The sequence below is a fragment of the Festucalex cinctus genome, chromosome 2, assembly GCF_051991245.1.
Source record: "Festucalex cinctus isolate MCC-2025b chromosome 2, RoL_Fcin_1.0, whole genome shotgun sequence".
In the NCBI taxonomy this organism is placed as follows: Eukaryota; Metazoa; Chordata; class Actinopteri; order Syngnathiformes; family Syngnathidae; genus Festucalex; species Festucalex cinctus.
The window spans coordinates 18,215,187-18,341,032 of NC_135412.1; the positions used below are offsets into that span (position 1 = coordinate 18,215,187).

A 125,846-nucleotide genomic window follows, 5' to 3' on the forward strand; every position below is an offset into this window, starting at 1 on the left:
GGTGGCTAAGGTGGGCGCACGAAAAAAAGCAGCACAATAGAGATCCTGGATGTTGACGATGCGTCCCAAAATGGCCGTTAGCGGAGCCATTTTGGCGTGATAGAAAACCCATCTGCCACTTTGAGTAAACGGCAAACACCACACTTGAACAATGACTGACAGCAGTTGTGGACCAGTTGCCGCAAAGAGAAAAGACAAAAAAAAAAAGGATCAGCATGCTCCAGACTACCAAAAGAAGAATCAATACGTAGCCAATGTTGCACTCTTACATGGTGGCTGAATCAGCAGATGCTAACTGTTAGCACACGCAAAATATGGGGGAAGATAATGTTTTGTTCATTTGTGCTGCTACAATTTAATAGACCCAGTTGAATTTAATAACTCACCAACACCATAACGAAGACTTTTTTACGGCATAAATGACGGCTGCTGCGGCCGATTTAAGCAGCTAAGTTGTTAACGTACCTAAATAACACAGCAACACTTGCGTCAAACTGCTAACTTCGATGGTATTTTGACCACACATAAAAGGGAAATAAATCTGGGTTGTACAAACTTGTCAAGCCTTTGTATGATAAGATTTGAAAGCGCTCACCGGCAAGAGAGGAGGTAATTCCACATTAGCAGCATCGCCACGGTGAAAAAAAAAGAAACTTCATGACACTTCATTGGCAATCCAACATGTCTACCTTGCACATGTATACCATGTCCTTTTCATCAAAGTGACTGTCAATGTTCTTGGGCGGAAAGTTGACGGATAAACGCTAGTATTTGGCCCTCTACGACATTGGAGCCCACAGGACACGACAGGATCTCTATGGAGGGAATTGCAACATTAAATGATGACACACAAGCGCATCACATGTTACATCATGGCAACATGTCACTGACATGCACACGTCACCTTAGAAACACCCGGAGGGTGGGACGCTTCCTCAGAGAACCAGTCCCAACATTTCCTTTTGTGGTCAATTACTGTATGTATGTCTACTGTAGGTATGATCAGTCCAGAGTGCCCTCCACACCCCGATCTACTCTAATGCTGCTGTGACTATTAATGGGAATGGAAAACAGGTTCTTTTTGAAAACTATTTTCCAGTAATTTATTTTGCTTGCCAGATGATTCTGCTTGCCAATTTCTCTTTCATCACAAATGAGTGATGACATCACATGCAATAAGCGGTCCTGAACTTGTCCAACATAGAGCTAACATAACCCTTTTGTTGTGTAAGGTTATTGTGTTCATTCTGTTGCATCACCTTTCTCTTACGTCCATGACCACCCATGCTCAATTCAACTGTTACTTCAGTGTAACAGTTGGCGTAACATTTTACAAATTTGGACCTTTTATTAAATTCGATTGAATTTCTACGTCGGTGAAAAGTCTCCTGAGAAAATTTGAAGCAACCCAGCAGACAGCGTATCATTTAAAACAGAAACATGACACAATAACTCATATGTGCAGTGTATGATGCTGGCCCCATCCATTTGTCTGTCTTCTTATTGCAGTCATGTGTGCATCCCAGTTTTTGCCTCTGGAGCATTTTGGCAATGCAGTCCAGATGAATCCTGCTTCACTTTATGTCCAGCTGCACACTGCACACAGGAAACTAAATGACAAATCTTAAACTGTAAGACACAATGTGAATATATATATATATATATATATATATATATATATATATATATATATATATATATATATATATATATATATATATATATATATATATATATATATATATATATGCTACTAATTAATTAATCACGAAAAATGATCGCATTAATCATGTATTAACGCAGATTAATCACAGTATTAATTTTGACTGCAGATGATCCTTTACACAATGTAACCATCCAACGTAACCGTCCATTTAATGTAACCATCCGGTACGTTAAAGGTAGCACAGGTTATGTTTGAGCAATAAACACAACTACATGCATAAATATATATATAAACTGTATATGTTCTATCTATAACTGAGACGATTTCCAATTTTAGAGGAAAAAGCGTGTCATTTTACACGTACTGGATGCGGAGTCTGAAATGATTTGTGGAAAATAAACACAGGCTGATTTTTCTCCTGTGAATTCTGGGAAAGTCATAAATGTCGCTGTCACCTCATGGTGTTTTAAAAGCCATGAAATAAGATGGTGAAAATGATTTTCATGTCCGTTTTGGACTGGCAAAGTGTTGAACTGCGTGTGATTGGATAAGAACCAAAACATTTAATGTAAGCACTAAATACTAAGTGAGGGTATTTGGTAGCTAAAGCATTCAAGTTAGTTGAAGACATCTTGAAGAAAGATTTGTGCAGGACATTTTCTCTGTTGATGTGACTGAAATTGGCAAGAATTGAAATTCCATCACAGGATGATTTAGCACTGAGGCTCATCACCCTGACATGTTGCAAGAGAATCCTCCACGTCCAAACTCAAAAGGGAGCTCAATTTCTTACAAGTTTTCTTTACTCTGCTTCCTTCTTCTGCATGAAATGCTTTCGCCTCATTTTAAGCTCTTTGCGACTGCAATTTTGATTTATATGCTTTTCATATAAACCGAGCATGACATGGCTTAAATCATGTTGACTATGTCACAGGATGGCCAAAGCTCAAGATTGGCGGGATTCCCAATGCAATAAATCCTACTCTAGTCTTGACCACCTTTTGCTCAGACTTGTGTTGCTACAGTAGAAAGCTCGGGACTGGGAATTGAAAATTGGAAGTTAGACCTGCGGTCATGTTTATTTGTTCATGGGAGCCTCCACACTGGGATGGATGGCTGTTCTTCTCCTGCGAGCGGTTGTCCTCGGGGCCCCTTGGCCCCGTGAAGCCATGGCTCGCTTCAGTCAGTTTGGAGTGGGCCGCGGTCACTGTGGGCCGGCAGACTCTTGGGATGGCATTTCTCCCTGTGGTGGTTGGCCGTCATCGCTCTTAGTGTGGATGAACTCCTCCTGGGTGCCTTTCCTCACAGGGTTCTTCTGTGCCCCACCATGTTGTGGTTTGCGTGTGTGTCTGTGGGTATGATCATGGGGATATTGGGGTGGGTGGGTGGGGGGCTTCTTTTTATGGTATTATGGATGTTTTATTTGTTCAGCACTTTGAGTTGCATTTGAATGTATGGAAGGTACTATATAAATAAACTTTGATTGATTGATTGATCAAAAAGGATTCAGTTGAAACGAATCGTTTTTGCACAAAGACTGGACATAATTGTGGTGTTGTCTTATACTGAATGACACGCACATTGAGAGCTTTCTCAGTTTCCCGAGGCGGGGGAAACCAGTTGGCAGCAGGTCATCGATGCTGTAGAAAGCTTAATGTGAGTTATTATTTTGGACAGATTTTTTGAGAAAGTGGTGACACCAGTAACCGCGACTGTTAACATACTGGAATTAGCTCAGAATGGCAGCTGAGTTGCTACACGGGTCGGCCTACCATTACAGTAAATTCTTTCTTGATGGTGGAGTGATGAAAGAGGAAGGGCTGGCAGAGATGGTAGACATGACGTGGCACTAGTGAGAAAAAGTCATTTTTGAAGGATTTGTACGAAGAAAAGGGAATGATGCTTTTAGTATCGTGACCTGTTCTCCAGTTGACCTCGTGAACCACTAACGACCTCTCAGTGTGCGTGGGAAAAACGTACGATGCCATTTACACAAATACGGATGCACAAATACCTCCGCAAGCAGCAGACAAGTTGTAAGAGTGATTGGCCTGTTTCCTTTGTGTGCAGCAGGAAAGAAAACAAACACAAGGCAGCACACAAGGCTGCTATTGTGCTTTACGTTAACCACAGATAAGATAAGAACAACTTACCAAGAAAATACCTGTATTTGATTGATTTATGTTCTTTTTCTTAGAGTAATAACTTCCGCTAAAATAACATAAGACACTTGTAATAACATTATAACGGGCGGGGGGAGGGATTTTTTCAGTCAAGCGTGCACATCCCGAGCAATTGATGCAATTGCCAAGTGTTCTTCCACCCTCCACATTAAGCCACGTGAAAAACCTTTAAACCTGTTGACCCCGAGCAGGCCAACTAATGAGGAACCCCCTTTCAAGTCCATCCAAATAACAATAATCCTTCATCATGTGTGTCGTTTTCTTTCGCTGGAAAGATTCCAGGGAAAATGAAGTAAAGGTGTCGAGCATTTCTTTCACACATGGAGCCACTTATGTCAGTTCGCACACTCGATGCGACAACACGAGACGCATCTCGCTGAAGCATGTGGCACACATCAACATTGAGTGCTTATCGTCGTCATCTATACAGGATTCTACCGAAAATAATACAAATAGTGGAATTTTGGTTCTATTATACCCCAGCTTTTGTAAGAATTAGTTTTGGGGGGGTTTTAAGTCACGTATCAGACATTTTGATTCGACTGGCCCATCTCAACGTTTCATCTATCTTTATATATGTTAACTTCATATTTTGATTTCATCATTTAAGTATGATGACGCTGGTTTGTTGTTGGGTGTGGCAAGTTGGCAACATGAGTGAGTGACCTCATCATTCTGTGCCTTTGATAGTTTTTTTTAAAGTGTATTTATCGAGTGCAACTGTGCAATAAGCCACATTGAGGAAAATGAAGTTTTATGGAGGAACACCATATAATTAAAAAATAAAAGAAGTAAAGCAAATTCAGAAAATGGCATATCTGTGGCCAATCTTGCCATGATGTGTTTTTGGGCCACAGGAGCCGGAGAATTTCAAGCTGTCTTGTTAAAGACGGCCGAGAAACTATCATAGCAAAGTACAAAAATGTCAGGTTGCTCTTCCAAATAACCTCTCCCTACTTCTGTGTTTTTTTTTTCATAAGCTGTCAAGAGCATCTTATGAGTATGTTGGTAAAATGGAAGTTTAATGTTCAATGTATTCATTATTCGGCTTTTTATTCTTCACACTTTCTTGCCATGTAAAAACTCCCACATAATACTTCCGATTTACACCGTTCAAATTTCAACTTGCTTCAAAAATTCACGACATCTTGGGAATATATCGTCTGATTTCACAGTACTTACAGTATTCGCGCAACTTAACTCATTCACTGCCATTGACGGAAAAAGACGTCAAATGATGTATTTTTTTTGCTGGTCTGGCAATGAATGTGTTAATGTTAAATATCAACTTTTCCCCATTCATTTTCAATAGAGCTGACACTGAAATTTTTCCAAGCCCCACTTTCCAGGCCCACTTCTATACAGACAACTTCTAATCATGACCACCTCTGTGATACTGCTCAGTGGCACACTTTGTAAAATGTATTTTCTAGTAACCAGGAGGTCGCGGGTTCGAATCCCACCTCCGACTGTACATTGCAAATGTATCATGGCAATTATGCACATGTATACCAACTGTCTTAGTTCCACTTTTCCATTTAAATGAATGGCGGGTACTGCATGCCTAGGTGGCGCTATTGCGTGAATTGCTTTCCTTTTTTTTTTTTTTTTTGCATTTTTCCATTGGATAACATTAGTTCCATTTTTCCATCTAAATGGGAACTTTCAGGGTACTTTCAGATAACACTTTTACATATAAATAGGCCATTAGCCATGACTTTCAACAAGCCAAGTTGGCTCACATGTCGAATACTTGTCTGGCGGAGACATGTAAGTGTGTTGGTTCAAATCTCGCTTGGGACATATTTTATTAGCATTCAGCATTCCCACGGAATTTCTGCAGAATTTTCACTTTGTAGTAGTTTCATTAGTCATTCATATTTCACATTGATTTTCACAGGTAAAACTGTAGCTATCTTTAAAATGCATTTTTGAGAATGCTGTATTTGTGCGTGTTTGGAACACAGTAATTACATTCATATTCTTTCCTATAGGAAATATTACTTTGATTTTTTTTGGCACACTTTTTGAAATGGATTCATCCCACAAACCAAAATCCCAGCTAGCTAGCTAGCTAAATGGCTAGGAACCTAGCTAGCTAATTAACCACCAGTAGATAGCTAGATAAATACAGTAGAAACAAAATTATTGTTGTTTCACCATTGCAAAGTGTTTTTCAGGATGAAAATACACTTCTTTGTACGTTAAAAAAAAAAAGTAAATAAATGCATAAATGCATAAATAAATAAATAACTAAATTGTTGTCTGACATGGAAAACGGGTTGCATTCTGGCAGGTTTGAGCTCAGCGTCTTCGGTATATGTGCGAATCGAAGAGGCACAGTGTGATTTCCTCGCCGTGAGGTTGCGGTCTGCCGCCTGCAGCTCTTCATCTCACAGCTCCCTGCGGTTGCACACTCGTCTTTCGTTGCTCCCTGCAATGTTTCAAACCGATTGGCTGTCAAACGCTTTCTGCTCGTTTAACGAACAACGGCCTTCTGTGTTACACTCACTGACTTGCTACGTCATCACAGTAGCCGGCCAGTGATATAAGTTATTTCGCTTGGATGTGCAGCTGCAGCAGTTGAGTGTTTCTGTTTATGCTTCATTAAGCAGCAACATACAACAGAACTTTGGAAAGAGTACCGACACTGTTCATGCAGGAGGTTGTCGGCACCTGGCATGTTGGCGCGTCCTTCCGTTTCAATGGGGAAAAGTGTTTGAATGTTTTGAGAAATGAGCGTGGTCATAGAATCAATTATACTTGCAAGTCTAGGCACCACTGACTCATAGTCCAATCATAGTTGGTAAAATGAGGGCCAGCTCGCTCACCCCTATTGGAACTGTGAGGATAAATTTGAAATTTGTTTCAAGAAACTGTCCCAATTTGTAATTGTTTAAGTAATATTTCACAATGGACTTGCTATAGGAAATAACCCAATTCCTCAAATCGCTTCAATAAGCTCCTGTGACTTTTCTTGATTGACGAGAGTTTAAGTTGGAAAAGCCGTATCCAACTTATTAGTCATAAAATAACCAAGTTTATTGGCGTTATCGGAAAATTTCAAAGTATGGTTAATCAAGACGATGCACCGTGTGCAGAGAAAAATTTTTTTTTGAGGGTCTAAACATAGGTGAAAACTCATGTAACTTTGTACGCACATCAGCCTTAGGCAAAAACATTTATACTGTCTGTATTTATATGCAAATGCACATAAAACAAGTTGAGATCGATCTTATAAAACCTCTCTGGGGATTTCTGATCTCACCTGCATAATATCTTCCTATGTTACTGGTTACTGTATGTCATTAAAAAAGTACTACGGATTCTCTAGGCTAGCTTGACATGGTCACGTATAGAAACTAAAATCTTATTGGACGGAAAACCTAACGTCCACATCCTGCTATGAAATGTTGGTAAAAAGTTACTACAACTTCATGAAAGAAATTTGAAATTTCATTGAAATAAAATTGGAATTCACCTTCTAAAACTGTCAACAAGTGTGAGCCTAACAGCTATAATAGCATACGTTCAGCGCATGCGCTCTCACATTCTTGCACCTGTTTTTCCTCTGTACGTGAGAACGTGCACGTATGCCTGCATTTGCGCTTGACGGCGCCGTATGCGTGCCCGTCGCCGTGATGGGCAAACCTGCAGCACCGTGTCAGTGCCAGAGAATGCCGCGCCACTGGCCAGTAAACTTGCCTTTTAATTGCTTGGCAACTGGAAACACATTTGCCGAGGAAACAAGGCCTCACTGTGAGCGCGAGTTCATCTCAGCACACCTCGTATTTTCTGCATGCCGCTGCCCACCAGATTTGCAGCACTGACAATAAAACACCACGCCAGTAATTTAACCACATGTGTGCCTGCGATCCCATCCTGCAGATGCCCTGAACACGTGCGGACACACGTCGATATGGCTTTAAATCTCAACTCCACGTTAAGACGTCTGCGATGTTGCTGGGGAGAATAAATATTGTGCTTCTGTGTTTCGCGAGGTAAGAACTGATGCATTATGAGGCGACGACTTACGAGCTGTCACTCTATGATGATTTTTTATTTTTTTTTGCTTTGACGTTTAACCGCAAATTTGAGATACGAGCACTGTATGGTGGCAGTGATCTCAATTCAACTCAATTCACAATAAGCAGCAGTTTGGCAAATATTCAAATATTCATAAAAAAAAAAACATTTCAAGCTGTTTACTGTCAAACTACTATAAATGAAAAACAAAACAATTACACCTTGTAATTATTTAAGACAACCTGATTCTGTAGCTACACCGTGGAAAATTTCACTTAGCTTAGCTCATTTGCTCCCAAAAATGTATATGTTCTATTTTAAATGTTTTAAGTGTCCCAAAGACATAGTTATACGTTTTTATGTTGTTGTTTTTTATGCTAGAGTATACAGAAGGTTTTGATGCTGTCTCTCTACTGCAGAGAACGGTTGAAGCAATGGTAGTTATTACAAAAATAGCCAGCAGGTGGCAGCAGAGTATAAGAGATCAACCAGGGCCATGTTGCAACAAGCTGATTTACCCACAGCAGATTTGTGAATAATGATTAAACTTAGCTCTAATGCTAATTGCTGCAAAACGGAAACATACATAGAAATATATAGAATTTTTTTTTCCAGATGAAAGAATACACTCAAATCTTTCTTTTGCTAGGTTCCATGTTTTTATAGCAATAGGAGACAATATTCCGGGGGCCTTGCAAAATCAGGCAAAATCCAGAAAATTGCTTAAGTGAAAGTGGCTGGGAGTGAATGAGTTAATGCTAAAAAGCAATTAAAACACGACCTCAACCTGAGGACAACGCATAAACATTTTGCAAATTGGATGGTGCATTCTTGAAAAAAAAAAAAAATTTCGATAACATTTTTGTTTGATATCACCTATAGAAAATCAATAAATAAATGCCTTCATATTAGAGTAAAACAGTAACTTCATTGAACCTTGGGGGAACCCCTTCTCCCATTGGCTGAACAGTTTCAGTAAAAAATAAAAAAATAAATAAAAAAAAAATAAAAAAAAATAAATGATAACCACCATGCTCGCACAGGACAAAATTCTGAGTGGTTCTCCAAGTCAACGTGCCAAAATTACAGTAACATTTCAAACAATGTCACTTAAAACTCAACTTAAATACAGCAAATGGAACATTCATAGTGCCCTGCAATTGGCTGGCAACCAGTCCAGGGCATACCCCGCCTGCTGCCCATAGTCAGCTGAAATAGGTTCCAGCACCCCCCGCGACCCTTGTGAGGAATAAGCAGTCAAGAAAATGGATGGATGGAACATTCATATTGACAAGAGCAGTGTGGGTAGTAGAATTGGTCATGTAATTTAGTCAACAATTGTTTTTTTCCTGAATGCATTTTTTTCCTGAAAGATTTTAGAGGCTTTTGAAGTGCTCATTCAATGTTTTTTTTTTTTAAGTTCCACAAAGATGGCTGCCAATTGTCACATTGCTGATATAACAAGAATCTCAGGTATAGATTCTTTATCTGAGTTCCTTACAGTACTTGTAGAAGTACTAATCTTCATTTGTGCCTGCATGACTGTTTTATACCGCCTCCTGGTGGCCTTTACAGGCACTCCAGAAGGAGCAGCACAATGAATTGGATTGCAGCATTAAATCAGGGTGCACTAATTCTTTACATTGTGTTCCATTGTGTTATTAGGCCATGTTTTCATAAAGTGCAATATTATAGCATGCTATTTTTCTTAATTAAAAAACAAACACAAAAATTGTTTTTCGGGAGACGACTGGAATGGATAAATGGGATTAATGGCATTGTTATTCATTTCAGTGGGGAATCGTGATTTGAGATATGAGTGTATTGAGTTAAAAAGGCGCCACTGTACAGCACTGAAAAAAAAAAAGAAAAAAAGAAAATCCAGTAAAAGTAAAAGTGAAGTGTGTGTGCGCACACATGAAAGACCTGCCGTGGGTGCTGTTGCTGGTGGTTTTGCCGAGATGTAAAGCAGATGTGAATTGGATGCAGACGATTGTAGCCACTGGAGGGGAGCGATGCCTTGTGTGTGCTTGCCAAGCGCCAGCATTGATTACAGCGCCAATGTAATTTGGTGTTGCACCAACCGCATTTGGCAAAGCGTGAATAAGTGGGAATGAGCTCATGCTTCATATGACCCTTAAATCATATAGGCCGCATAAAGCGGCCGCTGTTGGAGGCTTCAGAGTTTGGAGAATAGCGCTGTTATTTTGCACATGTAGTTAGATCAACTCTCTTAATACATGGTGAATGTTGGATTTGAAACCTGCGTGTATTGAATTTCCACTGATATAGAGATTAACCTGCCGGAATGATGATGAGGTCAATTTAATACCATGTCTCGCAGAATGGCCACTGTTGTTGCAAGTCTAAAAATGACATGAAATTCAATAACAAGACAGTCTACTCTACACCTTAATGAGCTGATTTTTTCCTTGCAGGACTTCTGTATTTGCCTCGTTAATTTACCTGTACATGTGCCTTAGCTTAGATAGACTATGCTGTGTGTGTGTGCGTGGTGGTGTGTTTGTGTGTGAAAGAGTATATTAATATATATATATATGACAGTAATTAAAATCAAACTTGGTATAGGTGGGTTTCATGTAACGTCACGACAAACGCCCAACCTCAGATGGGGGTCAGGAAGTCATTTCCCCATAAGAAAGAGCTGAGACATGCCAAAGTTTTGTGCTGTTTATGGCTGTACCAACCGGTCTTAATCGAGAAATAATAAATACATAAATAAATAAATAAATAAAAGCTACTTTCATGGCCTGAAAGTAGTAATCTATAAAGGTGATAAAAAAATTTTTTTTTTTAAATCCCGAAAGAAGATCTGGATCAAAAACCTTCTTCTGAAATCCAGAGGAGCAAAGTTGTACAACGCTCGTATATGCAGTGATCACTTCGTGAAAGGTAAGGATACAGTAATGAAACTACTTACATAGCTGAATAAAACTCTCAAGAGGCCGTGTGATATTACCGGAAACATAGATAACCATGATAATACTATGTGGAGTTTGTTCTACAGCTTGTGTGTCCATGCTAGGTGGCTGTGTGTTTGTTTTTAGCAATGCTATCTACATTAGCTATCACAACGTGGTTATTAAATTGAGGTCCTTCTTCCAGGAAGGCCACAACATACGTTAAAAATTCTCAGAGGTCTAACACCTCTGAGAATGGTTAACCTAGCAACACGTAGAAAATAGCAGGTAAAGTAACAGTTAGCCAGCTAGCTTGTAGCCTGATGCCAGTGGTACCGTTGTGTACATTTGAGTTGAAAAGAGAATGATCCTGAATCACATTTACTCAACTGAACAAAAACACGACGGCAGTCATTTAATGCTTCTTTTGATCAGAGTTCGCTGACCCAACCACACATGAAATAGTTGTAAGCCTCCAGGCTTTTAAACACCTTCATTTGGCTAGCAGTGTAGTACGATGGTAGTTCGTGATGTCGATTGCCTCCACACCGGACAAATCCAACACGAGTTTGGAAAAATCTCTTTTCCTCAGTGTAAGGATCATATCAGACATATTTGACTATTTTTAGAGTTGTCAGCTACGTCCAGGCTCACCCAACGCTTTTGCATAGTCGCTTTCTATCATTTTCAATGGGTGTTTCTGACCCCCAGTTGAATTCCGCGCGCCGCCGGAATCACTTGATTGCAAACCACCTATTGCCAGCTATAATTCTACTGTGTATTCAGTCCAGTTAAACTTTATCTATCTAGCCATGCACCCATCCAGCAAACTCCCTTACTAGCAAAATAGCTTTGTGTAGTTAGCTAGCGATCGTATCAAACTAGTTGTCGAGCTAACTCGCTAAATGTATATAATATGTACTTTGCTGCTTCACCATTTTGGCAGGACGACAGCCTCCAGTCTTTTTAAATATGCGCTATAGAGTTGTTCGTCTTGCTCCTGACTGTTCTTTCATATCTTGGCCGTGTTCTTCATATCGTTGTCCCGCTGAAAGATGAACCGAGCCCATGTCTGAGGTCCAGGGCACCCTGGCAAGGCTCTACTTTAGCTGTTATTTTTCCACACAGGAACTTCTGACTGTGAGTCGCATGCATTTGCTTCTGCTATTTGAAGCATTTATAATTTTTAAAAATAGTTCTTTATTTAACAGGGACAATGCAGTCAAACATAGTTACAAGTTTGCAGCTGATATTTCAAATCCAGTTCCCACTTGGGCTCTTCGAAAGCACTGCAGTACAGAATTTAAAATGTAAAATACATCCATGAAAAGGCCATATTACACAGTTAAACAATCAATTCAATACATGATTCCATATGTTATGAAAGGATTCCACAGAGACATTGGATGAGGTAATGTGACTGCTTGGCTCAGCTCACATTCACCTGCGCTTTTCAAACTTTTTACACCAAGTAGCAAAACTCAAAAAATATTTGACTCTCCAACTACTAGCATAGCATGTCTAGGTTTTTATCAAAAACAAGGCAGAGGTTTTATTCTTAAAAGGTTTAGCTATCAATATTTTGTAAGCAGAATATCCTAAATCATTTTCGAACAATTTTTTGGGAAAAAAAAAAAAAAAGACCAAAAAAATGAAAGTGCTGTAAATCAAAAATGACTTGGGCAATGCTATTAGGCTAAGTGATACATTGAACACAATTTTAACATTGCACATAAATAGGAAGAGAGAAAAAAACTAAAATAATTTCATTTAAAATGTGTTGCACATTAAATGAAACATGTACTTCAATCTAGCCTAAAAAAAAAAAAAAAAAAGAAAAAAAAGAAAGAAAAAAAAGCAGTTCTTAAATGCAAATGATAGTGCCATACTTAAAAGGTAAATACAGCTAACCTGTACGTGAAAAGCACTGTAGCGGCTAAAAATAAATAAATAAAATAAAAATAAATAAAATAGCTGTATGTGTAGCCACTAGCCTCATTCTGAATTTGTTTGATTGTATTTCATATTTATTTGTATTGAATTGAGCAATTTATTTTTCTTCTTTATCTGTACGCTATACTACTACTTATGGCCATATAGTACCACACCTTGCTTTGAGATTGACTGGGTAAAAGTTCTCAACTTAAACAACAGATTCAGCCTTCTTTATCATTGGAGGACAATAACAAGTGCTCTCATTTTATATTTATAAATGTTTGAAAGGTTTATGGATTGTTTCCGTGTCACACTTGCGCGGCCAAGATGCTGCTGAGGCCTCGAGGACTGAGCGAGGCGCCTCGTAGTCTCAAAACACACGCGACCTTCTCTTTGTTGTGCGGTCACCTGCGTACGCTCCTACTTGAAGAGCAGCAGACACAGTAAACACTGGCACATACCTGATAACAACATGCAGATATCCTGGAGAACGTGTGTGGACCAAGACAGATGAAGTGGTCGTTTGGGCGTATGTGTGTGTGCGTGTGCTCTCTTAAATGCCATTCCATTCCCACACCTACATCTTTATGAGTTCATATCCTCCTGGTCCCATTGTGGAAACGAGGAGCTGTTTCCATGACAGGAAGAAACTTTTGACCTTTGTGAGAACTCCACGGTTCGCCCTTATTTTATTTCTCCCAGTGAAAAGGCTCAGCCAATAGCTGTGACAGTCTCGAGTAATAGCCTTCCATTATATGTCAATATGCTCTCGTTATTCCCACTTGATGTTCCAATTGTAGAATATTGTCCATCTTGAAAGGCCTGACTTTACTGCCAATAATAAAGTCAATTTCATAGTAGAATTAGCAGAGGGTTGCACCACTTTGGATTTAACACACCCGGTAAGTTACTGTACACGAAGGAGCCCTACGTTAAAAAAAAAACATGGATGTTTTGCAGTTAAAGTCCACCAACAGTGTGATGTGTACGAATCCCACAGATGACTCAGGGAACAATGAAGGGTCAGGGAAGGGTTAGGTCAATAATTTATGTGTCGTTTACACACAAGCTTTGAACAGGAATGATACACTTTGGCTGCAGCCAGCCATTTGTTTCAAGTGCTGAGAATGGTCATGTACATCTGAAATCTGCAGCATCAAAGGCCTTCTTTAGTCATGGACAACTAGTAACTTTTTTTTTTTTTTGGGGGGGGGGGGGGTATTTTTTTTTACAAACCTCCAAAATCGTCAGAAAGCGGTGATAAACATTCAAACATGTTTTTCACGATCGGAAACGGAAAAAATATTTTTGAAAATAGTTTTTATATAAATTCCATAGTGGTGGCACGGTGGATGACTGGTTAGCACGTCTGCCTCCCAGTGCTGAGGACACAAGATCGAGTCCGAGCTTCGGTATTCCCGGTTTGCATGTTCTCCCCTATGCCAGCGTGGGTCTTCTCCGGGTACTCCGGTCTCCTCCCACATTCCAAAGACATGCATGGCAGGTTTATTGGGTGCTCCGAATTGTCCCTCGGTGTGCTTGTGAGTGTGGATGGTTGTTTGTCTCTGTGTGCCCTGCAATTGGCTGGCAACCAGTTCAAGATGTACCCCACCCACTGCCCGAAGCCGGCTGGGATAGGCTCCAGCACCCCCGCGACCCTTGTGAGGAATAAGCGGTTAAGAAAATGGATGGTTGGAAAAATTCCGTAAATATGTGAATTCGTGGGGGCTGCGAATATGCATCAACTGTAGTTTTAAATTGTAACATCACCATTTACCACTAGATGGCTTAGTTGCGCTCACACTTTTTTTATTTTTATTTTTTTTGCCCTACACTACAACACAAGTTGGCCTAATAATTTTTTTTCAGCTTTGGAATAATATGCAAGACAAACGTAGTATTTTGAGTGAGTGTTTTTTGTACCAAAAAAAAAAAATGCCCAAAATGATTTGTTACACTGAATGCTGGTTTGCTGGTCAGCAGTTTTGTACCTCCATCCATCCATTTTCTTGGCGCTTATTCCTCACAAGGGTCGCAGGGGGTGCTGGAGCCTATCTCAGCTGGCATTGGGCAGTAGGCGGGGGACACCCTGGACTGGTTGCCAGCCAATTGCAGAGTTTTGTACGTTGAACGGCAATTTATTTAATTTATTTATTTATTTTTTTATGCAAGAGATCGGTTATTTTGTTGTTTGCTTCAAACCCTTTCGTGTTGTGTTAGGAGAGTGGATCTTTCATTCATTCATTAAAAAATGTATAATGAAAAATTGAATATATTAAGATAATGTATTTTGAACATATTTTTCTCCATATCCAAAATCACATTTTTGTATTACATCTGGTTAGGTAGTGTGTGGTATTATGTGGCGACCCCGCTAGCATTAATGAAAAATTATGCCCCCCTCCAGCATTTAAATTGACAGTCCCTGACCTACGTTATGCATATGTATAAGATCATATTAACAAAAGACAATGCTTGCAATGTATTCATCAACTAGATGATGATAATGTATATATTTGAATGTTTTCCTTCACATCTGTGTGAGCAAGTATGCTTCAACCTTGCACTTATTTCCTCGTAAAATGTCTTCCCGAAAAGACAACTTTAGAAAGGTACTGTGACATCTTATGGAATGCCAGAAGAATCTTCAGGAGGCAGCTAAACACCTGAGATGCTTCACCAATAGTCTGCTGAAGCACATTCAGCATAATCTGAGGAAATGAACCGCATCAATCATCGTAATCCCGTCCTATAATGCATACTGTGGATGAAGATGAAAGGATGTAGTCTCCAAAAATGCTTTGAAGGATATATTTTCAGTAGCTTATCCCCCAGAAGTCGTGTGCTTTGCTTTTTAAGTGCTTTTATTAAATGCTTTGTCAAGCTCACTCACTTATGTGATGTGCCCTTTTCATGGTGTGTTTTCCTTTCACACTGACCTGTAAATGGGGGGTAAATAGAGGAGGTTAAATGGAGAATTGCCCACAGTCAGGTGAGAAAGAGCTGCAAAACCAACTGTGCAAACAAACGGCTCATTTCGGACACCTGTGTCCAACACAATCGCGCTTTTCTTTTCTATTTCTGTTTTTAGTCAGGCTTGGACTTTTTATGCAGTCTCGCCACATGGAAGGCCAAGTTCACTGTTAGTTTAATGTTTTATTTTCTTTTAAAAGAATTACAGCATGTAGCAATAAAAATGCATTTTGAGTGTTAGAATATGCTCAAACAAATTTTGGCAGTGTGCATTTTTGTGAAAATTCAGTACAAAAAAATGCACCAACTGAAAAGCAATTTGACCAGAAAAATTAAACCGTATTTGTATAATGTGTACAGCCTGTCTGTACTTCCTGCCACTGTGCGCAAATGAAGGCAGATATCCTGGCAAAAGCTGGCGCCATAATGAGACAAGTGACGTCAATTGGAAACAGTCTTTACAGTCATGATTGAGGAACTGAGCCGTGGAATCAAGCTCCTTCATGGGCCGATGAGCTTTGGGGAAGGTGCACTTATACAGTCACTCTCGGATTCCAACTGAAACTCAACACAAATCTGTTCAGAATTTCCAACCTGCATTCGGGTTGAAACATAGCATCTGCTATGACTAAAGATTATGATTATTCCATTACATCTTATTCTAATTCAGGGATGGGTGACCGGCGGCCCGTGGGCTGCACGCGGCCCGCACCCACGCTCTGAGTGGCCTCTAAATTGGTTAAAATAATACAAATAATAATAATTATTATTATTAATAATAGGGAGGCACGGCGGATGACTGGTTAGCACGTCCGCCTCCCAGTACTGAGGACTCAGGTTCGAGTCCAGGCTCCGGCCTTCCTGGGTGGAGTTTGCATGTTCTCCCCGTGCCTGCGTGGGTCTTCTCCGGGTACTCCGGTCTCCTCCCACATTCCAAAGACATGCATGGCAGGTTAATTGGGTGTTCGGAATTGTCCCTAGGTGTGCTTGTGAGTGTGGATGGTTGTTCGTCTCCGTGTGCCCTGTGATTGGCTGGCAACCAGTTGAAGGTGTACCCCGCCTCCTGCCCATAGCCAGCTGGGATGGGCTCCAGCACCCTCTGCGACCCTTGTGAGGAGCAAGCGGTTCAGAAAATGGATGGATGGATGGAATCATAAACATATTTCCTCTACAACAGTGGACCCCGTAGCTATATTCGCAGTTTGGCACCCACAAATTCAACCAATATATTTGTCTTTTGTTTTTTGAGGGATTTTCAGTGGGGTTTTTCTTGTGGTAAACCCACGTAGACAAATAAAAAAGTAATACTCATGGGCATATGTACTGTAATCATCTGTGAAAAATGACTAATACTACAGCAACATACTGAGTAGTAGTAGTAGTCTTCTTTGTTTGTGGCTGCATGACTGTATTGTAAAGTACTGCCTCCTGGTGGCCAAGGCGGACACACCATAAGGAGCAGCGCACTGAAGTGGATTGCAGCATTAAATCATGATACACAAACTGCTTAATGTTTTACATTGTATTTCATTATGATATTACTCTGTTTTCATACAGTACAATATTATGGAGTCCTTATTTTTGTTAATGTTTTTTTTTTTTTTGTGGGACGACTATATTTCAATTCATTTCAATAGGGAAGGAAAAGCACATTTGAGATTTGAGTGTTGTATATCTTAAAAGCTAAGAACAAATTTTAGCAAGGCACCAAAGGCAACTTGGTGAGAAGGACGTGCGACTGCGACTGGCACGTGAGTGAGGCGATGGCTGGAATGATCTTGAGAGAGGTCCATTGTGTCTGTCTGCAGCATCCATGCACATGGAAGCACACACTAGGAATAAACACTCAAGTGCAACAACTCACGCCGGAGATGGACTAAGGCTAAGAGAGAATAAATACAGAATTGAAACAGAATTCCTGGTCTTGCTGGTGTGGTGCAGCTAGTCCGGACTTGGGGTGGGTTATGCAAATACAGTCTGTCCGTCTGCCTTCCCCCTTCAGACGCTGCCTCTTGCTCACACCCACACTCATTCATGCATTGTGCCGTGTACAAGGAGGGCTGAGCCTCGACAGCGGGTCCCCACACACACGTGTGTGTGTGTGGAGCTGAAACATTTTCTGGAGACACCCTCACTATCTCTCCTCTGCCCTCCTCCAGGACACCTTTGTGCTGTTCTCCCCCCCTCCCTCTTGAGCCCCAAAAACCTCCTTCCTCTCCCCTCCGTCCGATGTGCGTCCGGCGTGGTTAGTGCACGAGCTGAAGGCAACACGGTCGAGATGCTGCTGATGTGACATCAAGACTTGCACGAGGTCTGAGGAACTTCAGCACAGCACCCCGAAGAGCCAAAAAGGCTCTCACTCCTCAGTCTTCATTTCATCTGCAGCCAGCTTCCTTTTCCAGGCTGAGGGATTAATAGTAAGGCGAGCTGAAACAATGGATGCCAAGTTGCGCCAGGTGCTTGCGCCGGTTTGTCTCCTGGGAGTTTTGCTCTTTGTGGTGGACAGCAAAGGAACTTTCTACGGAGGTCATGTCAATCCGTTTTATGGGCACAGATACAACATGTTCAAGGCTGGACTCAACCCTCAGCATACCCCGAACAAGCCGATGACCAGACACAAGTAAGTTCTCTCCTTTAGAGACAGAGGAGTCTATTCATCTTTCGCCGACGATTCTCTATCCAGAGTTTTATTACCAACAGGAGGGCCGTCCCACTGCTGCTCCCTTGAGAATCACCAGGTCACTTTGAGTATTCCTTTGCAGAAATATGGTTTTAGTTAGGGCATTGGCTTTGTAATTGATCCTTGAATTGACGGGCTGTTTCAGCCTCTTTTTTTTTTTGTACTTCGCACCTAAAACCAGCTGTACTTGGGCAGTGCTATTCAAGAGCAACAATGATATAAGGAAGCCCATGTTTTGGTTCTTTTGGGGCATGAGCTGATGACATGTTTACAGAGTCCTCATTCTGTGTGTGTGTGTGGGGGGGGGTGGATTGGTGCATCTATTAGAGTCTTACAGTATAGCTAGGCACCCTGTGCCAGAAGGGAGTGGTGCGACTAATGGCCAATTAATAGAAATATCAGGAGAGTGCAGATAACTAGTGTCTCTGAGGCAAATTCTGTTTCCAGTCAGATGTTATCACATTTAGTAGACTTACATTTCGGGCAGTCACGGCACATGAGCAGAGAGGAATAACAACACTGAACATGCTTGCGATTTGAAAGTCATGAAGTTATAAGATATATGTTTTTGCTGGATCTAGACGACTGACGTTTGGCCCTCAGAGCTTTGTTCCCCCCCCTCCCCTTCCTGTCTCTTTTGCTTGGCTTCCCCTGAGAACGCTTATGGCTTTGGACAGCTCCCCAGCTACCTGCTGCTTCACTCAAACTGCCTCAAAATTCTGCCTCAATCTTGCCATGTGCACTCACCTCTTGCAAAATGCGACTCCCAAGCATCCAACCCTGAAGTCAGCAGCTTCTTTTAGTTTGACATTCATTCTTCTTCTTCTTTTCTTTACAGGTTTAGTCGATATTTTCCAGAATGGGACATATTTTAGGGAGGCAAACTTCAACTGAAGAAATCAAACAACTGAAATGTATAGACAACTACATTGTGAATCAAAATGTCAAAAGAACATCATGCTGGGACAAGTGAAATTGGGACCTCAACCTGAGCTGATAGAACGCATGAAAATTCATTTAGTAAGTTGTCGCCTTTTTCACACAGGCTAAAACAATCCTTTTTCCACAATTGAATTCATCTCCTGTTGGCCATTAGAAAAATTGCTAGTTTAAAGGCACTTAACATGATCTGGTTGCGCCCTAAGGTTTCACCATGTGATTGACATGAACAGATCACCTGGCCAGTGTTTTTTAACATGGCTTTAACCCCACAATTGCAATTATTATAACACGAAAATCATGTTTTAGTAGATCTTCTGAAAAGTTAAGCACTAAGCTCCAAACAGAACGTTTGTCACAATATAGAGTAACCTTAAATAATGGTAATACCATTCACCATTACATACATGTATACAGTATGTACTTTTTCTCTATACCAGGGGTGGCAAATTGTGGTCCTTCAGGGCAGGAGTTCTGCAGGTTTTATAGATTTCCCTACTCGAAGTGCAGCTGATTCCAATTAACAGGCTCGTTATCAGGCTTCTGCACACCTTGCTGATGAGCTGATCATAAATCAGCTGTGTTGATGAAGGGAAATATCCAAAACCTGCAGGACTGCAGCCATCGAGGACAGGATCTCGCCACCCATGCTCTATACCTGTTAAGCATTTAAACAATGTCCATCCATCCATTTTCTTCTACTTACCTGGGGTGGCGTTGCAGGGGCCACAGCCCAAGCAGGGAAGCCAAGACTTCCCTCTCCCCACCCACTTTGTGGGGCAAATCCATGAGACATTCCCAGGCCATCTGAGAGACATAAACTGTCCAATGTCTTCCTCCTGTTGGAATATGCCCAGGACACTTCACTAGAGAGGCGTTCAGTAGGCAACTAGGCATACCAACCTGGTACCAAAGCCACGTCATCAAGCTCGTCTCGATGCAATGTAGCAGCAGCTCCGAATGACCAAGCGTCTCATCTTATCTCTAGGGGAAAGCCTGGACACCCTGTGGAGGCAAGTCCTTTCAACCAGTTGTATCTGTTGTATCCGACCTTGTTCTTTTGGTCTGACTGATGCAGAGTCCGCTACCTGGACCAATCCACTTTGGGCTGGATCTCATCCCTCTCCAGGAGGGTATGCCCTTCTTTTCAGACTGAGGTTGATGGCCTCAGGTTTGACCGCGCTCTTGTCCCAACTTCTTAACATGCTGGTGCAAACCCCTAAAGAGATTTGAAGATTGCGACTTGATGGAGTCAACAGAACCACATCATACGCAAAAAGCAGAGATGATGTACTGAGGGCACACAACTGGACCACCTCAACTCTTTAGTTGCGCTGAAAAATTCTGTCCATAAATGAATAAATTGTGAACAGATTTGGTGACAAATTAAGGGCAGCCTTGGTGGTCCACCATTCACTGGAAATTAATGTGAACTAAACAGACCCACAACAATCAGAGACGTTAGCAACTCTGGAAAGATCTATCTCCGGGACCCTGTCAGCAAGAAACTTTGTAATAACCTCAGTGACCTTCAATCCTAGAAATGTGAGTCCCCAGACTCTGCCTTTCGTCATAGAAAAGCATGTTGGTAGAATTGAGGAGAAGCATTCTCCCCACAAACTCACAAAAGGTCAAGGGCAGCTCCACCTCCACTGTACTGTGCACAATCCTCACGGTGTGCTGCTTCCCTTCCTAAGACATCAGCTGCTAGAACAGACATTTCTTCACATCTGTCTGGAGATGTACTCCATAGCATCACCAAATCCCACAAGCAAGTTTTTGCCTCAGCAACCACCAAGTGCATCCTGGCAGTACCCATCACCTGCCTCCAGAGTTCCACAGGCCAAAAAAGGTGACTTGGCACATTCTTCAGCTGGGCAGCATCCCTCTCTACTGGTGTCCACTAACAGGTTCGGTGATTACCGCCACAATAGGCACCAATCACCTTACGGCTACAGCTCCAATCCACCGCCTCAACAATGGAGGCATGGAGCATGACCCACTTGGACTCAGTGTCCCCCGCCTCCTCATGACAGGGAAATCTGCCAGACATTCCTAGCAGAACCTCACAATATGTTTGTCTTTGCCAAATTGGACCACCATCCGAGCCAACATACCACCAGTTGGTGATTGATTAACACCTTCGCCTCCCTCTTTACTCACGTGTCCAAGACGTGTGGCCTCAAGTTTGATGACACGACTACAAAGTAGCTCATCGAACTGCGACATAGAATCTGACTATGATTACATACGTGAGCACAGAGGCTACCCTCCCATCCGCCGAGGTAAACACAAATGTACAGGCACTGAGCCATTGGTCCTACAACTGCTTGGCGCCTCTCGCCATGGGAACCAGTGTGTAACAGAGCCCCTCTCAAGAGGACTGGTTCTGAAGCCCAAACCATGCGCTGAGGTGAGTCTGACTATAAATTAAGTCGGACCCTCTCAACCTCAGACACCAACTCAGACTCCTTCCCTGCCAGTAATGTGCCATTCCACACCCCTGGAGCTGGCTTTGGTAGCCTGGGATCGGACCTCAACAATTTCAAATACAGGGAGTCCTCGAGTTACGTCGCACACAACCTACGTCGTTTCGACTTTACGAAGCCTGTGCCTCGTTGGTAGCACTTTCTTTTTGATTAATTTCCCACAATAATCACGCCATTTTAAAGTTATTTAAAGTTGTGTTATTATTACCTCCAGCAACGGACGTCCTTGAGCAAGTCGGCTAGCCATTTGGCGTCACATTTCCATCTTTACGTCTCCATTGCCATCCGTCAGCAATGAATGTCCCTGCAGAAACACGAATTACTGGTTCCGGCCCTTCCGGGTTGCACAAATAGTTTTTCCTTTTCCTTTTTTTTTTTCTTTTTTTTTTTCCTTTTATTATTATTTTTGAACATATAAACAGATGAACAGCAGAGATAAAACAAAAAACAACAACAATCAAAAGAGAAGAAAATCCCAATAACATAATCATTCAATTAATCATAACTTACATGTTCAAAAGGGAGTAGGAAGAAGTTAAAAACTTATCTAGTCCTACCCCTTTTACTAAATATATTTAAACTTATTTCATTATTAATACAATTTTAATTTACTAATTATTAAAAAATAATAATAAAATAATAAATGATATATATAACCCAAGTTATATATATATATATATATATATATATATATATATATATATATATATATATATATATATATATATATATATATATATATATATATATATATATATATATACACAAGTGCACTTAACCTATTCACATTTACCAAAAACATATATACATAAATTTACTAAACATATACCATAATACCTATCTAGATCACTTACACATACTCACATGTACATTTTTCATATACTGGTTTGACATAGATAATTTTTTTGAACTTTACTTTACTTTTCTTTTAAATTACTGTACAAAATATTTGGTGTAAATATCGACTTTAATGGTGGAATCCGACTTCATTCAAAATTGGAGTTACATCGCCAGCGTAGGAATGGAACTCGGCCGTAACTGGAGGACACCCTGTAGATTTATTATCATCATCGTCATTACACTACAACATGGAATAATATTATTGAACCCTGATGAGAATAGACCGAGCCTGTATGTGCATGGCTTACATTACATTACTATGTATCTTTCCGAGCTTGTCACCCTTGATTGACGGATAAACCTGACTTTATAGATAATTTAGTTGATCTATAATAGTCAGTAATTGCTTGCTGTCAGGGTGATAATCCTCTACATGTGCTTGCAAGTCTAACTATAGCCGTTATAAAAGAGGTTTTGACCTACCTTGGCCATAGTTGGGCCCTGAGGACACATAGAACTAAGACCACCACTAGAAATAAATCAGCCCTGTTGCTGCCAGTGGCAAATATACTGTACATAGAAATAACACGCATCTACTGAATGTGTGTCAAAGTGTATGGCACCAACACGATTGTGTGTTTATGTGTTAAGGGATTGAGTACATTGTTGCATTAAAAGACTGTGGTCACACATAAGTAATCATCACAACCACCTACTACTGACAGAAAGAGTGCAGCTAAAAATAAATAAATTTAAAAAAGTATGCAGCACCTCACCGGCATCTATCATCATGGCAACACACCGGCTGACCAGCAAATACACAACAGGTGGAAGACTGTCCCCAGGCTTGGTTGTGGGTGTTGTAGATCACTTAAGATCCCAGCAGATGCCACATGCCATCATTGAGCAGGTCGGACATCTAGCCAAGGGCTTTTTAGTGATGCATAGGACAGAGATCAGGGAGGGCAATGGTGGTTGGGGATGGTAAAGACCACAGAGGTGGTGAAGGTCAAAGGTTGTGGACTGTTGTAAAATTTGTGCTATGTGTCCAGTGGAGAGCAAGACTGGTTAGTAAAATTCCTCATCTTGCAGCTAAATTTCATCAAATGTTCCGCTGTCATCGCCTTCTTTCTTGATAACATCTTCAACACTTGAATGAGCTCTGCTGTTTATTTACAATTGATGACGGACGTGCTGTCATGCCCGTATGCCAACATTACAGTAGGTTGCCGAGTCATCAACTTGACTTTCAAGCCATAGGGACAAATAAGCTATTTAAAGCAGCAGGAGTGTGGGAAAGTTGCCCTTTAGCTGAGTTCCTACTAATGGCGCTCACACATGTTTCCTTTAAATATGAATCTGCGGATCATAGCTCAGCTTTGCATAAATAAACAAGGGCTAAAGTGCAGATCCGTGCACGGCAGCGATGTGGCCAGGAAAGTTTTGGTTACCTTTGAATGGAGCCGAGCTAATGTTTCCCCCTCCGTGCAGTTGTTATGCTTAAGCTCCTCGGCTGCTTACTGTATCTTTGAATTTAGTCTGCGACTGACATGAAGGAAATGACCTCCATCCAACAGTCATTTATTTATCTGACACGCCAGGGTGCTTATCTTATATATTTATGTGGGAAAGAGCAGATAAAAACGGCTTTAAAAATGGCTGGTGTTGTTTATTGACTGACTTAAACACTTGTCTACCGCATTCTTTATGGACCAATTCGAACAGCAAGCAATAGAGTACTTCCTTGACAGGTAGTGGCATCGTAAGGGTGGGGATGGGGGGGGGGGGGGGGGGGGGGTGATCATGGTTCTGAATGCCCTTGACTGACAGGGGCCTTGCAAATTCGGATTTTAAATGTGCACCCAAAAGTGGCCCAAATATTTTTTCACAGGGGTAGAAAATAGTGTTACTGTGACACGCATTTTAATAAATTTATACTGTCAAGCTTTGTACTGACAAATCTGGTTTTTGTGGTATTATTATTATTATCATTTTTATTTTATTACTTTTTTTTTTTTTTTTACTGAAAGCTGTCCGTCTTTAACCCATGTATCGAATTGATCATACAGGCACACCATACATACATTTTCTGCATTATAGTTTCAATCTACAAGTGCTGCCCCATATGAAGAATTCAAAAGCATGGCATTGCAGCGGTTTTGGTTACACTCCCACAACCAACACAAAGCTGTAATCCTTATTAGCAAGTCCAATTTGTAACCTCTCTTCTTCTAGAAACACTGAGAAGTATTCTTACTCTAAGAAGATTATGTGCTTTGCAAAATGCCTGAGGATAATAATAATAATAATAATAATAATAATAATAATAATAATAATAATAAAAAAGTCAATGCTGTGTGGTGTTAAAGCATCATAGCAGAAAGCACAAACGGACAAAACTTTTGTGACTCATCAAATGCAACAATGTAAATCGGGAACCATAAGAAAGTTAGATGAACTGCATCATATTAGTAACTCACAAAGTCTGTCAGCTCCTAATTGATTGTTAAAGAATCCATTAAAGATGTATTTATTTTAATCTAGCTACTATTGTCATAAAGCGACAGTTTTCATTCATGGAGTCAAGAACACCGTAGGTGAGGAAATAATGAGGAAGGTGAGTGCTTTGGTGCCAATCTGTCAAAACACAAGCTGAGAAAGTTCTCAAGCATCTCAGAGAAGTTGACGAGAGAACAGGCAAGAATTTCTCAGTCATCAGATGAGCAAAATGAAGAAAACAACAACAACAACAAAACACACAAAGGCAGGACAAGCGTGCATGCGTCGCTAATTAAAACAAGATTGTCTGTAGGTTTTTAAGAGGGATTACAGAAGGGATGTATGAAAAGGGGGGCTTTGGAAGGTGATTTGTTTTGGGCCGAGCAGAGGGAGGAGGTCCAGCAGCAGCAATATTTGCCAAAAACACTGCACGTGAAAATTCAAGATAGGAATTCCGCTATCCCCCTGGGAGACGCAGCAAGCCAGCTTACAAGTGTAATGCTAGACTGGAAATATTTACAGTGGAACGGGGCTGCCGGTGGGGGAAAAAAAAAAAAAAGACAAGTGACGAAGGACAATATTTTGGTGTGGGCCTGCAGAGACGAGGGAGGCGGGAAGCGTGGCAGAAGGAGGTGAGGAGGGTTTTGTTGTTGATTGGAGTTGGAGCGGGTACGGCCTGCTGCGATTGGGAGGACAAGTTTTGCTCGCTTGAGAATTTCTTTTAGCATGATCTCACATGGGTGGTTCTGATACAATGTGGATCTGGTGTTTTTAATATGTCGGGAGGTATTGGCACATTCGTACAATGGTGAAATGCACAAGATGCCACATCTTTTGAAGGCTCTGTGAATGGGCAGATTTCAGTGATGCCTCGATTTTTGAGATATGAAATGTTCTGACTTTCTTTTTTTTTTCTTTTTTTTGCTTTGACTTCCGAATCCCGATATTGTCTGTGACTTATCAGCCATCTGACATGTTTCTTGAAAGACGCAACAATTTAGCAAACACTTTTCTTTCTGCTTTCCCCGAATGGGTTTGTGAAGCAAACTCTTGAGTGTGTTGAGTCACTGCTGGCTAAGTGAGAAGTGGAATAAGACCCCGATAGACAGTTTAGATCATTTCTCAACAGCAGCAGTTATTTTTAGGATTTATTAGGTGAATTGACAGCTTCTTTTTCCACTGATGTTTTTTCTTCTTCTTCTCACACTTAGTCCGCTGCCAGGCCCTGCCAATACATTGAAAGCTTCATTATGCCTTTGTTTTTAGACTTGCTGGTTAATAATGTGTGACCATTGTGTCATTTGTCACCAGTGATCACAAACGCAAACGTATTATACTCTCTCGAACAGCAGTCTCCTTGAGCTATATTGCTTTTGAACTCATGTGTGAAAATAGCTCCCAGAGGGAAATAGCTCTTATCTCTCCTCATATACATCTAATCTCACATCATTCCAGATTAGGGAGGTCATTATTTCTTCTCACTCTTCACCGAACCAGCGTTTCAGACAGTTTGAGAACGTTTCGATTGAGTTGCTATTCGTAGAGATGAAGTAGGTGTGTGCTGAGATATGGAAACAAAAGACTCCATTGCTTGGTGACACCTGTTTCAAATGTGCACGTGCAACCTATCAAGTTGGAACGTCCCTCTTTCTGTAAAAGTCAAGTTTTTTGAATAGCCCTTAATCATAAAAGTACCTCAAAGGGCTTCAGAAATCCACAGTTGACAAAGATTAGAAAACATCCCCTGACCTGAACTCCCCAAGGTAAAACTCAAAACGCCCATTTGGGGAAAAAAGATGAAACCTTGAGAAGAAACCACAGATGGCGAGATCCCTCTTCCAGGATGTATAAGACACAACAAAAATACCACCCACCGAGGCAAAACCCTTCGACAGATGTGTGAAAACGGTTATACAGTAACACTTAACATTCACACATGCGGCGCCTGCTCCCAATCAGCCAGAAGCTCAGAAAGGCTTTTTGTCAACTCTCAACTACACAAACATATCGCAATACTTATTACGTGACTGTTGCTGGAAATCAACAAGGACACCGGAACTATTTCTTTGGAATTTACATGGATAAACTTCCACTTACTGGCCATTAATGTTGAGCGTGATCTTGCACGAGGATGTCGATGCCAGATTTAACAAATGCCGAAATTTAAGAAGGAAGATTTGGTCTTTTTTTTGGGGGGGGGGGGGGGGGGGGGGGAGGTAAAACACTTCAACAAATCATGCTGAGTAAATCATGAGTGCAGAGGAAATGATGAGTAGCGTTCAGGGATAAGTAAGTATGTGTAGATGCTTAGTATATAGCCTGCAGGTGGGGCGGTGGCAGCGCATGAGCATGAATGCATTTCAACCGTTTCAAAATGAGCATCAGGAGAAGTATAGAAAGAGAACATATATTTGTGAGGTTTTGGTTGAGGTCAGCTGAAGTTAAATGTCACTCACTGCTGCAACATATCGATTTGTTTTCAACAATATAATTTTTCTTTTACCTGTTTTCAATCGATTCTCACCATTCCAACTTCAGCAGTTCCAACAATTCACACCTTCCAAAGCTATTTTTCTCATTCCCAAAATTCACACTTCCACACAATTCTACTACATTTTGCACCCACAAAATCAGCATACATTTCCAATAAGACATTCAACATTCCCGATCAAATTACTTTTACATTCTGAGCGATTCAAACCGTTACAGCTATGAACCCTTCAGTTCATCCTCACCACAAACTTTTTCAAAATGTCAAAATAAAAGCCAAATATTATTGTTTTTGGTTCTATCATCTAATTTTCACTTTTTTGACTGATTCAAACCGTTCCAATTTTGAACTGTTCATCCTATTTCGACTACAAGTTAAAAAAAACAACTAATCCAGATAAAAGCCAATAATGTTAACTTTTTTTTTGGTTATTTTAAATTACATAGGCGCATATTCACGAAAGGTTTACATCACCTTTGCACGGCTCTAACTGGTAAAAATGGAGCAATCTGGCAACGCCTAATTCAGTAAACACGCCCAGATGGGAGAAAACGTCACTAAGTTCGCGGCCAACCAGATTGTGCCACGGTGCGCCGGTGTTATTTGCGCGTATGTCAATTAGGTAATTTGCAGACATTTGACGCAAAATATGCCCACCCCAATGCAAATGAGACTCATTGATACACAGCGTCTAATTCACTAACGCCAGCGCAAATAGCCACACCGAGTTTGCATGACGCGAATTACGTTTATAGAAAGCATGTATAAACCTGCCGCAACCTCGATCCCACAGCAGTGCATGCCATTTGCGGCACAACATGCACGGCAGAGAGAGAGAGAGTGTTGAGAGTCTATGTTGGTTTAGGACACATAACGTAACCCGGGCTGATCGGAAACGGCGAGGAGGCATTTTACGATCAATCTTACGTGCCAGATTGCATACTGTACGCCCACAAACCTCTGAAAATAAATGTTTAAAAACGATCGCACCAATAATTTGTACTTTATGAATGAATGAATGACGTCGTCGTCGTCCTCTCTGCTCTGTACAGCTTAATGGCGCTTTGAACGCTTACTCTCAGTCCAACCTCGCTTTCTGATAATGTCATCTTTCTCGCAACTGTTACTATAACAACCATGTTCTCACCGCAAATCCATTGCCATGTGTGGTAAATCAGGTGCAAATTTGCTCCAAGCTGTCAATTTTGTGGGCGTGGTTGCGCCGGTATATGATTAGAGCAATATCCTTAGTGAATAGGTGGGTAACTTGGCGCAGACTGCGGGTGCAGTTGTGGTGCAATATTTCACGCCATTACTGGACGCAGCGCATTCTTAGTGAATATACCCCATAGTATTCCACATCATTTCATACCATTCAACAAAGTTCAATACTCTTCCATTTCATTCCACATCATTCCATGATTCCAACACATTCCACATCATTTGCCACAATTTTTCATGTAGCACAAGCAATTTCTACAGAAATGTCATTTTCTTAGTTGTATAAAGTTGTTGTATCAGTTGGGTTGAAAAATTCAAATATTTGAGGTCTGATTACAGAATGAGGACATACACGATATGTGTATCTCGTGTCCGAAGTTGAAGGTATTAACTCATTTTCTCCCAATAACGTGTAAATATGTTTTTTTAATGTTCTAATTGTCCCAAAGATGTATTTATACGTTGTTGTTGTTTGTTGTTTTTTTGTTTTTTTTATGCTAGAGCATACAGAAGGCTTTGATGCAGCCTCTCAACTGCAAAGAACAGTTGCAGAAATGGTAGTTATTACACAAATGGCCAGCAGGTGGCAGCAGAGCAAAGGAGATCAACCAGGGCCATGTAGAAAAAAAGCTCAATTACTTAAAATTTTGAATAGATTTGTGAAAACTGATGAAACTTAGCTCTCTTCTAATGCTAATTGCTGCAAAACGGAAACAGATAGAAACATTTTTTTTTCCTGATGAAAGAAGAGACTTTAATCTTTCTTTTGAAAGGTTCCATGCTTTTATAGCAATAGAACACAATATTCTGTGGGCCTTGCAAAATCAGTCAGAATCCAGTAAAACAGCCGGGAGCGAACGGGATTGCTTCTGTGAAAATGGTTGGGAATGAGTTAAATTACGTAACACAACCAAACCTATTTATGCTCTCTCTCATTCCCTCACCTGATACATTGTGACTGCTGCATCTAAAGCAGTGCCATTTTTTTTTTGTCACAGAGAATATGAGCCAATGTCAGCCGCCTGTCGGAACCCCATTCAAGTCGGGGCCCTCTGCGATTTACCCGTCTTGCCTGCCCAATTCGAGGCGCCTTTGACTGCAACTTCCCTCCCAATGCACGACCTGGCAGCCGTGTGCATGACTCATTGTGACTCCTGGACATGAGATGATGGGAGGACACACAAACACTGTCAACACACTCGGTGATTAGCAGGCAAAAGTTTCTCACAGATTGTAAAAGGCGATCCTGCCTGTTCACCCTCTTAACCTGTTAACTCGGAACATGTTAGGCCAGCTCAGCCCACGTGTTCCTCCCTGCTCCTCCAAAAACATGGCCTTGTCCGGAGCAGCTGCAGAGCAATATTAAGGGCCGCATGTGTTGCTAAATACTCCCGACTGAATGAGAGAAATTGTTCACATGAGAGTTATGAAGAGTGCAGAAAATCATTTCCTGTGCTGCACGGTGGAACATTTTGGTGTTGGAGTCTCTCTACTGGCAGTGATGAGGGAAGGAAAAGTTTAGATCCAGCATGATGAGAAAAAAACTATTGGAAGTACTTTACGGGTAATGCAATCAAAGCAGTCTAAGATCTTAACTGTATATAAAATAGGAGTGTGACGATATATCAATATCGTGATAAATCGTGATACTTTGTCTCCCGATAGATTATCGATACATCTACGCAAGTATCGCGATATTTGTAGTTAATATTCAGCCACTATAATGGCTCCATTGTTTATTACTTATTGAGCAATTACTTAGCGGGCCACTAAGGGGAGGGCCTCATAAGAGTGGCGGGGAAATGGACGGAAGTCTTCAGCTGAAGAAGACTCACGAGCTTAGTTATTTTATATATATATATATATATATATATATTATTTTTATTATATTATGTATTTACATTATATTTATATTATTTTCATTATTATAATGTGATTTTTTAAAATTATTTTATTAGTATTTATGTGTTATTATTTATTTTATTTTTGTATTATTATGTATTATTAGTTTTATCGTAGATCATCGTGGATCTATTACCTGAGTAATATATCGATAATCGCGGTATCGTGATATCGTGAGATAATCGTTATCATGTATCACATGTCATCGTATCGTGAGGTACCAAGAGGTTCCCGCCCCTAATATATAATGTATGTTTGTTGTCTTGCATACTGTACATGAAGTCATGGCCACTGGCTGTTTCCTTGAGCAAGACTTGAAATGCTGTTAATGAGTAGATTCTTTCATTCTATAGTATAATGGTCAAAAGTAAGGCAACAATGTGCACTAAATGGCAACTCTCAAATGGATGAAAAGTAGATGGTAATACATAGACATCTCATCAATGTTGAACATTGAAGGAATTAAAAGTGCTTAATCGTGGAACAATGCAAAAATCAAGAACAGATGGAAGCGAAAATACTGAAGAATTATGAACTCGTGAAGGTTTCATTTTAGATGACGGATACATCAGGAAGAAATATTGTCATCACATGCAGCTGGAAAAGCAAAGGCCTGTGGATGAATCCTATTATACAATATTAAATTCTAATTTCCCTTTCCTCTCCCTGCAGAAACCACTGTGCCTATGTGGTCCAGAGGAACATCACATGCATCATGCAGGATGGAGTAGCGACATACGTGAAGGCTGAGTACACAACCAAGTGCATCTGGGGGCAGAAGTGTCCTGTTCTCATGTACGTTTACACGCAAATAGAAATAAAGGGAAAATGTGCCGTGTAACATGACGTCTATTAGCTCACATGCGAGGGGGGTGGGGGAAGCTTCAAGAGTTTGCACTGTATCAAGGCTGCCCTCTAGTGTTATAAAGTTATTCCTCCACAGAGCAAATGAGTGGAAACTGAATTTAGATTTCAATTAAATACAGTAGTAGTTGTTTCATCCTGTCACTTTTGAACAAACTGGCCACGAATCGGCAGGCAGGAGCCCACACATTGTTTCAAAATCACGCAGGCAGCAGCCCAGACATAATAATGCCCATAATAAAGAGAATACACGCCATCTTATGTTGACTGTCTCATTGTCAATTATATATAGCACCGACTGCCTTTTTTTTTTTTTTTTTTTTACCTAAAGGTGTCACTGAGTTACAATAATTAAATATCAAAAGTAGCAAAACTTTAATCCATGAATAGAAACAATAAACAATATAACTATAATAGACCAGGTCTGTACAAAAATAACACATAAAAGAGGCAAAACACACTCACAAGCGTTATTAGTAACAGCAACGAAGCATGATGGGAAAGCCTCCTACGATTACGCTGCTGTATTCAAGTTAGCGTCAGTCAGCTCACCAGAAGTGATGAGAACACATTTCAAAATAAGAGTAACATTAAAAATTAAAAGGAAGTACAATTGCGACCATGTGGGCCACGTCCCAGTTCTTGCGCTTCCGCCTTTGTGCCCATCGGTTGTGCGTTCCCGTCCACAAGTGCGAGTGTGTAGTGTGTCTGTCTCAGTTGTCAGAAGCATTCAGAGAGCTGAGATGCCCTGCGCGCTCCCGCCAATCGGCGAGGGGGCTCATGGATGGGGGTACGAGAATTAAAACGTAGCCAGTAGTGGCCGGAAACGGAGCTAACGTGTGAGAAGTCGGAATTCCGTGGCATCTTTTTTTTTTTCTTTTTCTTTTTTTTTAGTCCGCGGCATCTACCCCATTGTAAATTACATTTCTGATCAAATGCAATATGAATATTGTTACATTTGAAAGCACAAATATATATATATATATATATATATATATATATATATATATATATATATATATATATATATATATATATATATATATATATATATACACATATATATATATATATATATATGTGTGTATGTATGTAAATATACATATGTATATATGTATATAAATATACATATGTATATATGTATGGGTGGAGACTGTGTATGCATCTCCTGAGTGAGTCTTTGATTTGCCTTCCAAAGGCCCATTTGTAATAACATTCTGTATCTCACAAGGGAAATTAAAGGAGTGGGTTTTCCCTCCAAAAAAAGATGACTCACTTCAGTGCGTGCCTGCCCGTGCGTGCGTGATGAGACAAAGTTGATTCCAAATCAAGCAATCAAAAAGAAATCCGAGTTTAACAAAAGGTAACACTAGCATCCAATAATGACCCTGGTTCAATCTCTCGGTCCTAAAGCCACATCATTTACATTACACTTCAGTCTAATCTCCTAATCTCCCCCTAATCCGTGTTTAATCCCACAGACAATGACTACATCCCGTTATCTTTGCCATGCCCTTCTCGTCTTTCTGTCCTCTCCCCTGACAGGGCCTGTAATAATTAGTTGAAACAAAGACTGAATTAGTGGTGTGAAACCACATGGCAACAACTGAAATAATACCTGAAGGTGAAACTTGTCCCGTTTAGGTACAGGACATTCCACAAGCCAACATACAAAGTGGGTTACAAAACGGTGACTGAGCTGGAGTGGAGATGTTGCCCCGGCTACGCTGGAGACAACTGCTATGACGGACCCACCTCAGTGCCTGACTCGATGCCTCCTATCAAGGGAGCAGCTTTGCCTCATCTCCCCGGGATAAAGGGCGTTCCCCATGGGCCGCGAGTCCCCGTTGACCAGAAGCCTGGAGGAGCACAGCTGGAGCCGGGCAAACTCTACCCCAACCTTCATGATCACAGACCAATACCCAGCGGACATTTACCTGCGGGAAATGGAAATGTCAATACTGGTGAGCACGAATAAGATGTAAATAACGTCAAAGCTTTTGCATCAGACCCGCTTTCTTTGATTCAATTTCAAAAACAGGCAACACATTTGGAGTTTCTGGAGTGAGTGGAGAACGTTTGGACCGTATGGAGGACGACCTGCGGCGCCTCACTCTGGGCCTCAACTCTCTCAACGGGGCGGTGGCCGGCCTGGAGGAGCGACTGCGTACGTCTCTTCGGGAAGACACCAACAAGATCCTGGTCTCGCTGCTGCCCAGCCCGCCACGTGGGCCGGACTCGGCTGTCGGATTTGGTGCAATCCCGATAGGGACTCCCGGCGTACTGGGAGGGGAAGAAAGCTTCAACAGGTTTGGAGATCTCGCAGGGAGAGTGACAGAAGTCAAGGATGAGCTGCGAGCCAAGACTCACATATTAGAGGAGATTCAGGTTTGTGGCATATGTAAAATAGTTTAACACTTCTGTAGCTTTCCCCTTCCTCATTGACATTGAAATGTATGCCTCTTTAGGGAATGGTCTTAGGCCATGACGGGCAGCTGAAGAGGCTGCTGGAAGGAGCAAGAGGAAGGCCCATCCCTGGCCCCAGCTCAGCGCTTCTCGACCCCATCCTGGAGGCCAAGCTGGCTGGGATCCAGGCTGAGATCCTGGATGGATTTGAACGGCGACTCTCTCGTCTGGAGAACCATTGCGAGGAGAGGATCGGGGCCGTGCAGAGACAGTGCCACAGGGAGCACATGGATGGCCAAGAACAGATGCAGCAGTCCCTCGACGGAAGAGAAACTGGGCTGAGGGCGGAGTTGGGCACTTTGCAGGCTCAGATCCAAGGTCTAACGCTCACAGAGAGCTGCTGTGGACAGGTACTGAAAAAGGCAAATCTTTGACAGTCTTTGCAAGTTTACCATGTCTCAAATCCTAGAAAGAATTTGCACACATTTTGCTCATTTGTTTTCTTGACAAGACAAAAAATGATCACTAGGGAACTTGTAAAGTGAATTTGGACATTTTTGTTCTATATACATCCCATTATCGATTCTCTTTCTCAAGATAGAACAAAGATGTAATGAATTGTGGAGATACAGCGTTAAACTGTATTTTACCATTTCGGTTTTCTAATTTTTTTTAGTTTTTTGTTTCTTTTTGCATGATATTTTGGCGTCAGACATGAGTGCCCTCCTCCCTCACTGAAAATATATTCTATTATTTCAAACATTTAGTGATGTGCAGTAGCACAGTGTAGCTAAGACAAACCAAGAAGTGCAATTGCGATCCATTCACTGAGCAAGAAATGACCTGGATGAATAAGAATAGCGACAAACATATCGTAGCAACCGGTTTTCTTCACGGTGCAGGTTTCACGGTTGAGATAGTGTGACCAGATTTTCAAAATTAACAACCAGGACACTACAATTTTGCTGGAAATCAAATGCTAAATAAATCTACAATAAAGAAATATAAAATAAACAATAATAACTAAATAACAAAATAAATTCTCACCAGGAACTTTTTTTTTTTATCTATCAATAACAAATGTAATAGCTAGTTGATCTGGTGACTGGTGGTTGTGTTATTACTAATGCCGTCTGAGTTAAAGGCAAGCGTTAACTAATTAATTAATCACAAAAAAAATTATCGCATTAATCATGTATTAATGCAGATTAATCACACTATTAATTTTGACCGCAGATGATCTTTTTGCTGACAGCAGACGGTTATGTTAAAGATAGCACAGATTGTGTTTAAAGCATTTAATAAATGTTCACTTATGACATTCAGAATATTCGTTCATGTCAAACTATCATTTTAAATTATGCACGTAATTAACTGATTAGAAAAAGAGGAGGATGAGCGTGTGCAGTGGATCAAAAAATGTTTAAGACGTCCTCATAACATTAAATGTCGAAAGAGTTAACACATAACAGGTGCTCTTTAAATTTGGCGGGCAAAAAAAATGTTAATTAAAAAAAGATGTTTTAATTAAGCGATTAATCATGATTAATCAAAATTCTAAGATGTGATTAATGTGATTCAAAAATAATCGTTTGACAGCTCTAGTTATTACTTTAGCTAATGCTAAATACTCTCTTGGTTGACAGTTCGACAGCGCTAAACAAGACAATGCAAAAATGTTTTGCTTTTTTCACGGCAGCTATTGGGAGCTGGCTGCGCCGTTTCTCTCATGTCGGTCCTGCATTGAATAAAGACGTCTCCAAGAAGCTCAACTTGCATTTAGTGGCAACCACAGTATTAGGCTAGTAGGGCTCCAATTCAAACGTGCCTGCCAGCGGATAGGAAGTAAATAGAAATGAATATAACAGTTCAATTCATTTGTTTATTGTATGATTTGCTTTGATAACATGGCCCAAACAATTGGCTTAAAAACTTGCGATGCTGGGATTGGACCAGTGTAAAAGTGGGACAAAACATTGGGGCTGGCGAAATCCGCTGGGATTGCAACACAAGGCTCAAAAGTGCGACTGGGTAAACTGCGACTTCTGGTCAACCCAAGTTTCAGAACTTAGGCTTGATTTTGAATATACAGAGATATTCTCAGTCCCATTATAAGGCACTTGAAGATATTTTTTGAAAATGATCGCCTTATCATGAAATGCATAATAGAACTACCTCAGGTAGAAATTTGAGAGGTTTTTGACTTAACCTAAACCATCCTTGATCATTTGCAGGTGAACAGCCTCTCTCAGCGTGTGCTGCTGCTGGAGGAGTCTGTAAAAAGTCTCACAGAATCGCAGCGACAGCTTCAGTCGGCGCTCAGTGAGCAGAGCATCCACGTGGAGACGTTGATCGAGACCCGCTTGGTGGAGCTGGAGGACCGTCTCAATTCCACTGAAGGCGGAGCGGATGGCGTGTCGGGCTTCCCCGGTGGCCTGGATGGCTTCAAGAACATGCTGGAGGACAAATTGAAGACCCTAGAGGAGAGGGTGTTTGTGGCTGTCGAGGAGCTGAGCAACGCCACCTCGCCAGCGCTCCTGGAGGGCCAGGCGGTCCCGCCCCTGGAAACAGACATCGATTCCGTGAGGAGACGATTGGACGGCAATCTGGATGGCATCGAAAAACGCCTGGTGGACCTGGAGCTCCTCTGCACCTCCTCCTGCTCACCTTCAACCCCTCCAGCAGGGGGTGCCAGAGTCGGTGAAGCAGAAGGTGAGTGTGAGGACATGGAGAACAAGATGACCAATCGTCTGGACTCTCATTCGGACCAGCTGGACCGCCTGAACAGCACGCTGAGGAACCTCCTCTTGCGGCTGGCCCAAGAAGAGGCGAGCGACTCCGTCTACGGCGAGATCACCCTGCTGAAGGTCAACATCAACTCTGTGAACCGAACTCTCAAGGGACTAAAGGACTCCATCAGTTTTATCGCAAGCGAGGTGGGCCACGCCAACTCCACGTGGGAGCAGCGGGAACAGCAGCTCGTCGACCAGGTGCAAGGAATCACCAAGCTGGTGGGCCACCAAGCCTCTCTGCTGGGGGCCGGCGAGAGGCGGCTGGCCCAGCTGAAGGGCGAACTCGCGGCCTTGAAGCGACAGCTCGCCGGCGGGCTTCAAGGCTGCCGGACCACGGCCAAAGAAGTCCAGAAGGAGGTGAAGGACGTTGATAGCAGGGTGAGCCAGGTGGAGGGCCAGTGCAACAGTTTGGGGGAGCTGGCCGAGCACCTGGAGAGGATCCGGGCGGAACTTGAGAGACACTCGGACGCCTACCTGGCTCGTGTGAACGGCACCGTCGCCGTCCATTCAGAGAAGCTCACGGAAGTCAAAGACAATGTGCCAAAGCAAGGAGCAACACCTAAAATAGACCAGTAGCATCCGAGCCATAACGGTGTGGGAAAAAAAATAATGGAGGCTCACTCTGCTCACCACACATGCAAATTGATTGGAGCGGTGGAAGCCATTTTCCATAAGCCCGCCACATGACCTGCTTATGAGGAGAAGCACACGCACACATTCAAAAGACACACCTATGGATGTGGAGCTGGACCAGCTTTCTAATCAACGAGGCATTTCGCCACCACGTTTCTCATCTTTTTAACTTATACGAATATGGATATTGTTCCACAGATTGTCATGATACGTTTGTATTCGAGGTCTTTGTGCGAGAATGCGGAACAAAATGAACTACGGGTTTTTCAAGACAACTGGGTGGTCTTTATATCACTATGGTGCTATTTACACTTTTGTAAACATCTGATTGTACACATTAAAAGGGATATTTGACTCACTGATCAAATTTTCAGCAGTGAAAAGTTACAATTTTGTCCAGAATGAATTTGATAACTTCATTATTTTTTGTGTACAATGAATACCTTTCAAAAGTAATTTTTCTACTTGCTGTCGACTGATGATGACATCACCAGTGCTGAGGAAGTAGGTAACTGCCAATCTTGGCTCACCTGTTTTCTGGGTTTGGTCAGTAAACTGAGCCATGATTGGTCGTTACCTACTTCCACAGCACAGGTGATGTCATCATCTTTCGACAGCAAGTAGAAAAAAATAGGAGTGTCAAAATTAGTTAATTAATTTTGAGTTACTTTAAAGTTCGTTTACCACCACAATTTTTTGAACTGGCGATTAATGACTGCCCCTTACTTGTAAAACCTCTACAGAGAGAATTTCAGTCGGAACATAGCAGACACGTCCATGTCAAAATTTAGCAGTAATAAATGTAATAATTATGCATATATTTGTGGAGACTAGGGTCAAGTTGGATGTTGCAATTTTAAAAATGTGCAGAATTTCACAAGTTACTTTATGTTAAAGATTAGATAACTTACTACGAAAAGAAAAATGCACTGAGCTGTCACCAACGTCTTACAAATGCAATTATGCCACCTAGTGGCAGAAACACGACCTCAAAACAAATCAATATCATACTCTTTTTTTTATTTTTATATAGTACATCTTATTAGTTTTAACTCAATTTTATGAATTTATTATGAAATTACTGTATCAATGACTGAAAGATGTAGTAATATTTCTATTAGTTTAACATTTTCACCCACTTTTATATTAACAAGAATGAAAACTTAGGAAAACATATTGTACATTTTGTTGTACATTTAGAAGAGATTTTCAATTAATTGCGAGTTAACTATTGAAGTCATGCGATTAATTACAATTAAACATTTGAATAGCCTGACACCCCTAGAAAAAATACTTTTTAATTTAAAGGTATTAATTGTACATGAAAAATAATGATGTAACCACATTAATTATACACAAAATATTCACTTTTTACTGCTGAAAATGGCTCAATGTGTCAAGTATACCTTTAAAATATGCATTTCTCCACTGGCAGTTGTATGAATTTGTTTTGACCGCTTCAGGTTTTAGTGAAGTTCTGCAATGTACTTTAAAGATGGGAGACAACACATTATTGGCTGAGAAATAAAATCCCAAACTCCCCAGTGTTGTGCATTTGAAGAACGCTGGTGCGTCAAAGTGTTATTTAGTCTGATTAATGAGGGTAATAACATCCAGCAAAAGCTGGGCTGTGCTTACGCTATTTAATTGATTACCATTTTATTTATCCCTAAGGCCAATAGTTATGCGACACAGCCAATATTAAGTTGATATTAGATTTTAAGGTTTTGTTATGGGCCCATTTGATATATCTTTTCTCATGTTTGTTATTGAGGAGCAATATTAAACGCTAAATAGTCTTGCATTATCAATTCACATGAAAGGAAGCAGCCGGGTACTCGTCGTGTATTCTGATGGCCACAGGAAAAACATTTTGCTTCCACTCTTCCTTGCAAAAAAATGCTCCGAACGAGTCAGATTGTGATGACGTCTTCCTGTGCTCAGCTCTTTTCAGGTCACATCTTCATCTCAGCTCCGGCCTGGCCCGATCTGAAAACGTCCATTTAGCTCTGCAGGAATCATTGATGGCTTGGATGTACTGTACACTCGGGCCACAATGACAGGTGACATTTATGTATTTATTTTTCACCTTTATGGATCCAGGTATTCTGGATGACAATGAAGAACTGATTTTGATCTGCTGAACTGGCTTCAGAGAGAGAGAGAGAGAGAGAGAGAGAGAGAGAGAGAGAGAGAGAGAGAGAGAGAGAGAGAGAGAGAGAGAGAGAGAGAGAGAGAGAGAGAGAGAGAGAGAGAGAGAGGCAAAGTAAAGAGCCATTCTAAATACATATAGACCCCTTCAGAGTTTGTACAACAAGGTGACGAAATGTAAAGGGCGGAGCTTAGCTGGAGGCAAAAACACCTCAGTGGCGCGTGGTTGTAACACCGGAAAAGTTTACGTCAGAATGGACGCAAAAAACGTCCATTTGAGTGAATATGTGAGTAAACTGACTCCCCACGACCGTAAATGTTATTTTAAAGAGTTAACTGTGACTGATGGGATGATATTTACTGACCCCTACGCCCTCACACACTGGATAAACGATTTAACAGGACTGCCCACCGTGCAATGGCCGGACATTTACATCTACCTTATAGAAAAACCGAGTGTTTATACTTAAGATAAACTGAAGGTCTATAAATCATTACATGTCTACAACTAACTACGTCTTGAATGGACATGTTCAAAATTTAGAATAGAACAACTTGAGTGAGGACTTTTGTGTTGTGCGGTCGCAAGTGCTACCAAGTCAACGACAGGGACAGAAGACGAGGATGTACGAGGCATGGACCTCTCCTACAAAGATTTTATGACAAGTTAGCGGAACCATTGAGGGGGCTTTCACCTCGACAAAACTGAAACTTACAGCTAACGTTTGGTTAGCTAGCGGTTAGCGTTAGCGCATGTAGCATGTAAACACGGACTTTTTGTAAGTCTGCGCATGTAAAAAGAATCTACGGAAGCGTAGCGCTGCCATTTTGGAGTAAACATGTTTGGCTGGCGAGTATGTTCGAACATACTTGCAAATATTACATACTCGCAAATCCGTTCGAACATAGTCGCAAATACGTTTAAATGTATTTGTAGGCTACATGCTACAAAGTGCTGGAGGACAAATTATGCCATGGGGTATTATTTGCGCATGCACGTGTGAAAACAAAACCCAATTTTTTAGGCATTTGGGCCACATTACCAATTCATTAGAAAAATAAGTAGATAAAAAACAGTGTTCATTCGTAACTATGATTTATTATGTCTACCGTGTACTGCCGTGGCATTATGGGAAGGTATGCTAACTTTGTAGCATGTAGCCTACATGTATGTTTGAACATATTTGCGAGTATGTTCGAACATATTTGTGAGTGTGTTCGAACGTATTTGCGAGTATGTTCGAATGTATTTGCAAGTATGTTCCAACATACTCGCCAGCCACAAATGTTTACTCCACATTGGCAGCTCTACACTTCCGTAAGAATCCCACAAATAATGACTAACTTAATTTCAATCACAACTAAGTCTAGCGCATATCATTGTCCAGGCTGAAACTGATATTTAAATCTCAGCTGAAGTGTGTGCTGCAAACGCAAGCATTATTGATGATAGTCTCAGTTCAGTCCTTTTGCCTAATCGACAAGACGACATTTTCAACAGACAACAAGTGGTGTTTACTACTAGCTGCACTTCCGTTACCTCCATCAACGTGACGGGTTGCGAATGCACAACCGAGGGGCACAAAGTCGGAAGCACAAGTATTTTTGACGCAGCACACACGTCGCAAACCAAACCGGAAACAAACTGATGTGCAAAAAACAGTCCTGCCTCTTCCGTGGCATATACCCCAAACCCTTAGGCATTATTGTGACCAGTTTTCGGCTTTTTGATGGTTCTGATCAAGTCATTTCAAAATAAGATCCTGCCCAGGGGTGAGATTGTAGGTGGTTTATATGCATTGCTGTTATGTACAAAAGCACAATCTTGTGGTATGTTTTTTTTTTTTTTTTTTTTACAATATTGTGACCTTTCTTAAATATCACCAACCCCCCCACAATATTGTGATAATTATCGTATCGTGACCTTCATATCGTGATAATATCGTATGGTGATGTTTGGATATCGTTACATCCCTACTCAAAAGCTCTTTACATTCGACAACTCATTCACCTACTGATGACGCGGCATCAGGAGCAACTGGGGGTTCAATATCTTGCTCAAGGATGCATCGACGTGGTCACAATGGCATGGAATCAAACCCACAACCTCTGGGTTGTGAGGCGACCACTCTATCACTAAGCCCCCCCTAAGAGGTTGTTCAAACTGCTACACTTGCCGGAGTGTTTTACCGATAAACGGGTTAATGTGTTCATCTTCAGAAAGTCCTCTTCAAATCGCCCCCCCAAAAAACGTGGCTAAATAAATTATGGTCTCATAAAACCAACGTTGTGGAGTGGGTCAGATAATTATTTAATGCGCTGCTAAATTCATTAGATTGTAAGATATGAGCATTCTACACGATGTATGATTGTTATGACGATTACTCTTCACGTCGACTTCATTTGAAGGCAGTCACCGAAGCATGCAAGGGCAATGGAGGACGTCTTAGATTTCATGCTCATGAAGGTCTTTTCTGGTTCTGCTGATGTTCCAACATTTTCACCCATTTGCATCTTATGAGATATGAGGAAATGATTCACAGTACGGTTGACATTTGCTTAAGTAATTGGAAGGACGTCTGCCCAGAGAGAGCAATTGAGTTTATTGAATACAAACACGACGTGTCCTTGTGTTAAAAATGCGCTCGCTTTGCCAAACATGCCGCTCACAAGACTGTAGTCACATGCTGCCGCCAGATGACCACGCGGGGGTCATGAGGTGACAGCGTGGAGGATATTAAACTGTACCTAGAGTCAGAGGTTCGGATGGAGCGGAGGGGTTGGTGGGGGGGAGCCTAACCTGCCAATGCAAGTGCATTGTCAGCCAGTCTTCTGTTTAGTATCCGGACATTCTCTCCAACAGGCTCTGTGGACGAGAAGTCATCCAGGCATAATGAAAAGCAGAAGATGCATTTGAAAATAAACATTTTGCACGAGCGACAGAGAGCAGATGCAAAGGGATTCAATGGCTTCAGACGTAAGCAAATAACAAAAGGTTACCCTGTGCCTCTCCACCATTTTTTGTAATACCCCCTCCCCAGGAAGAAGTAATTATTTTGCGACTATAAATAGTATCATTTGTCTATAAAATTGTACGTACCCCTCAGCAGATGAGCTAATACTCCTTGTTTACTCTTTGACAGTGAAAGTGTCACTGCCACCTACAGTGCAATTACACTGTCTACTACAGCAAAAAAAAAAAAAAAAAAATCAATCCACGATAATCAACGATAAAACTAATCATAAAATAATAACATTAATAATATAAAAATGAATAAATAATAACATAAAAATAAAATACATATGAATAAATAATAAATACATAATAAAATTAAAAAAAACTTAAGAATCATATTGTAATAAAATACATATAATATAAATACATAATATAATAAATATATATTTTATATAAAAATGTAAATAAAATAATAATAATAATAATAATAAAAACTAAGCCCATGAGTCTTCCTCACCTGAAGACTTGCGTCCATTTCCCCATCACTCTTATGAGGTGCTCCCCCTAATGGCCTGCCAAGTAATTGCTCAATAAGTCATGACCAATGCAGCCGCTATCGTGGCTGTATATTAACTACAAATATCGCGATACTTGTGTAGACTTATCGATAATCTATCGGGAGACAAAATATCACAAATTATCGCGATATCGATATATCGTCACACCCCTAATTTGTTAGTAGGTGTGACTATTTTTGTGAAAAAAGTGGTTAAAACAAGACTACTAGAACCTTATAAAAAAAAACAGTTCAATGACATGAGGAAAAAAAAAAAATATATATATATATATATATCCATCCATTTTCTTGACCGCCTACTCCTCATAAGGGTCGCGGGGGGTGCTGGAGCCTATCCCAGCTGGCTTCGGGCAGTAGGCGGTGTACACCCTGAGAGAGCGGCTTTGCCAGCGGGTGCAGGGAGTGAGCGAGCTGAGCTAACGGCTGGCAGAGGAGGAACTCTGCCGCTGATCGTCAGAGATGTGACAAGGGCAGGCCAGCCAGAAGAGGAAAGGATGGGCAGTCATGTCAAGCAAGATGAAGACTAAGCACATGTGTTTACAAGGGAAAGCAGGCCACAGTCACAACAAAGCCGTGCAAGTTTTGCATGTTGTTGCCACAACCATGTTAAAAGTGCCACTAGAGGCGCTCGCTGCACAACACAATTAGCCAAGACCTGATGGGAAAAAAACAAAAACAAAAAAAAAACAAAGGAGAAAATAACTTGATGTTGACTTCCTTGAGTTTTTTGAGATATGAGCTGTTGTTCTGACCAATTTTTTTTTTCTTTGACTTGCAAGCACAGAATTCAGATATGTGTCCTCCTGACTACCAGCAATTTAAATTTGTCCTCTGTAGTGGACCTTTTTAAACCTGAATATTTCCCACCGAGTGCATACGATTGAATAAACTTTTGTGCTCTATAGAGGACATTCAGAGCTTTCCAATGATACCAAATGTGTAGGGGTGGGGCTTTGCTCAGTGCAAGCACTTTTTAGGGAAGAGGAAAGGTAAGTGTATAACACTTTTTATTGAAGAAATTTAGGCTTTAAATGTTGTTAGCATGTGTTCTATAAGACTATTAAGAACACATTAAAGTATTGGTTGACTTATTTTAACTGTATTTGAGCCTAGCATTTAAGAAAAAAAAAAAAAAAGTCCTCTGTAGTGGACACATCATAGTTTAAAATTTTTTGAAAAAATCTTTTTTTTTTTTTTTTTCAAAAATTTCTTTTGCATTATTCCAGTTACTTCACAAAGATTGGGGAATATCAAAATAAACATGATTGGACAATATTTTTTTTACTGGTAGTCAGGAGGATATGGCGGCTTGACGGTTTAATTTACCTTTTTTTCTAATTATCTTTTTCTTTGTGCTATTATTTCTTATTGCACATTTCTTCCCCCCCTCTATGCCAAGTTTTTTTTTTTCTTGCTTGCGGAAAAGGCATCTGCCTATAAATGTATAAATAAATAAATACATTAATTAATTAATTAATGACCCCCCCCAAAAAAATAAAAAATAAAATAAAATAAATGAGCCAGAAATTAACTTAAAACAACAACAAAATCATTTTTTGCAAGGCACTATTCATTGAGATATTGAGCATTACACTATAGATCTGATTTATGGTCATTACATTGCTAGATGTATTCGTATGGCCTCTACACACGTGAAATATTGCCAATTCGCTTTCATCACATGCATGCGACAGCATACTGTATTCTGTTGCGCACTCATGCCCCCTCCCGCCCACCCCAATTTCCTGTAAGGCACTGTTGTTCCGTTAGCCAAACATCTGATTTAACCAGATATGAGCGAATGGGCCCCTCAGTGCATGATGTCAGCGCTTCATATGGAAGGTACACACAAAGCTAAAAATGGTCACAAGCTAAAGGGCATGTGTGTGTGCGGCACAGGGGCCGTTTCTGGAGAAGGGACACACAAATAACCACACTAAACGGCAGAGGAGGCACAGGTGAAGCGAGACGGTGATCCAATTCCGCACCGGTGAAGGCCACAAATCCAATTGTTCCTAATCTGCTTCCTGATGTAGATTCCAGTTTAAGGTCCTCAGTGGGGAGACATGCACCAGATCAGGCACACAAGCAGCCGAGGCGCCTTCAGTGACATCACAGCCAGTAGAGTGGCTCGCCACTTGAGGGGCTGCATGTGGATGCATTCATAACAGGGGCTTGTGCGTGTGTGTGTGTGTGTGTGTGTGTGTGTGTGTGTGCGTGAACAAGCAGGCTTTTGATGTGTTTAGAAACACTAATGTCTAATATGAAGAATCCAGTTTGATCTAAATGGTAAATGGAGTGTGCTTTATATACACCAGTGGTGTCCTAACTGCAGCCCAGGGGCCATTTGTGGCCTGTCGTCCATATTTTAGCAGGCCCTGGAATATACTAAAAATGTTTATTGACATGGGCCCACAATGCTAAAATAGGTCTATCCGTACAGAAGGGAAACGCAGTTGACACGCAACGCACACGCAAGCGGTGTAAATTGCACCATTCGAATGAATGGAATCTAATTGGTTGCGTCGCCGGAGCGCACCGCAGCCACATCCGGTCCCGGGTAATCCCCGGGTAAGTGTTAATATTTCTTGCCATTCACAAATCCTTGTGCGCTCTCTGCCATGTTGAAACTTGAAAAGTTCGCTCAGTAGAAAATACGACATGAGGGGATGTTCACGTGCAATTTTCCACTCCGACGTGGTATTTACCATAATTACGATACTACATGAAGGCAGCAAGTCCTTCATTTGTCACCGTGCGTGACGCAGGGAATGAGAAGCCGGCAGCAAGCCAACTACAAAGGCATTGACACACTGCTAAGATGGTCTTCATTGACCGTACTGCTGAACAGTTGATTTCAAGTCCGAAAAATTAGGATTCAATGATCGCTTTTCCACGCTCACTCGAACCCCCATTCAAATCAGCTCCGATTCGTGCACAGCCCTAATAAGCACCCTTGCCCAGACAACTCTTGAGATGTGAAGAGTGAGCCAGTGTGCGTGTCTGAGAGCCAAGTGACAGCGGTGACAGCATACCAAAGCCGTTCGTTCCCGGGCCGCCGTCAGTGTGGATACTCCAGCCACTCTGCAGCAATCTTGGGCACACACTGGACGATTCTGGCAAATGCCAAGTTTCCAATGAATGGCACATGTAGGTTGGCTCAATGAGAGCGGAAAGAGACAGCGAGATAGTTGTGGAAATATTCTGTGCATTTTTTTTTCTTTAAAATGTGGCTCACATGAAGTCTCTTCAGTAGCAGAGACAAAACATCCTCTGTTTGGGTACTTAAGAGGGGACACGCGGCCAGTTTTCTTCCGGCTTGTTGCTCCACAGGCTTTTGGCTTTCAGGATCCTTTCAGGGTAATCACATTGGATTCTCAACAAGTTTATTTTTACAGCAGCAACCTAACAAATTGATTGTAGCACTGAAAGCGAATAACAATTAAGGCTTTTTACTAGTCTGGCCTGTGATTTGTTAGAGTGCCAACGTAAAATTTTCAGTGATGTGCAAGCTTACGTTTTCAATCAAATGTAAAGAAAATATTTTTAGGAACTAGAGACGCAATTTCTGGAGAAATTGGAATGCTAATATTTGAATGCAAGGTTACATTAACTAAAACTAAAGAAAAAAAATAAAAAATAAAAAATTAAAAACGAAAATGCTTTTTCAAAAAACGAAAACTACATTTTATGTTTACAAAACTATAATTACGGCAAAAATGTCCTTCGTTTTAGTCTTTGGTAATTAATTGAATGCATGAGCCTTTGGGGGTGATTTTAAATGTGATTTTAAGTAGGTTCATTTTGATATTAACTGGAAAAAGGACGTTTGAAAGTGTGTCACTATCTATCTGTAGCGCAGGTGATTCCAATGACAGCTCATTAGCAAGCTCTGGAGAAGCCTGATAACGATCCTCACCTGTGTTGGAATCGGGAGACATGGAAAACAGTGTTCCCCGAGGACCAGGGTTGGGAAACATTGATCTAGCAGCAGCCAAAAGAAAAGGACCTTCATATGACATCGCCCCTATGGTGTTTTTTTTTTTCCCTTCCATATTGCGCACAGGTAATAAACATAAAAATAAATAAAAAAATAAAAAAATACTGAAACTAACTAAAATGTAGCATTTATTAAATAACTAAAACTAATAAAAACTAACAGAACTACCCTGAAAACCAATTAAAACCAACTAAATTTAAAAAACAAAACTCAAATCAAAACTTACTAAAATGAAAAATTCCAAAACTATAATGGATGTTAAACAATTGGACAATGATTATTAGGCTATATGCAATTGAACTTGGACCAAAATCTGTTGAAACTGGGATTTGAACCCTGGTCTGTCATTTTTCCACCGTCGGAACTTTTGGAGAACTTCAAACCAAAAGCTGCCACTTAAGATGAATGCGGATATTGATTTAACCCACGTGATTAAGTGATGGATTTCTGGATATCATTTAGTGCCTTGTGTAAATGTCCAGTCGAAGTTGTGATTTGAACCCCGAGCATGCCAGCATCATCATCTGTGAATGATAATGAGTGGTTTGTAATAGAGACAAAGCTGAATGGCCCATTGAAAATGAATCGGGGATTTTATTTTATTTTTTAATGTATTAAATTGTGGGAAAACTAAGTATGTGGCTTAAGAATTCTTTTTAGCACGGGAAGGTATGAATTTCTGGAGCATTTTGAAACTGGAATGGTGTAAATTGGATGTTGATTGAAAAAGGACAACAAAGTTATTAAGCATAAATAAATAAGCAATTGACACAAATGTTTAAAAATGGAGCCACCAAGCACGTCGGGGCGTCTCGGCCGTTGCCAGGAATTGACGAGTGGTTGCGCAACATGAAAACAGAGCCACTGCATCTTTACAAGTTTTTTTTTATTGGTGTACTTTGACAATAACAATGATGGTATAAAAGAAAATCCCCATCATACAAATTTCAATAATCAAAAGATAAATATGCCAATACACAAACAGATCCACGTAAGGCTGACATCAAGTTTTGACAAGTGGCTTAAGAGTGACTCGGAATTCAAAGAGCGTGCCCCTCTTTGCGATTTGGGACAATGTTGTGTCAATTGATTCATGAATAATTTAGTGGAGTCCGTTTCTCATCTTTATTGGTTCAAATCCATAGAAAATGAATCAGTGAAGATTTTGGAGCGGATTGCGTCACTGGTTTGGGTGCCGGTGTTTTTGTGGCATTTAAAGCACATGGTGTTGTTGTTTTTTTTTTTGGCAGACGCCTGGCTGCCTTTTATAGTGCAGCCCACTTATCTACACCTAACTGTTATCATCAATCACCCTTGGAGATGTCAAGCAGAAAAAAAAAATACCAAGGCAGGTGCACAAACTTCTGCCATGACACGTTTGGTCAATACCAACATCTAAATCTTACGAGCTTGAATGCAGAACACATCTGCAATTTTGCCAGAGGAATCAAAATTTGGGGGAAGCGAGGATAGATCACTTTTTGTGTGTTTAAAAAAAAATAAAATAAAAATGCTGCGCTGGGAAGCAGTGATGTAAAAAAAAAAAACATTGATGTCATCACTATGTCAGCTTCACTTAAATGGCACCCGTACCAGCCAAACCCACTCCAAATCCTTGTTCTTTATGCTACCATCTGTAGTAAATTTAAGACCTTATAGATTTTCTAAAACACTACACACAACAATATTTACAATGATCTATAACTTGATATGCACTTATTGAAATTTAAATATTTTTGTAAAAAACAAAACAAAAACGGAAATAATAAAAATTTTGAGTGAAAAACACTGCAATAAATTAAGAAGCTTTTAAGGCTGCCAGTTTTGTCAGATGCCCAAGAATGGTTCCTTCATTTAAACCAGCAAAGAATGGATCAGAACAGGTGAGGTTATGGTACCATGAGCAGCAGGCTCCGCCTTAGTCTGGACTCCATTTACAATATATATATGTATATATATAAAGAGGTACATGACTGGCCAGCATGCTCCTACCGCCAACTGAAAACAATCCATTTCCTGTGTTGGACAAAAAGCATGAGAGTGCAGACTGATTTTTTAGAGTTTTACAAAGCCAGTCTAGCTGTCATGGGGGGGAAAAAAACAAAACAAAAACATTTTTAATTCATCAGCAGGTGGATGAAGCTGCTTGTACTACATTACTGAAGATGAAGCCCAATACTGACTGTACGACCAAATCGGGTCTCTTCATTTTGCAAGCACAATTCATGTCAAAATCGTCATATAAATGAATGTTCCTAACCTTAACTGTTTGGCTCTTTCTATATGTCCATTGAGCTCTTAATTTAAAGCAATAATCAAAGTAAAACATGTACAGTGTTTCACGTAAGTGTCAAGAAAAGAAAGAACCTGCCGAGTTGCTCACTACCAGGCTCCCCTAAATCATTTTCAGTGCAGGAAAAAAACAAACAAAAAAAAACAAAAAAAAAACAACAACAACAAAACTTCAACTCTAAGGAGTGCAGTTGCACTTCTGGAGGGTTTCGCCATCTCACTCAAACACGCATGGAGAAGCTTTCATGCTTTCCATAAATGCCGTGAACCTTTCACAACTGACACTGAGCACCTCTTAATAATTTGGTGAGGAAAAAAAAAAAGCTTTGACGCCAAACCAGAATCAAAAGCAAAAATCTCCTGACGGGTGAGCGCAGTAAAAGTAAAAATTTTTTTCCACATTTTGTCCAAAAACAGACATGTACAGTGGAATTTCGGTTTTTGGATGCACTAGTTTTCGTATAAAGTTTTTTTTGGCTATTTATTTATTGTAAATTGTTTATAAAGAGCTCATTTGATAGCAACAAATCAGAGCAATTATCCTCCCAGTCTATTTAGGCAACATCTGCATAGGGTATCCTGTCAAAAGTAAAACCTTCAAAATAAAAGTATTCTGTATATAACAGTCATCATACTTTCTTGCATCACATTGTGGCTCATTCAACGAAAAGGCCAAATTAATGGCGAAACCTCTTAAGCTTTTATTTTGAAGGCCTAATTTTTGACAGGATGTTACACCAATGTTGCCCCAACTTGTCAGAGTGATGCTGAGAAGTATGAGAGGCTTGATAGTTCTTTGAGTCAAGAAAAGCTACGTTGTCGAATGCGCCTTGCTTTCTGTTGAGCATTTTACGCAATATAACCAAAAGTTCCGTCACAATTCAAGAAAGGACACCCCTCGTCGCTGTATACGCCGTCAACAGTCTTCCATAAAGTAAGTCAGTCATTTAAATCTATTCTATGTGCTCTCTAGTTATTATCTACAAAATATATTTTTGTGGAATAGACTAAATTGTATTTACTAATTGACTAAATCCAATGGGAAAAATTGCTTTGTATTTCTATAATAATTCAGTTTTAGGACTGCATTCATCACAAAGCTGTTTGTTTCCTTTATTTGTAGATGAAGGTAACTTTTTAGATGTAAGACAATCGGGATTACTTAATAGAACGGATGTGCTAGTACTCGTAGCCACGTGTCGTGTCGAATTGTACGGAAAGGCGCAATGGAGACTTGGCGAGCTCTCAAGCAGGCCAGCGCCGCTTGCTTTATGAAAGGAGGTGCTCAGTGAAAGGCATGGGACAGCTAATTGGCTTTCTTGCTCTTCCTGCGGTTGTCACACAAAATGGCGTCCTCAGACGTGTCTGCTGAGCAGATTAACACACCCACACACACACACACACACCGTTGTAAACGGGTCCCGGTCTATTTCATCCAACCTGGCGTCTGGCATGAAATAAAGCCGCTCCCAGGTTTGAACACAGGATCCGAACCTCACTCAACCCAAAAACACACAAATACACACGACTACAAGATTCAGTGCGTCTAACACAGCCTGTCATAATGTTACGTCATAATCAGCACATCAACTGCCAGAAATTAGACAAAAAAAAAAAAAAAACAATTACAGAAAATAATCCAGAAGAGATCAAATAAATAAAAAGAGGTCCAGCCTCACTGTGGGAACAACAGTAATTCAACCCCCACCCCCCTTAAAAAAAACAAAACAAAAAACAAAAAAACATCTTAAATGCATACAAGGCGTTTTGCGTGAAATGGAGTAGCTTTGTGATGAGGGGACAGCCAGTGAAGGTTATGTCTTTTATTTTTTTCCTAATGTTTCATTTATGTACCATATATTTCGGTTGAATTTCGAGCACACTTAAATCAAAGAAGGGCAATTACTTGACTGCTCTGTACTAGCAGTACATCGGGTGGCGTTCGACAGAACAACCTGTCCGGGTTGGGAATCGAACGCATACAAGCTGATGTCCTCATATGGTACTCCGAACTGCGCGAAAGAGAGATTTTAGTTTGAAAATGAGCGAAGGCAGGCATTGCTAAAGAGTTTTTACAGTATGTGACCACTGTGCAATCTGACAAATAATAACAAATCAAAAGCTTCTGTAAACACCATCTGGACAGTGACAGCAATCAAGTATCTCTACCTCCAGTTTGCTCATGTGAAAACGGAGGCGATCACACGTTACCAAAAAAAAATAAAAAATCCTGTGATTACGCACGGCAAACAAAGCGGGGTCTGAAGTCCATCCCGTCACTCTGACCGCTGACACGACAAGTTGATCCGCACAAGCCATTTTGCATAGGCTCTCCTTCGCTCGCCAACACACCGGTTTCGCCACCGGACGCAAACCTCCGGGTACGCCGTCTTGCCCGTCTCTGTAGTCCCGACGCGAGAATTATGCTAGCACCTGGCGCTATTGCATCGGTATCGTGAGGCAGTCGAAATCCATCTCTGTGATTTCCCGGCTTATTGCTAACAGGACGAGCGAACGCTCTCCCGACTCGCGGCCGCTCACCAGCAGCCGCGTGCACCCAAAGTCGAACGACGCAAACACAAAATATCACAGTCTTCAAATGGTACGTTCACAGGGTAAAGTATAGCTGTAAGAAATTAGCAAGGTATTAATATACTCTAAATTTAGCATAAACTATCTCACATATAGATGATTGAAAACACTCTTCATAGTTCTGTTCATTTGTAAGATTTTGGCATAAACCTTTTTTTTCTTCTTTTTTTGCAGAACCAGCTGCAAGCTCCCACGCGCTAAAAGTTGTGTGTGTGCATGCAAATGTTTTCACAGGACTACTGCATTCGTGTAAGAAGTGCAAAAGCAAAAATAAGAGAGCACGTCATCACCTTTTAAGTCAAACTGCTGCGCGCGTGCAAGAGTGGCAAGTGTGTCTCACGGCCTATTTTCTCAAACTAATGTAAACTGAAGTGCAGGGAGGAGTTAATCGCAGACTCGATGAAGGAAATTAATGACTTGATGGGTGTTGAAGGCCAAAATGGTGCAAAAGGCATGTGGACACTGAAGACTAGATAATCCCAGATGAGTGAAGTGGTGGACTGTGGCACAAACAAGTGCAGCATTTATCCCTATTTTCTCATAAGATTTAGCCAACGCATATTTGGAGTCTCCGTCTTTTTTTTTCCTTCCTCTTCTTCTTCCTTTTTTTTTTTCTTTTTGCATACCCACAAAAGAAATAAAGCACGAACAAACTAAAAAGCTTTTCAGCAGTGCCGCAACTGGTGAGATATGGCTGATGTCCCAGAGGACTTTTTGATTCCCGGGGTGGTTGTCAGTCCAGCTCTGCCTACATCAGTAGTCGGCTACAGGTGCAAGATTTCTGCTCAAGCTGACCGTCACGTTGGTGTAGAGAGGCCTCTTGGACACTAGGGGGGAGTAGTTTAAGTTGTTCAGGCCATCCACTTTCTGCCTCTCCTTTGAGTGGCGGAGAAGACTATACCTGCGGGAGCAATCACACAATTCATCAGCTTTCACTTCGACTTCAAATATGAGCGAGCCAACATGCAAGTTTTTCTAAATATGACTGAGCCATCGTTGGACGTTTTTTTTTGTTTTTTTTGGCTTTGACTTGAGCACATAGTCACTTGACAACAAAAATAAAAAATAGCTCAATAAAGTCCGCTTAGCGTCAAAGCAAAGTTTATAACCGGGATTTAAAAGTAGTTGCACTCGGGGCAGATTTCAATGGGGTATATGCCACGGAAGAGGCGGTACGTGATTTTTCACATCAGTTTGGTTCCGGTCCGGGTTGCGAACGCGCAACCGAGGGGCACAAAGTCGGAAGCACAAGTTTTTTGACGCAGCCCACACGTCGCAAACCGAACCGGAAACAAACTGATGTGCAAAAAACAGTCCCCGTGGCATATACCCCATTCTGTCGACATCTTATTTAATTTGTGTGCAGCATAAGGGCTAAATGCAGCTTCACCATGTTTACTTTAATTGACTCAAGTCTGCAGAACTGAGAGCCCTAGTGAGTTTATATCCTCCTGACTACCAGCAATTCATAATTGTCCTCTGTAGTGGACCTTTTTAAAGCTGAATATCTTCCTCCCAGTGCGTTCAATTGAATTAACGCCTTTAGTGCTCTATAGAGGACATTCAGAGCTTTCCAATGATACTAAATGTTTAGGGGTGGGGCTTTGCTACCTTTGATTGCATCATAAAAGAAAATGACTTCCCTCAATGCAAGCACTTTTTAGGGAAGAGGAAAAGTAAGTGTACTGTCTAACACTTTTTTTATTGAACAAATTTAGGTTTGAAATGTTCTTAGCATGTTTTCTATAAGACTCTGAAGAACACTTTAAAGTATTGTTTGAATTATTTTAACTGTGTTTGAGCCTAGCATTTAAGTTTAAAAAAAAAAAAAGTCCTCTGTAGTGGATACATCATAGCTTAAAAATAAAAACTTTTTTTCAAAAATTTCTTTTGCAGTTATTCCAGTTACTTCACAAAGATTGGGGAATATCAAAATAAACATGATTGGACAATATCTTTTTTCCTGGTAGTCAGGAGAATATTCAATCACCATTCAGTAATGAATCAAGCAGCAAATTCCACCTGTTTTTATCCATCTCAGGGGACGGCCATTTTGCCACTTGCCGTTGACGCAACTCAGGGTATATGCTGCATTCAAGGAAAGTGGGAAAACAAACTTTTCCAATTTCATACCAGGAAGTGAGCACGCAATACCCCTTTGAACTCGTACATCCGAATTGCAAAGTCGGGGGTGGGGGGATTTTTAAACAGATATTTATTTCTGAACATTTTTGTTGTTCACATTTGCCTCGAATGCGTTGGGAGAATCCAAGTGCGATATATCCGACTTCCCACCTTCCTCGAATGCAGTGTTATCTAACAACCAATCACGGCTCAGCTTCAGAGAATATTTGATGTTATTTTCAGTTGATATCAAGCTGCAAAAATGGCTGCCCCCTAAGATGGAGAAATAAAAATGGGTGGCTTTTGCTGCTTAACGCATATTCAACAAATAATATTCATCACGATTTACACAAGTGAGGCTGCATATCGTGAAGACATTTTTTTTGTGTCGACGTCCCCTTTAAAAGCATTGGCAGACATACATAACATTCAGAGCAAATTTTGAAACTTCCCAATGAGGACGGCTGTCCCTGAGCGGTTTGAAAATCTGTCACATGCAAAGTCTTGGAATTCCCTTCAAGTCGCTGCTCGGGCTTTTCATGTGACCGGCTCACATGAGCCTAAGCTTCAATCCAAATTTGAGCGAGTGTGCATGCGTGCGTGTGAGCGAGTTGAGCATGCCATGGCACTGACCTCCCCAGGAACTGGACCTCGCCGCGATGGTGGTGCGGAATGGACATGTAGCGGCCCAGCTCTCCTTGTGGTCTGCTCACGGTGTAATTGGCATACAGCACCCTACAAACACATTGGCCGCTCAGTGATGCATGAATGCTCCGTTGGTGACACTAATGACCGTATGTTCATAGATTTCGCGCTCAGCCTGGGACAAAATACATACAAGTACAGTACACGATTCAAATCGGTAATGTAAGACCACCAGTCGTGTGTGTTTCTGCACAGCAAGCAGGCGGAAAGACACATTTGTGTGACAAAGGTAAACGGAGGGGAGAAAAAAAAAATGAGCGGGTTCATCCATCTCTTGGACATACTTCATGTCATATTGACAGCTTTGCCGCAGATGTGCACTTTGATAGGACAAGGTGTGTGCGTGCGTCTCTGCTCTTACCTGTTCCAAAGGTCGTCGTCCTCTCCTCCCCAGCCCCAGAACGCATTAGGAAATCCATTAATCTTATTGAACTGTCCGACGCGCAGGCCGCTGACACCGCCAAAGAACTCATTATACGGAAGCCTTGGAGGAACAATTAGACGTATATTAAATGAATATCAAGCGCGAATCGCGCTTTCGGGAGAGCAGATGTGGACTCACATGTACGAGTACTTGTCAAGCTTGACCGCAAAGTGTCGGGGCATGTCCGTGCAGCCGTAGTAGTTCCGGTCATTCTCCATCAGGTGGTCCACGTCATGGAAGACCAGACAGTCCCAGTCCAGATCCTTCATGGCCTCCTTGTAGCCCACGTTGAACAACATGGCTCGGTTAAACGGTTCCGTGCCAGCCTGGATGGGGGATTTCAAATCTTAAAGTGACCAAGTAAGGTTCTTTCCTTTTGCTTCAACGTATACATCTTGGCCACACTATCCACTTGCAACAATAAGCTTGAATACTATCTTTTTCAAGAGTGTTATGAAACTCTCGAACATCTTCGAGTTACCTGTTTTAACTTGGTGAGTGGCCTGAAGAATTGTGGGTAATATCCTTTCGTAATCATCATTATTCTAATTATAATAATAATAATTATTGTTATAATAATTATTCTTGTTATTATAATAATCAGGATTATTATTATTACTATCATGAAGATGATGATGCTGATTGTTATTATTGCTATTATTTATTATCATTATCATTATCATTATTATTATTATTATTATTATTAATAGTGGGCGGCAACTGACTGGTTAGCACGTCCGCCTCCCAGTACTGAGGACGCAAGATCGAGTCCAGGCTCTGGCCGTCCTGGGTGGAGTTTGCATGTTCTCCCCGTGCCTGTGTGGGTCTTCTCCAGGTACTCTGGTCTCCTCCCACATTCCAAAAACGTGCATGGCAGGTTAATTGGGTGCTCTGAATTGTCCCGAGGTGTGTTCATGAGTGTGGATAGTTGTTTGTCTCTGTGTGCCCTGCGATTGGCTGGCAACCAGTTCAGGGTGTACCCCGCCTGCCCGAAACCAGCTGGGATAGGCTCCAGCACCCCCGCGACCCTTGGGTGGAGTAAGCAGTTTTAATCCAACGGCTATAACGTTCCAACAATAATGCTAATCAGCAAACTAATGCTGGCTAACTTACTAGCTCATAGCATGGAGCCATAGTAGCCACTTGATATATTGTAATTGTGTGTCAAGTTGTTTTTCATCAGAAAGGTGAGAGAAAAGTTTATGTGAGAGTTTTAGATCCAAAATGTTCAACATTATATGCTGACAAAAAAATATACAGGGGTAAAATGATTGTCCTAACTAAAGCTAGACGAATAAAATTGTGTTTTCGCTGACTAAAATAAAGACTAAAATGCTAGATTTATAGTTGACTAAAAATTAGTGCTGTCAAACGATTAAAATTTTTAATCTGATTGGGGGTTAGGGTTAATTTTGATTAATCACGATTAATCAGCTAAATTACTTGCATATTTGTGTAATATAAAATAACAAAATACCGTAATATTTTGACATTAACACATTTTATTATCTGAGTATCATTTGTAAATATTGATTAAATGCATGTACGCAATTGCATGCATGTGTGTATTGCTCAAAACCTAACAGCAACATATGAGTTGGGTGCGATTCAGCAATTATTAATTAAGTAAACGCAAATTACTTATGTTTTATCTAAAGTCCCATAGGGGTGTTTTTAAAGCGAAATTTATCACCGACTGGAGTCACCCCGCTCATTTTGGAACAACAGGCGTCGGAAATGCCGTGCATTGACCTCATCACTGACCTGCGCAGCCTTCAATGTAACCATCCGCGGTTACGTTCAAGGCTCAAGTGCGGTCGAAATAAATAGTGCGATTAATATGCATTAATACGTGATTAATGCGATATTTTTCTGTGATTAATTCATCTATTAACGCTTTAACTTTGACAGCCCTACTAAAAATGGACTAAAAAAAACGGGATGAGGTTGACTAACTGTGTTAATAACTAACAAACGTGATTGGCACTGGACTCAAACTGACAAAATTTAAAAATGGCTGATAAACTTAAATCTAGGCCCTCGGTCTACTTCGTCATTCACCTGAGTTGGAAGGAAGCGCTTCATTTTGTTTTGCCAAATGCATGAATTGCTAGCGCATATACCTGTATGTAGTATGTTGAAGTATGACCTATTCTACTGGCCACGCTGCTCTCTTCATGTATAATTCACCATTTGCGCTATTTAAGTCCAGTCTTAAGGGCAAGTGACGCCATATGAAAAGAAACATCATGGTAAATTCGATCCCTGGCTTATGTAAACCCATCCGAATTTTGGCCCTTATGAGATATCTGGTGGATAATTTTACCTGAAACCTGCCAACGCATCATTTAAGGGATTCCCCGAGGGAGCAGGCCAAGCGAAAGGGTCAAGGAGATATGCTGAGAAATAATCAGGTTATACGTTTTACACTCATTTGAAGTCAAGTCAATTCATCTTTATTTATATAGCGCTTTCAAGGCGTGCCCTTTTTTTTCTAATACAAAAAATAAAATAAAAAATTATATACCCCGGTATATAAAAAATATATACCCTATAATAAAATTTCCCTGAAACCAATTATCCAATTTTCAAAATTTTTGATGTAATATACTCAAAACGTTGACAGGCTGCCATTTTGAGGCATTTTTATCACATTGCTGCTTGGTGGTAAAGGTGACAAAAGCTACGTAAATGTGAGCCTACCTGCTCTATGACATAAAAGCCAAACTGGAGCCTCTGTTTCTGCAGTACTGGCACCAGATGTCTCAGTAGGATGGGCAGGTGCTCGTGTCGGTTCCTGAACGGGACTAAGATTGCCACCTAAGGCCACAAAAGGAAGTAAAAAGAGAACATGAGTTGACATGCACGTACGCTTCGAACAGGAGAAAAAGAAACTGAAATATCATTTGTGGCATGACATATGACGTTCAATCAATCACGGATGAAGCGGACCAGGCACCGTCAGTTCAATGGTGTGTTGTTGTCGTTGTTACACATGACTGGCTGCTATTCAATAGCGCATTTTGATCTACCTTTGAAAGTGGACATAAAGCAAACAAAAGTCACTGGAAGCACAGACAGAGCGCCTATTGTTAGTTGAGAGCGCCAAGCTTGATGTATAGGAGCGTGAATCTAAAGATTTGTTTGTCAGCGCCGGACACTCTCGGGTCAAATGAATGAATGAGAGGGACGGATGCCATGCAGGATTGCTGGAAACAAGCAAAGAGTAGATGCACTTTGATTCCAGCAATTAAAAAATAAAATAAAATAAGACAGATGGGGCAACTGGTGGCCACACTTAATGGACCACTGATGGGGGGGAAAAAAAGAAAAAAAAAAAAAGTCTCTTTACAAAAAAAAAATAGCCTCAATAAAAGCGAAAACATTCAAAATACGTTTTCCACCAACAACAGAAAAATAACAGAAAAAAAATGCAAATGGAAAAACAACAACCAGTGAATATGCAGAGTCCGACTGTAGTTTTAAGTTGTAATGTCACCACTCACCACTAGATGGCAGACATGGCTCAGGTGCACTTACTACGTCTTATACTACCTACCCTATACTACAACATGAGAAGGCCTAAAAAATTGTTTGGCTGATTTGGAATGATGTGCAGAACAAACAGTAGAAAAATACAAAACAAATTGAGTGAGTTGATTGTTGTTGTGTGGGGGTGGGGGGGTGCACAAAATGAGTTCTTGAACTTAATGTTGGTTTGCTGTTCATCAGTTTTGGTCCATTCTTCAAATGTAATTTCTATGCAAGGCAGCGCTTTGAGTGAGTGAGTGAGTGAGTGAGTGAGTGAGAGAGAGAGAAAAAGACACCCCCCCAGCCCACACAGTATGTTGATATTTTTGTTTTTTGCTTGAAACCCTGTTATTGGGTTAGCATAGTTAATACAGGTATTGAGAAACATATTATAAAAATGAAATCTATTAAGAGCACATATTTTTATCCAAATGTTATGTGGTTAGGAAGTAGGTGGACCTATGTGGACCTTGAGTAGCACTGATTATAAATGGTCCCCCCCCCCCCCCCCCCCCCCCCCCCCCCCAGCATTCTAAGTAGCACATCCATGTTGTACGACAACCACAACATCAATACACTGAGAATATGATGACAGGGATGAATGAGAATATAGCATTTCAACATCAAATGAAATATCATACAGATTCTCATCAAGGGCCGACAGTTCAATGTATGCATCTTGGCGAATGTGTGGTGAGGTTACATACCTTCCAGCGAGGTAAACAGTCTTTGGGCTTCCAGTGGCCTCCTGGGGCCATAGTAGTCTCGTCTTGCAGCAGTGATCGCTCCACATCCTCCAGTGACACTTCACTCATGTTCACCTCCAACCTACCCTCTGTTTGCAGCAAAAAAAAAAGAAAAAAAAGACACCGTTTGTATAACATGAAACAGTGGAAAGAAAAATGACTACTAAAGAAACACGCGTTAATGATTACAAAACGTGGTTAGAAAATGAGCACGTAGGAGGGAAAAAGAGCAATGTGATTGAAATGCTTTAACGCTTGAGCGCTGAGAAGCATACTTAAGGCACATTAAGCTTTTCCATGCTAGGACTAAACATTTGGAGAAATCATGTTAATCATCAATCAAAACTGAAATTAAAACGCCACACAACTGCAACTTTATTTTTTTTGAGAGCGAGAGACGTTTATGTGGAATACATACATCCATGTATGGTATTCTCAACTATAGGCCAGCTTTTTTTTTTCCTTCTTCTTTTTTTCATTTTAATTTATATTCAGGTGAGATTTTTTATTTTTATACTCAGGTGCGACTTGTATAATGTATGGCAAAATTAGAGCTCAGACCGGCACGCAAATTCCCGTTCCATAATCGCATTGACTTACTGTGCATTAGCGCCACCTTCTTTTTACTGGCGGAAATGCAACGTTTTGGTTCTTTTTTTTTTTTCTCCCCATCTTCGTGATGAATTTTTTTGGCTTGTATGACTTATTTACTCTGGAGTTACGTATAGTCCAAAAAATGCTGTACTTTTTAAAACCTGGATGCTATACTCACTATCACGGTATGAAAGATGAATGAAGGTTAATGTAACTGCAGCAACACTGTTACATCACCTGCAATACTAGTTTACTGCACTGGTAGACAAGCATGGATGTAAACATTGTACATTATATATAGTAGGGGTGTTAAAAAAAAAAATCGATTCGGCGATATATCGCGATACTACATCGCGCGATTCTCGAATCGATTCAATAATCGGCAGAATCGATTTTTTTTTTTTTTTTTTTTTTTTTTTTTTTTTTTTTTTTTTTTTTTTTAGGATTCACACCTTGAGCATGGAAGAATGTTATATGAACGGCACATTAAGCCTTAATATTTTTATTTTAATGCTGTTCAAATGTGAGACAGATTGCAAACTGTTTGTGTACAGTGACTCACGGTTATAAGCCTCAAGTTTTAGATAAATATATTCATACAAATCTTACAGTGTACATGTACAAATTTACTGATAGTATTTTCTAAATTTGAATGGAAAAAAATCTCAACAATCGACTTATAAATTCGTATCGGGATTAATCGGTATCGAATCGTGACCATTCGTATCGGGATTAATCGGTATCGAATCGAATCGTGACCTGTGAATCGTGATACGAATCGAATCGTCAGGTACTAGGCAATTCACACCCCTAATATATAGTATACATAAGAACAGTGTAAATTCTTCGAAAATTGGTTGCATTACTAGATATTTTTGAAGGCTATTTTACACTAAAAGCTTGTGTTTTATTAAATTTTATTCATATTCTATTCATTTAATTGCTTTTCTGTATAAAATGTATTTTATCACAAAATGGAAAAACAGAGAAAATTTTAATGAAAAACTATTGGTATATATATATATATATATATATATATATATATATATACATATACACACTAGACAGTGGACCCTCAGAGTATTATTTCACATAAAATTAAGGTCCATCATAAATGCATTGAAAAAAATAATCCCTTTCTGAATGAGCATTGGTAAGGAATCGGAGCAGTAAAAAGAATCAATGACGGAATCTGAATTTCAAAATTCTTATAAATTCCCATCCCTACTCACGTAATACAAATTCTCCACCCAAATAACACCAGAGTACCGAACGGAGCCACGATATAAGTATCAAGACAAGAGACCCTAGAAAAAGAATTGTTTGAAGAAAAAAAAAATGAAATCAACAATGGACTTACTCATGGAGGGCAGTTTTTCGGGGCAAACTTGTGAGGGCAGATACGTGAAGCCCTCAGGGAGGTATGCAGTGGGAGGAGCATCACTTTCACTCATGTTGAAGTCATAAGAGTAATCTGGAAACAGGCACTGATGTCAGTTCATGTCTTGTAAACTATTATTCGTGCATGAGCCGTCCACTCCTGATGTAGAAAGATGTTATGACACAATTAAGTACCTGTGCCATTGCTGTAGGCACCTCTCACCACCTGCTCCAGGACCTGAGCGCCGATATTCTTCACATTTTCTCTGATCCGGATCCCTCTGGCTTGGACCATGAACACATACTCGTTCACTGTGGAAAGAGGGACAGACCAACTTTAGGTTTGTGATCCAAGTCAATGTGCTTTGTTTTGTCCTAACACATTCAAAGAAGGCAATGGACAGATGTGCACAATAGTCTATCAATGCCATCTGAAATCTGACACTTTCTTTATGGATAAGCTCCATCAGTGCCAACATAAGTTTGATCCATCAATACATTATTTACCACTTTTCACAGTAACATCCTCATTACAAGTCAGAGTAACATTAAAAATGTGTTTTTTTTTAACAGGGTAAATTTACTACATATTAACACCTAATATTTACATCCTCACTTTTATGCTCTGTGTTAGACGGAGCAGTTTCATCATTAAAATTTACCTGCAGAATATGAAAGCTAGTGTAAAAATAAACATCCCCAAGCTGACCGTAAACTGCCCCTGAAAAATTTTCTGCCTTGGTGACTCACTGAGGGGAATTTCCAGACAACACATCCATGCTTTCATTCCAAAGAAGTCAACAACTGGAATGTTAATCAGCAATGAAGAGGGCACAATAAGGAGGAAACAGGATTAACAAATTGACTGATTGCTTCTCGTCGTAATTGTGTTCTACATTTATTTTAAAAAAAATAATTTTTCTTATAGCGCCGATTTTTGTCCCTCAACTGCTTCTACATTTCTTAACTGATTCAAACCAGTCCAACCTCAACATGTTCCAAAACTTCATGCTTTGCGGGCTATTTGTCACATTCCCAACTGTCAGTTTTTCACAAAATAGACATTAAAAAATTCAGTCCCATTCGAAATTCATTCTGTTCAACTCATTCAATTTGCCTTAGGATTAACTTTCAGCCCCCCCTCCATTATTAGGCAACACTATTAAGTGACTGTGAGTCACCGATGATGATTTGTTTCAATGGAGAAAAGAAAAACAAACAAAAATGGACTCTTAAGGGATAAAAGCTAAAAACAGATGCTATAGTTGTTGATGAATCAGTTGCTGGAATGCCACATAACAAAAACGCACATCAAGTGACTGGGCCAATATTGCGCAAGAACACTTGCGCACAACTTCACAAGTGACATCGTCATTAGGTGGGGCAGTGGGCAAAATCAATTCAAAACCCTGCAGATATCTTACATTTTCAAATTGAATAGCTACTGGAAGAATGATAAGGCAGGAATGTGAAAAAGTAGCGTTTCACTCATTGGGTGAACCGAGGTGAAATGACCCATTCTGACGCTCACAGAATACCGATAATGAATTTGTGGGAGAACTTGCTCAATCTGTGACTGACTAAATACTTATTTTGCTCCACTGTACCTCCCTTACATTATTATAAGTTTGCCATATTATTCTGAAGAACAACAATGTTGTTTACTTGACAGGAATGAAGTCAATCGATCGTTTGGCTTCTTACTTTTGTTGTTTCACTGCGAACGACCCTGCTACAGTTGAACTGCTTCCTCTGTGAACCTGCGACTCAGCACAATCCCTCCGCCACTAATCCAGACCAAGCAATCCAAACATGATGCACACCCCTCCATGAATGCACCTCCATGTATTTGTGCATGCGCGTGTGAGTAATACCACTGAGCTACAAATCCACTGGATGTGATTTGTCATCGCTAATTGTATTACCGTTTCCATCACATTCATCTTGTTCAGCACAAAGCGCCTGGTATGCAGGACTGCACACTCGTGGTTATACAGTGACTAGAACAGAAGTTAGCAGCATTAAATGGGAATCAAGTAACATTTGAATTATATATCACGCTCATGACAAACTGTGCCCAACACACGCTCCTGAAGACTCACACCTCCTTCAGCCAAAATGTCTGACGGAAGGCGCTCTCTCCCACACGCACAATCGCTCTAGCTCATGACACTCTGTGGTGCCATATGATGGAAAATTGCTCAGAGACTTCTGGCGTGCGACCCATTCCTGCAGGCACCAGCCCACTTTGACAAGTGTCCTTCCCATGCCTGCCAAGCATATGGAGATCGTGCACGGCAATGCTAGGGATGGGCACTTGACATTCTATTTATCAAGGTTGAAATTTAGGAGCACGTATATAGATACATAGTGTTGTGGGGGGGGGGATCTCCAATGATACGGTAGCAGCCAGTTTGTGGCGTCATGCTTTGTACATCGCAGGCAAGTGTATTGTTAAAAAATGTTTTCCCTCTGTGATTATTTCGGCAGTGGTTATTTTTGCCGCAACCGGCGACCCTTTTGGGAGCGTTATTTTGCCGTAAATGTCTCTGACTGGTTAATCAGAGGGGAGAGAAAATGCCGTGATTGCTTGTAGATATTACTAGCGGGTATGAAAAAACACAAATGTGCATGTTTACTCCACTGAGCGACAGCAACGCACACGCCTCGTTGAGCGGACGTTAGCTTATTCATTGGTTAGCATCACAAACTCATGTGAAATAGATGGCGAATTACTGGTCACGGTAAAATCAACACCGCGGCTTGTTTATCTTGGCCAAACAATACGTGACCGCAACCTCTTGTAACCAAACAACCTCCGCATGGCGAAGCTCACTCCCATTTTGCTGAAGACGCGACTGAACTGGCTGCAGCTCTTATAGCCTTGCACGCTCAGACATTGTTTTTTTTATGGAGCAGTGAACGACGTGTGTACGTCGAAATTGACACGAAGATGTATAATGTTACGCATTACGTCTTCACCTCAATTTGCGCCACCGCGCAGTGGCCTAAATGTGGACATTTGTGTTGTTCATAACCGCTTGCAAATGTCTACAAGCATTAACGGCAAATCAGATTAATTCACGGCAAAATAATGCCCGAAGAAGAGTTGCCGGCTACGCTATAGTCTCTGTAGTAACATTATGCTACTTTTTGTTATGGTAAAACGTTATGCCACTTTTCCTTTAAAATAGTTCTAAAATGTGTAAAAGGCTCAAATTGGTACAGTTGTACCACACTGCTTTTGCTCGCTATGGCCAGTCGTTTCCATTCACAACATTAGCACATAGCTAGTGGAACCAAAGAATGGTATGACCTAGGTGTGGCCTGGTGCAGCTATTTAAATAGAAGTGGCACACCCCTCAAACAGGCTGTGTGTTTTAGCTGATTTGGGGACAGCAAAAATATTAGATCCAAAGTCAATTTTGACGAATGCATGTCAATGACATGCCGTTTACATACAGTATTTGACAACTATTTTAGTATGTGGAAAAGTTGAATAATATGGGAAAGATGTTATAGAAAATGGATGGATGAAACTCCAGACGTATGCCAGTTGAGCCTGAAGCCCAATAAACCTCTCCAACAATAAACAACACGTTTGCTGTGCTAGCTTGGTTAGCCAAGTCAAGCTCACTCTATTCATGGCCCGTATATGCAGGGTTGGATTTGAAAAATCTGAGAAGTTAAAAGAACTAATTAACAACAATCAATTCCACACAATCGTCACAATTCCGCAGATGGTCACACAAACCATGTATTGATTCTAATGTCCATTAATTGCGACTAGTGTGTCATCCTGCATAGTTCCACAGCTCAGTGAACAAAGCAAAAAGGCCTGGTTAATGTAACGTTTTGGCTCTCCCCTCCAAAGGACAGTCACTGTATTCTTTCAAGGGTTGAGCTTGCGGGAAATACTCTTACAGGAGACAGATAATGTCAACATTTGATTCCATTTACAGCAAAGTAGCCGAGAGGCAACTCTATGGAATGAAGTCATGGTGAGTGCAAGGCATTGGAGGCTACAGTGACAAATGCAATTAGACGCAAGAGACCTGGCGTTCAGAGGAAGCAAATGCGGCAGTCTACAACACAAAGCCGTACTGGCGAAGGGATGCACATCCTTACGACTGTAATATATGCTGATTCCTCACATCATTAAAGGGATATGATTAAAACGTATTATATGACGAAACCGCAGTTTTCAGTATACCCTATTTTCATACAATTCGATAAGGGCTATTTTTTTTTGTCCAAAACTTCGCCCAGTTTTTTGTAAATCTGTTCCATTTCATACCAAAAACACCTAACTCGGCCATTGATTTCCTAGAATCAAACACCTGCACACATGCCTCCCATGTGTTTGTGACTTAGTCTAAACTTCTCGATTATGTTGATTAAGAATCATCCCACGTGTTTAAAGGAAGCATTTTGTAATGAGATCCACTGATTTTTTGCAATTATTTAGAGTGCAACGGCTAAATAAGTCCGCCATTGGGCCGAAGAAATTGTTCCAAGCCTTTATAAAGAAATCTACACGGGAAACACGACAGAACTCAAGAAAGAACTTAAAGCAAGGTACAAAACTTGTGTACACGTGGCTGATCTTGGCACAATGCGAATCGCGATATTAAAGTTGTATTTGAACCGTTTTCACTGTTGTTTTATTTTTGTTCTTTTTACATAGTTGACTGGTCAGCATGTCCGCCTCCCAGTCCTGAGGACTGAGGTTCGAGTCCAGGCTCTGACCTTCCTGGCTGCAGTTTACATGTTCTCCCCCGTGCCTGCATGGGTCTTCTCCGGGTACTCCGGTCTCCTCCCACATTCCAAAGACATGCATGGCAGGTTAATTGGGCGCTCCTCTACGACTTGTCCCTAGGTGTGCTTATGAGTGTGGATGGTTGTTCGTCTCTGTGTGCCCTGCGATTGGCTGGCAACCAGTTCAGGGTGTACCCTGCCTACTGGCCAAAGCCAGCTGGGATAGGCTCCAGCACCCCCGGGACCCTTGTGAGGAATAAGCGGTCAAGAAAATGGATGGATGGATCGTTGACTGTGCTGACAACAAAATGGAAATCACATTGATGAACCCATGGAGGTCTGAATTTGGAGTGACACTCAAAACTAAAGTGGAAAAACACTACAGGCTGATCCAACTTTGATGTTTTTGATGACTTAAACAAGTCAACTGAGGCTCAGTAGAGCGTGTTGGCCTCCACGTGCCTATGTAATCTCCCCTTTCATTCATTCAAATCTAGGATGAGTTGAATTTTTGCAAAATCTTGTCACAATGCTCCTTAAAAAATGTATGTGATGATCAATGTTCCTTTATTCATTATGCAAAACTAGTTATCCTCAATAAAATAAATGTATTATTATTTTGTACAATTCTATTTTCTTCAAACTTTTTCAAAAAGATCCATCCTGCAATCCGAGGTTCCACTGTGCTTCGACATGATGATGATTGACTACACGAGATTAAAAAGCAATCCACACTTCCGTCCTGCTCATAAAAAAAATAAGAATTTATCCTATCAAGCATGAAAGCAGACCTTGAACGACCTTGTATGCTATAGCTTGGACAGAACACGCAGTCCACATGCCAAACCCCGCCCACCTCTCGCTCATTCTGACTGCACATGCCCCCTCCATCCCCACTCCACCTATGCGCTCTTCTCTTCTTCATTGGCTCTCTCCATCTCGCTCTCCTTTGCTGCCTGTTTAATGTCATTTCCAACACGTGTCAAATCTGTTTGCAGCCACCGATTCAGTGAATAATCGAAACGCAATGGCCGCCGGCTTATGGACACAACTCCAGGCTGAGGCACAGCAATTTATACTGCAGAAAGGGTTAATCAAAATAGAAAAAGGAAAAAATGGACCCCTCTCCTCCTCCATGCCCTACCTTCATTTTCCCTGTGAAAGGCAATTAACTCTACATTGATAGCTCAGCAGTGCTAGGTGATCGGCCCCACTCTGCCGGCTCACTGATAAGAGCTGAAAGGCAGTTTTCCTCCCTGCATGCACACGCGCACACGGTGACACAAGCACACTCCCGACACATGCACTTCCGAGCTTTCAGGGATTAAAGCTGTCACTCTGAGAAAAGGGCTATTTTCTTGCCACTGCCAATCAGTGATGCCCACAGACACCCATGAAGTGGAGAAACGTGAGCGTCAATGTTCTCAGTTCAACATGCGTGATGTCCGGGTCAAAAGGAAATGAATGACGGCCATCATCAGCAGGGTGGCACTCCAACTAGAGATCCGGACGTCACGTGACTATTTCTCTGAACCCCCCCCCCCGCGGCAGGAAAGTAGCGGCGCGGCGTTAATGTGGACGGCGAGGAGGGCTAAAGCTCGGGCTGCCAAGATAAGTCGACTAGTCGTGACTACGTTGACAACCAAAAGCGTCGACGGCTAATTTAAATAGTCAACTAGTCACTTTTACACAATATATATCAGCGGCTCAGCCTTATATTTGTTTTTTCTTCACGCTAGCCAGTGCCACCGTGCTCGTCTTTCACTCCTCACTGTTTCCTGCCTGGTTTAGAATCGCTGCCAGCAGCCAAAAGAATTCTCTCATCTCTCTTTGAGCCATTAGAGCATCCGTAAGGCACAAGTTCACCATAGAGTTGATCGCTGATTTATCAACCGTTTGACCTGTTTTCTAGGTCACGCTGATTGTTTTCTAATTCACTCGCACTGACGCCCTGCCCTCCACCGCAAGGGGCACACTTAAACGAGATGTCAAACCGGAAGGGTCTATTGGATCTCCAACGCATAGTTAGGATATGTTGAAGCTTATGCACTTCTGGCAGAGCTTATTTTTAAACAAGCACGTGAAATATGCTACCATTAGAAATAAGTGAATCATTATTAATCTTGCTGAAAGGGATGAACATGTTATTGCCTCCTTCTCTGTTGAGAAACCCTGAGGCGGGAGTGGATCGATGTACACGTGCACGTGCACACCCCACACATGGGAGTGCACACACACATGGATCAATGTAAAAATGCACATATTGTCTTAAATTCTTTTGTAGCATATATGACCGGACTCAAAATTCAATACATTCAATAATTCTATATAGCGGTACTTTATAGGCATTTTTTTCCATTACAGATTCCTGGCGTCAACAGGCAACAATCAATTGGGGTGGGATCAAGTGAATTGTGGCGACGTCGCAAATTTGTTCCCTCCCTACTTCACAGTTTGGTTATTGTGGATTCACTCTAACGCGGCTTTTCATTTGTGACATTCGTAACCCAGTTTCTGATTAAGGTAAACCATTTTAAAGTTGCTGAACTCAGAAAATTTTATTTCAAATTGTTCCTGCCACCTGTGGCTCAAAAATTAATCTGCACACACCCTTCTCCACGCGCATATGACGTCTCATCTGCAGATAGAAGGCGGGAAATTCGAACCCAAAGTCTGAAAACCTTTGGCCAGTGTCTTGCAGCAGTAACCATTGTGAACAGCTAAAGTGTGAATCGATTAACTCGACGATGTATCAGCCATAAATGGTATAGATATTTTTGGGCAAGTTGTTGCACAAAGCAGCCTATAATCAGCAACTTGGTATTCATAATACATTTTACATCTTAAAAGTTTAATTTATGAAGTGCAACGAGTTTAGAAGGCTGGGAGCCTTGTGTGGGCTTTGTCATGGATTCATCAATAGAGACAGCTGCCTGCCACCAAGGCATAACAGTACAGCACCCATTTTGTGCTTTACGACAATACTTAAGCTAGCGTTGTGCAATTAATCAAAATTAAATTATGATTTTGATGACTACACAACGATTACATTTGGTATAATCATAAGTGATTATTCTATTCTGATGCCGTTTTTTTTCCCCAAGTTGTACTTTTGTCAACAATGTTAAAATAGTATTCATTTTACAATGTCTAATACTATGGTGAGCATACTTAAGTTCAAAATATGCACTTAAGAGATCTATTGAACTTGATTATTTGTTACAACAGTTCAATGGCAATTTATAAGAGTATAGTAAATAAACTCCAATGCTTTGTACGTGGAAACCATACTTAAATGTATGCATTTGCGTTTTTAATTTTAAAATAATTTTATGAATTTTGTTTGGTTCAAAAGGAACTTGGGGGTATATTCACTAAGAATGCGCTGCGTCCGCTAATAGCGCGAAATATTGCACCACAACTGCACCCGCAGTCTGCGCCCAGTTACCCACCTATTCACTAAGGATATTGCTCTAATCATATACCGGCGCAAACACGCCCACAAAACTGACAGCTTGGAGCAAATTTGCACCTGATTTACCACACATGGCAATGTGCTTGCGACAAGAACATGGTTGTTATAGTAACAGTTGCGAGAAAGATGACATTATCAGAAAGCGAGGTGGACCGAGAGTAAGCGTTTTGAGCGCCATTAAGCTGTACAGAGCAGAGACGACGACAACGACGTAATTCATTCAAAAAGTACAAATTATTGGTGCGATTGTTTTTTCAAAAATATATTTTCAGAGGTTGGCGTGGGCGTACAGTATGCATCTGGCATGTAAAAATGATCGGAAAATGCCTCCCTGCCATTTTGTGTCCTAAACCAACATAGAGAAATGTGCCCTCTCCCTCTCTCTCCCTCTCTGCATGAACAGCCAGAGAGCGCCGTGCACCGTGCCATGCACTGCTGTCATGATCCCGGGATTGAGGTTGCGGCAGGTTTATACATGCTTTCCAAAAACATTTGCAAACTCTGTGTGGCTATTTGCTCTGGCGTTAGTGAATTAGTCGCTGTATATCACTGCGTCTCATTTGTATTGGGGTGGGCATATTTTGCATCAAATGTATGCAAATTACCTAATTTACACACACAAAACACCGGCGCACCGTTGCGCAATCTGGTTGGCAACGCATTTAGTGACGGATTTCCCCATCTGTGCGTGTTTAGTGAATTAGGTGGGCGCTCCCGGATTGCTCCATTTTTAACGGTTAGCGCCGTGCAAAGGCGACGCAAACCTTTAGTGAATAGGCCCCTTGGTGTTTAAAAAATTGTAACTGTACGGCTTCAAACAAGTGTAATGGAAAAGCGATCACATGTGGTGGAACCAAGCTGTTTCGGTGTAGAACCGCTTCAATGGAAAAGAGGCGTTAAATGAGGAAATTATACATTTCCTTTTAATCCAATTATGGCCAATCCCACTTGCTGTCTTTACCTTCCCTCTCACCTTAGTCGCCTCCTGAATTTTAAGAACGGCAACCGCAGCGCCCGCGCCCGCAACCGCTGTCACGAGTAACTTAAAGGTTATGTAAGCATTTACTGTGCAGATAATTCGTTCCCCACGGGGCAATTCTACACACACACTTTGGAAGACGTGCATGAAATGAAATTAAGGGGTCAAGATAGCTTGAGGGGGAAATAAGTCTTTTAATGCAGCCAGTTTAGATCAAACAAAAAGGTCAAAAGAAAATAGAAAAATATAACCTATTACGATAAAATACTACCAAATCTTGCTGTTTACTTACAATTTGAGATTTGTCTTTTGCCAACACTTGTCTGTCATGGCCAATGACAATTTGCGTAAAAAGGTCCTCCCTCAGTGAAACTTTGTGGTGATTGACATATTGAACAACAGCCAATAGATCCTGAATACGTCGAGGTCTTGCTTGCTTTTTTGTTTTTTTCCAAAGCCGGCTGCGCTAATGCCATGACACAGAAGATCACAGTGCGTCATTGCGCGTCATAAAAGGGACATATCTCTTTGATGTGCTTGCTTTGTTTTCATGTCAAAATGTCTAAATGTGGATAGTCTTTCAACTATGATTAGAATAGACAAATTATTTATTCATTTATTTTTTAAATCAGAGTTGACCTGGGCTTTCAAGGATCCCCCAAATGGCACACATTTGTTCATATGGACCCCTGTTTTGGAAAATCCTGTGTAAAATGCTAATTTTCTGTAGTATCATTGTCAAACTTGAACTGGAATTAGGGAAGACCTCAAGCTTTGATAATGTATTGTTTTCAAGTCCGAATCACCATTCTTCATTCATTTTGAGGAAAAAAAATTAGACGAACATAAATTTGTCTTTTTTTTTTTTTTTTACACATTCAAACTTCCATTAGTCAGTGCCAGTAGCACTTTAAACAGATTCTGACTGTTTGACTCCAAATGGTTCAAGAACAGTTTCAAACTTTTTCAAACGCAAAAATGGCAGGAATGATAAACATGAAAGAAATTCTCAAGAAATTTGCACATGGTTATGAAATTGAAATTGTATGAAAAAAGCTTAAAATCTTGTTGACCACAGGGCAGTATTGATGATGGAATGAATCACAAGACAACAGTCACAAAGCAAGCCTGTAAAAGCAATTCTTTCTTGTTAACGTGACATACAAAGGAAGTAGTACTAATAGTAGTCACATGACGGTCAGAAGTGGATCATGAGAGTCCTTCTCAGACCCCACAGCACACAGTCAAGTCAGTACCTTTACGTGCACTGAAGACAACCAAACATTAGCAAAAGTTTGTTCCACTCTTTCACAACATTGAATTCCAAGTGAGGAGGAAGTGTGTTTTCAGCAACAAGGAAATAAATATATGCTCCAATGGTTAAAACTAGAAAGCAGTATTTTCAATGAGATAAATGAAAGAAAAACACTCATTTAAAAAGTTGTGGATCAATGAAGGTGTGAATGAGCAGAGAATCCAAGTCTCAAAAGAGTTAGAGCTTCACTTTCAAATAGCAGTTCACAACAAAAAAAAATCATGTGTGAATGTTGTTAGTCCATGAAAATTAAAAATACGATCAACTTGTAGTGGTGTCTTTTGTTGTGCTAACAAATAGATCAGCGACCAGTCCAGCATGTAGACTGCCTCTCGCCAAGAGTCAGCTGGGATACGCTCCAGCTCACCCAACATGCGCTCCAGAAAAAAAAAAAAGAAGAAAAAAAAAGGGATGGATCAACAACAGATTATAAAGAAGCCACAAGAAGCACAGTAGCGTGTTTGTTCCATCAAATTGTTGAAACCCTGCAGAGGCATTCTGCCATTAGGTTTCTACCAAAACCAGAAGCGCCAAGGTAAATCTTGCTTGTCCAACAATTAAAACATTCGAGTAGAGGTTAAAAGATTACTTGAAAACTAATCGATTATCAAATTAATCTATATTGAATAAATTGTTAAGAGATTTTGTTTAACTCAAAATTGTCCAACTCTTTAAAAACAAATTCAGCCTCCGAACTAAATATTCTCAGATTTTTGTAGTCCTTTATGAAAGCAGACTTATTCTATTTGTGTTGAATCAAAATAAAACATAAATTGCAGACATCTGAATTTACTAGTTGAATGATCAATATTTTTGCTTTTTTTCCCCATGACATGTTATGGACCAAACCAGTAACTGAATCTTAGTTCATTAATATTTGTGCATTTCCCCCCTGCCAATTGAAATAATTCCCTGTTTTTGAATATAGGGATGGAAATTTAAACTTGTTTTTTTAATCTGATTGACTAATAGACTAATAGACAAAATAATCAACAGATTAATCAACTATTAAAATAATAGTTGCAACTTGTGGGCCTACATTACACAATTAAAATAGACTGAGTGGAGCTGAAACAATGAATATCAAGCAGTGTAAAAACAAATAAACTAGGGGTGGGAACCTCACGATACGATATACGATACCGTTATAGCGGCTAGATAATAATTTATTCACTCCCAGTCATTTTCACTGAAGCAACCCCCTCCGCTCCCAGCTGTTTTACTTAATATTGTGTTCTTTTGCTATAAAGACATGGAGCCTACCAAACTAAAGATTAGAGTCTCTTCTTTCATCAGGAAAAAAAAAATATTTTTCTACCTGTTTCCCTTGTTTTCAACATGCCCCTGTTGATCTTTTATACTCTGCTACCACCTACTGGCTGTTTTTGTAATTAGTACGATTGCTTCACCCGTTCTCTGCAGTTGAGGCTGCGTCAAAGCCTTCTGTATGCTCTAGATAAAAAAAAACAACAACAAAAAAACAAAACAAAAAACAAAAAAAACATAAATACGTCTTTAGGACACAAAACATTTAAAATAGAACGTATTTATACGTTTTTGGGAGCAAATGAGTTCGATAATCGATCGGGAGACAAAGTATCACGATATCGAGATCATCACACTCCTAATACAAACATGATATTTTCAAAATATAAGGTCAAAGTAGCCACAATATGAATATGTATTAGCGCTCTTTTCGAATATCTACATTGTAATTTTAATTTAATGTAATTTTAATTTGGCATGTTTAGTTGTTCTTATTCCATGTTCGAAATGAACAATTTATTCACTCATTCATTCACGTACAGGCCTGTAAAGATATCTCTGCTTCTACCAGTTAGTAACTAGCAAGTAATCTATAAATGACCAGGAAAGCAACATCATCAGCAGCACCAGCCACCAACCATCATAGTGGTGGTCATACTGTGTACAAAACTCAATCGTGCAAGTCAAGTCACACTACACTGAAACTAAATCGGAGTGGCTGGAACTACAATGACGGAAAAGCAAACAAACACATACACCGGCCATCCAATGGGCAAAGGAATTCAAAAGCAGCACAATTCTACAAAGATTGTCTGGCTAAAGCAACCAAAGCGGTGGATCCTATGAGCAGATGTCCCTTTTGACAGCTTTCAAAGTCCACAAATGACATCAGCACTTATCAGAGTGTCTGGCATCAGGCCTGCTTCCTGAGAGCCTCCAAAATACGCTCGTTGCCCCTCGTTTTCGGCTTCCCATTTCCTCTTGGCTGGTCACTTTCATTCATTAATACAATTTTCATTTATCGGAAGCATCTAGCCTTCTGTCGCCCTCTCTCCTCATTGTCTTTTGAAAATCAACCAACATTGACCATCACAAAGTATCTAGTAGTTTGCCACTTTGTTCCATTTCATTTAATCCTCTGAGACAAATACTCGTAAGTGAAAGTACTGGTTTTTAATCAGTGCATTCATCCTTTACAATGGTGGAGGCTTCAAATTATACTTCAACTAGATAAAACCAAGTTACAGCCTTTAACTTGTCCACGTAATAATTTGACTTTTGGCCCAGCAAATCAAATGTCTAAATATATGAATATATCACATATTTGAACTGGTTTGTTGGCTTTCCTTAGCTCTGCCACGATGTTGTTGAGCAATTTCTTTTGCTTTGACTTGCAAGAACAAGCTCGAGTGGCAGTGACTTCCAAACAGTGGCTTTGAGTGGTTTTCTTCTACTCTGAGTTTAACCATCTAAACATAAAATAAAACAGAAGTACGTATTTGTCCTTCAAATTGCAGGAAATTAATGGCAATTTTGTATTCTTCTAATCTAGTTCCTGACCGTACACATTGCACATTGCGAATACCGATAGCTATAGGGACTCGCCCATCTCTTATTTTAAACAACTGCATAGCATAGCCTTTCAGTCAGCTAACTTTACGCTACCATTAAATGCTGCTGTGATTTAACACTGAGCAACAGACTGAACACATACAATGCCAGCAACGTATGTAGACAGACAACAGTAATCAAGAGTCATACATTCTTTATCTTCTGTATAGAATGACAAATATTATTGCTCACTGATGCGATGTCGGAGGAGTTGATACATCTCAATGAACAGTATGTCCTTTTGTCTGATATTGCCCCCAGAAGGCCGAGGCGGGCACACCAGAAGATGGAGTGCAATGGCCATTCAAATTGATGCAGTGTGACAGGAAATGTTGAAATCTTTTTAATTATGATGTCATTTCTGTATGTTTCCATAAGATTAGGGATGGGCGAGTACCGATACCGGGTATCGTGTAGGTATCGGGCCGATACTAGCCTTTTTTCAAGTACTTGTGACGCAGACGAGTACAAGAGACCGTTTGGGGGGGAGACGTTGAGGGAGTCCTCCTTGCCTGTAGCTGGCGCTACCCTGCAGCAGTTTAACACCATGGCAAATCATGAGGATCACTTCCTGTTTTGACAACAAGGATCCCACGAGCATGTCTGCATTTTTCACCAAAACTTCACCGGTTTGGAAATACTTCAAAATTGACGAGGACGAACCACACATTGCCGAATGCGAACTTTGCGGCACAAGACTCGCAAGAGGCGGAATGAAGAGTGCATCGTTCAATACTAGCAACTTTCTAAGACACCTCAGGGCTAAACATGACAACGAAAACAAGGAGGTCGAAGCTGTCTTGCGGGGAAAGAGCAAACACCAGCAGCCAACTTTACATCCTAAACTAAAAGAGCATTTTTGTGTTTTATTTTGAGCGTTAACACTATTGAAGAGTGACTGCTGTTTTTTTTGTCAAATTTAAAGGAAATAATTTTGTTTAAAAATGTCTTAAGTATTTTTTTTTTTTAATTTATTTATCAAAATGTACTCCTGGTACCGGCACTTGGTATAGGTATGGGTGAGAACTGAGGCTCTGAGTGTCGGTATCGGTCTGAAAAAAAGTAGTATCGAACATCCCTACATAAGATACAATATTATGGAGTGCTATTTTCTATATCACATTTTTGGGGGGTAAAGGTTGGAATGGATTAAAGGCATTTCCATTCATTTCAATAAGAAATGATGATTTGAGATACAAGTCTGAAACTCTTATATCAAGGCAACACTGTCTTTTAAAGATGGCAAATTGACAACATATTTGTCTTTTATTCTTAGCATGTCGCTGTAAAATGCATATGAAAGTGGACAATTGCGTATGTCGTGAACAGACCAAAACTAACTTAATTAAGATAGACTGCAATGTGATTTAAAAAAAACAAACAAGCACACATCGTACAAACACAGAACAGGGACACTCAGCGTTGACTTACTTTATCTTGGACTAACCACTCAACCCCCCTCATCCCCCAACCCCCAAACATGCTCTCCTTCACCGCAGTCCAATGTGCGCTTATCAGCTAACTGTGCATTTGTGACCCTCCCCTGAGTCACCGTCCGTGTCTGCTGAGACATGACGCGGCACAAAGAGCAGATGCGCCGAAAAGCGTGCACACGGATGTTGCAGAGGTTCTAGGAGCCCACCACCCTCCCATTTATTTCCCCTCTCTGCTGCAAGCATATAGTGAAAAAAGTGATCGGCGTGAGCGAGCGTGAAAAAACGGAATACGGGAGGCAGACGGATTTCAACTATTTGTGTGTGAGAAAGCGAGAGAGAGAGAGAGAGCGAGAGCGAGAAATGCACTCTTTTCCCAGCACAAACTCACTTTATCTTTTCAGCTGTCGCTATTGACTGCATCAACGAGCAAAAAATAGCCTGCACCGAGAGATTGGGGGGGGGGGGGGGGGGGGGGGGGGGACACAAAATGCGAGGTTAACAGAAATGACAAGTTGCAGTACACAAAAATCCTGCACCAAGTGAAAACACAAATGATACATAAACGTCTAAATACGACGACGTACCATCACTACAGTCACAAGTCGACAAAGCACAGCAAATTCCCCGCAGCACAGATAGGCCAATCAATATAGCGTGATCACTGGCAGCCAAAGATGGCCAAGCAGGTGTGCATCTTGACCTCCGCCGAACCCCTGAAAGTGACTCGTTGAACCCCAAACCTGGGTTACGAACCACTCAACCATAATCTGCTGGGATAGGCTCCGCTTACCAATCCAATCAAGGAGATGCGAGCGGAACACAAATTGGATGATTGGACACATTAATGATGCTGTGTGTGTGTGAACTAAAATTGCAAATTCTTAATACTCATCATCATAATAATTCAATCTGTACTAAGGTTGATATCATTTTCTGACAATCTGCTCAGTCATTCCAAGCTTCAAACTCGTCTTGTGTTCGAATTTGTGTGCCACGTCTGCTCACAGTCTGATCACTGAACAAAATCTAAAAGGGTTCTATTTTAATACATGCGGCAGAGAAGTAGTAAAGGTCAAGGGCAAAGGTTAAACTATAATAGCACACAACACAATACAGATGAAGATCTAATATATTCCAATAGTTCTAAAGAATGTTTACTGTTTTTTTAGACGAAAAAAACTTTTGCAGGTGATCAATTGCAGACATGCCATTTTGAAGACAGCGCACTACTCCATGTACTCTTGTTTTGACCATTTGAAAGTAACAAAGCGCATTTGCCGTCTCACAGGATGGTAACCAATAAAATTCTGCCAGGACTGGGGCCATCGAATAATGATTCATTCGGCCTCTTCCTTCTGTCAGCTCATTTCCGCCGGCTTTTGTATTTGGCGGCTACCCAGAACATTCTCAACATTATTGTAATAGCTGGACTGCCGCTACAATACACGAGATGGACAGGAAGGATGGACGCCACCTACACACACACACACAAGAATTATGCAGACTTCAGTATTTGACTAGACTTTACACAGATATGATAGGCTAGATTGGATCAGCCAATATTTTGCATTGTATACAAATCTTTTAAACGGCCGTAATGTCTTCCATCTGTTGACTGATCAATGACATCATTGATCGGCTGCGTGAAATAAAGTCTCACGTGACTGTGGAAGAGACGAAAACTTGTATTAGGATATGTGTCGTATGGGTTTTGTGCTTGACACTTTTGGAAAGTGCTACTTCATTGCCAATCTTGTTAAAACTGTTTTCAATGAGAAATCTGTAATATTCAAAAAATATTCAGAGGTACCTCTACTTACGAACGTCCCTTCATACGAAATTTTCAAGTTACGAAACTCCTCAACAGGAAAATATTGCTTCTTGTTACGAAAAAATTGTCAGGATACGAAAGGTAAAAATACAGTATGGGCTGCTACTTGCAGCTCCCAGAGTTTCATTTTTATGCTTTATAAAACATTTATGTCTGAATTTTGGGAGGCTTGGAACGGTTTAGGCCATTTACATAGAAAATGCGTCTCCTGACAAAATTTTCTACTTGGTGCATGATGCAAGATTAGACTCAAATTTGAGTGTTAAAATAACCATATTTTTCACCTGCACATGTTTTAAGAATTGTATAATGGACAGGAGGCACTACTGTGGCTAAACTAACTGTTGCCCCTATTTTTCTGTAAAAGGAAAAAATGTTGGAGGGTTCGGGCCGGAAACTTCAGCTTTTGCTCTGAGCATGACGTCATGCGCATGCACGCTATTGTCCCTGTTAGCTCTCGCGATTGTTCACGCAACTTCACGGACAGGACAGCTAATTCAAACTGGATTTAAAGAGACATGCACCCGATACGTCTCAATCCCTTATGGAGACTCCACAGAAGACAAAGAGAAGTAAAAAAACTTTCAGACCAACATCACGGAAGGACGCGGATAAATATAGGAGCACCGTTTTTCAGCTGGAGAGAACTAAGAACTATCCTGGGGATGAAACGGGACCCACAGCTTGCTGACTTTTCGCTAAAAAGGTAAGCTTTTGTAATGAAAATACGATAGGGTCTATTTATGATTGGCAGTGCAGAATAAAACTAACACACGGTCGCTAACTAATGTCTCCGCACTTGGGCATATATGATATTAGCAACGCACTGCTATCCTCAATGTCATCGGATTCACGGGACGCACTATTTACGTTTGGAAGGTTGTAATTACATAAGCTTTTGTCACTCAAAATGACTTTCACATACAAAGTAACTTGAAGATCAATAAGTTTCTTACCTCTGTAGACATTATTAAGCCTATGAAAAAGGCGTTGTGCTCCCTGTTTACGTTTGTTTGATTAAATTGGAGGTTTGCTCGTGCCCGAAAAGTAGCGCACGCTCCTGGCCGTGTGCACGTCTCTGGGGTCCATTCAACGTTTCGCCAGAGGGGTCGCAAAGCTGCAAAAACTCTGAATCTTGCATCCTGCCCCTTTAAGAACTTTCTTCCAGAACCAATTAATTTCGTAATTACAGGTACCACTGTATACTGAAAGGTTTAGAATAACAAACTCAGGTTTGTGCGAATGCCACTCAAATATTTTTGGAATGATGTTTTTATCTGTTACAGGGGCTGAGATATCAATTATTTAGCAGGTGTTGACAATGCTGAATTTCCAGGAAAACGTAAGGTTATTGGGGGTGATTCGAAAGTTGCCCAAAGGTTTTCGAGGTTATGTTTTGCTAGGCGCATCGGCCGATTAATCCGTAATCTGTACTTTTTTTTTTTTTTCTGCCAAAATTGAGTGCCAGTATTGGCCTAAATCAAATCCTTATCGGGCCCTATTAAAAATGGTGTGGATAAGAAGTATGCAGTGTTATAGGGTCCCCTGGTAGCACTAATGAAAAATGGTGGCCCCGTCCATCATTTAATTTGCCCAACCCTGATCTACGCAGTCCCCGGGGTGTCCGATTCCAATGAATGTTCTGTGAGGGCTCTACTAATTGTTTGTATTTGCTGCCATGGCCAACGCAAGGTGTTGATCTGGTTACATAGCCACATCCACCCATTTCCCAGCACACAGCATCTTTCTAAGACAACTTCATTGGAAAAAAAAAAACAACAACAACAAAAAAACACTAGGGGTTGTACAATTTCCTTCGAATTTCGATGAATGGATGTCACGTCTCCACACCTGCTCCAAACATTCCAAACAATGGAAGAGGGCAGGCAGAACAGTTACAGGACACAGAGGGAGGATCATCTTTTGCCTGTTTTGTCGCACACACAAATAGCTCAGTGGCTGAATGACATCAGAAACATCCTTTTGACATCAAGAGAAGCTCTGTGCGCACACAACAGCCCCAGCGGAGACCTCACAAGCGACTTTTATCTCTGGAGTATTGTTTTGAAATCAACTCGACTGTAAATATCACGTTATTAACCTGTGCATTAGTTTTACGCGTCACTGACCCCTTCAGCCGGCCTATATGCCAGCTCAATTGCGAGCTCCAGTTTGTCCTCAAACACATGACCACTCTAACCATGGCAACAGTCACAGTAACAAAGGCGGGCCCAAGCCAAGTCAACAAAGACTGGGATTCTCCTCAGGATGATTAGGTTACATAAATGATTAAGAGCGTCAACGTAAGAGCTTGGGCCCACCCCTGCGCTCACTCCCAACGCTCCACGTAGGCCCGCCCCCTTCCAGAATCACCTCTGGTGCACTCGGGCCCACCATCTGTCTGTGGCAAGATGTCCCGACAATAGGGGTTGGACGAGGGTCATCTTACAGACACTACAGTAAGATACAAGGGAAGGTCTACTATGAGGAACTGAAGGATGCTGTAAGGTTATCTTGGTACACAGTTAGGGAAGTTGGGTTGTAAAACCCATGTGGAAATTGGAGGAAGTTTCACATTTGTAGGCCCATTTTGCTAAATACAAGGATATTACAAGAATGAAGGGTACAGTCTATGTAACGAACGATGCTAGTTAACAATATAAAGGGACCGCGTGCCCTGTGGGTATGAGGCGAATTGAGATATATATCGTAGTCATTCGGGAGCGAGGCTACAGAATGGAGCGAATTCACTCTTAGCTGTTCTTGGAACTGTTACACTCACTACGTCACAAAAATAAGACTGTTGCACTGGTGGCAGCAGTGTGTGGACTTTCAGCAGTTGGTGATGTTGAACATTAGCTCCGACCAAGAAGCTAATGTTAAGCTAGCAGCATCCGATGGGAAGGAACAGTGGCCGATATTTTCAGCACACCAAAGGGAGGACAATGGGTCGCCACAATGGAACCACCCTTAACAGTTAACAGAGGTAGACACTTCACAGACTTTATTTTCAGTATGAACTTTCAGCTATTGCAAGTAGTTTTTGGAGCAAGCTGCCCTTCCGGTCAAATAGCAAATACCTCACGGAAATACACTACCAATTATTATTTGGAGTGAGCGACAGCCCAGAGAGCAAGAACTAGCTGGAGCGGCGAAACAAAAGCAGCTAGTGGAAGAGGCTAGCAAAAAGCTAGCGAGAGCAAAGCAGAGGGAGACAAACGGCGGGACTCAACTCAACTTTATTTATAAAGGACTTTAAAACAAGCATTGCTGGATACAAAGTGCTGTAGCAGCTGTTTATATATTGAACAATGTATCAAAAAAAGACTTCAAGCTAGTTACTGCAGCTCTCTGTTGAGGTTTGCTGTCAAAATAATAAAAGACAAATATATGTGCATTTTAACAACATAGCTATGCATTACTAGAGCCCGTTTAGCTTAATGCTAACATAAATGGAAAACACTACTTATTTGCAAGCAGTTTTATAGCTGTGGTTTTAGCATTAAATCGCGATGGACAAACTGTTTAATTCTTTACCTATTTATTACTCTTTTATAAAGTACAATACGGAGGTGTGCATACTTATGCAAGCAGCTTATTGTATGTTTTTCATTTTAAAATTTTCCTCAGAAAATATGTCAGTTTGCAGTCATGTCATGGGAAAAAGCTTTCAAGTGATTTATTTATCTTGGTCTCATGTTTAACATGACAAAAACCTGGCATTTTGAACGGGGTGTTTAGAGTTTTATATTCAGTAGCTTACACAGAGCACAATGAATATTTCTCAGTTTCCAGTGTCGCCATCCAAAACAGGGTATGTACCGCATATCCTTCCTGTTTTGCGTGTGCACGCACACAGTCAATGAAAGGCTTTAAGAGGATTGCTCATGCCTCCGCTCCGACTGACTCAAGAGTGCAATGAACTCTTGCGCTATTGATGTTTAACTAAAAATTCTATTACAATGGAATTTTGAGTCACATGTCCTTGGCCTGTGCACATGCACATTTAGAAGACAGAGAGTACAACTCCAGCATGCTGTCGTCTTTCCAGGTGCATGCAGAAACAACCGTTTTTCGCCACTTTTGTTTATTAATGTAGGGGTGTTGTTCAAGTCTCTCAGTGGCAAAGAGCAGGAGAAGTGTTATCGTAAGCGCGACACACGATGCCATGACTTACAAGGGTCCACTTCTCCCTCACCAACAACAGCCTGGATCTCAGCCACAAATGACTGCCATTGCTGTATCCTTGGGGATTTTTGTTGCCTAGGACAGGTCATCATGGGAACAAGGATAGCAGAGGTTTCTATGGTTGCCGCGACAATAAATAAGAGTTAGTCCTAGTTGGGAATAAGCTGTGGGATCCATGGCAACTGTCGTGAAAATGTCAAACATTAGCCTTTCATGTCCCAGCCACAAGAATTACAGTGATTAAAATGGCATCCATTAAACTCCCTATGGTGCCTTTTCATGCCATGTTTGTTATTAGGCCTGTGAGTTAATAAATTAAAAATGTTTCTGTAAGAGGTTGCATACATTATCTCTCTTTTTGACACATCTGTTATTGTCATCTGGAAAGGAGCCATATGAGGCTGAATAGTTGGAGCTAAATGCTCATTTAGGCAGAATAAAGTTGGCCGGGTGAGAGAAACACAACAGTGGGCCCTTATAGACAAGAGAGGGATGGCCAGAGGCCTCGGTGCCAGACATTTTCTGCTTGACAAATGCAAAATGTCATCAGTTTGCCATCATGAGCACAAGTATTGCCATTGAAATCTGATGATCATAAAACACACTTTAGTATCAAATGTGTAATCCAAACACTGCAAACACAGCCTAGAGTGGCTATCCAAAGTGCCTGAGGTCATGCCACCTCTGAGCACCACAGTTGCCACTCGGCAAGTAACAACTTAACAGGATAAACTTGACAAGAACAGCAACTTTACAAGGCTTTCATTGGAGGTCAGAGTACACACTGGGAATGATTTGGGGGTTTATGTCCTTAGCAGTGGTGTCAACAAGCCAAACAGGTGTTATTCATCAAGCTAACAAGGAAGCAAAGTTCAAAGTTAATCATTTACCATCATTAACTACAGCCGGGTCATCCCAAAGCATCAAGGCTGTGGCTAAACACCTATGCTGTTGTTCCATTTTTCTTACATTGCAAAGTGCAAGCTTCAGGGCCCCGAACATACGCATCTGTCTGATCTTTATTAGTGTGTTCTCTTTTAGTAGGCTACGGCTCCGCCACCAGTGCCAGTTCTTACCCAAATTAGGATTCAAATGTTTTTGAGGAAGTTAGGCAGGCACATTCAAGAAGGCGGACATAGATTGAACAATCACATACTGTACGTGGTTAACAACACATCAATCTCTGTGCTTTACCAGTTAAAAAAAAAGAAAAGAAAAAAAAGAAACATGCCTCAAAAGAGAGCAACTCTTCCTGCAGAGTTTGAACGGTGGTGTACAGTGATGGCACAGCATAAATAACAATATGCAAGGTCATTGGTACCACAGCAGTGCATGCTGATAGCGCTTTATAAATCATTGCATTACGCCGCAAACGTCAACAAACTTTGAACCCTAATAAAGGTTGATCAGTCTATGAGTTTTTCACGTCAGTGCGTTTAAGTACTTATTAGGACTTATAGTTCGGCAAATAAAATGGACATGATTTGGATAAATTGCTAATGACGTGTTTGTTTACATACGTCACCAACATTCAGTCATGCTGCTTCGTTCTCTCTCCTGTCAGTCAACTTGCTTGTTGCTGTGGGAGGCTCAGGACTTGTACACATAAAAGACATACAGTACAGACCAAATTTTTAGACACACTTCATTCAATGTGTCAATTGCCTTATTCTCATTACTATTTACATCGTAAATATTACTGATTACTGTTTTGCACACTCTTGGCATTCTCACCTCTGGGAACTCCATCAATATTGTTGGAAAACCATTTCAGGTTGAAGCTCATCCGAGAGAATGCCAAGAGTATGCAAAAAAATCATCAGAGCAAACAGTGTCTATTTTGAAGAAACTAGAATACAAAACATATTTTCAATTATTTCACCATTTTTTAAAGTACATAACTCCACATATGTTCATTCATAGTTTTGAGGCCTTCAGCAAAAATCTACAATGTAAACAGTCATGAAAATAAAGAAAATGCATTGCATGATAAGGTGTGTCCAAACTTTTGGCTTGTTCTGTACACAGAAGAATGAGCGTACTCGAAGCTATGTTTTCTGATGGCTGCAGTTGGACAATTACATTAAGTTGAGCAGAATAAATGAAATTGTTTGTTGAGTAGAATAAATGAAATTGTACAGCCTAATGTCACAGTGGGAACATTTTGGATTGCTCTTAAACGGGATGTAGCTTACTTGAATTATTACGATTATTTTCTAATATTGTTATGAGTGGTAGGCATAAAAACTTAAACAATACTCTTTTCTTGGAAAATATATTGTCCGAAAGTATGTGTTATCATGCTACGCCTCCAAGTATTTATGATAGTGTCAGCCGTGTAATCACATTGGATCAATCTTACAGCTTTCCTTAAGAGCACCAAGTTTTATTTTCCTTGAGGATTTGTCATGCCTGTGAGACAATAATTTACCTACGATCATTACCTATGATCATCTTTACCAGATAAAAATGTACGAAGCACTGCAACATTCAACAAGGAAACGGTGAGCAATTATGCAAGATCAGTATTAATTGCTGCGTCCATGTTAGATTAGTTTGTTTCCCCACGGTGTCGGCGCTTCCCGGTTTCGCCACAGCTGCATATCCCGCCCCCAAACGCAATGTCCCTCTGTGATTGGTCCGAACTCAACGGGCTTGGTACAAGATGTATTCTCCGGAGTTTGTGAACTCACAGATACAGTGAAAATTCAGCATGCAGACCAAGGCTAAATGACAGCCAGAATGACTTTTTTTTTTTTGTTTTTTGTTTTTTTTAACTAGTACTCTATTTCTTCAATATTAAGCAAACCAAGTAACCTCAAATGCTGGCTGGTGTGCACGCTCATGTAACATGAGTTTGAACATTATTGGTTAATTCCGCAGGCAATTGTATCCTACTCATAAGAGGGTGTGCACACTTGTGCAGTGTAACCACGACATTTCAGTTATTTGTGTACTTCCCCTTGTGAAGCGACACTTAAAAAATAAATAAATAAATAAATAAATCTTAGTTGTACATGTTATAAGTCACATTAAAGGTGGAAAGTTTTGAAATAACTTATCTTGGTCTCACTTTTTTTTTTTTGAACAGTCAATGACAGCATGTGCAAGTCATTCACTTTTGAGCAACCTCAAACACACACCCATATACACTCCAAAATAGACTTTGAACTGCCTATACACAAAACAATGATTAAAAAAAATAAATAACCAACAATACACTTAACAGTCACACCCCCTCACTCACTCTATAGTAAGAAGTGCATTTGTATAACAAAAGTCAGTTGTGCTTTGCAATAGAGGCATATTGCACTATATTTAGTAGGGGTGTTAAAAAAAAATCGATTCGGCGATATATCGCGATACTCCATCGCGCGATTCTCGAATCGATTCAATAATAGGCAAAATCGATTTTTTTTTTTTTTTTTAGGATTCACACCTTAAGCATGGAAGAATGTTATATGAACGGAACATTAAGCCTTAATATTTTATTTTAATGCTGTTTAAACATGAAACAGATTACAACCTCTATAAGACTGAAATTTCAGATAAATAAATAATACATTTTCATATAAATCTTACACTCTACAAGCTTACTGATTAGTATTTTCTAAATTTGAATGAAAAAAAATCGCAACAATCGACTTAGAAATTCGTATCGGGATTAATCGGTATCGAATCGAATCGTGACCTGTGAATCGTGATACGAATCGAATCGTCAGGTACTAGGCAATTCACACCCCTAATATTTAGTGTGAAATGATGCAAGCTTTTGATAGTGTCATCCTTTTATGGAGCCAAAATAATAATAATAATAATAATAATAATAATAATAATAATAATAATCGCGATGAGATTATTTTTCAAAATTGTTCAGCCCGTTTCTATATCACCATTGGAATTTTCGGGGCACTGCTAAAGATGCTGCTGGCAAGATGAATGCTGCAGCCTTCATACAGTAGCATATTGAGATGGGATCATCACACCTACACACTGCTATTCAATGGAAAGATCCGCCTGTTCTCCAGAGACAAAGGGGAGCCACCTGGCCCGTCTCCTCTGCTCCGCTTTCCCCGGATGTGGAGGTGTGTGTGCACGCATCTGTGTTCAACCTTAAAAATAGAATTTGTGTCTTCCCTGTTTTTTTTGCACCAATGGGATTCTCTCATGTTTTAATTAAATAAACATGCTGCCATCGGGCCCAGCTGTGGCCTGCATCCCCAGCCTGCATCAGTCAGCATCCACGCTCTGGGGCAACACAGAGGCGGGGGTTTCAGTGTGCGAGAGCGTGTTGCGGCAGACAGATAGGGGAAGACAGGGGCAGCCCGTAAAAGGGGAGAGAAAATTGAACTAAGCTGCGAAAGTGGGCCATTCTGCGCTGAAGCCACCTGACTAACATAGGAAGTCCTGCTCAAGTCTGGAATCATACCCCCACAAACTTAAGTGAAGCAGAGATCCCTCCCCATGTCCTTCTTACATTTTACCCATATATACATTTTACCCGTATATGTGTGTGTGTGTATATATATATATATATATATATATACACACACTATTTTTTGAGTTGTTTGAATATATACATTTGCACCTGTTTAAATGTTAAAATAACTAATTTAATTAATTTTGTTTCATCCGAAATGAACTTGCACAATTATAGTGTTTCAAAGAATTTTGTTTGTCTTAATTTTTTTTGCCTTTAAAGGGCCTGTCTCAGGAAAATGCACTTTTTAAATACAGGATTTAAACAAACAAACTACTTCTCAATTTATAGATATGGGCTTTTCATAACGTGTGGGGGTGATTTTATCCTAAACCCCCACACCCCCTTTTTCCATAATCAAGCAGCCCTACCATTTACTATGACTTACGTCTGTCCACTGGTACAAAATAAGAAATCAGTCCCTCTGATTTTTCACATCATATTAGTCCAAAATTAAAAGCGACAAAATTTGACAGCGTGTACAGTAGGCCTATTGTCTAATCCTACAGACTAGAGTAACCCAAATGTTAAATATTCTGCCATGTCTGTCAGCTATGAATATTTATGCAGAAAATAGAAAAGATTAATAAAATAAAGTGTGTGGTTGGGCGGACAAAATGGTCGATACTGAAACTTGTGTGAAAATTGCGTGTTTGACTCCCAGTTACCTCATAGACCTGTCGTTAGAACACTATTGGCTACATTCACACTGGACCAGTTGGAATTTGTTTTCATTTTGTTATGTAGTTGTTCACGGTTCATATTACAAAAACAAATACAACTACTAATGTTTATGTAATGTGCCCATGAAGTGACATGCATGCCCACAAACCATGACGCTGAGTTCAGTGGTATGCATGCATATAACACACAAGATCACGTGGCGCAGTATTTACAGAAGTAAATGTGGCACACATGCAAGGGCTCATCTCATTTCACTCTTTACAACAGCAACCAATCTTACTCGAAGTGGGTTACTCACTAACGAACAAAGTATCAGCTGTCTGAAAACTACAATTGCTTGATTACGTTTAAGATCAACTTGTGAGTGACATATACACTGTGACCGTGAGATTACAATTGTAATGTCTCAGCAATGAGTCCGACGCCCTCATACTGGTCAGTGGAGACTTCAATTTTGATCTTCTCTCTCCTCTACCAACAAAAAAAAAAAAAAAGGATCATAATGTGTTGTGGTTTGAAAACTTTCTTTTAACTGTCCATTTGACCAGAGGGTCATAAACTTCACCTAATGATCAGGAGTAAGCTTTGCCACCTTAAACCTAAAGAAAGCCGCTGAAGTTGCTTGAAAGTACCTCCCCTTAAAACCTCAGCACATTTGCCTGATGGGAGCTCCGCCTGGCACCCTGGGTGTAAAAAAAACCCACAAAAAAAACAAACTAAAGTAGCTTTTAGTAACAGCTGGAGAAACAGTATTGCTCCTGGTTACCATGTATAATTAATTGTATAGTGCTGCTGGTCTTTGTTCAGTTCTGCTCTAACCCTGAGTACTCCACGTGACCATTTCAGTCGTGCACTCAACACCCAAGAGGATGAATTTGGCCATGGATATGGGACTTACACAGGATATTCCTGTCACTAATGTGTCTTCCATATGAGAATCGATTCCACTATCGATTGTGTTATCCACAGCAGTGTAAAAAGCGAGATTGGACCAATCGCCATTTTGATGAGTAAGAGAAAAGTTTTCCTTGGTCTTTTCTATGGGCGCAATAGTACAAAATCAAATATGTTCAGCCTTAGAACATTACTCCCTGCCCCAACAATGATTTATTATTTTAAAGAACCTATAGTGATTTTGAAGATTTGTTTCTAAATGAAGGTATATGTTTCATGATAACTGATGACTAAGCAGTAATGATTTGTGGAGCATTGAATTCTTCCCCGTTTCTGTATTTGAGATTTTTTGGGGGTGTGGTTAAAACAGGTGCTCAGTGGCGCATTCGTCGCGCTAACCTGGACAGTAAACATCCGGGTGATTCTTACTCTGCTAGGCCAAGCTACATGTAACGTGCTAAGCACGCTTTAGCCCACATTAGGAGAGAAACACGGAATGACATGAAAGCTGATATGCTGCAGTGCTGATGATTTTACTCTGAGCAGAATTGGTGCAGTAATTGAATAGAAGACGGCCTTTTTCTTGCCCATTACGTCAGCAAACTCCCATTGAAATGAACGAAGGCGGCTTTCATTTTACGCACGGGAAACGTCATCACGTGACCAGGATAATGGTTTTCACCACGGTATGTTCTTATTTTGATACTTAATCGGTAGGGACGTAGAAACCGAGGCTTTCCGAAACAATGAACCAGTTTCGAGACAATTGCCCTAAAACGATGCACTGCTTCGAGGCATTTGACACACTGCAAGAGCTCCATCTGCTGGTCAAACCTGCGCACATGGAATTTTTAACATCACCGTTTACAAAGTACGAAAATGTATTGCATTCACTTGGAAAAAAAATAAAATAAAATCCTGTTTTTCTGACTAATTTTTGGGGGGAGCTTTGTTTTTTTTTGAGTATTTTTTTCCGTTTTTCTGAATAATTTTTTTTTCTGTTTTACTGAATATTTTTTTTCTGTCACAAAAAATAAAATAAAAAATTACTCCGGAAAACAGGGGGGAAAAAATTATTACAATAAACAGAGCACCAACTTCTGTTTTTCAGAGTAATTTTTTTGGACCTCTGAACTCCAAATGACTTGTTGCAGACCACTGACCTGTATATATGACTGGTTAGGCGATAGCCCATACATGCCAGTGCAAGCCGTTGAAGTCACAGGGCGGCCATCTTGTTACTCCCACGTCACGAGCAGACTACTGTATAAACTACACGGTATACGTACAGAGGAGACATATACAGCTCGTAGGCAGTTAGTATAAGGCCGGAGGCGGGGTGGAGCTGCATAGGTCTTATCTGTACGTATACCGTATAGTTTATACAGTAGTCTGCTTGCGAGGTGGGAGTAACAAAGGCTTCAAAGGCTTGCACTAGCGTGTGTGGGCTATCGGCTATCCAGTCATTTATACAGGTCAGTGGTCTGAAACAAGTTACTTGGAGTTCAGAGGTCCAAAAAAAAAAATTACTCCGAAAAACAGAAGTCGGTGCTCTGTGTTTCGGAATTATTTTTTTTTTCAGTTTTTTGGAATTATTATTTTTTTTGTCTTTTTTATTTTTTTTTTTAAATAATGTTTTTCCCCGTTTTTCTGAGTTTTTATCTTCTCCCCCTGTTTTTTGGAGTAATTTTTTTTCCTGTTTTTTGGAATAATTGTTTTTTTTTATGACAGAAAAATATAAAAATATTCAGAAAAACAGAAAAAAAAATACTCAAAAAAAAAAAAAAAAAAAAAAAAAAAAAAAAAAAAAACAAAGCTCCCCAAAAAAATAGTTAGAGAAACAGATTTTTTTTTTTTCAAGTGAATGCATTATGCTTCCGTAACAAAGCATTTCACAAGTTCAATAAAGTTTCAGTGGATATTGTCTCTCTTTTTCAACTGTGGGATTGTGTCATCCTTTTAAAGTGTTATTTACACAAGTAAAGTTGACCTTTCAAGTCTGTGTCGTTTTTGTCTGTGTTGTTCAAAACAGTATTTTTAGAGTAGGCTAATATTTATTTACACTTGGAAGAGAATAAAATAAACAATTGAAAAAAAATAAATAAATACTAAAAGCCTCTCATGGGTTGAGGAACGAACTCGCGTCCTGGCTTCAGCTTTGGAGACTGCCACACTACCACCTAAGCTATGAAACTCCTACTGTTTGCTTATCTCCAAGAGACCAAAAATTGTTTTTGGTCTCTTGGTGTTCGGAACATTCCAGCTGACATGAGCGATATACTAATACACATCAGGAGCTGCGTGGCTGAGGGAGGAGAGCAGCTGTCTCCCAAGCTGAAGGTCATGAGTTTGTTCCTCAATTTTTTACTTTTATTTTATTTGATCAATTCTTTATTTTACTCTCTTCCAAGTGTAAATATTACTCTAAAACTGTCTATTTGGTTCCACTCCAAAGAGAGTCAAATTTACTCTCTAGAATTTAATATGTAGGTGCAGTGCTTGTAAACAGGGATATTGTTATATGGTATACGTATTTCCATAATCATAAAATGGAAAAAAATATTTGAGCCGAATGATCATAACCGTTCCTATTTTCAAGGAATTGGGGCTTTAATTAATGCAGGCAAGTTTGACAAACACCAAGTTCATCTTTCCCACGAAACAGTGTGAAGTTGCTGACACATCTGCGACGTTCGAGGCCTCGTTTTGCAGTGGTCACGTGATTTTCGGCATCGAAGCAGTTGTCGGAACACTGCTTCGACACACCTCTGCTTCGTTTGCTCAAATCAGATTTGAGCAGGAAGGCTCGAGCGTAACATCTCGATTAATCGGTTTAAAAGAAATTTCAGGGAATAAGATGCCAGATATATTTGCACTTTTGCCTAATCCAATACTGGAAAATGAGTTATAAGTCTTGTTATCGCTTTAAGCAAATATTGTATTTTCGCAGCTCCAACATGTAGGGATGTGTTGGCATTAGAGAAAGTTGTGTCAATATTTCAGCGGGTCAAATGTTATAGAGAGAATGTAATGGCTATTTTTTATTTTATTTTTTTTAATCTCAATTTATGATGGCCTTTTTTTAAATCATTCAAATTTGGAAGGGCTGGTAACCGCACTTTTGTCTATGGTGTGTCAAATTTAGAAGACATTTTCACTTTGCAGGGACTTTAAGGTCCACATTTTTAAATCTATTTGAAAATGTGGTCACTGTCAGCCTTTTTTTTGCAGGTTTATTTAAATGAATGACAGCCAATGAAAGCAGCCTGGCTTTAGCAAGAGTGCCTTGTTCAGCCAGCACAACAGGATATCCAATCCATGCTGACTCAAGCAGTAAATGGGAAAAGGCTCTCGCATGTACATTGTGCTTTTATAGTGTTTCTGCAACTGGTACTTTGTGGAAGCATTTCGGTGAAGTTCCACAGAATCGTCACGGGAATAGGTGAAAGTCAAAAGTTTTTCTCCTGTCCATTGATCTTAAATAACCTTGCATCTGGCGTAATAATCCTCAAATCAGCAACTAGGATTGGCCCTTCATATCTCAAATGATAAGTGCTAGGTGGACCATGCCCTAAGATTAGAGGGCTTCATATGAGGGATGGATCAGATGCAGTTAATTAAAGAGATATGGCTGACACAGGTGCTTCCATACACACCGAAAAAAAAAGCAAGTGAAGGGGAAGAAATATGTAACGTGTGATGTCAAACATCCTCGTGACTTTACAGAGGCAAATGATGAAATTGATGACATGACTCACTTGACTGTCGGTAATCTCTGTGTATCAAATTGGGACGAGAAGCTCATTTAGGCCAATGACTCATGGTGTAACCTTTCGCACACCAATAAGCAGCGAGCCGCAGTTCGAATTTGCCTAATAAACACATGGTCGAATCGGACTATTCAGCGGGCCTCAAGTCACCAGTGAAGAAAAAGCATTTTGAACTGTGCAATCATAATAGTTAGGCCTGCTAACATGGGCTGGATTACAGTAGCAAGTAGCCCTATTATCAATATAATCACAGCCCATTATTATTATTTATTATGGTCATCATCATCATAATCATGATGGATTGAGTTCCATCCAGTCGGGAATCATCATCATCATCATCATCATCATCGAGATTGGGAGCTGATGAGGCTCAGCCCATATAGGCGCATGTTTCCACTCCCAATGGCTGTCACACATGACTTAACCAGCCGAATATCTCACACTACTTGATAACAGCAAATTACAAAAAAAATAATAATAATTGACTTACCTATACCAGGAGCGGAGTAGATGAAATATAGTGCCGAGGTGGAAAGCGAAAAAAGGAATAAAAGCCCAAGGTATGACCTTCTCCGGAAACGCAAATGTGTCGGCATTATACAGGCAGCAAAAAGCACACGGGTGGCACGTTCGTGTTATCTATACACAGCCAGCAGACAGAGCGGTTCCGATGTGGCCAGGTGCTGGAAGGTTCGGCCAGCGGTCGGTAGGCTTTTAACGATCCGAGCGGTGTGGCGGTGTCGCTCTCTGCGGCAGGCGGCGAAGAGCTCACGTCGATTTCCTCGGCAGGTTGACAACAGGAGGGGTTCCTCCGGTAATCAGTCCAGTCATACGAATTCCATTCCTGCCAAGGGGTGGGTGGTTTCGGCTCTAATGGCGGCTAAAGTCCGAGGTGGAAATCATAAAAAAACACACACAACACTCACGCGCGCACTCACACACACAACAACAACGGGCTTTGGCGGCGACAGCGAAGCAACCCGGCGGCCTTGTCGTTTTTCAGTGCTGGGCCATCGTTTGTCACGCTGGCTGTACGTCGCTGATGGAACTCGGCCGCTCCGCGTCCTGAGCTCTCCCTCCCAGCCTGCCTGCCTGCCTGCCCTGCCTTGCCTTGCTGCCCGCTTGCCTTGCCGTGATGAGCTTTTTCCCGCAGGAAAATGAGCAGCGGCACCTCAGTGGGCGTAGACGCCGAGCAGCACTGCAACGTGCCTTTAGCGTTATCCACCGAACACCGAGGGGAGGGGGGCGTGCTTTCGCACTGAAACAGACAGTACATTTTGACTCATTATTATTATTATTACTATTTTAATTTAGCTATTAAAAGAACATTTGTAAGGTATGGCTATTTATTGCCTTCTATGACAGGTCAATAACGACATGCCATACGACATCATCATGTGGCCAATCGCCACACGCGAATAATAACGGTATCGTTTAATATTGTGCCGTCGCTGGGAGTCATTTCAACGTTTTGCTTCATGACTTTCCATAAGACGAGAGCTACCTCTCTATTTGGGTTTTTGACCGCCTGACTGCCGACATGAAGCGCCAGTACATTCATTGTGCACTTCAGTTTCAGTTAGGACGACACAGGCACCTGACAACAGACGTCAGGCAATGCCTTATGGGAAATTGCGTCCGTCGACGTAAAACTACCACGTGAAACATCGACGTAAAAACAAAAAAACTAACCTCTTAACCACTTATGTTAACCCTTAATTAATATATTTATATGCTGTATATAATACTCAAAGTATGTACTTTAAGCGTGAAATAACTACTTTGGTCTGTATACTGCGCATGCGTGTAAAAGTAGAAACTACAATTCCCATAAATACACTAAGGAAGCGGAATAACAGACATGGAGCTGGTGACATGGAATTGCCAGTCTTTTTAAGGACAAACATTCGTTTTCTTGTTTGAAAAGATGTTTACAGTAATGGAAACCACTAGAGTTCACGCTTTGTTGTTATTGTTTGTTTTGGTTATATACCCGTGCTTGTCAGAGCGAACCGAGCTTAGAAAGGCTTTGGATGTGCAAGAGAGAGAGAACGCGGAAGGGGACGCTCTCCACAAGGATTATTCTCTTTCTGAAAACCAGTTTTCATCAACGAAACATGACTTTCAAGATGGTCGCGATTTACTCGATCGACCCGATGACATTGCGGCTGTCAGGTTTGAGCTTATGTGCTTTGTGGAGAAGCTTATAGGTCGCGCAATGATACTCAAACTAAATAAATAAAAGGCACAGAATTAGATGAACGAAATTAATTAAAAGCAGGATATCTTACATTTTTGTCAGTGTCATTGCTGAGAAAACGTCACAACGAATTTGAACTCTCGCGTTTCTCTAAAGTGAGATCACACAATACAATGCTATTGTTGAATTTGACGTATTACAAATGAATCGGTTAGGTTCTATAATATATTGTTTGACACGTTTTAAGAATGTTTTGTTGCTGATAAACAACAGCTATTGTCAGAGAGAGTAGCCGACTGTTTAGAATATGATTCAAGTAAAACACCGTCCTCCAAATAATTGAGTAAGAGTAAATATGTATAGAGTTAAATTCTACATAACTTCCCATTTTTTATTTACTTAGATGAGGAGTGATTCAACGTCAAATAGACAAAATAGTGAAAAATGTGAACTAGGAATATGCCAATTAAAATATTGTTGAGCCATATCACTTTAAACTATAACAAGTTTAAGATAGTTTTTAATTTTAAAAATGTTCATTTTTAATTTTATTGTGTTATTAGTTATTTATTTAGTTTGTGCTAACTATAGTAACCTTGGTACACTTTGCCTATGTGCATGTTTACATATATACAGTACGTGACAAGATTTCTTGGGAAAAAAAAAAAAAAAATGTCAAAATGCTAAGAAAAACCAGAACAACCTGAGTAGCTACAATGCAGCAAGAATTTTGAAAATTTGACTGTTTCTGAGAAATTGAGCTTTGTGTCTGAGGAAAATGGCTCTTTTGAGGAATGTTTTTGTGTGATGTCGCCTGTAAGGTAAATTGAGATTTCTGCCACCTAAACAAGTCATTTTGAAAGCAATTACTTTGTTTGATTGGCTAAATGCAGTCAAACGTGACTAGTAGATGCACTGGATTGGGTATACATAAAGTCATCTGACACAAGTGTTAAATGACCCAAAATAGATCGCGCAAGCACTAATGAATACCTGTAGATAAAAATATTAGTGAGCAAAATGTATGAGTGTAGCATAGTGAAAGTCGTGTTTCTTCTTAACAAAAATACTCACGTAAATGTAAAAAAAGCGCATTAAAACTACTCTGAAAAGTACAATATTAAGAAAAGTTTCTTGAGTCTCAACTCAACTTTATTTATATAGCCTTTCAAACAGCCTGAGCTGTCACAAAGCACTTTACAGAAACACAAAAAAACAAACATAACATAATAACATAAAACATTAACACCAATACAATCACAACAAATCAACATTCTTCCATTCCTACCTATGCTTTGATGTTTTAAGCAGTTAGAGATGAAAGAGGACAGGAATCAGTCTCCTTTCAGCAGTTGATCAAAGACGTGACCTCAGAATGCATGACGTGACGTCACACACATTTGCTACGAGCTAAGTTTGCCTATAAGCTAGCTCATAAACAATCAGCTGCTGCGTTCGTGTTGAGCACCATACACACAAAAAGAATGGTCCAATTGTCCAGTCCCATCCAAACTGCCTCTCCTCCAAGCGCCGAACCTCCATCTAGTCCACGCCCGCGCACACCACCGCGCTTAGCGGCGACGTTCGCGTCCTCAGCTCCACCGCCATCCATCTTAGCTCCCCAGCGTAGACTGTCCAGTAGCGCCGACTTCTCCTCCGAGCAGAAAGGGGCTGTGAGAAATGCTGCCTGCTTCCTGGCATAAAAAACACAAGCGACCCGCAGGTGCCCGGTGGGTAGTCAGATAGCACCGACATTCCCCCATCAGAAACCGTGCCAGTGCAGGCATGCTGCTGAATGGGCGCAGCCGCCGGACGCAGACACTGCCCCTCGAGGAATATCACGGCCAAACTGCCGAGAACAGTCCAGTCCAAATCGGGTCCACAAAAAATACCATACGCCACATGACAAGAATAGAGACAAACGCCGTAACTCATACTGTAGTAACTCATACAGCTCTGATTTTCTCCTTGTAGCAAGAGTAATGGCACAGAGAATCTTGCAAATGAAGCCAACCACTCCACATCATCAACCAAGCCAACAATGCCAGCACCGCCAAACCCCAAGGCCATTCTGCCTGTGCAAACAGGGGTCCAGGCCCAAGAAGAAGAGCAGTCCAATGGGTTGACCATATTCTTCAGCCTTCTAGTTATTGGTAGGTTGCTTCATTGTGTTCATCTTTGTTGAAGCTATGAGCTCCAACATAGTCCAGACAGGATGTAAGTACTTGGAGCATGCAGGGTCAAGAGGATTAAGTAATTCAATCTGTCATGGATATTATGGTCTTGATCTTTCAAATGTACAATTTAGAGTTGCAGGCACTTAATACATTGACACCTTTTATATAATGATTTGATTAAAGCTCCTCTATGTAGTATTTTGCCCAGAAATATCTTTACAGTAGACTTTTTATTTGACAATTCATGACCGAGTTACACATCTTCTAATTTAGAAGATTAACATCTTAGCTGTTGACAATGGCTACTCCTGCAAACCTCTGGCCAGTAGTTTTCATACTTGATTAGGCTTTGAATTTCCTACCCTCTGTCTGCAGCTGTGACGTCATACACATTGTCGCGGTGTTCTATTCAGGCTAAGTGTCGCCTTATTGTCCTCAGCGATGAAAGCCTATTGTAGTTACAGAATGCTAGCGGAATGTGAACGCTACTATTCTATGAGCGTTCAAACCGTATAAAACTATTCTTACCTCTGTAAACATAGCTAATTGGTTATGATGATTCCAGCCTCTGTGCCATACTTGCCATACCTGCCAACTTCAGCGGGAGTCGCCTCTAACCATGCAAGCAGGCCAGGTTTGCCAGATACTGCGTCAAATATTCCCCACAATGTGAACTATTTACTTCGCTGTAAAATTGGGAGAATAACAGGTGAAGAGACTGATCGGGAGATAAGGTTAAAAAATTGGGGGTCTCCTGCACGAATTGGGAGAGTTGGCAAGTGTGCTCGTACAAGTGTGCACAGTGTGCATGTTAGGAAGGGAGCGTGCAATTTCGTTTTGCGGCCACACGAAGCACATCCATCCATCCATCCATCCATCCATCCATCCATTTTCTTAACCCCTTATCATACGAGCAATTTTTCCGAAAATTCTTTAAAAAAAAGTTGCATTCAAAGTACGTTTGAAGCTGTTCCTGAACCATTTAGAGTATCGGCATAGTTTATATATATTTTTTTAAGAATGTTTGCCCGCTGGAGACCATCCAAATTTTAAGGGGTTAACCGCAAGGGTCCCGGGGGTGCTGGAGCCTCGCCCAGCCGGCTTTGGGCAGTAGGCGGGGTATCCCCTGAACTGGTTACCAGCCAGCCAATTGCAGGGCACATAGAGACGAACAACCAACCACACACACAAGCACACCTAGGGACAATTCGGAGCACCCAATTAACCTGCTATGCATGTCTTTGGAATGTGGGAGGAGGCCGGAGTACCCGGAGAAGACCCACGCAGGCACGGGGAAAACATGCAAACGCCACCCAGGAAGGCCGGAGCCTGGACTTGATCTTGCATCCTCAGTACTGGGAGGCGGACGTGCTAACCACGAAGCACGTTTGAAATACATAGAGCAGCTTTAAATACTCAAAGACAAGTTCAGTACTGTACAGACGGGGCTGTTGTGTTTTGGTGAGTTTAAGGCCGACACTGTTGCAAATTCATCCATCCATCCATTTTCTTGACCGCTTATTCCTCACAAGGGTCGCGGGGGCTGCTGGCGCCTATCTCAGCTGGCTCTGGGCAGTAGGCAGGGGACACCCTGGACTGGTTGCCAACCAATCGCAGCTGTTGCAAATTTGCATTAAATAATTGCCATGGTGATCAGCCAACTCTCCTCCCGGCTTTATTTCTTGTTCCTGAGGAGAAAACCAAATTCCTGAATTGGTCATAAAATGCAGAGGAATCTCCTGCGGCGTCCTATCCAATAGCAGCCGTAGCGACACCGCGACTTGGAGTAAAACTGCAGCAGAACCTGATGTATATTGCGCACAAGTGTGAAGGCAAACGCTCCACGGGAATGTCTCTGCCATAGCCTGATGCAGAAGTATAATGAGGCATTTAAGGGTAAATTTGGGCTCAACGCAAGTCAGTGAAGCACTGACTTTATCACTGAGATTTTAGTTCTTCTCAGCATAAGTAGGTTGCAGGATATGCATTAGGGTGTGGCTGCCCTTGTGAATGCCGAATCAGGATGCTCAACAACTTCACCCTCTTGGCAAATAACCTAATCACCAGTTAAAAATATCCCGGATGATAGCTGACCAATTGTCAAACTTGAAAATGCCAGATATCAAACTTGCTTACTTATGCTTGTTTCATACAAAATAATTGTTTTTCCCCATCTCTGTGAGGAGCACCACAATTCATTCTTTGCTCTTCGCTCCTATTTGTTAACACAGGTATCTGCATCATCTTGGTTCATCTGCTTATCAAATTCAAGCTACATTTTCTTCCAGAGAGTGTTGCTGTTGTGTCCCTTGGTGAGTTTCTGTTTAATATGACAAAACCTTTGCCCCTCTGTGGCCGATTGACTTAAACACAGATGTTTTGTTTTGTTGTTTAATCTGAAACATTGTTGGCACCTCATGGCACACTCACACAAATCCGAATTTGCTGCGTCATGTGAGTTTACAACACCTTTGTTGCGCTAACTCTAAGTCCATTCGGCTTTTTTCTACCCTGTTTGATTTTGGTAAGTTGCAATCCCTCAAACTCAGTGATGCATCTGTCTCGAACCCAAAGGGCTTTTCCTTTTTTTGTCCCTCGCCCCCTGACTGCATTGAGATGTCAGTGTGTTTGGAGCAGGACTCTGTTGAGGAGAGATAACAATGTGCGAACAAATCAGGGAGACACTGCTTTTCCTTCCTTATCTCTTCCCTCTCATCCACTTATTGTCTGCCTTCCTTTTCGCCATCCCAATCCATCAAACCTGTCTGTATATCTGTAACGTTAAATAATTTTGATGCTTACATTTATAGTTTCGCTATTATCTTGCTCTTCCAGTGCTCTCTGCACATTTTTGTGTTTCCCCACCGTTTTAGTGAATGAAACCTCTCAACTAACTCCTTGCCCATATTTCGTGCGTTGAATTGAAACGCTCATATATTAAAAGTGCTACATTATTTTGTGCTCTTGTCTCTATATTCTTTTTAGGGATTCTAATGGGAGGATTTATTAAGATCATTGAGTTCCAAGAATTGGCCAACTGGAAGGTACAGTTTGACTCATTCTTAATGTGTATATGTTTTTGTATTTGCATGTTCTCTCCTTGTTTCCCCCCCTGTCTCTTTAATTTTTGCATTCTTAGCATTGTCTCGAGTGTTTGTCGGTTTCCGCTCTTGATACCTGCCCACACTGTTTGTCGCTCACTCATTCTCTCTTGGAGCCCTGGCTGTACCCCCTATTGTTTTTCTTTTGGAGCTTGTAGCCTTTAATTAAAATTCCTTAGTCGCTACCATTGAGTGAAAGAATGAATGAACAAGAGAGAGAAATAGAGAGAAAGGCAGGAGGGAGGGGACAGGTTATTTCAATGTTTTGTACACACAGGGACCCATTGTGTGCGTGTTTTTTTTTGTTTTTTTTTTGCGTTCTACTTTGGGCCCCTCAGGGTTCTTTGTAGTCATTAACCTCAGCAACATGAGCCCCTGGATCCCATTCCCTCCTCAGAACCTGTGTTCAGAACCTCAAAAAAAAAAATCACCGCATAAACAGTGTGGCAGATAAAAATAGTAAGTATTCCACAAAAAAAAGAGTCTCCAAGCTGTTTATTGCCACTCTCAGCTGAAGTTTAACTGTCACCGAACCACAAAGCCTCTGCTAGCTTACTGCTAACATACAATGGGAAACTATGGGGCAACAACAGTTAGCATCTATGTGGTGGTGCTGTTACTCTTTAAGCAACGGCTACATAAACAGCAACACATGTACACAGATAATTTAACAGTAGTCACAGGCATATCGTCTTTATCCTCTGCAAAGGAAAAGCGCCATAAATGAAGTGCCATTTACCATTTACCATAAGCTGTTCACATTGTGTACGCCTGCAAGCCTCTGGCCAGTAGTTTTCAGACTGGATTCAGTTTTGAATTTTACACCCTCTGTCTGTGTATGTGACGTCATGTGCACATTGTGTACGTGAAAGAAGGGAGTGTGCAGTTTCTTTTTTTGGCCACAGGTGGCAGTAGCGAATAGTGATTCAAAATTCAATTTTCTGCTTTTAGCTGCTTTAACTATGTCATTAATGTATTGTTTTCTAAAGTATATTTGTATTGTTTTTAAATTATCATTTAATAAAAAATGCAAAAACATTATTTAGAGTTACGAGCGTGGTCAAGTAATGAATTAAGCTCTTATCTTAAGGCACCACTGCACATTTTTTCATTTCCAAAGTCTTGTAAAATGTTGCAAAACGGTAAATGCCTTTCCACCATCATATTCAACGCAAGAAATCTGTACCCTTAATTCTGTTTTTTTTAATGGATCTTTTTTTAATGAGGGTTCAGACAGTATTCTCCTTTATGCTTGGAGCTATCCTAGAAGAAAGAGTTTTTTCTCTCGCTCTCGCTCTCTTAGCGAGCATGTTTCCAAAGTTGGCCCATTTTACAAATCTATCAAGCCTTCAGCAACGCTCCACAAAGCAGCAAGGGTGTACAGGCCCCCGAGGCATCCGCATCCTGGCATTCCAGGTTTTGCCCTTGCCTTTCACCACCAATCTGCTTTCTTTGCCCTCTCCTGCAAACTCCCACATCTGCACTTGTTATCCCCACAGTCCAGCACATAAAAAAAAATCCCTTTTGCATTCTTATGGTTTTCTGAATTCTCTCATTTGCCTTGAGGTCTGAAAACTAGAAAACATCTCTGGCAGTGCTTTGTCTTTTGAAACTAAGCATATACATCAAGCTACATTAGTGAATGCAATCTCTCGTCCCCTAATTTAGCTGTCTCTTTGTCATGGGTTTTCCTCTGTAACGATTGGTGTGTTTTGAGCCCCAAAAGGCAGCACATAGTTCCCCCCCCGTTATGTCTCATCACAGGAAAAAGAGAGTTAGAAGAGAAAGTGGTTTTAATTGTGGTTTCACCACCCGATCCTCTTCATGTCAACGTGGAACTTCAGGGGAACTTGCCCTGCGTAGACTTTTACTTTTGTTGGCACAGTCCTCTTTAAACTGTGTTTACATAAACACTTAAAATTTCTTTGAAGAAATTAATTTAAGTAATTTAGTTTTTTCCCCCTCATCACAATTCTTCGTTTTTCAAATGTAATGATCTATTATGTCTGCAACATCATTAATTAGAACCAAGTTCTTTCCCTCACAATTTCGCATGCAGGGCAGTCTAGCGATTACTAATTTAATATTTATTTATCCAGATAAGTCAAATGAAGACATTGCTGACCTGGCTGCAGAAAGCAAAATAAAAGCAAATCCGAATACACAGACTTTACAATGTAATATAGTTAAATATTTACAATATAGATTATTGATCCTAGCACTTGGTGAATAAAAGGTTTAAACAGGCAAAAAAGAGCGATCATGTTCTGTATCCATCTCTAAATTTTTAAATAATGATAATAGAGGCAGATAAGTTTTATTACCGGTGTTTGTTGACAAATGTGTCCTTTTCATTTTTTTGTTTTACCTTTTAATTGTTGCAGTAACAGACTATCTTTACGAGTGTGTGCTTAGTCACTCCAGCACACATTCTTTTATTTTGCCATTAAACTTGTGCACGCATGCAGAAGTATGGCTGTGAAGCTGCCGTGCATGCATGACATACCATCCTCAGTCTCAGATGTTAATATTCATGTTTGACCTTTCACTTTCCCTGAAAGGCAACGTTCCGGTAGAGCGGTAATGTTCACAAATTTCTGAATGACTGCTTTTTCTCACATCCGAATGAGGAAGTATGCAAAAGAGTAGTCAGTCTTTCCAACATACATTCTCTCTATGCAATCCCCCATGTTTGACCCACTTTTTAATGGCTTGTAGTTGGAGTAGTGTAGATTTGTGTCGACATGCTGTTTTGGGGCTTAAGTCCTGAATAAATTCTCTCATGGACAAAAATCAATGAAACAGGCTGGAAATTCAGTCTTTTTTTTGTTTTTTTTTTTTTTTTTTTTTTGTTTGTTTTAATAATTGCTAGAAAATTGCTTCTCTGTTAATTTCCAGCTGCAGTGTATTATTTTGTATTCCTTTTTTAATTAGGCATGTTTTAGTTAGTTACCTGGTGGCACAGCAATCGAATGGGTTCTTCCTTGGCCCACCATGCAAGCAATCTACACTACGGCGCATTACACATTTTTTGCATAATCCTGGTAGCGTAGCAACAAAGACGTGATTTAAACATAACCCAGCACAATGTGTGCTTTGCTCAGGTTATCAAAAACTCGCAACTATTGGCCTCCTTCACCACAAGGGGTCAGTTTTCCATCCCTGTTCATCACGGGTGTGCTGTGCCTGGAGCTGATGACTGCAGACTGTGTTCGCCTCCATCTGCTCGTGGGGTCATTGGGCCACGGAGGCTCGAACAAGCTGTCAAGACTGCTGCCTATACACAAAGGGAGAGATTGTTGACTAGCTGGACTAAATATGGACCGGCCCTCTTCGATCTTTGTGACAGAAAACTGATACAAATGTCCAGTCAGCCACCACCCAGAAATAGATTGTTCCTTCTTTTGCTTCTAATGCACACTGTGTATTGAGTTTAACATGCACTAAGAGGAATTATGGACATTCTGCTGCACAGTTTATTGCTCGGCCCCTTCGTGCTCAATTTATAGATTTTTGCATCAACCCTTGAAGTGAATGCAATGCTTGAGCAGATGATGCATGTGCATCACATCCCCTTGCCAGTCTGCATGCATGCGAGTGCATTCATAGCGCATATACAGTAAAGTTGTTCATGCAAGAACACATGGTCTATCATGCACAGACTCAGTGACAAGCAGAGAGCAACGCACGGGCACATGATGCCTACGCCTGACCTCGGCTGGCCCATTTAGCTGAGATGCAACAATGATTTCATTATACCACCGAAATGATCAGAAAGTTAAGGTGGCAGGGATTGTGTATGTGTGTGCGTGGATTATTCTTAGGGGGGAGTTCACGTGGCTTTTTATAGCATGTGTGAGTCTGTTTGTACCTCTGTTTAAATGCATGCATTTGGCTGGCATTCACCGTGCGTGTGCGTGCAAGTCATCCAGAAGCAAACATGCTAATATGCCCTGTCAGTTAAAGCACTGCTTCTTGCCGTTCAAGATTGTCTCCTCGCTTGCTCAAATTGCACTGTCCACACAGACAAGTATAAAGTCAGCTGACGATTGCTGCCACTAGTGTGAAATGAATAGGAAATTTTTGTGATAGATTTGGCATGAACAGGAAGCACTCGTTTGATTCATTTTCTGCGCTGATTAGCATCAAGATCACTATTTGGATAAAGCAATTTTTGTGGGTGTTCTTGTGCCGACAAATGTGCGGAACTAACACTGTTCACTAAAGTAACAAACCCAATTGAATTAACTTCCTAAAAATGTTCTGTCCGATCACTCTGCTTTTGAATTTGGTGGTTTTTGATTTCAGGATGTTCATGCCAATTTGCATGTTGAATTTCCCTACAGCTACAGCGATGGCTTTTACATTTAGTAGTGGTTTGCTTAGTCACTGTTCATTGTTAAAGGGGAAAGCCAACCCTCAAAATTTCTTGTCAATAATATGTTCTATTCAGCCCCACTAGTCTAAATACAGTATCCTGGTTAATATTGTATTAATGGATATATGAGTTAAGCAGCAAAATCCATCAGTTTTAATCAGTATCAGAAGGCGGCCATTTTGTCACTGGTTGCGTGAAAATGACATCACAGAGGCTCAGGTCGCAGGTGACAACCAATCACAGCTCAACTTCGGAAAACGTGAGCCGTCATTAGTTGTTGCTTGAGCCCTGAGCAACTGTGATGTCATCTTCAGTCGACAGTAACTCATTCACTGCCAGCCATTTCAGAAAATGTCAAAAATTTTAATACCAATGGGATATTACGTTCAATAATTATATATAAACCGAATCTACCAAATAACAGAATAGACTCCATACATTTTGTCCCGTCCCGTTCTTTTATAATTGACAGTAGAAAAATGTAGGTTTGCCAAAATACAGCCATTTCTCCCATGGTCTCTGAAACTGTGTTTATTTGGTATAAAATGGGGCAATGATGTCATCTACCGGTGGTTGAGCATCAGTAAAGTTGTTTCCAAGTTTGATATTTATTGTGGAGCATAGTCAGATTAGCCCCCATTTATCTCTGCTGTAAAAAATACAATTGACAAAGTATACTTGTCAAAGGCAGTGAATGAGGTAAGTGGTAAAAGGGATGCCCCCCCCAGATGGATTGTGCTGCCAAACTCACATAACACTAATGCAATATTAACCTGAATACTGTATTTAGACTAGTGGGGTGACATATAACATATTATTGTCAAGAAATGTTCATGTTTGACTTCCCCTTTAAATGTTGAGATTCTTTAGTTGTTTTTTGTTTTTTTGTTTTCCCTGCTTTTGCGACGGAAAATGTTAATTAATTCTGACTTGTTTTTGTTTTCCAAAAGGAGGAGGAAATGTTCCGACCCAACATGTTCTTCCTTTTGCTGCTGCCACCAATTATCTTTGAATCAGGATACTCTTTACATAAGGTACAGTACAGCAGAATAATGAGTTTGTGATACAAGTATTGCCTTTCATTGCCAATGTAATTTGTGCAACTTCAGAGTGTGTGCAACAAAATCAAGCATCTGTTTTATGTGACCTGAGGTAATGACGAACAAACTGCTTCATAATTATATTGTTAAACAGTGAACAGTACCCTGTGCATGAAACAGGATTTTTGCTTATGCATGAGCAACCGGCACAAGCATTTCTACAGTTTCTTAAAAAACAAAAAATACAAAATAAATCAGTTTTTGCAGTTTTAACTGACGTTTTAAAGCAAGTCACACATACACATCACAATTATGTTTCTATTGAAATGGTTCCCAGTCATACTGTCATTCTTTACTTTTGTGACTTAACACAAAAAAATATCATGTCAGAAATACTAAAGGTGTGCCTCCATGTGTGTTCAGGGTAACTTTTTCCAGAACATTGGCTCCATCACCCTGTTTGCCGTGATTGGCACGGCTATCTCGGCCTTTATTGTCGGAGGAGGCATTTACTTCCTTGGACAGGTAAGATGTGTTCATGCTGCATTTGGTCATGGGAAATAACTCTGTCTCAAAGCGTGATGTGTTTCCTCATTATTCACATTACTCAGTGATCAGTATCCTTTTGGTTTTTCCCCTCAGGCAGATGTGATCTACAAGATGACCATGACAGATAGGTGAGAGTTCGCCAACATGTCAGTGTCTTTATCGCAATACTGTAGAAAGAAGTAAAATACAAAAAGGAGTAAAAGTGAGGACGCCAGCACTTATCACAATACAGTTGATTTGTTTTTGCTTTTATAAATAGTAATTCACTGCTGTCTGTTTATTAAAGAGACATTCAGTGCTCCCTAGCGCCATCAAGTGGTCTCTCAACTATGACTAGAATAGAATAGTGACAAATTAAAATGAATTTTTATTAGACTTGACTTGGGCTTTCAAGGGTCTCCTGCAATCTTTTCGCCAACCCCTCTCCTATTGGATGCGTCACTGCGGAGCCACTCCGGAGTTGAAAATATTTCAAATCCAGGCATGGCACCATGACGGAATGCTGCATTGCTTCGTGGTGTGACGTGACGCGGCGTTCTGCCGTTGAGCATAAACAACGCATGGGTTTGTGGAGGGAGGGTGCAACGCAGCGCAGTGTGAAAAGGCCTTTAGTCAAGCTGGAGGGATTATAGAACCGTTCCATAAAGCGGTCAGTGTTAGCACAAAACCGCTGGACTTCTGTGAGGAAAAAAATAAACCTCAGGAAAACCCTTCAAGGAGAGCTGAATTTTGTGGTTAATCAGACGACCTTTTACATGGTGGCAAGTGAGTTTGAATGTGATCAGTTTATTCTGACACAGTTACATCCGCAGTTGTAAGAGGATGTGCACATTTGTCCAACCACAGTATCTCAGTTGAATTTTACTTCCTGTCTCTTCTCCACAAAAACAAAACAAAACAGGCATTTGTCGACTTTTTTTTTTTTTAATTATTATTTAAAATGTGATCTCACAGGATGCAACTTTTACTGATGTCTCCCTTTATGCTATTTTTGCTATTCAGATTTCAAATAGTAGTACATCTTTTGTTGTTCAAATTGTGTCTAGTCAGCCAAGCTTTTTCATATCACCAATTAACCTCGTTTGCTTAATTTGACCTTTCTTTTGCTGTAGTTTTGCCTTTGGCTCACTCATCTCGGCTGTAGATCCCGTTGCTACCATCGCCATCTTTAATGCGCTCAACGTGGACCCGGTCCTCAACATGTTGGTGTTCGGTGAGAGCATCCTTAACGATGCGGTCTCCATCGTCCTCACAAAGTAAGAGCCCATTTGCACTTTTCTTCTGTCATGGCAGAATTGTTGCTCATACTCAATTCAACAATTTATTTATTTTTTATTTATTTTTTTAACCAAGGTACCTAATATTATTGATAAAGTATGACAGAAATATCACATCTCAGAATCACAAACAGTTACATGTAAAATGTGACCAGATGTCACTATTCCTGTCTAGAGGACAAATAAATTATAAACGTGTTGCATAGCTAAATAGTATAGCATAGTTCTGTATTCTGTTGTCTTAACAGCTGGTAATTGTTTAATAAGTAGTAGTGGGGCTGCTCGATTATGAAGAAAATATTTATTTACGGTTATTTTGTTCATTGAAATCATGATTTTAGGGCGATCATTTATTTTATATTTTTTGGTACAAAACAAGAAACTGTTTAAACGTAAAAAAATGTTCAGAAAAATAAAATGATTTGAAACACTAGTATGCAAGTTCCTTTTGTATGAAACAAAATTTCTTAAATTAGTCATTTTAAAATCTAAATACAGTAGATAAATTTCAACAATTCAAACATCTCAATCTACCTAAAGTGTACAGGACCACTTGTGCAATTAAGTGAATCTCAATACGAATTAAAATGTAAGACTGTTTTCTCCCTGGCAAAAGTGTAGTTGTTGATAAATATTACATTTGATTAATTTTCATGACTGTTGTCACATCTTGCTAATTGATGTTTTATTGTGGCAAGGCACTATACATTTGACAAAGCCCCACACTGCCGCCTAGCTTACTATAAGTGATTAAAAGCCTTATATGATACAGTTGATCTCTGTTGAGTAAACATGATTTTGATAGCAGGATTACGCTCCCTGTAATCCAAACACACACTTTGCATTTGCAGAGTAGAATGATGGTGATTGTCTGCCCTCTAGAGTCAGTCAAAGGTATTGCCAGACTTTGTCAACATTTTTGTTTTCTCTGTCTGGTGTTTTCAGCACGGCAGAGGGTTTCTTTTCCCGCTCAGACACAAGCAAGGTAACTGGCTGGGAGACGTTTCTGCAAGCAGTGGGTTATTTCCTCAAAATGTTCTTTGGTTCTGCTGCCTTGGGGACCCTCACAGGACTCATCTCTGCTCTTGTATCCACCAATGTTGGATCTGTTTCTGTGCCTTTTACTGAGTGAACATTTACTTTAGTAAATATCAGATGCGAACTTTCACCGATTCTTTTATTGTTAAGAGGTCTTATTGATATTCCCTAACTTGCACACCAGTTTCTCAAACACTTTGACTTGAGGAAGACTCCCTCACTCGAGTTTGGCATGATGATAATCTTTGCATACCTTCCCTACGGACTGGCAGAGGGTATTAAGCTGTCTGGTAGGTGCACTCTAGAAGCTTGACTGATAATCTTTTTTTTTTTTTTTAACCATGTATTGTTGTAATATCTCATGTGGACCTCCTTAACCATTCTCCATCCACAGGAATTATGTCCATCCTGTTTGCGGGAATCGTGATGTCTCATTACACCCATCACAACCTGTCGCCTGTCACCCAGATCCTCATGCAGCAGACGCTGCGCACAGTGGCCTTTATGTGCGGTCAGTCCCGTCATTTCCCCTTCACTAATTGCCAAGGTTATTTTAGTGAACGAGAACAAAATAACTGAAACTAAAAACTACATTAAAATTCTATGCGAAAATGTCCTTCGCTTTTATCTTCATCAATTTACCAGTAATACATGGAGCCTTTAGGGTTGATTTTAATTGTTATTATTATTTTCCTCTTTATTATAGTCGTTAGCTGCAATAAGGTTGAACATCCGCCTGGGAGTTGTGGCCATTTTACTGTGTATGTCGCCTAGAAGCGATATCATTGTAGGAGCAGTCAGTGAAAAAGTGCTACCAGATGATGTCGCTCCTCAACGACAAGCTTGCAACAAGTGCTCTTTTTGGTTCATATTTTAAAAAATAGTGCCGTACACATTACAACCGGGTTTAATACTTCTCAACAGGAATTCAAGCCACAATTCTACTTAAGAAGTTGGCGACTTGGTAAACAAGGGATGGAAAGGTTGACCACCCAAGCTTTATTTAAGACGTTAGGGTTGTTATGCATCTTGAGAAGTAGTTTGATGCACTGCACTAATTGTGCTTCAAAGTCTAATAAACACTATAAAAACAGAACATTTGAAAAACTAATAACTAACAAACCCGTTCTTAAAACCAATTAATAGTAAGTAAAAAAACAAAACTCAAAACGAAATAGAAATTAACAACAATGAAAATTCCCAAACTATTATACGAATATTAACAAATATTGCTATTAGCCTTAAAAAAAAAAAAAAAAAAAAAAGACAGCCAATACAAAGTCAATCTAAAATCATTTTCATCTCAGGCAACTATTTAAATTTTCAGTTAACATAAGAGATGTGAGATTTTTGTTAGACATTAAAACAAAGAAGTGTGAAAGTGAAAGCTTAAGATTTCAGCTATTTTTACATTTTGGAAAGAAAATATTTACTGTAGATAGAAGATTATAGAGAGCTCAGCTGTGATATTTACTTGTTTAAGGTTCCATTTAACTTAAGATGTACAGATGAGCTTGATAGCTCCCTGCCCATTTTGTTAGAAATCTAAAAGGATGTATATTGTCTAAGATTTAAAAAAAAAACTTCTACATTTTAAAAAGTCAAAATTGTTCAATAAACATGCTTTAAGACATTACAACAAAGTCAAGATTGGCATTTGTATTAAAAAAAATAAAAAATAAAAAAAATATGACGGCAATAGCTATCCCCCAAAGGGGGAAAAAAAAGGCTCCAAATACCAGTTTATCAGCCTCCTTGACTACTAATAATGGTCATCGGCCCAGAAAAAACATCTCTACTGCTAATCCCAATTATTGATGTTAACATTGTTTTATGTATTCACTCTTCCTTTCAGAGACATGCGTGTTTGCCTTCCTCGGTCTATCCATCTTCAGCTTCCCTCACAACTTTGAAATCTCGTTTGTCATTTGGTGCATCGTAAGTGCTTTTGTTACTTTGACATCCGTGGCAGTGGTTTATGTCTCCCATAGCATGAAGATGAACTTTTTACTTTGTCTCATTCTAGGTGCTGGTTCTTGTGGGCCGTGCCGTCAACATCTTCCCTCTCTCATTCCTACTTAACTTTTGCAGAGATCACAAGATCACACCCAAGATGATGTTCATCATGTGGTTTAGTGGTGAGAGGAGACAGTCAACATTTGTTTTCTGAAGTAAAACAGCAAGTCATGCTTTAATCTGTTGGTGCTGTGCTGTAACAACGATCAAAGTTAACAGCGACGGTGCAGTTGGGTCACCTCCTGTCAAGAGTGTAAACCCATCCAGTATTTGTTCTTACGAAAAGCTCTTGAGATGTTTCAACTTGCAAGGGTTGGAATCCCTTTTGAGAGTGTTGAGATCACATGGAAATGCGTTGACCCAGCCAGCCGTCGTGCAAATCGTTGTGCTGACAAGTCAACATTTGTTTGCACCTTTTAACCCATCCAGGCCGCATTTCTACCATTAACGCCGGGAGCGCGTGACTGCGCTTCGCCCTTTAAAGCCGGGCGAGCGGATATGTCTTTTTTTTTTTTTTTTACCAAATCTTGGGCTCTTCGCCGATTAAATGCATCAGAATATGCACGAGAGGCTGACGTGGGCCTTGTAGCACAGATGTATTTATTCACAAATCCATCTTATACCGCTCCCGCTGATACGTTTGCAACCAACCTTTTTTAGGTCGGACCAATCGCGCATTGAGAGGGGCAAGGGTGTCAGCACCACTAGGGGTCTACCTATGAACGACATCTTATTCCTCTATTTTATTTTTGTTTTTTTTCTCATTCTTATGAGTTATTACCAACACCACTCAACCTCTTTAACTCATTCACTGCCAATGACAACTATAGACGTCAAAATCCAAGCAAACAGCCAGTGTTAATTTTGAAAAAAAAAAAGAAGAAAATTTTAAATTAAAATTTTAATAAAAAAAAAAAAAAAAATTGTTTTAGTTATAGTCTTCTGACTAAATTTAATTAAAGCCTTAGTCATAACTCAGTCACCTGATTGTATTTTAGTTTTAATCCAATTTTAGTCAACAAAAATAAAGAGCTATTTTAGTCGACTAAAATTGGCTTTTGGAGGCCGAGACCCAGTATGTGGTCTCAGTAAGACCAAGACCGATCACAAGAATGTCAACGCCCGTGTTGTAGAGTAACAGGAATCCGTTCTACGCACGATGGTAGCACTTAGCAATGAAATTGTTGTCATCGTTGTTATTCATAACAACAAAGATTAATAACTATGAATGAAAACAATGAAAAACTAAAACTAAATTCAAATTTCTTGTCAAAATTTGCACTGGCTGTTTGCTTGGATTTTTGACGTCTATAGTCGTCTTTGGCAGTGAATGAGTTAATGAATGAACGACCACGGCCAACTTAACTAGCCAAGATATCATCTAGGCAATTAATTAAATAATTTACTCCGGCATTTAATCAAAACAAATCCTTACCAGGATTGTTAAATTTTTTAGGTCATTATCAATTTCAAATGATTCAAAGGGGTGGAGCTGCTATAAAAACAGAGTACTCATATTATTAACTCTAAACTCTGTAAGGTTACTCATTAAGTGTTAATAGGGCGGATCGGATTGGCTCCGTAAAACTAAAGGCAGTTAGTAAACCTAGACGAATGACATCCCGACACCGACTTGATGAATTCCCATCCCCTCGCATGAAGGTTTTATAACCTGCAAGGGAAAAAGGGGAATTTCTACCCTATATACAGAGAGTCGGTCTGGCAGGGCTTCTCCCTTGCAACGATTGGTGGACTGAGTTAGGGACAAGGGCCACCAATCAGAGAGTATACACACAGCTTGACACCTGCAATACTTAAAAAACAAAAAAAAAAACATAACATAACATATAGGCAATTTAGTCATTTTAATGACTTTCTAGATGATATGGTGAGAGAGAAAAAAACTATATTAACCTGTTTTTTCTTTGTTTTTTTTTATCTCTTCCATTGTTGCAGGTTTGAGAGGCGCTATCCCCTACGCTTTGAGTCTACATCTTGGCCTGGAGCCCATCGAGAAGCGGCAACTCATTGGCACCACCACCATCATCATCGTGCTCTTCACTATCCTCCTCCTCGGGGGCGGGACCATGCCACTCATCCGCATCATGGACATCGAGGATAGCCAGTCACGACGCAAGAACAAAAAGGACGTCAATCTGAGCAAGACGCAGAAAATGGTAACACGCGCATGTGCATGTGCTGCATTGTTAGAAGCTGCGCCATCCTCTTCATCTCATCTTCTGCCATCAGACTGTTGAGTTTCTCTTAAGAGGGAAAAGCATCAAAGGGTTGGAGATGGTTTGTGAAGAGCTTGAGTACAGACTCTTTGCAGTTAAACCAAAAAGAAACTTCTTAAGTGACTGATAAAAGTCATTGATGGCTGTTTTTTTTTTTTTATACAAGTCTTTCTAATGTAAATGATGCACTCCAAAGAGACCAAGATCAATTAATCTTGTATTTCTCCCTACAACTAAAATCACCTCCTGTGGTCTCAACACGAGTCATGTCATTTGGACCTTTTTTTTTTTTTCCACCATAGTCCAGCTCCCTTCCCTTCATCCTTTTTCCCTCTGGCTGGTTAGTCAGCCCTTCTTCTTCTTTCATTCCTCTCTATTTATCTGCCCCTCCCTCACCCTCTTCTCGCTTTCGCCAGGGGAATACGGTTGAGTCTGAGCATCTATCAGAATTGACTGAGGAGGAATACGAAGCTCACATATACCAGAGGCAAGATCTGAAGGGCTTCATGTGGCTTGATGCTAAGTACCTTAACCCCTTCTTCACCCGGAGGCTCACCCAGGAGGTAAGCGATGACGAGAGAGACAGAAATCCTTCGCCACATGGGGAGGCCGTTTCATCACTTTGCCGGCAATCCTTTAAGCCAATTAAAGTAGTCTGCGTATGGCTGAATGATGGATTTTTCAAGCTTGTGTTTACACCACACTGAGCAGGGGGGAAAAAGTACTGGTACAAAAGCACAAAAAGTTTGGACATTAAAACCTGTTTTATCAAGCTATTTTTTTTTATTGATTGATATAGTCACGCTCGCAGGCAAGCTGTGTGATATTTAATTGTATCCCACAGGGCTAAATTATACTTTGGCTTACTTTAGCTGCTGCACTTTTTGTAGTACTTTTTTTGTGTTAAGAATTTGTACAACACTGGTTCTTTGATTGAACCCCACGAGTTTGGTGTAGAGATAGACCGATGAGGTTTTTTTCCGATGCGGTAGTCAAGGAGGCCAATAACTGATTTTTGAAGTTAATAAAAAAAAAAAATTACTTGAAAAAAAAAAAGAAATGTTCGGGGAGCTCCCAAGGTTATCAGTACATCTTAAAAAAAAAAATAATAATAAATGGAAACTTGAAGAAGTAAATACCATAGCTCTGTATAGTTTTCTGCAAGAATTATTCTTTTTTTTTCCCCCCCACAATTTAAAAATACCTGAAATCTTAAACGTTCACATTTCTTTTGTTTTAATGTCGAACAACAAGTCTAGATGATACGCGCCGCTCGGCCATCATTGGCTGCAGGTGATCACGCTTCATTGCTTGGCCTATCTGTGCAGCAGGGAATTTGGCGCGCTCAGTAGTCGACTTGTGGCTGTTGTGATGGTATGTTGTATGATTTCGTTATTATTGTATTCCCTTCATACTAACTATGGCGAGCAAAAAAGAAAGTGGTCAGACGAATACGTGCAATATGAATTCACATGTTTAACAGCGTATGTGTTCCACAGGATTCAATTCTGGGGCCTCTGATGTTTTCATTGCATCTGCTGCCATCTTAAGAAAACAGCAGTTTTTTGTTTTTTTTTTGTATGTTTTTTAAAGGGCTCTATAAATATAAAGTTGAGTTGAGTGATTGGACTCAGAGTAATTCTAGTCCAGCACAACTAGCTAAGTAGCAAAACTAAAGGAACACTTCCTGCATGGTGTTGGGGAATACAAGAACACAACGCTTTCTAAATTTAAGGTAAAGAGAGCCAGGTTCAAAGAAAGGGCTGCTCGCTTCCTTGTTAATTTTGTTCACTAGTAAACACTATACCGATGTCAAACTGGTGGGGTTCAAAACCTTCATCAAGGTTTAGGACCACTGTTTTCGAATGATACCTCCACAACCTTTCAGTTTTGATAAAGTTGTGACATTATGAAGTTACACTGCATTTCGACTGTTTGTGCTGTTGACTTTTGTTCCTGAATGCATGGTTAAAATTCTGACGCTCTCCAGTGTGATACTTTTTTAGTGCTTGTAGTTTTGCATGACTTGGCAAGGAACTGAATTTACAGAATGAAGGCTTTGCACTGCATGAATGCAACTGGAAAGCCTTGTGGAATTTGACAGCGTCGTGTATCCAACAGGACCTGATGCACGGACGGATCCAGATGAAGACTCTAACCAACAAGTGGTATGAAGAAGTTCGTCAGGGTCCCTCAGGTTCAGAGGATGACGACGACGAGGCAGAGCTTCTGTGAAGTGAGCACCACATGGAAATACAAAGCGCTTCCATATTTCGTGGCATGTGAGCGGAAGAAACTGAATACAGTCACATGCACTTGTTTTTTTAAAATGTGCCATCATGGTGATGTGAAGAGTTTGCGGGTATGCTTTCTGTCATGGGGAAGTTCAGCAAAACGGCACTAGCAAACACTGGGGCAAAATACTTCTGTGAAAAGGATTGTTCCTTACTTGAATGCCACATTGTCTGCAGCATAATAAGCGGTTGATTCACAATCGCATCACTGATGCCGGTCAGAAGATGGGAAGTTCTGTGCATTAGCCGCTTGTGAAGGGACAGACTTTTTGAATGTAAAGAAATACAAGAAGACCTCTCTCTCTTTTATACTTGTTCTGCTTTATAGAAAGTTTAATTTGTGTCAGGTGAAGAATGTGCAATAGTGTCATTTTAAATTTTAAGAATCTATATTTATGTCCACGTTTCTTACTTTGTATGCACCACTGATGATTTGAAGCTTTCAGAATGAGGGTAAAATGTCTGAAGTGCCACAATGCACACACCAGCTTCTTGGCAACAAAAAGATGAGAGAAACAAATTTTAAAAAAAAACAAACAAACTTCACACTCATTAGAGGTTGCTTTAATTTCTGGGTCTGGCTCCCAGTTGAGATGGTCGATGTTTATTTATATCCGCAGGCAAGCGTCCTGTCACTACACTGTGCATTAAAAACAACAAGAATTGTGGCTTGTGAAGAGCTGGTGTGCATCGCTAATCAAGGTCAACATGAATGAATTCCTTTTTATTGATTTAAATGTTTTATACAATCACCTCAAGCAATGTGGGAATAAAAAAAACAACTCAAATCATGTCAAGTGCTTGCTTTCATGGGAGCCATCTTAAATGTTTATTTGTATAACTTTGAGAAACTTCACAAGATCTCATTGAACGTCAATGCCATGTTGATAATACGGTAGGTGCATCATTTCACAATAATTTTGTAGTTCAATCCAAAGTGAAACTCTTGCATTAGATAGATTTATGACACATGGGAATGCTTCAAGATTAAGTTTATTTTCCTTAGGATTTTCCATCTTAAAACAAATTACATAAAAATGGATATGGCAGTCATTATTAGTTGAACCCTTTTCATGAATTACTGCATCCATACTAGTTTGCATGGGGGTGATCATGCTACCTATGAAAGGGCAACAGTGGTAGGAAAGTTGAGGTTGCTTTCAGCCTTCAGTTTTGTGTCTGCGCTACTTGGTCTGGCTTCTCAATTTAGCCTTGTCAATATACCACATATATATTTACACTGTATGGGGTTTCTGGAACGGTTGCTGCATAGTCAAGCTATGAAATAGCATGTTTAACGACCCCAAAGGGCCCGCGCCATTTCCCACAAAGGTTATCATTTCTAAGATTATGTCACAAGTCAAAACGGTGAAATGACACTACGCTCATTGAAAATAATTGGACTTTGGATCCTTGTAATTTGATTATTTAGTTTTCAAAATGTCCCGCGACTCTTGTGAGTATAAGAAAATGGATGGATGGATGATTTCAAAATGTGATGAAATGTCATTTGACTGCTGCAATGATCAGCTGGGCTTGTGATTAGTATAATAGTCACATGTAAAAGCAATACAATCCGCATTTGTTTGCACCGTACAAAGGATGCATTTGCATTGCGTTGCATTGGGGAAATATCAGATAGGCCTATGTCCAGATGTTCGGAGCGTCATTAAGCTTATGCGATCAGATGTTGACTTCGAAACAATAACAATACTGAAAAATGGATGGAAAATGTCATTCAAGGAGAAGTTCGAACATTCAAATACTGTACTGTACTTCCCCGACTGTGGATAGTTTTGTAATGCTATTTTGCAACCATTAGGGGGGGTCTTACTCCACAGTGTCAGTCTATACAACAAGTAGCGATACCCTTATTGTTTGAGTCTGCTATTATTTTTATCACCATCATTCATAGTTGCTGATAACCTCCTGACTTTGCATGCATCTCCTTTGACACATGCCCATAAAATTAATGCAACAGCTGAAGAAAACGAATGACCTTTTTTTTCTTTCTTTTTTTCCCCTATACGTTCATGGGTAAAATGGATGAATTTGTACGCTCCCTACATTCTGATGATGTGAAACGTAGTGAAATGACGCAGGTGCAGTGGAATCCAACCTAGCAGTCATTCAGCTGGAAAGGTATTCAGTTCTATTAAGAGCTGCATTTCAGCCACATTGAATTGAAACGTTTTATTTTGCTGAACGGAACTGCATCATGAATCCAAGCAGTGCTGGGGAAAATAAAATTGAAGGTGGGGGGTTGAGAGATTAAAAAGCCTCAAGTGATGAAGTAACCAAATGCGGTAGGAGTTAATTAAAAACAACAACAACAAAAAAAAGGTGTCCTCACCCCTGTGCTCTATCACAGGAGGACAGCTGCTTCCAGGTGTGCGACTTAAGTCCTTCTGCAGAAGCACAGATAAATAAGCCAAAGTATGGGGAGTCAACAAACGTGAGTACGGCACAAAGTTGGCCTCCAACCGAGATGGGAAATATCCAGTCTGGCATGAATGAGTTGCCAATTTGAAAGAATTGACTCAAATACAAACCCTCACTTTAGCAAGAAAAAAGGCACACATAATGGGAAATGTTTGTTCCTTACACAAAAGAAATGATCAGCCTGCTGTTATTTTTTTGTGTCCGTGTCCAAAACAAATCATAATCTCTCAATAATGACAATGGGACTCGGTAGACTACACTGGATTAGGGGTGTGCAAAGTCTCAGGTGCCAAGTGTGTCCTACTGTGTCACATTAGGTGTGGAGTTAAGACCCAAATGCAGACAAGAAACTGGAGATGGGAAACAAAGAGCCTTTATGTACAAAGTAACAACAGAGACAGAATAGGGACAGGAATCTTGACATGCTGACAGAAACCGAGGTATCTCGACGTACTGGCAAAAGTCTCATTCAGTAACTTGCCAGGGCAATGCACAATTCTTTATGACAGAATAAAGGCCTAAATAACAAAATAAGAGTCACAAATACAGAACATGAATACAGCACCTAAGTGGGACATTTACAAGTCCATAGTTACTGACAAATTCATCACATAGCAACTGACAATAACACAATTATCATGACAACGGAACAAAACCAGGACCATAACAACGCAATGACCCCATGACACAACTCAAAATATCGTCATAACGCGCTGCACGTTTTTTGTTTTTGTTTGTTTTGAGTACACAGCGTATTTTACAACAAAACACGGCTGGCGTCAAAAGCTTGAGGATTGTTTTTTTTTTTTTTTTTACGGAATTGTAACACAATTCATACTTTTTTTCAGACTTTATTAATTTTTCAAGTGAATACATTTGTATCAAGACATTTACAAGGTGTACAAAGTTCACATTTTCTTATTTTGAAAAAGCAAACAGAAAATAGCAAAACAAAACTAGAAAGTGGTCACCGCAGTACTGACAATGTAACAAATCAAAAAACCTCTATGAAAACAATGAGAAAGAGAAACAATCAAACACTTGCATAACCAAGCAGCAACAGACAAATCAGTCTTGTCGGAATAAACTACAATAGAGAAAGCAACAGGCTTCCAAAATCAAAGTAGTGGCATACGACCCCATCATAGCAAAAATAAAATACAATTTCTAGATATCCAAACATCTCAGTCAGATGGAATTTTTTCATACTTTCGAAGTATTTGCAGTTCTAACTAAACTAAACTTTTTTTCATGTAATAAAGTTTTCACAATTTTTTTTATGCAACATTTAAATACATTTTAATTTCCCCAAATTATATTACTATTTCTTATTAGTTATTTAGTTAAATGTTACACGATATCACATTTAAGGCACACCACATTATAAAGCGCACCTTCAACGAATGACATATTTGAAAACTTTTTCCACATATAAGGCGCTACAGTAGAGGCTGGGGTTACGTTATGCATCCACTAGATGGTGCTGCGCTAAAGGGAATGTCAACAAAACAGTCAGATAGGTTAGTCAAACTTTATTAATAGATTACAAACCAGCTTTCTGACAACTCCATTCACTCCCAAAATGAATAAACAGCTGTTTTATTATTTTCTCTGAGGTAAAGTATTAGTATTAGCTAGCGATCCAAGATGGCGGGATCTTCGTCTTGACAGCGTCTTGATAGCGAGACCTGTTGTGGCTCAATATTGATCTATATATAAGGCGCACTGGATTATAAGGCGCATGGTCAGCTTTTGAAAAAAAAATGAAGTCTCTTAGGTGCGCCTTATAGCCGTGAAAATACGGTACATTTCTTTTTATGGTGTGGTAAACAGGGCCTTTCATGTTTTGTATCTGGACAAAGACATCCCAGCTCTCGATTATTGTCAAAATAGTTTGAAAGATTGGTGTTTAAAAAAATTAAATAAATAAATTAAAAAAAGAAAGAAAACAAGTGGCAAAACAAGTATTTTTTATTTTTTTGTAGCTGCAAAGATGCCCATTTTCAACAACTACAAATTCACTTCAACTCCACTTTGTGCAGGCTATGAATCATTTTGAGCTTATGTTGAGATGAATACGTTCAAACCAAACGAGCCGCTTCCAAAGCAGCATGTTGGCTGGACAACGTGAGACGTTAATACTGTAACTTGCTGGCATGTTGACAGCTTTTCAACTGTAAACGAGCATTTACAGTTGTATGAGAATGTGCACGTAAAGCAAATGTTACTGTTTAGCACTGCCACTAAAGCGGGAACCTTGAGCCTTCCTTTGACAATTTAGACAGGTTGTTATAGGCAGTGACATGAAAGACATTTTCAGAGGGTCACAATCACAAGTGATGAGGCTTGCAACAGATGGAATTGAAAGTTTTCTTAATCGAAAAGTTGCTTTCAGTATGACCCTCCAACAAAGAGAAAAATGTTTTCCACCTCTCACTTCCAAATAACGTCTGCCATCCATATATACGTCCATTCTCTGTTGGAATGCAGTTCTTTGTGTGTGAATGTGTTTTCAACAACAGAATAACAAACATGAGTACACAAAGAGGCCAAAGTCAGCACAATTGTGTGGAATTGTTGATATTCAGTGCCATGAAAAAGTATTTGCCCTCTTCTCAACTTTTTTAAAAAAATGAATGTCCTTTATATAAATATAAATATCCTTTATATAAATATAAATATCCTTTATATAAATATAAATATCAGGCAAAGACAACCAAGTTAAACTTAAAATGCAGTTTGTAAATGGTGATTTTATTTATTATGCACGGAAGCGTGAGTATGTTCGAAGGTATTTGCGAGTACGTTCCACTGTATTTAAATACGTAATTGTATTTATGACATATTTAAATATAAATATTTAATTCTTTACAATCAAATATTTAATACATTCAAACATACTCACAAATATGTTCAAACATACGAGCAAATAGATTTGAACGTCCAGGGAGTCCTCAAGTTACGTCTTAATTCATCGTTTCGAATTCACGCCGCCTGTGCCTCGTCCGTAACATCTTTTTCGTTAATTTCCCACAGTAATCACGCCATTTTAAAATGATTTAAAGTTGTGTTGTTACTAGGGATGTAACGATATCCAAACATCACGATACGATATTATCATGATATGAAGGTCACGATACGATAATTATCATGATATTGTGTGGTGGTTGGCGAAAAAATTGTATTTAAAAAAAATCACAATATTAAAAAAAAGTGCTCATACTAAAAAAAAAAAAAAAAAAAAAAAAAAAAAAAAAAAAAAGCACAATATTATGCTTTTTTCTTACATGACAGCAATGCATATAAACCACCTACAATCTTTAACAACAATATTGAAAAAAAAGTTTAACTTTAAAAAGTGTTTTTTTTTCAGCATGTGCAAGGAATAACGTGGCATTATGGGACAATATGGTGTTTTAAAATTAGCATACAAGTACTGTTACTCCCTTTGAGTTCAATCAAGGCTCAAATTCGTTCTTGGGTTTCAACAGACATTTAATGTCATCTACATGTCTTGTACATGTTAAACAACACACCAACAATGCCGTCAGAACTAAGAAAAGAGTGAAAATAAGCTCAATAAACAATTAAGAAATGAAATGACAAAAGGAATAATAACAAAAAGCAAGTCTTCTGGACAAGCTTCTTCCTTGTCGTCCACCTGTGTGTCATTTAACAGTGTCCCTTATCAACGTATGATGGAACAAAAAGTGTGTTCCCCTTTTCAATAAAGTTTGTAATTCAAATGAAATTATCTGAATATTATGACTTATTTAACATTTTTACATAAAAATAATGACTATTTATTTTTCTTTTACTACCAAATCAAAACTATTAAATTAATCTAAATAAGCATTGCAGCAACTAATGGCAGCAACAAGTACAATCGAACGCATTTGTGAATATGTTTGATCGTATTGAAATATGTTTGAACGTACTTGCCAGTCAAAAATATTTACTCCACATTGGCAGTTCCACGCTTCTGTAATTATGGGGTTGAATACAAAATAAAAAATAAAAAAAATAAAAAAAATCCGAAGCTACCTGTATGGAAAAAGTAGTCAGACCCAAAACCAAATAACATTTTGCATCACCCTCAGCAAGTAAAAGTGAAATCAAGCATTTTCTACACCTGGCAAATGAGTAGTTCACATCTGTGAAGAGATATTCTATTCTCCCTTACAGATTTGCTTTAATTCAGCAACACTGGAGCATTTTGGAACTCTTTTGAGGTCAGGCCTCAGCATTTCAATCAGATTTCAGTCCCTTTGACGAGGTCTCTTGAAAACCATGACAAAATCTGGCAGAACAATCCTTTTTGAGATCGTCCATCATCAAACCATCTGCATAATCCTGACTCCTGCGTTTACAATTAATACCAACATGTCCTTGCAATGAAGCAAGTCAATGGCTTCATGATCCTGCATTCTGTCAAGTATGGAGGTTTGCATACTTTTACAACAATCAATGAGGACTTCTTGGCGGTTGTAATTTATTGGCTTTAATGTGCTCATCACAGCAACTCAATAAAGGCTGAAAAGAAATGCGGCGTGAAGTTGGGATGTTGCAGAAAATGTAAATTGATTTGCAAATCCACTTCAACATATGTTCCATTGAACAAAGACAAGATGTTTCATGTTCAAACTGAAGAACGTTGTTGTTGTTGTTTTTTGCAAGTATTGACTCATTTTGAGTTTGATGGATGCAACGTGCGCCAAAAAAAGGTGGGACAGGGCCATGTTAACCACTGTCTTGCATCACATTTCCTTATATCGACTCTCAATGATTATATACTGTTTTTGATTTACACGACATTTACAGACCTGTAAGCGAAGTGCGCATTGTGGGTCGGCGAAACTACCAAACGGTCATTGAAAATGAATTGGATCCGATGCAGTCGGCTCTGAAAGAAACGTTTCAACCGCTGGAAAGTTGCTGTTTTTTATTAACATGCATAGCATGTGGTTTACTGACATCGGGGAAGTTGACTTGCCAGCTTTAACTCATTGACTGCCATTGACGGAAAAAGACGTCAAATAATGCATTTTTGCTGGGCTGGCAGTGAATGTGTGAAACACAATGTGCCAATATATTTTGTGATTATATTGCAGCATCCTTTTTTCCTTTTTTCTTTTTTTAAGGCAAATTTTGCTTAAAAATCCGTCAATTTTGGTTGCATCTCATCTTAACTCATTGACTGCCATTGATGGAAAAAGACGTCAAATAATGCATTTTTGCTGGGCTGGCAGTGAATGTGTTAAAGTGTACAGTTACGCAGAGATTGTCACCACTCAAATCTCCGCCATTTAAATTGATAGGGTAGTTGGTAGCCTCGTTTTTTTCCCTCGCCCATGCGCAAATTTTTTTTTTATTTTATTTTTTATTTTTTTTGGTAGTTTCCATGTTTTTATAGCAATAGAACACAATATTCCACCTTGCAAAATCAGTCAAAATCCATTAAAACAGTTGGGAGCGAAGGGATTTGCCTCAGTCAAAATGGCTTGTAGTGAATGAGTTAATGAGGCCCTTGATTTTAAAGGGAATAAAGGGAGCCGCTTCGATTGGCCGGGAGTCCCTTGCCTTCCATCTCACAAGGGCACAAATGTCCTCTTCTATCCTAATGCTCTTCTTGTGGGTGTTGGTTTTCTTTTCTTTGCTTCTTTTCGTTTGTCCTCGCCCATTTCTAAAGCTGCTCCTGTCAAAGTCAATTCAATTTTACATGCCAGCCTTTAAAATTACGCGCAGGCATTCTTTTTTTTTTTTTTTTTTAAGAGCTCAGAATTGTTCATTCGGTAGTCTTACCGATTCAACGTCTTATCATCATTGCTCTTTTTTTTTTTTTTTTGTGTGTGCGCGTGCGTTTGCGTGTGTGCGTTTGCGTGCGTGCGTGTGCGTGCAAATACGTATAAATTTATACTCATTAATTCACCTAAAGCCTTATAAATATCCCATTACCCTTCGCCTTAACCAGGTACTTCAGAATCTTGCCAGAGTCGTGAAGTTTAACTCATTCACTGCCAGTCATTATAGAAAATTTTTACATTTCCAATACTCACGTGATATTACATTCAATAATTATATATAAACCGAATCTACCAAATAACAGAATAGACTCCCTACTTTTTGTCCCGTCCCGTTCTTTTATAATTGACAGCAGAAAAATGTAGGTTTGCCAAAATACAGCCATTTCTCCCATGGACTCTGAAACTGTGTTTATTTCCTATAAAATGGGGCAATGATGTCATCTACCGGTGGTTGGGCATCAGTAAAGTTGTTTCCAAGTTTGATATTTACAGTGGAGCATGCTCAGATTCGCCCCCATTTAGCACCGCTCTAAAAAATACAATTGACAAGTATACTTGTCAAAGGCAGTGAATGATAAATGGTCAGGAGACCAGAGAAAAGGTCAGAAAAAAATAAAGAGAAAAGAAAGATAAATCAAAGTGAAATCCAGCACCGACCAAACACTTCCTGCCTTCCCCATGATTACAAAATCAAAGTCTTACGCCAACCCCGGAAGCCTCTAAATTCCAGCAAATTTAGCGAGATCTCAAGAGACCAGAGGAAAAACTAAAGAGAGGAAGGAGGGAAGGATCGATAAGGCAGAGTGAGATCCATAGAAGCCAGTACATCCAATCCATCAAAGTGAAATCCAGCACCAACAAAACCCCTCCTGCGTGGTTACAAAACCAGAGTCTTATGCCAACCCCAGAAGCCTCAAACTTCCAATAAATTGAGATCTCAAGTGACCAGAGGAAAAACTAAAGAGAGGAAGGAGGGAAGGATAGATAAAGCAAAGTGAGATCCACAGACACCAGCACCCACTGATTCAAGGGGCTGTGGGAGGGAGAGGCTACTTCTGTTGAGTTTCAGTAGATGCTGGTGCGACGGATCTGGCATGCATAAGGACCACCACCAAAGAAAGAAAGCCGTCAACCGACCCAGACACCCGGAACACCCCCGCCCCAGCCCCGGCCCACACCCCCGAGCCCAAGGCCGCAGAACGAGGCCCAGCGGGCCCCCACAGCGCCCCACAGGTCCCCAGCCCCCACCCCCCCACGACCCCCCCGCACCCCACCCAAACCCGCCACCCACCACGACCCAGGCCCCACCACCCCCGGCCCCCAAACCCCCGAACACACCCCGACCCCAACACCCAACCCCCCACCCACCCATACCTCCACCCCCCCAAACAAGCCCCCCCCCCCCCGACGACCGCCAACCCCCCCGCGAACCCGGCCCCCCGCGAGCCCCCCCCACCCCCGGAAACCCGCACCGGAGGGAAAACGTGCCCACCCCACCTCCAGCCGTGCGAGAGTAGCACAGCGGCGGGAGGGGGGAAGCAGAGGAGGAAGCACCAGGGGAAAAGGCGGAGCACCAGAACACCGAGCCCGGTGGGGAGAGGCCCCGGTCGTCACGCCAGCGTACTAGTGACACCTAACCCTGTTACTGAGTCCGCCAGCTCGCCGACTGGCGAGCTCTACCCTTACACCGTGAATGTGGCCCCACCCAGTGTATATACAAGTGTGTGCCCATGCGCAAACTTAATGTGCACTTCGCTTATTGCGTGCATATTTTCACTTGGACACCTTTCAAAATATCCACACTCAATTTTATTCTCACCCACTTCCTCTCTTTGAAGTGACCCGCTTCTTCCTTGACCATCATGCTATGGTTTTATGGTTTGATATAAACGATACATTACACTATACTGTGAGGGCTCAAATCCCAGGTCACAGTTTTCCATTGTCAGTAGACCAAATTACTCAATCTGTGGGTCTGTTGCGGGTCCTCGGCATTGTTTCGCCTCTTGTCCAAGTAGGCGTCATCAATTCTTGCATAAGGTTTAGTCGGGCGCGGCCAAACGGCTTATAAGACAACCAGAAGACGACAGTCACCATTAATTTAATATGGTACCGTAAGAACTATATGATGGGATGAAGGGGAATATTCGCAGGTGGAGCTTTGCCTCTCAGTTGTGACAATGCTGGTTTAAAAAAAAAAAAATGTCCAAAACAAAAAAAACAAAAAACTCCAACTTTTCATGACTCATAATCTATACTGTTGCAATGAGCTGCAAGAAATGTCATTTATAAATGCTGAACACCTTTGGTAGGGCAAGTTGGAGAAGTTGTAATTCCATTCATTTAAAAAAAAGAAAAGAAAATCTTTTAAACTGAAAATGTTTTCGCGTCTGATTCCCTTTCAAAAAGTCTCTAAAGTGGCCGAGAAGTGTAAACAAAATTATAAAACCATCAGTCATTGAAAGACACTGTCCACATCAAATACCTTTTCATAATATGCAACTTTGAAGGTTTTCAGACAAACCTATTCATCCTTCCGGGTAAAGAGAGATCAAGAGGCCCTTGAATCCTCCCACTTGAATGCACCTCGTCTGAATCAGTCAAAACTTTTCTGGAAGGCGATAGGACGCAAGTTGAAGTCAGCCAGGGCAGCCTCACGTTGTTATTCTTGAGTGACGGTGTGACAAGGTTCAAGAACAGACGTATGCTGCGCTTCAGTCCACCTGAGACACGTGAAATGCAACATTTGTCACTTTTTGTTTGTGCGTCTGTCTTACTATCAAGTAGTACACTGAAGAACATTTAGTGAATGCAGTGCAGCTAAACTGGCCAGTCAGCAGCAGCAGGAGGCATTAGTGGCAATGAGTGCGATCAATAGCACCCAATATAGACCAATGGTTAATGTTTTGAGGGTAATTAGATAATAGGACTCGGTCGGACCTTTATTGACATTTCCTGGCCATCCGTGCACGTGGTAGCTCTCGCTGTTTTTTTTTTTTTTGTTTTTTTTTTAATCTCCTGCTTAAACAGACTCAGTATCGCTCACTCCTCACAACCTCAACCAACAACACAAT

At 40.4% G+C, this 125,846-nt stretch overlaps 3 protein-coding genes and 1 long non-coding RNA gene across 4 annotated transcripts; 3 read left to right on the forward strand and 1 right to left on the reverse strand.

The window, feature by feature from the left end:
• The first annotated feature begins 17,859 nt into the window (after positions 1–17,859).
• On the forward strand, positions 17,860–37,946 carry emilin3b (elastin microfibril interfacer 3b). The gene is made up of 6 exons (XM_077515295.1): positions 17,860–18,324; positions 31,438–31,560; positions 33,274–33,593; positions 33,671–34,017; positions 34,098–34,445; positions 36,270–37,946. The coding sequence occupies exons 1-6, from the start codon at positions 18,140–18,142 to the stop codon at positions 37,401–37,403; spliced, it is 2,457 nt and encodes an 818-aa protein (XP_077371421.1). The 5' UTR covers positions 17,860–18,139; the 3' UTR covers positions 37,404–37,946.
• Positions 37,947–48,012: 10,066 nt separating this feature from the next.
• Positions 48,013–93,495, reverse strand: b4galt5 (UDP-Gal:betaGlcNAc beta 1,4- galactosyltransferase, polypeptide 5). Its single transcript, XM_077513478.1, has 9 exons — positions 92,710–93,495; positions 61,728–61,844; positions 61,513–61,626; positions 59,520–59,647; positions 57,985–58,101; positions 55,420–55,607; positions 55,219–55,341; positions 54,786–54,887; positions 48,013–52,929 (listed from the first exon to the last, which is right to left on the reverse strand). Exons 1-9 carry the CDS (start codon positions 92,813–92,815, stop codon positions 52,782–52,784), a joined length of 1,143 nt encoding a protein of 380 aa, XP_077369604.1. The 5' UTR covers positions 92,816–93,495; the 3' UTR covers positions 48,013–52,781.
• LOC144014006 (uncharacterized) lies at positions 50,204–66,862 on the forward strand. Its single transcript, XR_013282383.1, has 3 exons — positions 50,204–50,370; positions 66,001–66,110; positions 66,220–66,862. It is a non-coding gene; the product is annotated as an uncharacterized LOC144014006 (long non-coding RNA).
• Positions 93,496–94,029: 534 nt separating the features above from the next.
• slc9a8 (solute carrier family 9 member 8) lies at positions 94,030–115,314 on the forward strand. Its single transcript, XM_077513476.1, has 16 exons — positions 94,030–94,394; positions 96,394–96,572; positions 98,828–98,908; positions 99,582–99,640; positions 105,026–105,109; positions 105,539–105,640; positions 105,758–105,792; positions 106,777–106,920; positions 107,887–108,028; positions 108,164–108,269; positions 108,374–108,490; positions 109,835–109,917; positions 110,006–110,117; positions 111,952–112,172; positions 112,649–112,795; positions 114,354–115,314. The coding sequence occupies exons 1-16, from the start codon at positions 94,147–94,149 to the stop codon at positions 114,465–114,467; spliced, it is 1,974 nt and encodes a 657-aa protein (XP_077369602.1). The 5' UTR covers positions 94,030–94,146; the 3' UTR covers positions 114,468–115,314.
• The last annotated feature ends 10,532 nt before the right edge of the window (positions 115,315–125,846 follow it).

Bases quoted from the DNA above. Each gene is read 5' to 3' on its own strand.
- slc9a8 (XM_077513476.1), top strand. From the start codon at position 94,147: ATGTTTACAGTAATGGAAACCACTAGAGTTCACGCTTTGTTGTTATTG. The intron at 105,641-105,757 runs GTAAGATGTGTT...TTTTCCCCTCAG, and splicing joins GCATTTACTTCCTTGGACAG to GCAGATGTGATCTACAAGAT. The intron at 108,270-108,373 runs GTAGGTGCACTC...CTCCATCCACAG, and splicing joins AGAGGGTATTAAGCTGTCTG to GAATTATGTCCATCCTGTTT.
- emilin3b (XM_077515295.1), top strand. From the start codon at position 18,140: ATGGATGCCAAGTTGCGCCAGGTGCTTGCGCCGGTTTGTCTCCTGGGA. The intron at 18,325-31,437 runs GTAAGTTCTCTC...CTCTCCCTGCAG, and splicing joins AAGCCGATGACCAGACACAA to AAACCACTGTGCCTATGTGG. The intron at 33,594-33,670 runs GTGAGCACGAAT...TTTCAAAAACAG, and splicing joins AAATGGAAATGTCAATACTG to GCAACACATTTGGAGTTTCT.
- b4galt5 (XM_077513478.1), bottom strand. From the start codon at position 92,815: ATGCCGACACATTTGCGTTTCCGGAGAAGGTCATACCTTGGGCTTTTA. The intron at 61,845-92,709 runs GTAAGTCAATTA...CTCTTTCCACAG, and splicing joins CTACTCCGCTCCTGGTATAG to TGAACGAGTATGTGTTCATG. The intron at 54,888-55,218 runs GTAAGAGCAGAG...ATGTGTTTGTAG, and splicing joins GACGACGACCTTTGGAACAG to GGTGCTGTATGCCAATTACA.